Raw genomic sequence first — 144,179 nt, 5'->3', positions numbered from 1 at the left:
ATCGTTCAAAGAATTTTCTTGGTTTGTCTCTACAAACTTACTTAGAGAAAATCCTTAAACGATTCCACATGCAAAATTCCAAGCCCATTGACATACCAATGGACAAAACGTGCAAACTGAACCTAGATAAATGCCCTAAGAATGAAGAAGAGAAAATCAAATGTCAAGAGTTTCCTATGCTTCTGTGGTTGGTAGTCTGATGTACGCAATGATGTGCACACACCCAGATATCTGCTATGCTCTTGCGATGATCAGTTGTTACCAGAGTAACCCAGGACTTACCCATTGCCATGCAGTAAAAAGGATTTTCTGTTACCTTCATGGGACAACAATTCTCATGCTCACATTTAGTGGTTCAAATTTGAGGTTAAGAGGTTACAGTGATGCTCATTGGGGCAGTGATCAGGAGGAGTGAAATTGGAGATGTTTATGTTTTTGTTGTTGGAGATGGAGCTATTACTTGAAGCTGCAAGAAGAAAACATGCATTGCTTTGTCCACAATGGAGGCTGAGTATGTTGTTTGCTCAGTTGTTGTTCAAGAGGCAGTTTGACTTAGAAGATTCTTGAGAAGTCTCAGCTTATTCTCACATGCAGATGATGTGGTGCTCCTACACACTGATAGTACGATAGATTTGGCTTTTTCTAAGGATGCTAAGTTCCATGGAAAAGCCATACACATAAAGATACGCTACCATTTTATCTGAGATATGATTGCGAAGGGAGAAGTTGTCTTAAAGCACATCTCCACATCCAACATGGTGGCTAACCCATTGACTAAGCCTATACCAAGGGATGTGTTTCTGTCACATGTTAGGAGGTCTAGGTCTTAGACATGGATGATGTTTTTTATTTTTATTTTTTATTTTTTAAGACATCTTCTTTTGGACATAATGAAATAATTTTTTTTTAATGTGCATATTTGACGCATGTTTATGATAAGTGAGTTAATATATTTTTATAAAGATGTCACCAAGCATTGAATTTACCCACTCACACAAGTAATTCACCTTGGCGCTTGCAGATAGCAAGCAAGATGAGCCTATGGGTTTGTAAGGCTTTAGGGGGCTTTCAAACCAATGACAAGCACCTTAGTTGGAACTAAGATGAGACTTCAATGGTCGAACATAGAATCATCACATTTCTGTGTTGCCTGTATTGTAGCCGAATGTGAATCTTTTATAATTGGTCATTGAATGATTGATTGTAGAAGAATCAGGTTAGGTGCTTTAGGTAGCGACTGAATCAAGATTTGAATGGCCTTCTTTTTTCTTTGTTTGTTTGTTTGTTTGTTTGTTTGTTAACATGTCCATATTAGTGGGAGTTACACCATAGCATGCATGTTTTTGCATGTGCTGAAGTCGACTGATGATGAGAGTGATTGAATGGATCCCTGCTTTGTCATTGTGTGAGCCATCAGGATCACATTTTGTTGATCCTACTTGTACCCATTACCTTAGACTATGCCACAAAGAGGACACTCAATGATGCTAATTTAGCTTGTTCCTTAGGATTAGGGATGATGCGGTCTCGCAGGACAAGACTGGTAAAGCAGTTGGGGATAATCCAAATGGCTATGGGAAAACTTTTCATTCTATATACCCAACAGTGATGTGACTCATTGCTCAAGTGACTTGTCATTTGAGAAAGTCATGAATACATCATATGATGATAGTTCACATTGCTCACTATGAGGGATTGAGAGTGTGGAACTGAGAATAATTGAATTGTTTAGGGTATAATGAGATAATTTCGAGTGATGTGCTATGTTGGTTAGATGGAGACTTGATATAACACTCCTACCCTAGATACATCTCTTAGGTCGTACGTTCCATTTTTGCATTGAAAGGATTAGAGTTAATGAGAACATTTGGATAACTCCACCACCTTTTGGCCAAGTGGGAGATGTTAATCGTAGTGGGTGGGTCCCACTACAATTTGTGCCATAGGTGGCGGCAAGACGGTTACGTAGTCCAAGATGACTACCCTTCTATTTAGTTGAGTCCAAGCATGACTCTAATATTGATTTCCCTCACTTGGATGAATCTAAGTAAAACCCTAATCAAGGAATTAGGGTTGAGGGAAAATATTATAAATAGAGGGATGGAATACCAAATTGAGGACCGATAATAGAATACTCTCCTATGCTCTGTGAATTCTCTAAGCTAATCATGAACCTCCACCACTGTGATTTGTCAATTTGCAAGGGTGGAAATAACCTATAGAGTACAACCTATAGAGTACACAAGGCAAATCAAGGGAAAGGGAACACAAAGAGACACCTCCAGTGTCTAAATCCATTGCAGTCAAGATCACTAAGGTAAAGGATCTAGAACTCTTCCTTTATGATTTTAATTTACATGGACAAATGTTAAGGGACTTCCAGCATCATAAGAAGAAATTGAATTTCATCTCTCGAACATTTAACTGCCTTTATGACTATGGAATCATCCAAACCTTCAAATTCTTGTAATTCTCACCTATCCTTAGATATTACTGATTACAGAGTTCAATGATATTTCAAAAATAGCAGGTAGAATCACTATTCGGCATTCTGTGACTTCAAGCATGAAATGATGTGGTGCCAGGAATTTTCAGCAAGCTGATGCTTGTTGGGCTTTGCATCTCAGCAGTCATCCTATTTAAACTTTAGTTGGACTGTTTCTGCACGGCATCAGGCCAATTAGGAAAGTGATGAACCAAATTTCACCATTATTCTTTTGCAACCTCTACTACATGTAAAGGCATATGTCCTGTGCAGTACCTGTTATGACACCCGAGCAGCCACTTGGAGTGACACTTAGGGCATCTAGGAACCGACATGCACCAGCTTACTTGAATGATTACGTGGCATAGGAAATATTTTAAAGGAACAGATGTATTTCCTCTATTGGATGTGATGTTGATGATGTGTAAAGGTCAAATCTGATCTACTTGAATGTATTGCTATATAAGCCAGATCTACAAACTGAATAAGATGAACAGTTTTGAACCTTAATCTCTGATCTGTCTTCTTCTTCTTGTCAGCTCTTTCTGAATCTTCCTTCCCTTCCTGAATTCACTTTTTCTCTGCTGCTATCAGTACCTGTCACATTTGTTTTTGTCAATATGACTAACCAAATAAAATAAATTTGTATGGCAAAAACCCAATGCATTTACCTCCAAAATTGAATCCTTAACTTCATGAAGAATGCAAAGCTATGTCAGACTGCATATCAGATTCCTGCATACATATTCTATATAGGCATAGAATAAGATAGTGAAACTTGCAATACATAGAAGGGTAACTTACTGGGATAGAATGATCCTAAATTCATCTTTAGAGTTAAGACACCTGGTGGGCTCTCCCCAACCATGCTTTGAATAGTGAGTGACTTAATGACAAAGTCATCCATAAGTTGGAGTAGTGGTTTCTCAGAAGTAGAGTTTTCCTGAATGGCAGCTCAAATTTCCTATCGAAACCAATTGTCGTGGAATTTCATGATACAAGTGAAACATGTTCTTTTTTCTGCCACCCAAATAGAAGTTGGTCAACTACTCTCATGCAAATCGTCATTCTCCCTTGCTAACTAGCCTTTCCTTGTATTTTGAGAAATTACTAGTCCACAGTTCTACAAAATTTGAGATTCATGACAGCAGAAACCTTTGGGGATGTTAAGACTATAACCCGTTACAAATCCATTGTCTTAGAAATGAGTTCTATTGCCCCACATAGAATCTATATATTCCTTCGGTGGTCTCCAACCAACTGAACCCTTTTCTTTCCAAAACATCCATTTCTCTCATTCCTCTCCTTACCTTTGCAAGACTGTCCAACTTACCCATGTCAGCATATATACTTAACAACAACTTCTGAAAACCACCCTCATTTGGCTCTAGTTTAAGTATACTCTCCACTGCATACTCAGCCCCTTCAGCACACCCATGTATCCTACATGCACCAAGTAGCGCCCCCCAAACATTACCACCTGGTTTCATTGGCATCCTTCTTATCAAATCTATAGCTTCTTCTAACTGCCCAGAACGTGCAAGCAGATCGACTACAGAACCATAATTCTCCTCCATGGGAACAATTCCATACTCCCCATGCATTGCTTTGAAGTATGTGAGCCCCTCCTCTACCAGACCAGCATGGCTGCATGCAGAGACCAATGCCACAAATGTGATTCGATCCGGACTCACACCCGTCTCTCTAACCATCTCCTCAAAAACTCGAATTGCACCCTTGCCATCTCCATGCATTCCATAGCCATTAATCATTGAAGTCCACGAGATTCGGTTCTTTTTGTTCATCTTGTTGAATTGATTCACTGCCAATTGGAGCCTCCCAGACTTAGAATACATGTCCAGCAAACCATTCCCTACTAGTATTTCATCATCTAAACCATTTTTAAGAGTATAACAGTGGATTTCTTGGCCATATAAAAGCATAGCAGATTTAGCACACAATGGAAGAACAATGGCCATAGTGACAGAGTTAGGCCTGGTGCCACCACCTTGAGTCATTGATTGGAACACAGCCCAGGCATCATCAAGAAGATTGTTCTCCACGTAACCAGAAATAGTCGCATTCCACATTGCAGTTGTGTTGCATCTCACATAAAGTTTGCTCATTTCAAATATCCGACGAGCATATACCAAAAAATTGCACTTCCCATACAAGTCTACCAAGGATGTTGAAATAAAAACATCTTGGTCCATCTCTCTTCTTCGGATAGTGAAACAATGAAGTTCCTTTCCTAAAATCAAGTTTGAAGTGTCAGCGCACGCTGTGATAAGCGTTGTCATAGTAACATAATTTGGTTCCACACCTTCAAAGACCATCTCCCTAAAAGCATCGATGGCATGCACAGGGCACCCATTATGTACATAAGTTGCCATAAGCACAGACCAAGTTACCACACATCTCTCCACCATAGAATCGAAGGCAAGCCTAGCCTGTTCCTGGCGGCCACATTTACCATACATATCAATAAGGGTGCTTCCCACAAACACATCATCCTCACCATATTTGCTCATCTTCACAGCATAACCATGGACTAGCTCTCCAGAAACAAGGTCTCCTACTTTTCCACATGCAGAGAAGACACTAGCAAAAATGTGAGAGTTAGGGAAAAAGATCAAACCCATTTCATCATATTCTCCCTTAATTTGCTTGAAAAAATGCAATGCATCCTTGGGTTGGTCATTCTGAGTGTAACCCGCGACCATGGCCGACCAGGTGATTTCATTGGGACGCTGCTGCAACCGTTGCATCTTGTCATAGAGTTTGCGGGCTCCATCACAGCGTCCAGCACGGAATAGGTCTGATATCAACCTATTCCAACAAACAGTGCTTGGAACAGGAATTTCATCGAACAGCTTGAGTTCACAGTGCAGCGACCCATGTCTACCATACATTGTAATAAGGGCGTTGGTCACATAGTGATCGGAGCCAACAAACCCACGCTTAGTGGCATCGGCGTGAACGGATTGGCCATTCTGAAGAGAAGGGGTTTGGGCAAAGGAGAAGATTTTGAGAAGAGCAGAAAAAGTGAAGGAATCAGGTTGGAAGCCTTGGTTTCGAATTTGTCGATAAAAGGCAGTAAGTTCCCGCCACTTCCCTTGCTCACCGAAGAGGTTTAGAAGCGCGTTTGGAGAAGCCATTTTTCAAATTTCTGTTACCCCCACACGTAATGAATTGGTTCTACATAAAATTTGATGGTATAACAATACATCTCGACGTCAATTCGGATGGGACTTGGGGGCCATTGTTAGTACATTTTCCCCTTAATTACTCAATCATAGACTTCAGAACATACAAAATCGTAGTCATTAATAACGCACCAAATGGCCGAATGAGCTGGATGTGCTTCTCTCACAATGGTGACAGTTTCTATATATAACTGGTGAGTCTAAGGAAGTCTTACCAATGGAGGAGGGGGAGGGGGGGGGGAGGGGGGGGGGGGTGGTCTAGTGGTCTCAAACTCATTCCTATGTAGTTTGGTAATCCCATGTTCATATTCAAATCCCCTCTGCTTCTCTAGTTTTTGCAGTGAGTAGTTTAATGCTCTTTAACTTAGGCATGTGATCATTACTGGCTTTGTGGACTATACATCTTTCCCCCTCCCCATCCCATCCTGTTGCCCTATGAGTTCCCGCCCTTGTGATTGATTTGTACAAAAAAAAAAAATGGGGGGATGAGGTGCACGATGCACCCATTCTACAATCTTTGTACGGCCAAAGAAGTGGCATATTATAATTATTAAAAAAAAAAAAAGAAAAACCAATGATTTTAGTTCCCCATGTATGTATCTGGATGTCTATATCCTTCCTTGCAACCCATCCATTTCTATTAATGCTAATTTTTATTTTCATAAAATAAAAATTTTTGTTTGAACCTTAAGCCCAAAGGGTAAGATTCACGATTCACAATTTTAATTTGAAATGGGCAATAATGGTTTGAAAATGTATTAATAATGGTCTCAAGACCGACCCATCCAAATCCAAGTTAGTCAACTCAAGCCCAAATTGCATGAAATTAATAAAAAGCTAAAACTGTCATGTCACAAATGGTTTGTGTTTGGGTTTGGTGTTTTTTAATCTAAAATTGATAAACTCAAATGGAACCATTGATGAGCATTAAGAATAATAAATAAAAAATAATAACAAAAAAGGAAAAGAAACTGGGTAGTCTGTATCTCAACTCTTTCCATATTTGCAGAGATAACTATAGTCTTTCCAAACATAACTATAGCAACTATTAGATTGCATTGCAATCTTTCCAAATATAACTATAGCACCTATTAGATTGCATGGCAAACCACCTCCGGTGCACCCCACGGTACCTCCATCTTTTAAGGTGGACAAAAAAAAGAAAAAAAAAAACTTGTTCCCAAACCAAGGAAGTACTGCTCCTACAAACTGCATTGGAAGAGTTTTCTAGTCATTTCGCCATACAAAGACCCTAAGATCATAGCTTGCATGTGCAGGCACGTGTCAATATATACATCATCCCTCTATTATTATTTTTATTATTATTATTATAATTATTATATTTTTTTTTGCTAAAATGTCATTTGTATCAAAATAATAAAGAATATACCAAGCAATATGTTACAGGAGATGCACACTTGATTGGGTGGCAATCTCACCCGGGTAGAGGACCAGCTTTGTGGTCGAGATGTAAGCCGATCAAACATGACTAATATGGAGCGCCCCATTCACGCTAGGACAAAGAAGGAAAATGTCAACACGAATGGAAGGTCTATCCCAGAGATAGCCAGGCATGATAGTTATCGGGATCCTGTCAGTTTTAAGTAAGGTAACACACACATTATTAACAAGGAATCGATCCTTAGGTAAACACACAAATATTTTCTAGTGAATCTCTAAGTAGCATTCGCTCGGAACCTTAATCTGATTCCCGTCTGACTTAGCCATCAGAGGCGGTTACCCGGCATCCTAGCTGGCCTGCATCAAACCTCCTTTGCAGGTTTTATCATCTTCTTATGCGAGAGATTACTCAGGAGCCTATCCTACTAGGTCGACACTAAGATTAGATCTGAGACGCAATAGTCTTTGGCACTGTCTGCGGAAAAATGAAATCAAGTCATGACAAGACGAACTATCAATACCAGACAAGCAACCCGGGCGAATACCACAACTGGTGACCAGAACCTCTGGGAAGATGGGTTCGAGCACTTCAACAGGGACGATGGATGAGATGGAGAAAATCGAACCACCTAGATTCCCTACGGGGAGGGCACGTCGGAGAGACCCCAAGGGTCTGCCACGGCTATGGATCTAGACAAGATTAGAAAAAGTATGCTCGAGATGCAGGGAGTGTGAAATCTTGTACCTACCATAATCCAAAAATCTGTGTTGTAGGTCCGAAGACCCAAAGTCAAGGTAGAAGACAGTTGTGGACCCTCTCTGTCAAACCCTTTGACTATGATGTAGAACCAATGGAGATTGATGGTGAAGATCCTGTAGGAAAATGCCATATCAGCATTTGCCACATCAGTCTCCAATCAGTTTGGATGATGACAAACACTCTACTAATGTTTCCATGTAGATATGTTTTGTCCAGCTCATCACTACAGAGAATCTCGATGTAAACAACCGGATCAAAGAAATTACCGGAGAGTCAAGCTCAAGATCAACTCAAACCATCTTAGACAAAGAACCAACGTCAAGAGGAGTATCAAGACCGTTGATCAAGATCAAGCCAAAGACCAAGTCAAAGATCAAGACTTAGGCAAAATCAGGGCTTAGGACACCTTCGCATACACACACATGTAAAGGCATCCATAATATGTAATTCATGTTACTAAAGTGACCTAGGACATGTTAGGAAGGTGTACAAGGCTTATGGTTGACAAAAAGATCCAAAAACCCAAGCCATGTCCTAGCCCAAAACTGTTCAGCAAAACAGAGCTCAGACGGTCGTCCGTCTGGGCAGACGGTCGTCCGTCTCGGCAGACGGTCGACCATCTGTTTTGATAACTCTGTTTCTCAGAAACAACAGAAGGCCAGACGGACGCCCTTCTGAGCCAGTCCATGCCAGACGGATGACCGTCTAGGCAGAAGGACGTCCGTGTGGCCCTGATTTGACTATAACGGCTAGTTTAAAGAGAATATCCTCAACAGCTGTTTGCAACGGATACTTTTGAGACAGCTGATCGTCTGGGCAGACGGACGTCCGTCTGGACTAAAATCTCACTGAGATTTTATATCTGTTAGGGAAATGGGGAGGGCAGTGAATCGAGGTCTATAAAAGCCCAACCACCCCCATTTGAGAATCATTCTTCTCCCCCATCAAGCACATATTCACTCACAAGTAAAAAAGCAAATTCTTGGTGTTTTTATCATTATTGTTGTCCCCCCAACTCCGTTTGACTTTGAGGGATATTCCAAAGTTAAAGCTTTTACTGAAGCAAAGCTTGGAGTTATTGAAAGCCGCTAAAGTATATTGATGCTTGCTATTTTTGATTCATTAATTGCATCACTCGCACTCAAAGGGTAAAGTGTTACTCTCCTTTGATAGGTAATATCTAATACTTTTTGTATTTTGAATTGATTATTTAATTCTAGTCTAGGTTGATTAGAATTTATTGTATTGGGTACTCTTGTCGGTGAATGAAGATTGTAAAGGGTACTCTTGCCCCGTAACGAAGATTGTAAGGGTTTGATTCTCTACCCATTGTATTAAAAGAGATTCATTAGTGGAAATACTCTCTTGAGGCTAAGAGAGGAGTGGACGTAGACTCGTAGAGTCGAACCACTATAAATTATGTGTTTGTGATTGCTGTTTTCATTAGATTTCTTTTTGAATCGTTAATTCATTTTGAAATTGCAACCAAACCGAGAATTTGCTATAAACCATTAGGTACAACATAATCACCCCCCTCTAGGTTGCACCAACAGATCCCATCTTGGAAACCTTGTGTGATTTTGGAAGAAGATGTAGTATAAATGGGAATGGACTTGGAAGATGGACCTTGAGTACAGTGTTGACATCTCCGAAAGGTCCTATGAAGTCTGGTAAGACCCTTACTTAAGTTGGTTGAGGACCAAAGTGGTGAATTTGGCTTTTGAGAACCAAATTCAGAAATTTTGACTTAAGGTTCCACCTTGGTCGAACCCCTTGGTCGATCCAATCGACCAAGGCAATCGACCAAAGCATGTCTGAAGACAGAATTGTGTATTTTTGGAAGTTTTAGGTTTTGAAGTCCTATTTATATGTAACTTCGGATTAAACCTAAACACTTTGCCTCTTAACTTTTGGAACATGAGAAGAACCCTAGAGCCTCCTCCTTAAGCTAAGGAAGATCCCCAAGCATCCAAGCAAAGTTCCTCCATTGATTCTTCTTTTACAAGGTTAGTACTCAATCATAAACTTCATTGATATATTCTCTCTACTACTTCTATTACTTGTTTTAATTGTGAGGAAGGTCTTACACTACTGTAATGATCTAATCTCAAATCCTCATAGTCTTAGAGTAAATCCCCATTCACTTTATATTTTTCTTAAGCCATATGGTGTTATTCTATGTTTTGATCTAGCATGAGACTATGATTTACTCTTACTGTAATTATTCGATTCTAATATATGTTAGATCTGTTCCTAAGTTGTTTTCTATGCATGATCTATTGTTCTCTTATCTTTAGAATGAATTCTCATTTATTCTAGCCTTTCCATAAGAATCCGCAGATTAAGTCTATTAGGTGATTTATTGGATTTTTATTCCAATGGCTTTGTTTGATGTTTAGACCATCATAGATAATCTACATATGTTATTTTAGAATTTTCCTATTAATTTTGGAGTGTTCCGATGTGTTTCGAAGAGTTTTCGACCAAAGTTGGAAGTTTTTGTCTGTACACAGAATGCTTGGTCGACCCTTTTGGTCGATCCAATCGACCAAGGGAGTGCCTGACAGCAACTTTGCTCCGTTTTGACTCCGTTTCGTTTCCGATCATTAGAGTTTGTCCCTTATACTTTCTACATGTTTGTTTAGGGTTATTTTTCTGATTTTGGACTTGCTCTTTGACCTTTTTCTTGGAGTTTGTGAAGTTGGATATAAGGTGAGTACGTTCACTCACAATATGCACATATACATGCTTTAATATGTTAGGACTTATATGCATGTGTTAGCTACTGTAGTTTAACTTTTTTTCTACCTTGTATTACTTCTGTAATTACAGTAGACTACTCATGATATGATTTACCTACTGTTATTGATTTATGAATGATGTGATTGTGAGTTGGACTATATTATGATGTTATGGAATTATAAAGTGATGTGATTTCCTAAGTTGTGATGGGGGACTAGTGTGACACCCAGCCCAAATCAAGCCCGGAAACCCGATGTGTTTTGGGTGAAGTCGGGTTTTGTTTAATGTTGACTTTGAAGTTTGACCGTCATTTCAGTTTTACTATCTTTGAAAATCTTAGGAAGATGTCTTTGTGGGCCATCTCAGTAGAAGATATGGTGTTTGACCCAAAACCCATGGATATTGATGATGGTGTTTCCTTATGGAAACCTTACTTGATTTGGTGTTGAACTATTTATTTGTGAAGAAGAACTTGGTTGATGGACCTAAAGCTTAGTTGGACCTGGTTTGAAGACTTCCCTCCATACTAGGTAAGTAGTACGATGTATTGAAAGAAGCCCATCCAAAAATATTGAAGTTTGGCCCATTAAATCCTTTGTTTTGAATAAGCTGTCCAAGCAGTGGCATTTTGGTAAATATCTGTTTTGAAGGTTTTCAAAAGCTTTATTTCTTTTAATTTCGTGGTAAACTATTCCCACCATGTTTCTAAACCTCTAGATAGTGTGGGATCGACCTTTGAACTTCCTCTTTGGCAACCAATCAACCACCAGGGTCAGTTTGGTCAGTTTGGTGAAACCCTAGTAACTCTTGAACTCTTTGTGCTATTTAAAAGGGGGAACTCCATGTGTTTCACTCTCAATCTGTTTCTAAGTCTTTGGAGAACGTGGGAAGATCCCTAGATCCTCTCCTTCGAAGCCAAGGAAGATCCTCAAGCAACGTTCGTTCAGGGTTTCTTCAGCGGTTTCTCTTCTAAAAGGTTGGTATGCAATTCGTTTCTTCTTTAATTCATTCTTTCTTCTCTACTTCTGATTTTCTGATCATGAGAAGGGTATTACACTGCTGTAATAACCTCTTCTTTAATTCTTTTAGCCCTAGAGTGAATCCCCCAATTCACTCTATGATCTTGAAGCCATATGGCGATGATCCTTGAATTTGATTCCACCAAAGCTCTTAATGATACTTTCCCTAATTTCCTAACTATCTTTATTATTGTGGGGAAGGTCTCATATTATTACCATGACCTTCCCTTGTGTCCTCATGATTGAGGAGTTGATCCTTGTTTTTCTTTGGAACAATTGGCAACCCTTTTATTTTCTATTAATTCATTGGACCCTCCCCAAAACCTTTCTTGATTGTAAATTCTTTGCCCTAAGGGTGAATTTTTATTCTCCCTAGTCTTTTCGTGGGATACACGGATTCTTGTTAGTAATCCCTAATTGTATGATTTGAATTTGTTTCCCTTCACTTTAATTGAGAACCTTATTTTCTCTCATTAGTAGACCCTTCCTAATTCCATTCTTTATTTTGAAATACTAATGAGATATTCCTTTATCTATCTTGGGTTGTTTTTGTGAGAATTAATTATGGGTAACTCTCATGAGAGGTAACCAACTCTTATGAGAGGTAACTATATCTAAAAACCTATTGCTCTTTTATCTATTGGAAACTTCCCAACACTTTTCCAGATTGTGCATTCTTTGTTTCTCTTTCCCATGGGTGAATCTTGATTCTTTGTTTCTCTTTCCCTTGGGTGATATTTGTGTTAACCTAAACTTGATCACTATATTTTCTTCATGATCCATGTTTAACCTAATTAGGATTTCTAATTATTCTTTCTTCGTTCTTGTTCTTGTTTGAGATCAGGAAGAAGATGATGCATTCTTGCAACCATCTATTCCATGATCTCATTCTATTCTTTGAGATCTATGATCATCATCATGATCTTAACCCTAGCTAATAGATTCTTGAAACCTTAACCCTAATCCTTGAATGATCTTTCTGGAAACCTCTTGTAACCTTCCATGTGCGGGAAACCTCATGAGTAATGTTTCTGTTAACATAAACTAGATTTCCTATGATTTCTTGTTATTTTCTTGATAACAATCATTCCCTCTCTTTCCGTGATCATAACCTTTTCATGAGCCATATGTTATGATGAAACCCTAACCTCTTTGTTACAAACCTATTATGATTGATTTTTCGGACTATGATCTCCCCCATGTCTTCATTTGGGTTTGGTTGTACTTGGTCTTCAACCCCATGAGCAAAGCACCCTTGTATAGCAATATACTTGGGGGCGGTTACTAGTGGCGGTTGATTAAACCAAGCGACCGCCTTAAGCGACCGCCCGGTTCTGCTTGCGGGAAAATGCCCTATTTTGCCCCCTGTTCGTTATAAATAGCATCCCTCGCCCTATTAACGCATTATTTTGTTCGGGATTGCTATTTTGGGCGATTAGGCGGCAGTGGAATCGTGCGGGATTCAACTCTGAAGTGCTGTTAATGATATAAAACATTTTCTCTTCTATTCTTGGTGATTCTGATTAAGGTAATGAATCTCCATCTGCAATTCTCTTCTTTTTAACCTCTGATTGATATGAACCCATCCCCATTTTGTTAGTGGTTACCCAATTGATTTGTTGTATCTCCCTTTTCAATGTTCTTGATGAGATCCTGTCCAGAAACGAATCCCCGCATTTGTTTAATGGATGGATCCCATTAAGGGGAATGATTTGGGTAATAAATCTTTGTTAATTCTAGGGTTTCTTGTTACCCCCTTGTTCTAGACTTATTAAGCTTGAATTTCGGACTAAGATCATCCCAAAACGGATTGAAATCGGATGATAAAAAGTCTGATTTTCGGAGTTGGAAACTGTCTGAAACAGGGGCGGTCGCTTGTGGAGGTCGCTTAACTTAAGCAACCGCCACAAGCAACCGGCTGGTTTCCAGTAACTGTGTAGGTTTGATTTTTGAATTTTTTTGACTCTTGACTCTTATACATTCTTGTAACCCTATGCATAGGTGTTCTCTGTTTCAAATAAAAGTCTTATAATAGTTTTTGGATTGCAAGTTAGAGGACTTCTACTAAATTACAGGTAAGGACATGCATTCTTATTTATATGCAATTACATATACATGATGATTCTGTTGTTCTATTTACTATTCTTTGATCATGTAACTTGTCTGTAATTGTATAAAGTATGTGAATCTTATTGTACACTTGCTGTTTGTGGTATTCCTTGATGTACTTCATCTTTCATGATATTGCACAACTGTTCATGGTATGATAAAGAGTGTTGTAGTGTGATTGTGATGGAAGGGGTATTCCATTGGGATATCTTGGCTTGGGATATCAGAAGGCTGTGGAATGGGACACATGCCTGCTGATGTCTCCAGCACTATCATGATTACTTGATGACATACTTAGGGAGTCTAGAATTGCATGGCTAGGTACCCCACATGCTATTACCCTTTCGGCAGGGGAATTGAAGCCGGGTGACCCGTGACAATGGTGACGTGACTATGTTTCATCCAACAGCGGTAACCAGTCCGTGCGGAGACTCAGTGGTCCACTATTGGTCATGTAATGGTAGGGTTGCATATGTTAGGGTTGGGCTCATGGACGTCCAAGGAGCGGACCGGGTGTCGCGAGGAGTCATGAGAGCATCCGCCCCAATAATATGTGGATGACCATAGGGTTAAGGAGTGGAGTCCAACAGAGGTATCCAGTCCGTGAGGATTCTTACTCCTAGGTTGCGAAGGATACTTGAACCGAGTTGGTTGGTGCCATAGGGGAAGTATCTGGACTTCATATAGTATGTTACCATTATGACCTTGCATTGGATTAGAAACCCCGACATGCGCCAGTACTCATTGCCAATGGTCGTGGTGAGAGAGTGTTGACTTAACCCCCAGCCACGGTTTTGAGAGCCAGGTGTGGACTTACCCCTTTGCCCAGGATCCCTACAGAGGTAACCAATCCTTGCCGGATCAGAGTGATGAGACTTACCCAAAGGAGGGCTGGTGTATATCTTAAAGCATGTCAGCTATTAGAGACTTGCATAGTTAGATCTTAGTAGCATTCATATTTCTGCATATCATCCATATCATTTCATATGTGCATTCGTGGATTGTATTGACATATATATGAGAATTGCTTGTTCCTTACTGAGTTCGTTGGAACTCATTCCTTTCATTGTATGTATTATATAAACTGTACAGATGGTTGCACAACGTCAGAAGTTGGAGATGATTCGTATGAAAGAGCCTTCTCGTTTGAAGCTGATGTGGCACAGACAGTGATACATGAACTTGCAGAGCATGAAGCCTCCTGAAGATGAAGACTATTTAGTTACTTATTTTGCTTCCGCTGAACTCGATATTACTTTTGATTCTTGATCTTCCTTCTTTCGTTCGTTCTTGGATTTTTATTGGAGTATTTGGACTCCTGTAACCTTTTTATTGATTATTGTACTATTTCTTGCTCTTGATTCATGTATTTGTATTTATTATTATTGATAGACTAAAACCATGGATCCTGTGACGGATCGCACCCACGGGTTGTCGGGCGGGTAACCCGGGCCTGGCGGGCGGGGTGTGACAACTAGGGATTGCCCTTTTGGTGTTTCTGTCATTGGACATCAGTGGAGGTGGTATGGGACGCTTTCCTAAGATGCCCCTTGGCGCTTTCCCCTAATTACGGGTTGACATACCTAGGATTTTTCTAGATGAGTTTGGCTAGGAAAACCTTGTCATATTTGACGCTATTAGAAGGTGAATTGAGAGCAAGTGACCCGTGGCAGCAATATGGATTCTCAGAGGACATGCATCAGAGCCATGAGAGGATGTAATTCACATTGTGGGGGCCATTCATTGGTAGGGTTGTACATAATATGTAATAGCCCCCATATTTCTAACTCAGAATCCATATTATGGGTCCGATAACCCGAAGGTCAAGTCGGATTAAGTTGTGGAGTATCCGGATTGAAGTCCATGATCCATACCCAAAACCCATGGATCTGGATTCTTTTGATGATGAACCTGCCTTTCTAGGAAAGTGGAGTTCTAGTCAGGGCCAAGAGGTGTTTAAAGTGTCCGGATTGAAGGTAAGACCTCCCCCATGTGTTGTTTAGGGGTTAGGTTGGAGTTGGGGATCAACCCCTTGAGCAAAGCACCCATGTACTGAAAAGTACTAGGGGCAGTTGCTTAAGGTGGTTGATTGGGCCAATCAACCGCCCCAAGCGACCGCGATGGTTTACTTGCGGGAATTTGCCATTATTTGCCCCCTGTCCTCTATAAATAGCAAACCCCGTCCTTTTAACTCATTATTATATTTAGGATTGCTACTGTGAACGGTTAGGAGGTAGAAGATACGTGTTGGAAGGTGAGAGAAGCATGGATTGCGATTTGGATCCATTCCCCCATCTGTTTTGTGAATCTGGTTGAGGTAAGTGAATCCCCTTCACTCTAGTCTCTTCCCTCAACTTTGGAATGGTGTAGATCCATCTCCTTTATGTTGGGGTGACCTAATTGTGATTGGTTCAATTCTCTAGTCAGTGATTTTGAGGATATCCTATCCGAGAACGTATCCCTGCATTCGAATAAAGGATGGATCTAATCAAGGGAGATGAATTGGGTGGTGAATCTTTATAATTTTAGGTTACCGATTTGCACCTTTGTTATAGACTTATTAAGAATGAAATTCGGACTTGAATCATCCCGAAATCGGATTGGAATTGGATGATCAAAAGTCAGAATTTTGGACTTTGAAAATTGTCTGTAACAGGGGCGGTTGCTTGTGGAGGTCGCTTGACCCAAGCGACCGGCCCAAGCAACCGGCTGGGTCATAGTGGCTATCTGAGTTTTGTTTTTGCTTTGATTTGACTCATGTCCTTAATATATTCTTGTAACCCTATGTTTAGGTGTTCTCTGAGTTTGATGGAAGTCTTGTAATTGTGGTTTGATTGCATTCTAGTAAGCTTTTACATAATTACAGGTAAGGACACACTTTCTTGTTTATATGTGATGAGCACATTTATGTGTGAAATCTTAGGGCATAAAGCATGCATTTTATACACTTAGAGTGGAGTTACCTTGGGTTTTATGTTGTTTTTGCAGATTTTAGGACTTTTCAAGATTTAAGCAAATATTTGGAGTTTTGGGCTTGAATCATGCTATTTTACACGTCAAGAAGTCCATTCAAATTCTCAAATACGAAAATGGGCCTGATCTGGAGCATGCTGGGCTAGAGATGTGTGACTATGAGCCAACTCCGAAATATTGAAGAGATAAAGAAGGCAAATTTGATCTACGGCTGAGATTTTAAATCAAATCTACAGAGATATTATTGAGAGTCCAAATGGAAAAGAGTCCTTGCATACCTCAATATCTTATCTCTTATATTGGATTTAATTAAAGAAAGAAAAAGAGGAAAAATAATTATATTCAAAAAGAAAAAGAGGAAAAATCCCGTTTTTGAGTGCCTCTGTCCAGTTTCGATCAAACCCTTCATCGAACGGTCATCCGATGTCCGATCATGTTGTTTTCGGAGGAGAGCTTCAAGACTACTTAAACCTCAAATCCAACGGTGGAATTATGCATCTGATCTCTCTAAGTTGGCGCGATTACTACGTCAAAACCCTAATTGGTTGAATCAGATAGAAACCCTGAGTTTTATTCAAATTCAGCCGTACTTCATATCTCATGTAAACTCTATAAAAAGAGAGCATACTCCATCAAAGGAGAACATGTTCTAGAGCTTAGTAGAAGCATTCTTTCTTCTCTCTTTAGTTTATTAAGGTTTTCTCTAGTTTTCTTTGCTTGCATTAGTGAGATTTAAATTTCTAGATTCAATGTTTAAGTTTAATATTCTTATGTAATGCAATTCAAGTTCAAGCTTCAAGCTTCAAGTTTCAATTTTTTTAGATTCGTTTTTCTCTGGGTCTAGCAATTGCAGATTTAGATCATTCTAGATCTAGATTTGGTTGTTAGGGTTGGTTGAGATTCGAATCGTTTGTTCAATTCGCAAGTAAGTAACTTTCTTTATTAATCTTCTCTCCTCCCTCCATTCCCGCTTCTATCTACCCCTCCATATTCTTAATTTAGGATTTACTTTCAGCATTATTTATTGTTCTCCCTTCCCCTGGATCCTTGATCAGAGATGCCTACAGTCGTGCCTCTCTTTGGTTAAGGCTTCATTTTCCTTTAATTGCTTTGTTTATTGCTTTGTTATTTACTTTCTGCCTATTCATTCATCATCTCGGACCACATAACCGGAGAAAGCCTACGGTCGTGCCTCTGCTTCTGGTGACGGGTGGTGTTGCATCTGCATTTTAGCTATTTCCTTTTCTTTTTATTGCTTTGTTTATTGCTTTGTTATTTACTTTCTGTTATTTACTTTCTGCCTATTCATTCATTATCTCGGACCACATAACCGGAGCAAGCCTACAGTCGTGCCTCTGCTTCTGGTGATGGGTGGTGTTGCATCTGCATGTTAGCTATTTCCTTTTCCTTTTATTGCTTTGTTTATTTCTTTGTTTATTGCTTTGTTATTGTTCGCATTTTTTTCCTGTCTTTTATTTATGCATTGATTGTGTTTAATTTATTTTTCGTTTCAATTCGATTGCATTAGACATATAGATTAGGATCATTTAGTTTAGTTAATTAGTTAACAAAAAAAATTGAATCATTCCACTCTTGCATTACTATTAAGAAGTTCAATTCTAAGTGGCATATCTCCCTGAGATCGACCCGTTAGCTACACGATACCGTGCGCTTGCGGTTACTTTTAAATTTCACAAACAATATGCAATGACATGCTATATAATGAATCAGTTGTTTCTTACATTATTCATTAATTATGTAACTCGTTGTAGTTGTAGAAGTCATTGTTATAATGTTGAATACCTACTGTATGTGTTGTTTCAATAAACTTTATCATTTTATGATATTGAAAAATTGATTATGTTATGATAGTGAATGATGTGATGTAGTTGTGATGGAAGGGTATCCAATTGAATATCCATTGCTTCGGATATCAAAGGGCTCTGGTATGGACACATGCTCACTAATGCCCCAGCACTATTATGACTGCTAGATGATATACCTAGGGAGTCTAGATTGCATGGCTAGGTACCGTACATGCTATTACCTTTTTGTTAGGGGAATTGAAGTCGAATGACCCATGACAATGGTGATGTGACTCTGTTTCATCCTATAGCGGTAACCAGTCCATGCGGAGACTCAGTGGTCCACTGTTGATCATGCAATAGTAGGGTTGCATGTATTAGGGTTGGGCTCATGGACATCCAAGGAGCGGCCAAGGAGTTGTGAGGGTTCATGAGAGCATTCCGCCCCAATTAAATGTGGATGACCATAGGGTTAGGGAGTGGAGTCCAATAGCGGTAGCCAGTCCGTGAGGGTTCACATTCCTAGGTTGCAAAGGATACGGAACCGAGTTGGTTGGTGCCATAGGGGAAGTATCTGAACTTCATATAATGTGTTACCAGTATATTGGTGAAGAAGATTCCACCCAAATCATTGCCAATCATTTGATTCTTGTCTCCATTATCACCTACAAGATATGAACTCTCATCTTCACTCTCTATCCTACTCTTTTATTTTCTTTTCTTGCTGTTGCAACCTTGGAGTTGATGTTGCAACCTTGCAACCATCACTCCAAGTGTACACTCTTAACTAATCATTGATCTTATTCCATTTCCATTGTTGCAACCTTGGAGTTGATTATTATTGTTCATGATTATGTTATCACGTATGTGGGAGGCATGGTCTCTCAATGCTTGATCCTTGGATTGTGGATCACATACCCGGGTATGCCAGGTAGGGTACTGGCTGGGTGGATGTGACATAGACCAATGGTGATGTGAAAGAGCAATGACCGAAACCCCAACCATGGATTGTCCGAGAGGGATGCATGACCCAATTCCCACCGGTGCTGAGTGATTGAGACTTACCTAAAGAAGTATGGTGCTATGACTTAAAGCATGTCTACCATAGAGACTAGCATATGTAGAGTTAGAATCATATTTACATCATCTGTTTCATATCATTTTGCATCATGTTATGTTTTGTATCATATGGCTTATGTATTATGGAATAACATGCCTTGCTGAGTTCTTTGAAACTCACTCCTTTTTGCAACATCTTTCGTTAGACTTACCTGCAGGTACTACTACTGTAACACCCCCCATATTTCTAACATGAGATCCGTATTCCAGGTCCGAGAACCCGAAGGTCTAGTCGGGTGAACTTGTGGAGTATCCGGATTGAAGCCCATGATCCATACCCAGGACCCATGGATCTGGATCCTTTATCTGAAGAGCCTGCCTTGGCTGGAACTTGGAATTCTGGAAGTTAGGTGTTGTTCAGAGATGTCCGGAATGAAGGTAAGATCTCCCCCATCTCTTATTTAGGGCTAGGTTGGTCTTGGGTATCAAGCCCCTAGTAAAAGCACCTTTGTATGGCAAATTACATGGGGGCGGTTACTAGTGGCGGTCGCTCAACCTAAGCGACCGGGCCAAGCGACCGCCCGGTCTGTTTTCGGGGATTTTGCCCTATTTTGCCCCCTGACTTCTATAAAAGGCAACCTCGGTCTAATTAACGAATACTTTATTCGTGGTTGCTTATTTGGGAGGTTAGACGGCTGTGGGGAAGATCCGAAGGAGTCTCTGGAGTACTGACAGTGACTTGGAAGATCAGTTCTTTCCTTCTCTGACTCTCTGGCGTGAGGTATTGAATTAACCCTTCGTTCTTTACTCTCTTTTTCCGTTAAATTAGTTTTACCCTTTTTCCCTCGTCTTTGTGATTACCCCCTTGGATATTTTAACTCTCTTTTTTTAATCTACTTGAGATGGAATAACCGTAAACGGAACCCTGTGTCCGTGAGATGGTTAATCCAATCAAGGGAAGGGTTATGGGTAATCTATTGATGGTAATGGTTAATTTTCTCTCACCCTTTTGGCTTAGGGAGTGTTTGATTCAAGACTTAGGTCAAGATTACTCAAAATCCGGGTTGAAATTGAGTAATCAGAAGCCTGAGTTTCGGATTGAAACTCACTGTTTTTGGGGCAGTCACTAGTGGCGGTCGCTCAACCTAAGCGACCGGCACAAGCGACCGGCTGGTAAACAATGACCAATTGGATTTTGGTTCTGATTGAAATTGATTCATGTGACTTATATATTCTAATAACCTTGTGTTTAGGTGTTTACTGTTTAAAAGAAAAGTCTACTAATAGTTACTGGATTCCATTTTGCGGACATTTCAATTATATGCAAGTAAGGACAGTCTATCTTATCTATCTACATATACTTGAACATGTTAATCTGATAGTTGTTAGTCTTAATTTCTATTGTTATATGCTGCTGTAATTGTATTTAATTCTAATATACTACTGTTGTTTGCCTTGATTTCATAATTACCTGGTGAATTGTGAATGTTATATGATTATGGTAATTGGTATATGGTTATGATAGTTGGGGTGTTCCTTTTGGAATATCTTGGCTGGTGATATCAGAAGGCTGTGGAATGGGACACATGCCTGCTGATACCTTCACCACTATCATGATTAATTGATGACATTATTAGGATGAGTCTAGATTGCATGGCTAGGTACCCCACATGCTACTACCCTTTCGGTAGGGGGATTGAAACCGAGTGACCCGTGATGACAGTGATGTGACTTGGTGGTCCACTATTAGTCATAAATGGTAGGGTTGCATATGTTAGGGTTGGGCTCATGGATGTCCAAGGACCGGACCAGGTGTCGTGAGGAATCATGAGAGCATCCGCCCCAATAATATGTGGATGACCATAGGGTTAAGGAGTGGAGTCCAACAGAGGTAGCCTGTCACATCCTCCCAGCCGGTACCCTATCTGGCATACCCGAGAGTGTGATCCACAGCCCGAAGATCAGGTATCAAGTAATCAACCTCCCACATAAACAATAATAATAAAAGTGCGGAAGATAAACCATAGATCCAAATAAGGAAAGAATGAATCATATATAAATCAGAGTACTAGATATAGTTAGTGTCTAAGACAGATAAGTAAAGTGAGGCAAAATCCCACTCTACAACCAGCGGAAAAGTAGTTCTAAAAGAGAATAAGCAAGACAGAATCTAATCCCAGTAGCAGGTACAATGGGTAACTAAATTGTTCTCAACTTTATAGACAACATCCCTATAAGTATAAATCTCATAAACAGCACAAGGGCGCTTCCACTCAATGGTCGGACTAAGCATCGTACGGAGCATAACCACTCGCGGGATCTTCAGTGTAATTGTTGTAACCGCAATCACCTTCCTGGAGATATGCCTCTTCTCCTTGCGCTTCTTCATAGGGGCCATCATAATATTCAGTACCTGTAGAATAGTCTAACAAACATTGTACAATAAAGGAATGAGTTTCAAAGAAACTCAGTAAGGCAGTTAAATCCATAATAACATAAATGGCAGGACTTCAGAACAAACATAAATGCAATATGGTATGAGACAAACAATGAATGAATGAATCTAACTCTATGTATGCTGGTCTCTATTGGCAAACATGCTTTAAGTCATAGCACCGTACTTCTTTAGGAAGGTCTCAATCACTCATCATCAGTTGGTAATGGGTCCGGCATCCCTCGGGACATTCCATGGCTGGGGGTATAGGTCACCACTCTCTCACATCACCATTGGTCTAAGTACCGGCGCATGTTAGGGTAAAGCCTAGCCAAATGCAAGTCTTCTACTTAGTTACATCAAGTCAGATCCAGATACGTCCATTCCTCGTCCCTGACGATCCTTTCCGGTATCCTTCACACTAGAGTCCTCATAGTCCCTGACTACGGACTCATCAACCCTACTGGTCATCCACATATGGTAAACGAGAAGCTCTCACGTCCTCTCACGGGTTGGTTACCGGTCTTAAGCGCCCGTGAGCCCAAGTCTATCCATATGCAACCCTCCAATAAATGGCCCCCACAATGTGATTCCTGTCCTCTCACGGGTTGGTTACCGGTCTTGAGCGCCCATGAATCCCCATTGCTACCACGGGTCGTTCGGTCTCAATACCCCTCCGATTAGGGTCTGACATAACGGGACATCCTAGCCAAACACTACTAGACAATCCTAGATATGTCATCCAACAGTTTAGGAAGGTGTCCAGAGGGCATCTCCGGAAACATCCCATAATATTCCCGTAGTAGTCCAAGGACAGAAGTGTCAAAAGGACACCTCTCCTTTCCAAACCATACTTAAGCATACACATGCATCAAGTCATATCATCACATATATGGTAACTTCATAAATGGAAAGAAATCAATAATTTCAATCAACTTGTATATAATTGGTAAGTAAATCATACATGAATCAATTAATCATAAACAAGTAATGCTACTGTAATCAAGGTTATGCAACAGTAGTATATCATTGTAAGAATCTAATTAAGGAAACAAATCAATGATATTCAAATATAGAAACTAGATTCATGCTATCTATGTAATTAAGGAAATAACCATCCTTACCTTTTATAACTCGCAAAGGAATCCTAAGAAATCAAGTAAGATCTTGACAAACTTGAGAAGAAGGTCCTAAACAAGTGTATACAACATATTAGGAAAGATCCCTAACAGAAAAGATACCAAAACATCCAACACAGACCAATTATGGAGTTGCTGTACTCATTGGTCGAGTGGATTGGTCGACTGGTCCAGTCGACCAATCAGTCGACCAATGCAGACAGTAGCCTAAAAAAAACAGAGTTTTAAGATATACAATCCGAATTTGGTGGTTCAAAAGGGTACTAATCAAGGGGTAAACTACATTAGTAGTATCCTAACATATAGGGGGTCTCAAAACACTAATCAAATCAAGTCATCAAGATCCACATTAGGAAACAAAAAGTTACCATAATTAGATCAATGATGGATCTTGAAGAATTCAAGATAGAAATCAAAGACAAGAACAATAGGAGAATGGATCATTGCTTCGGTAAAGGTATCATGAAAAGCATACTTAGATCTTCAAGAAAATAGACCTAAGAGCATAAATCGAAATAAGGAAACAAAACCTACCATATATGTAACTATCATGATTCATGAAGAAAACATGGTATGGTAGAAGAGAAACAACTAGAGATTGATAGATCATGGATCATGAAAAGAAAACACAGCAATTGACTACTAACATGATCAATATAGAAGATCCAAGGAGATCAGAATTCAAATCAAAAGTTAAACAAAGACTAGATCATGGTTTGATCATGATTCCTTCAAAAGCTTGCAATGATCATGGTTAAGATCATTGTTTTAGCCATTAATCCTTAGGAAGATCATGAGAGACAAGTCCAGAGATGTTTGCAACAGAGAATGCAGCATCTCCTCTACTGTCTCAACTCAAAAAGGAAAGAAAATAAGAGATAGAGGAGAAGAAGAGAGTGTAGACATACCTTTTGATGAAAAGGAAGAGTTTCGACGAAGATCCGTCAAGAAAATCACCAAGGATGCAAGGGAGATGACTTGCAGAGGTCTTTGGTTCGTTCCAAAGAGTTTGGAGGCAGCAAATACGAAGTAGACTCGAGATTGGACTTAAATAGAGCAAGCAAGACCTAATTGCCAAAGACAGCACCCATTGGTCGAGTGGATTGGTCGACTGGTCCAGTCGACCAATCAGTCGACCAATGCAGACAGCAATTCCAAAACAGGGAATTGAAGGCCCAGATCAAATCCAATCCTAAAGGGGTTTTGCACACATATCAAGTGACTTACCTAATAGGTAGAAATGCCTTCAAACCATGATAGAGAGCACTCCAAGTCCATCAACTAATCCGATCTTCATCCAGATTCAGTTTCCATAAATAGAACTTCATCATCAACTCACATGGATTCAAAGCCAGACAACAAGTCCTCCATTGGGATGGCCCAAAGCTGACTTCTTACTTTACTTCGGGTCACTGGACCTACAAATAACAAGGTTTCTGGGTCAAGGTTAGGGCTGGGTTTTACATAGCCAGTCCGTGAGGATTCTTACTCCTAGGTTGCGAAGGATACTGAACCGAGTTGGTTGGTGCCATAGGGGATGTATCTGGACTTCATGTAGACATGTAACCATTATGACCTTGCATTGGATTAGAAACCCCGACATGCGCCAATACTCATTACCAATGGTCGAGGTGAGAGAGTGTGGACTTGACCCCTAACCATGGAATGTGAGCCAGGTGTGGACTTTCCCTTTTTCCTGGGATCCCTACAGAGGTAACCAGTCCTTGCCGGATCAGAGTGATGAGACTTACCCAGAGGAGGGCTGGTGTTTATTCTTAAAGCATGTCAACGGTTAGAGACTTGCATAGTTAGAAATCATAGCATCATTCATATTTTGCATTCATTCATATTACTGTTGTATCATGGCATTATTGGATGATGGATGAGATATATGATTGTTTCTTACTGAGTTCTTTAGAACTCATTCCTTTATTCTTTGTATGTTTATAGCCTGCACAGAAGAGGGATTTATATCTGAAGATGGGCTAGTTTCCTATAAAGGAACCATCCCGTATGAAGAAGATGTGGCACCGCCAGTGGGAGATGGAAATAGCATGTGCGGGAGTTCCTGCGGGTGCATGGAGTGCGCTTATCGCACCGGTTGATGGTCAGAGGTGAAAGGTGGCCAGGCAGTTTGCACAAAGACTGGAGAAGAATTGGAGGACCCCTTACCTTATTAAACTGGAGTCTAAGTTCATTGACTTAAAAAAGCAAACTGAAAAGAAACTGATTTAAACACTTTTGAATTATTCCGCTGCCCTCATTTTTGTTTTATTCCTTTATTCTTTATTTCTTTCCTTTGATATTGGAGTATTTTGGACTCCTGTAATTCATTTAATTCAGTTATTGAATATTCTTTGCTCTTGATTATATGTATTTGTCTTAAATATTGTTGATAGACTAAAACCTTGGATCTTGTGACGGATCGCACCCACGGGTTGTCGGGCGGGTAACCGAGACCGACAGGTGGGGTGTGACAACTACTGTTGACTATGATGGTCAACACTATGAAGACCAAATTGATGACTTATACACTACTAATCATGGTGATTACGTTGGTGAAGACTATTAGTACGAGACTGATAATTGTCAGGAGCGGATTCGGCCTTGTCTAGTTTCATATGATTATGTTATTGAGGAAACATTGTATAAGTTAGAAGAAACTGTAACTTAGTTGCTTACCTTTTTCTTTCCCTTCTTTTGAGGACTGTTGGTAACCTTTACTTTATTTCGATCTACCTTCTGCTGTTATTGTAGAATGGGTTTCGCCCTTCATTTCATACTTTGACTATTTATTCTATTGGTATCATTTCCGTACTCTGATGTTCTTTTGTGATCCTTCTGTGATCTTTTCTTGACTTTTATTACTAAATTACTTGAATACAAAGATATGTTCTTGCTTTTTGATTATATTATTGTGATAAGTGGTTATGATCGTTCCTAAACTGGATCGTCAGAACTATGGATCACTTCCCCGGCCAATCGACCCAAGGGGACAGAATCTGTGCAAGATCTTCTGTTTAGGTTTGTGTTGCTATATTTATATAGGACTTCATATTTTTTATTTCCCTTGCCTCCAAAACACCTAGAGAACGAAAGGAACTCCTCTCCAAGCCTCCAATAGTGTGGAAGAAGATCAACTCTTGCAACTTTCAAGTTTCCTCTCTTGATCTTCAATCAAAGGTTAGTAATCACTCTAATATATGGTATTGATCTACTCTTACTATGATATATTCTTACTATGAGATTATGAAGAAGATGTTGCATCCTTTCAAACATCTCTTTTACAATCTTCATTCATTCTTTCATGCTATGATCTTCAAATTCAGTCCTAAACATGATTCTTATGATTTTCTTCATGAAACTATGATCATACTTTTATTATGATTTCTCTAGCATTATAGATGCATCTTTATGATTATTTATACCCTTGATTTACTGTATTAATCTACTAGAATGAAATCTCATCATCTCTAGTTCTTCTCTTGAATTCATAGCTTGTTTTTCATTGAAAACTATGTTTTCTACCAAATTAGAAAGTATGATTCTAAATTAGTAAGAATTGGTTTTTGTCATTGTTTGATGTCTAATCTATCCTAGATAGTCTTAGATTACTGTGTTAGACATTCGCTCCAAGTTTTGTAGCATTCCGGATCTTGTAGAATAGGTTTCGGATAAAAAAAAATCAGATTTTGGATGCGTATTGTTCACTGAGTCAACTGCTTGGGTCGATTGGACAAATGACCCAGCTAGTCTTCCCAGCATGACAATACGGGAATTCTTCGTCCGTCTTGATTCGTTTGATGCTTATTCATTTAGGATTTCTTCCTAATGATTGTATGATGTTTATCTAGGGTTTGTTTGCTAACTTTGGATCCATTCTCTTGTTCGTCCGGAATATCTTTGAATCTATTTAAGGTAAGGACAGTTGTTACCATATTAACATAGATTGCATGAATCCTAGTTTCTAAATTGGGAATCACCTAGATTTGCTACTGATGTTGTAGTTTCTATTATGATATGAATGCTGTAAGTACAGTAGGATCTTACTTTCATATTCCCTTATGTACTTGATCATGTATGGACACTTACTCATGTATGTTGCTTATCCAATTGATCTTGTCTTTATGTATTCTTTCATATGATGTGATATCAGTTGTGCAATTTATGACTGAATTGGGATTGTGATTGATTAGGTATGATTTGGGATTGGGAATGTCCTTTTGACATTTCTGTCCTTGGACATCAGTGGGAATAGTATGGGATATTTTCGATGGTGCCATTTGACGCTTTCCCGGATTATTGGTTGTCATACCTAGGGCTGTCTAGCGGTGTATGGCTAGAATGTCCCTGTTATATCAGACCCAATTCGGAAGGGTATTGAGATCGAACAACCCGTGGTAGCAATGGGGATTTGTGGGCGCTCAAGACCGGTAACCAACCCGTGAGAGGACATGAATTACATTGTGGGGGCCATTCATTGGTAGGGTTGTATTTAGTAGACTTGGGCTCATGGGCGCTCAAGACCGGTGGCCAATCCATGAGAGGACATGAGAGCTTCCCGTCTACTATTTGTGGATGACCAATAGGGTTGATGAGTCCGTAGTTCGGAACTATGCTGAATCTAGTGTGAAGGATCGCCCAGGGCAAGGAATGGATGTATCTGGATCTGAGTTGATATAACCAAGTAGATGACTTGCATTTGGCTAGGCTTTACCCTAACATGTGCCAATACTTAGACCAAATGGTGATGTGAGAGAGAGGTGACCTAAACCCCAGCCATGGAATGTCCAAGAGGGATGCAGTACCCAACTACCACCGACAGAGCCCAAGATACCAAGATGCTTGAGGAAGAGTGAATGACCTTCCCAAAGAAGTATGGTACTATGACTTAAAGCATGTCTGCCTATAGAGACCAACATACATTGAGTTAGAATCATACATGCATTGTCTGACTCATATCATATTGCATCATACTATGTTTCTGCTATCATGTAATTTATGTTGTTATGGAATAACTTGCCTTGCTGATTTCTCTTGAACTCACTCCTTTCGTGCAAATATCTTTTGTTAGACTATCCTACAGGTATAGATGACTATGAGAGCCAATACGAGGAAGCGAAAGCTGAAGAAGCGTACTACACGCAAGGTGTTGACAGTTATGAAGATCTCGGCGATGATCCTTCATGTGATCATGCTACGTACCATGATTAGCCCTACCGTGGAGTGGGAGCGTCCAAGCTTAATTTTTCAACTCTATGTTTATGAAGACGTTCTTTATAAAGTAGAATAGACTCTAGCTTAGTTTGATTTCTTCTTTCTTTCTTTTCTTTTGGAACCGGTTGTAATCTTCTTTGGACTTTCGAGCTACATTCCGCTGTATCCGTGGAGTGAGATTCTGCCTCACTCTACATTTTGATTATATATATATTGGTATCATTTCTGCACTCTGATGTTATTTCATTACTTTGCTTTTGATCTATTAATTAATAATGTTAACCTTGATTTAGTCTTGTTCTTGATTATATTATTGTGAATGTGGGAGGTTGATTTCCTCGATACTGATCTTCGGGGCTGTGGATCACACACTTGGGTATGCTAGGTAGGGTACGACTGGGTGGATGTGACACTTCTCCCAACTCAACAAGAAACTTACCTAGCATTGAGGGATCTTCCAAAACCTGTCCAACTAGGCCTCAAGTCCATCAACCAAGCTCTTCAACACTAAGATGCAGTTCAACTCCAAAATAGAAAAGGTTTCCAAAAGGGAACTCCATCATCAATAAGCATGGGTTTTGAGGCAAACACCATGTCTTCTATTGAGATGGCCGACAAAGACTTCTTCCTTCACTTCGGGACTTCAGATCTACACTAAGGGAGAGGTTTGACTTGACTTCCTAGGACCTTCCAAGGATAACAACACTGTACTCAAGGTCCAACTTCAATGTCAAACATCAAACAAGCCCTTCTTCACCCAAAATAGATAGGGTGTCCAGGTTAGGGTTTGGGCTGGATTTCACAGAATGACTTGTAGAACTCCTCTGTATTGGGATGAAGTTGGGGAAAGGCGGGTTCTTGGCCCTGATCTAATTGAGACCATAGGTACTATGGTGGTTATGATTAGAGAAAGGATCAAAACTGCTTAGTCTTGACAGAAGTCCTATGCGGATAAAAGAAGGTCAAATATGGAATTTCAAGTTGGTGAGCGAGCTTTTTGGAAGCTTTCTCAAATGAAGGGTGTCATGCAGTTCAATATTAAAGGGATGCTCAGCCCTAGGTATATTGGTCCCTTTGAGATTACTGAGAAGGTTGGACCCGTAGCTTACAGGTTGGCTCTTCCTTTGTCTCTTACTGGTGTGCATGATGTCTTCCATGTATCTATGGTAAGGCAATGCTTAGCAAGCTCTGAGCAGTTGCTCTAGCATGAATAGGAAGGTTTGAGTGCGAATTTGATGTATGATGAAGAACTAGCAAAAATTTTGGTCCGAAAGGATAAACAGTTGAGGAATTGGACCATACCTTTGGTGAAGATCAGATGGAAGAATCATTCATTTGAGGAAGCATCTTCGGAAAAAGAAGATGAGATGCAGACTCAATACCCCCATCTTTTCGGACTTACAGGTACGTTGTAATTTCGGGGACGAAATTTCTTTTAGGGGGGAGGGATTAATGTCACATCCACCCAGCCAGTACCCTACCTGGCATACCCGAGTGTATGATCCATAGCCCCGAAGATCAAGTATCGAGGTAATCAACCTCCCACATAGACAATAACATAATCATGAACATAAATATCAACGTGCAAAGTATAAATGAGATATCCAAATAAGGAAGGAATAAAGTCATATATCATCAGAGTACGAATGGTAACAAAAATGTCAAGATCATAAAGTAAAGTGAGGTGGAAATCTCACTCTACCAACAGCAGAAAAGTAGTTCCAAAAAGAAAGGAAAAGAGATAAAAAATAATCCCAATAACAAGTACAATGAGTAACTAAATCGTTCTCAATCTTATAGAGAACATCTCTATAAGTATAAATCTCAAAAATGGCACAAGGGCGCTTCCACTCTATCGACGGACTAAGCATTGTACGCAGCATGACCACTCTCGGATTCTTCAACGTAATTGTCATAACTGCAATCACCTTCTTGGAGATATGTCTCCTCTCCTTGCACTTCTTCATACGAGCAGTCATAATACTCAGAACCTGTAGAGAAATCTAACAATACATAGCACAAAAGGAGTGAGTTTCAAAAGAAACCCAGTAAGGCAGTTATTCCATAATAACATAAATAGCAAGATTTCAAAGCAAAGTAAGATGCAATGTGATATGAAACATATGATGCATTATAATTCTAACTCTATGTATGCTGCTCTCTATTGGCAGACATGCTTTAAGTCATAGCACCGTACTTCTTTGGGAAGGTCTCATCAAACAGCGCCGTTTGGTAGTGGGTCCCCCATCCATCGGGACATTCCATGGCTAGGGTTTAGGTCACCGCTCTCTCACATCACCATTGGTCTAAGTACTGGTGCATGTCAGGGTTAAAGCCTAGCCAAATGCGAGTCTTCTACTTAGTTACATCAACTCAGATCCAGATACGTCCATTCCTCACCCCTGGCGATCCTTTCCCGCATCCTTCACACTAGAGTCCTCATAGTCCCTGACAACGGACTCATCAACCCTATCGGTTATCCACATATGGTAAACGGGAAGCTCTCATGTCCCCTCATGGGTTGGTTACCGGTCTTGAGCGCCCATGAGCCCAAGTCTATCCATATGCACCCTACCAATGAATGGTCCCCACAATGTGATTCCTGTCCTCTTACGGGTTGGTTATCGATCTTGAGCGCCCATGAATCCCCATTCCTACCACGAGTCGTTCGGTCTCAATACCCTTCCAATTAGGGTCTGATATAATGGGACATCCTAGCCAAACACTACTAGACAGCCCTAGGTATGTCAACCAACAGTTTAGGAAGGTTTCAAAGGGCATCTCCGGAAACATCCCATAATATTCCTGTAGGTGTCCAAGGATAGAAGTGTCAAAAGGACACCTCCCCTTTCCAAACCATACCTAATCATTCACAACCATAAATCAATCATCTCACAAATATAGTAACTCCCCATATGGAAAGTAATCAAACACATGATTCAACTCACATATAATTGGCAAGTAAAGTCATACATGAACTAATTAACATAAACAAGTAATGTTACTGTAATTAGAGTAGTTGCATCAGTTTTAAGTCAATATAAAAATCTATTTATGGAAATAAGTAAGAGAGATTCAAATATGGAAACTAAATCATGCAATCTATGTAATTAAGGAAATAACTATCCTTACCTTAAATAACTTGCAAGGAATCTTGGGGAACAAGGAAGATCTCGTCTAAACTTGGAAAGAAAGTCCTAAACAAGTATATATATATATATATATATATATATATATATATATATATATATATATATATATATATATATATATATATATATATATATATATATATATATATATATATATATATCATATTAGGAAAGAAACCTAGAAAGAAAGAGATCAAATCACCCAAAACAGACCAAATATGAGGTTGCTGTCCTCATTGGTCGATTCATTGGTCTACTTACTCAGTCGACCAATCAGTCGACCAACAGAGTCAATGACTGACAAAATCTGAGATTTCTGATTCAAAATCTGAATTTTGTGATTCAAAAGGACACCAAACAAGAGGGAATATACAATGATAGTGTATTGGTCTATAGAGGACTTCAAAACCCTAATAACATCAAGTCTTCAAGTCACAAAATAGGAAACAAAAAATTACCATAAATAAGTTAATCAAGGTTCTTGGAGAAATCATGGCAAATTCATGGACGAGAAACTATAGAATGATGGATTACTAATCTGATAATGTAAAACCCAGCCCTAACCTTGACCCGGAAACCTTGTTATTTGTAGGTCCGATGACCCGAAGTAAAGTAAGAAGTCAGCTTTGGGCCATCCCAGTGGAGGACTTGGTGTCTGGCTTTGAATCCATGAAAGTTGATGATGAGGTTCTATTTTTGGAAACTGAATCCTGATGAAGATCTGATTAGTTGATGGACTTGGAGTGCTCTCTATCTTGGTTTGAAGGCATTTCTACCTATTAGGTAAGTCACTTGACTTGTGTGCAAAACCCCTTTAGGATTGGATTTGATCTGGACCTTCAATTCCCTGTTTTGGTCTTGTGTTGCCGCATTGGTCGGTGATTGGTCGATTGGGGCCGATCGACCAATCCACTCGACCAATGAGTGCTGTCTTTGGCAATTAGGTTGTTCTTGCTCTATTTAAGTCCAATCTCGAGTCCACTTCGTATTTGCTGCCTCCAAACTCTCTCGGAACGAACCAAAGACCTCTGCAAGTCATCTCTCTTGCATCCTTGGTGTTTTCTTGACGGATCTTCGTCGAAACTCTTCTTTTTGCATCAAAAGGTATGTCTACTCTCTCTTCTTCTCCTCCATCTTTGTTTTTCTTTCCTTTTTGAGTTGAGACAGTAGAAGAGATGCTGCATTCTCTGTTGCAAACATCTCTCGAACATGTTCTCATGATCATCCTAAGGATTTGAGGCTAGAACAATGATCTTAACCATGATCATTGCAAGCTTTTGAAGGAATCATGATCAAACCATGATCTAATCTTTGTTAAACTTCTAATCTGAATTCTGATCTCTTTGGATCTTCTATGTTGATCATGTTAGTAGTTAATTACTGTGTTTTCCTTCCATGATCCATAATCTATAGATCTCTAGTGTTCTCTTCTACCTTACTATGTGTTCTTCATGATGCATGGTAGTTACATATATGGTAGGTTTTATTTCCTTATTTAGATTTATGCTTCTAAGCCTTGTTCCTTGAAGATCTAAGTATGTTTTCATGATACCTTTACCTGAAGCAATGATCCATCCTCCTATTGTTCTTGTCTTTGTTTTCTATTTCAAATTCATCAAGATCCATGGTTGATTTAATTATGGTAACTTTTTGTTTCCTAATTTGGATCTTGATATCTTGATTTGATTGGTGTTTTGAGGTCCCCTATATGTTAGAATACTACTGATGTAGTCTACCCCTTGATTAGTACCCTTTTGAACCACCAAATTCGGATTTCATATCTTAAAACTCTGATTTTATAGGCTACTGTCTGCATTGGTCGACTGATTGGTCGACTGGACCAGTCGACCAATCCACTCGACCAATGAGTACAGCAACTCCAGAATTGGTCTATGTTAGATGTTTTGGTATCTTTTCTGTTAGGGATCTTTCCTAATATGTTGTATATACTTGTTTAGGACCTTCTTCTCAAGTTTGCCGAGATCTTACTTGACTTCTTAGGATTCCTTTGCGAGTTATAAAAGGTAAGGATGGTTATTTCCTTAATTACATAGATAGCATGAATCTAGTTTCTATATTTGAATATCATAGATATGATTCCTAAATTAGATTCTTACAATGATATACTACTGTTTCATAACTTTGATTACAGTAGCATTACTTATTCATATTAAATTGATTCATGTATGATTTACTTACCAATGTTATAAAAGTGATTGTAATTATTGATTTCTTTCCATATATGAAGTTACCATATATGTGATGATATGAATTGATGCATGTGTATGCTTAAGTATGGTTTGGAAAGGAGAGGTGTCCTTTTGACACTTCTGTTCTTGGACTACTACGGGAATATTATGGGATGTTTCCGGAGATGCCCTCTGGACACCTTCCTAAACTGTTGGATGACATATCTAGGATTGTCTAGTAGTGTTTGGCTAGGATGTCCTGTTATGTCGACCCTAATCGGAGGGGTATTGAGACCGAACGACCCGTGGTAGCAATGGGGATTCATGGGCGCTCAAGACCGGTAACCAACCCGTGAGAGGACAGGAATCACATTGTGGGGGCCATTTATTGATAGGGTTGCATATGGTTAGACTTGGGCTCACGGGCGCTTAAGACCGGTAACCAACCCGTGAGAGGACGTGAGAGCTTCCCGTTTACCATATGTGGATGATCAATAGGGTTGATGAGTCCGTAGTCAGGGACTATGAGGACTCTAGTGTGAAGGATACCGGAAAGGATCGTCAAGGATGAGGAATGGAAGTATCTGGATCTGACTTGATGTAACTAAGTAGAAGACTTGCATTTGGCTAGGTTTTACCCTGACATGCGCCAAGATTTATACCGAATGGTTGTGAGAGAGTGTGTTGACTTAACCCCCGCCATGGTTTGTCCTGAGGGATGAAGGACCCATTACCAATCGGCTGCTCAAGACCGGTGAAATGGTCCGTGAGAGAATCCAAGATATCTTTAATGGTTGAGGATGTGAGTGGACCTTCCTAAAGAAGTACGGTGCTATGACTTAAAGCATGTCTGCCAATAGAGACCAGCATACATAGAGTTAGATTCATTCATTCATTGCTTGTCTCATATCATATTGCATTTATGTTTGTTTTGGAATCCTGCCATTTATGTTATTATGGATTTTTAATCGCCTTACCGAGTTTATTTGAAACTCATTCCTTTATTGTACAATGTTGTTAGACTATCCCTGCAGTGTACCGAGTACTATGACGGTCCCTATGAAGAAGCGCAAGGCGAAGAGGCATATCTCCAGGAAGGTGATTGCGGTTACCACAATTACTCTGAAGATCCCGCGAGTGGTTATGCTCCGTACGATGCTTAGTCCGACCATTGAGTGGAAGCGTCCTTGTGCCATTTATGAGATTTACACTTACAAGGATGTTGTCTATAAAGTGGAGAACAATTTAGTTACCCAATGTACTAGCTACTGGGATTAGATTTTATTTAGTTTATTCTCTTTAGAGCTACTTTTCCGCTGGTTGTAAAGTGGGATTTTTGCCTCACTTTACTTATCTGTTTGATACTCTGATTATATCTACTATTCTGATTCATTTATGATTCATTCTTTCTTTATTGGATCTATGATTTATCTTCCGCACTTTTATTATGATTGTTCATGATTATGTTATTGTTTATGTGGGAGGTGATCACTCGATACCTGATCTTCGGGCTATGGATCACACTCTCGGGTATGCCAGATAGGGTACCGGCTGGGAGGGCGTGACAAATTGGTATCAGAGCCTTTGGTTCGAGGAGATCCTAACCACAAAAGACAACAACTGATTATTCCTGAGTCATTGATCTGAAATGACTCTTCTACTCTTAGAAGTGAATAATAGAACACTGAATTAGAAACTTGACCTTTGAGGCATAACAGAACATTTCTGAATAACATACCATAATTATACTTGAACAAATGTCACTAATGCAAGGAAAAGAAAGTTGCATAATATACAATAATTAAAGAGGAACAAAATGAACTTCATTAATTTCAAAAGTTTTTACAATGATTACATCTGAAATGCATAAATGGAAATCCTAAGGTACAGTCTATCTAGGTGATCTTCTCCGATCTCTCGTATGCTCCGAACTCCTCTCGCTAGCTGAGTCACCCGATGCTCTATCCTATCCCGTCGTGACTCCATCCTCTCGTACATCTGCTCCCGTCCGACCTCCATTCTCTCTAGCATGGAAGTCATCGATCTCATCCGTGCTGCAAGATCTGAAGTCTCCGGAACGCATGTGAAGGGCCACCCGCCTCGAAGTGTGATGAAGGAAACTCGTGATGCACAGGCTCAGCCTCGCGCATATATCTCGCATCATCTCCGGCCCGATCATCACTATCGGGACCGATATCCTCTCCTCCATCCTCTCGATCCCCGATCCTCATCCTCCGATTCATCATCATCCTCACCCTCCGGACCGGGGAGATCTCTCCGATCGCCGTAGTCTCATCCGACGAATGGTCCGAGTCCCAATAGAGTATCCCCGTGATCCAGTGTCCACCGGTGTATCCTCGAAACTCACCCCGAAATGCCCGAAGATCAAAGTCGGTAGCCTCCCATAGCAAAGGTTCCGCATGCTAGGCCGCAGAACTAAGTCCAGCATGACCCGCTGAATGATGTAGGAGAGATCGATCTCGAAGCCCATGTAGATGCGGTAGATGACTAAGGCCTCCATCACTGTGACCCGATGGTGATGTCCGGCTTTCGGCATAATGTTTCGGCCGACTATGCGACCGATAATCCGTGCAGAATCCGTCATCCGTCCGCTGGTCCACGGTGTGAAGCATCGACGGCTATCCCATAGCGTAGAGCATATCTCGCGAAGCTCGTACGGCATCAGATGGCTGTCCAGATCTGCTCCGCAGGTATCCACACACACCGCCGTGGATAGTAAGGAACCCGCAAGATCTCAGCCGGTGTCCGGGTAGAGAAGCGAATCCGAGTCCGGGAAGACCCTGCTCCTGAGGACAAGTCTAAGTGGATGTCCTTGGCCTCGAGCCTCCTCTGTGTAAGTAAGGTTGCTGAAGAACAACCTCACTAGTTCCGGGTATACCGGTAGATCCTCGGTGAAGAGATGAGTCCACTGCAATGTGTCGAACCTCTGCCGAATCCTAAAGGCTCTCGAGCTGGCGTAAGTGAAGTAGACGTCCCATCTCAATATTGCAAGAATCGAAGTAGGCCTCGTATAGGAACTCGGCCCGAGGTGTGTCAAACATGTCCGGTCTCCTAACCTCCCGTCTAGGCTCGAAGGAACCCGACCTCTGCCCCTAAGAGCACCTACGATGCGACCACGACCTCTACCTCGTCCTTGCCCTCCCCTTTGCATAGTGTATCTGTGAAAGAGACAAGAGACAATTCCAATTAGTGCTATTTTACGATTTGAGCCAAAAGGGTATTTTCGTAATTTTTCGGAAATTTCAAATTTGGGGGAAATTTGATTTGAACATACTAGCATGTGCGCAATACTTGGAATTTCATGTCTATGAAGTTTGTTTGATGAAAATCGATCGAAAACTTGGATTAAAGCGAAAAATTCAGCAAGAAGGAAATTTGGGGATTTTGCAATTTAGGTCAAAATTGGATTTTTGAAAAGTTGAAATTGGTTAAATCAAATTGTATGGACCTATCTACAATGTCATCTTGAGCATGTAGCATTTGATCTCGTGCGAAAATTTCAAGCGGTTTGAGAGGAAACGAAATTTTTCTAAAGATATCGATTTCGGTATAAAACTTTGCGAGATGAGCACCAATATGTTAAAACTTGTTGTCTATGCATGGCATTGTGTTTAAAACCTAAGGAATATGTTTCTAAGCATTCCTAAGCATGATTTCTAGCATTGGATACAAGTAAAGCATGGTTTTATTGAAATGCAAGCATGAGAAGATGAAAATGGAAGGAAGATTAAGAGGTTTACCTTGTTTGTGAAGATGGTGTGTTGTGGTGTTGTTGTTGAAGCACTAAATCACCTCAAGAACACTTGTGGGAACTCTTGGAGATTTTCCCTAGAGCTCTCTCACCTTTGGAAGAAGTTAGAATGAGGTTGGAATGTGAAAATGAGGCTTATAATGCGAATTTTCGCATTGTCTCGCATTGGTCGACTCATTGGTCGATCGGGTCACTCGACCAATCACTCGACCAATGGTCACAGAGACCTCATTTGCTGTTGAATTTTTGGAAAATGTGATTTTTGCCTTATGGAATATTGTTTGATGACTATATGGATATATTTGAGCATGATTTAAGTTTTCAAATCATTTGGACTTGTGGTTTATGTTGAATCTTCAAATTCGGTATTTTGATGTTCTCGGTTTTGCGTAATGGTTACTCCGAGAAGTGGGCGTGGTGAATCCAAAGTGGTCATGGAGGTGGTGAAATACCTCAGGGAGGTGGTGAAGTACCTCATGGAGGTGGTGGGATACCAAATGTTGATCAGGGTACTCATGAGATCCCTGGTGCCCCGAATGTTGGAAGTTTCAGAGATATTGCCAATATTATGGGCAATATGATGCAGCAGCAAGCAGCTCAGTTCAACCAGATGTTGGTGGGTTTCATGACTCGGAATAATGAGACCCGGGCTGGTGCTAATGTGAATCCTCATGCCGCAGTCCCGAATGCGGGAGGTTTAGCGGAACTCCTCATACTCGCCCGATGGAGAGTTTTCCCAAGATGCAAGTACCCACTTTCACCGGAGTTACCAAGGACCCCTTGTTTCCTAACAAGTGGCTTCGTGAGTTGGAGAAGGCTTTCCGACATCCGCAATGCTCGAAAGCTCGGAAGATTTTGTTTGTTTGAACGAAGTTGCAACAAGAAGCCGATGCATGGTGGATCTCCACTCGTCCCTGTTTTGGAAGGTTTGCATGCAGGAGTTGTAACTTGGGAGTTATTCAAAGAGGCTTTTTGTATGAATTACTTTCCCGAGGCGGTAAAAGATGCGAAGGAAGCCGAGTTTATGATTCGACTCAAGGAACTCGTCCGTGTTGGAGTACCAACAGAAGTTCGAGGAGCTTCATTTCTTTGCTCCAGATTCTCCGAGGGATGACCTCGCGAAAGCAAAGAAGTTCTTCAAAGGACTCGCGCCCGCCATTAAAGCTTACCTCACAGTCCAGCCTATAGTGAGCTATGCTCAAGTGGTGCAGAACTTGAAGAAGTTGGAAGAAACAGAGAAGGAAAGTGCTCGTGTGCAAAAGCCTTGGCAGTCAAGGAATTCTGGTTTGGTGGATCGTAATGACCGTCGTTTTGTGAGACCTACACCCTACCCCACTCCTACCTTTCGGGCTAAGAGTGTAGGTCGAACACGGGTTTTCAGCAGACCGGCCAGTTTAGACAAGATGGCGGAAACCGACCACCAGCAAGTGCAAGTGCAAGTGCAAGTGCAAGTGCAAGGCCTTTTGTTCGAAGCCCTCTGTTGCAGCCACCCCCGTTGGATGCAACAATCCCGTTTGCTTCTACCGCAAGCAAGCTGGTCATTTTGCTCGTGCTCTGTCCGGGCGGCCCGCGCCAAAGCAGCCCGCCCCTGGTGGTGAAGAGTGCTCCCCGCTCCTCCCTCCGGTAGAGTTTTCAGTATTTCCAGGCTTGAGCAGGATCCAAGCCATGATGTGATTACAGGTACATTGTTAGTCGCTTCTATTTCGCATTTGTCTTATTTGATACGGGTGCATCTCATTCGTTCATGTCATCTCGCATTCATCAAGAAGACTAACCTAAGCCCCGAGAAGTTGTCTAGTTGTTTATTGATTAGTACACCACTGGTCCTGTTGTGAAACTAGATAAGGGGTTATCTAAATGTCCCGTGTTGATTGGTGAGAAGAACTTGGAAGCCAATTTTGTGATTCTTGACATGAAGGACTTCGATGTTATTTTGGGAATTGATTGGTTGACAGCCCACAAGGCTGTGTTCCTTTGTTCCTCAAAGAAGATTCAGTTCCATATCTGTGGAAGTCCGGTCTTTGAATTTCGGGGTGAAAAGAGAAGGGTTTGTAAGAAGGTGCTGTCTCGTGACCGATGCAAGTCTATGCCCTAGTGGATGATGCTTCATCCGAAGGCAAGGGTATAGTGGAGAAAAGAGTCGATGAAGTCGAGTTGTCTGCGACTTTGTTGATGTCTTCCCTGATGATCTATCAGGAGTGCCTCCGGACAGAGATGTCGAATTCTCTATTGATCTCGTCCCTGGTGCTGCTCCGGTATCTAAAGCTCCGTACAGGATGGCTCCTACTGAGTTGAAAGAGTTGCAAAATCAGTTGAATGAGCTCATTGATAGAGGTTTCGTGCAGCCTAGTGTGTCACCTTGGGGAGCTCCGGTCTTGTTCGTCAAGAAGAAAGACGGTAGTATGCGCTTGTGCATCGACTACCGTGAGTTGAATAAGTTGACTATCAAGAATAGATATCCGCTGCCCGTAATCGATGATCTCTTCGATCAGTTGAAGGGTGCAGTTGTGTTCTCAAAGATTGACTTAAGGTCCGGATATCACCAATTGAAAGTGAAGTCTAGTGATATCTTCAAGACAGCTTTCCGAACGCGGTATGGTCACTACGAGTTTAGAGTCATGCCCTTCGGATTGACCAATGCTCCTGCGGTGTTCATGGACCTCATGAACCGAGTATTTCATGATGTGCTTGATAAGTTCGTGATTGTTTTCATTGATGACATCTTGATCTATTCGAAGAGCGATGAAGAGCATGCGAGTCATCTAAGTTTCACTTTGCAAAGGTTGCGAGAAAAGAAGTTGTTCGCTAAGTTTAGCAAGTGTGATTTTCGGCTTAAGAGAGTGGTATTCCTTGGTCATGTAGTTTCAGCCGAAGGTATTCGTGTCGATCCTGAAAAGGTCCAAGTCTGTGGCTGATTGGGAAAGACCGAAGTCGAGAACGGAAATAAGAAGTTTTCTTGGATTGGCGGGTTACTACCGAAGGTTTATTGAGAACTTTTCTCGGTTGGCTGCTCCTATGACTAAGTTGACCAGGAAAGAAGAAAAGTTTGTTTGGTCTGACGCCTGTGAGAAGAATTTCCAAGAGTTGAAGGATAGATTGACAAGTGCCCCGGTTTTGACTATACCTGATAGTTCCGGTGGTATGACAGTTTATACCGATGCGTCAAAGATTGGTTTGGGTTGTGTACTGATGCAACATGGCAAGGTCGTAGCCTATGCTTCTCGGCAATTGAAAGATTATGAGCGGAATTACCCCACTCACGATCTAGAACTTGCCGCCGTTATCTTTGCTTTGAAGATTTGGAGACATTACCTTTACGGTGAGAAGATTGCCATTTTCACGGATCATAAGAGTTTGAAATACTTCTTTACCCAAAAGGAGTTGAACATGAGACAAAGGAGATGGTTGGAACTAGTCTCCGATTATGATTGTGATATTCAATATCACCCTGGGAAAGCAAATGTTGTTGCTGATGCTCTTAGTAGGAAGAACCAGAAGAAGACTTTGGATTTGAATGCTTTGAGTTTACCATTGTGGTCTTCTATTGAGAGTTTTGATTTGGAAATCGTCCCTGAGAATTCTGATTTTATTCTTTCGCCATGACGGCAAGATCTGGTCTTAGAGATAAGATTGTTGCTCTCAGAGTTCGATCAAGAGTTTTTGATCAAAGTTGAGAAGATTTCTTCGAATCCCGAGTCGGACCCCGACTTTGGTATATCCATGGATGGTGCTTTGTTGTTTAGAGGAAGACGTGCGTGCCTCGCAAACGAAGAAGTTAAGAAAGAAATATTGAAGGAAGCACACCAAAGTCGGTCTTTACTATACACCCGGAAGCACCAAGATGTACAAAGACTTGAAGGAACATTTTTGGTGGATTGGTCTAAAGGCGGATGTTGATGATTTTGTTGCCAAGTGTGAGACTTGCCAACGTGTGAAAGCCGTTCGACAACCTCCATCTGGATTACTTCAGCCTCTTCCTATTCCTAGTTGGAAGTGGGAGGATATCTCCATGGACTTTGTGACTAGCTTGCCTCGGACAAGTAAAGGCAATGACACCGTGTGGGTGATTGTTGATAGGTTGACCAAATCAGCCCATTTCATTCCTATGAAGATCACTCATACTCGGATAAGCTAGCAAGGCTTTATGTGGATAATGTGGTTCGTCCGCATGGTGTGCCATTGAGTATTGTTTCGGATCGTGATCCTAGGTTCACCTCAAGGTTTTGGAATAGTTTGCAGAAGGCCTTGGGAACCCAATTGAACTTGAGTACAGCTCATCATCCACAACCGATGGACAATCCGAGCGGACAATTCAGACATTGGAAGACATGCTCGGATCTTGTGTGGTGGATATGGGTGGTAATTGGGATGAACACCTAGCTTTGGTTGAGTTTGCCTATAACAACAATTATCAAGCAACAATAGGCATGGCTCCATTCAAGGCTTTGTATGGCAGTACTTGTAGGACACCTTTGTACTGGATCGAGACAGTGAAAGAAAAGTCTTAGGTCCCGAGATGATTGAAGCTACAAGTGCTATGGTAGATATGATAAGAGAAAGGATTAAGTCCGCCTCATCGAGACAGAAATCTTATGCTGATAAGAGAAGGACCGATTTGGAATTTCAAGTTGGAGAGAAAGTCTTTTCGAAGGTCTCACCAATGAAGGGTGTGATGAGATTCAATGTTAAGGGAAAGCTTAGCCCTCGTTACATTGGACCTTTCGAGATTTTGGAAAAGGTTGGACCCGTTGCGTATCGATTAGCATTACCTCCGCCTCTTGCTGGTGTTCACAATGTGTTTCATATTTCGATGCTCCGAAAATACATAGAGAATCCGGAACACATTTTGCAGCAAGCACCGAAGGACTTAGTGCTGATTTGACCTATGATGAAGAACCGGCCGAAATCTTGGATAGGAAGGACAAGCAGGCATGGGAATCGCACCATTCCTTTGGTGAAGATTCGGTGGAAGAACCATACCCCTGAAGAAGCTTCTTGGGAGAAGGAAGAAGATATGAAGGAGAAGTTTCCTTACCTCTTTGGAAGCACAGTACGCTTTCAATTTCGGGGACGAAATTTCTTTAAGGGGGGGGAGAATGTAAAACCCAGCCCTAACCTTGACCCGGAAACCTTGTTATTTGTAGGTCCGATGACCCGAAGTAAAGTAAGAAGTCAGCTTTGGGCCATCCCAGTGGAGGACTTGGTGTCCGGCTTTGAATCCATGAAAGTTGATGATGAGGTTCTATTTTTGGAAACTGAATCTCGATGAAGATCCGATTAGTTGATGGACTTGGAGTGCTCTCTATCTTGGTTTGAAGGCATTTCTACCTATTAGGTAAGTCACTTGACTTGTGTGCAAAACCCCTTTAGGATTGGATTTGATCCTGGACCTTCAATTCCCTGTTTTGGTCTTGTTGCCGCAAGATTGGTCGATCGATTGGTCGATCGGGCCAGTCGACCAATCCACTCGACCAATGAGTGCTGTCTTTGGCAATTAGGTTGTTCTTGCTCTATTTAAGTCCAATCTCGAGTCCACTTCGTATTTGCTGCCTCCAAACTCTCTGGAACGAACCAAAGACCTCTCGCAAGTCATCTCTCTTGCATCCTTGGTGTTTTCTTGACGGATCTTCGTCGAAACTCTTCTTTTTGCATCAAAAGGTATGTCTACTCTCTCTTCTTCTCCTCCATCTTTGTTTTTCTTTCCTTTTTGAGTTGAGACAGAGAAGAGATGCTGCATTCTCTGTTGCAAACATCTCTCGAACATGTTCTCATGATCATCCTAAGGATTTGAGGCTAGAACAATGATCTTAACCATGATCATTGCAAGCTTTTGAAGGAATCATGATCAAACCATGATCTAATCTTTGTTAAACTTCTAATCTGAATTCTGATCTCTTTGGATCTTCTATGTTGATCATGTTAGTAGTTAATTACTGTGTTTTCCTTCCATGATCCATAATCTATAGATCTCTAGTGTTCTCTTCTACCTTACTATGTGTTCTTCATGATGCATGGTAGTTACATATATGGTAGGTTTTATTTCCTTATTTAGATTTATGCTTCTAAGCCTTGTTCCTTGAAGATCTAAGTATGTTTTCATGATACCTTTACCTGAAGCAATGATCCATCCTCCTATTGTTCTTGTCTTTGTTTTCTATTTCAAATTCATCAAGATCCATGGTTGATTTAATTATGGTAACTTTTTGTTTCCTAATTTGGATCTTGATATCTTGATTTGATTGGTGTTTTGAGGTCCCCTATATGTTAGAATACTACTGATGTAGTCTACCCCTTGATTAGTACCCTTTTGAACCACCAAATTCGGATTTCATATCTTAAAACTCTGATTTTATAGGTTATCGTCGCATTGGTCGATTGATTGGTCGACTGGTCCGATCGACCAATCCACTCGACCAATGAGTACGAGCAACTCCAGAATTGGTCTATGTTAGATGTTTTGGTATCTTTTCTGTTAGGGATCTTTCCTAATATATTGTATATACTTGTTTAGGACCTTCTTCTCAAGTTTGCCGAGATCTTACTTGACTTCTTAGGATTCCTTTGCGAGTTATAAAAGGTAAGGATGGTTATTTCCTTAATTACATAGATAGCATGAATCTAGTTTCTATATTTGAATATCATAGATATGATTCCTAAATTAGATTCTTACAATGATATACTACTGTTGCATAACTTTGATTACGGTAGCATTACTTATTCATATTAAATTGATTCATGTATGATTTACTTACCAATGTTATAAAAGTGATTGTAATTATTGATTTCTTTCCATATATGAAGTTACCATATATGTGATGATATGAATTGATGCATGTGTATGCTTAAGTATGGTTTGGAAAGGAGAGGTGTCCTTTTGACACTACTCGTTCTTGGACTACTACGGGAATATTATGGGATGTTTCCGGAGATGCCCTCCGGGCACCTTCCTAAAGGGGGGGGGGGCAAATTGGGGGGGGGGGGGGGGGGGGGGGGGGGGGGGGGGGGGGGGGGGGGCCCCAAGGGGGGGGGGGGGGGGGGGGGGGGGCGGGGGGGGGGGGGGGGGGGGGGGGGGGGGGGGGGCGGGGGGCCGGCGCGGGGGGGGGGGGGGGGGGGGGGGGGGGGGGGGGGGGTGGGGGTGGGGGGGGGGGGGGGGGGGGGGGGGGGGGGGGGGGGGGGGGGGGGCGGGCCGGGGGGGGGGGGGGGGGGGGGGGGGGGGGTTTTTTGGGGGGGGGGGTGGGGGGGGGGGGGGGGGGGGGGGGGGGGGGGGGGGGGGGGGGGGGGGGGGGGGGGGGGGGGGGGGGGGGGGGGGGGGGGGGGGGGGGGAGGGGGGGGTGTGTTGTTTGAAATTAAGTAGAAGACTTGCATTTGGCTAGGTTTTACCCCGACATGCGGTGTACTTATACCAAATGGTTGTGAGAGAGTGTGTTGACTTAACCCCTGCCATGGTTTGTCCTGAGGGATGAAGGACCCATTACCAATCGGCTGCTCAAGACCGGTGAAATGATCCGTGAGAGAATCCAAGATATCTTTAATGGTTGAGGATGTGAGTGAACCTTCCTAAAGAAGTACGGTGCTATGACTTAAAGCATGTCCGCCAATAGAGACCAGCATACATAGAGTTAGATTCATTCATTCATTGCTTGTCTCATATCATATTGCATTTATGTTTGTTCGGAATCCTGCCATTTATGTTATTATGGATTTTTAATCGCTGCTTTACCGAGTTTCTTTGAAACTCATTCCTTTATTGTACAATGTTGTTAGACTATCCTGCAGTCTTGAGTACTATGACGGTCCCTATGAAGAAGCGCAAGGCGAAGAGGCATATCTCCGGGAAGGTGATTGCGGTTACCACAATTACTCTGAAGATCCCGCGAGTGGTTATGCTCCGTACGATGCTTAGTCCGACCATTGAGTGGAAGCGTCCTTGTGCCATTTATGAGATTTACACTTACAAGGATGTTGTCTATAAAGTGGAGAACAATTTAGTTACCCAATGTACTAGCTACTGGGATTAGATTTTATTTAGTTTATTCTCTTTAGAGCTACTTTTCCGCTGGTTGTAAAGTGGGATTTTTGCCTCACTTTACTTATCTGTTTGATACTCTGATTATATCTACTATTCTGATTCATTTATGATTCATTCTTTCTTTATTGGATCTATGATTTATCTTCCGCACTTTTATTATGATTGTTCATGATTATGTTATTGTTTATGTGGGAGGTTGATCACTCGATACCTGATCTTCGGGCTGTGGATCACACTCTCGGGTATGCCAGATAGGGTACCGGCTGGGAGGGCGTGACAGATAAAGAATTCATGAAAAGCATGTATAGATCTTCTAGAAAAATAGATCTAAGATTGAAGAACATTGAATCTAAAAAAGGAAAGAAGATGAATACATGGTTTCCTTCAAAAGCGAGTGATGATCTTGATGAAGATCATCCATCAAGCTTTAAATCCTTAGGAAAAGAGAGAAGATGAGTAGAGTGATGGTTGCAACAGAGATGTAACATCAACTCTACTGTTCTCAAACAGAAAAGGAAAGAAAACTATGGAGAATCAAAGATAGAGAAGAAAGGAGGATGATCACATACCTTGTGATGCAAAAGCAAGAGATTTGACGAAGATCCGACAAGAAAATCACCAAGGATGCAGAGGAGATGACTTGAGGAGAGCTCTGGTTCGTTCCAAGAAGTTTGGAGGCAAAAAAGACGAATTAGACTCAAAGTTGGGCTTAAATAGAGAAGCCAAGACCTAATTCAACAAAATAGAACCCATTGGTCGATTGATTGGTCGACTGGCTCAGTCGACCAAGTAGAACAACAAGTCCAAAATAGGGAAATGAAGGCTCAGATCAAATCCAAACTTGAAGGGGTTTTGCACACACACCAAGTGGCTTACCTAGTATGTAGAAATGCCTTCGAACCAAGTTAGAGAGTACTCCAAGTCCATCAACTAATTCCATCTTCATCAGGGTGCAGTTTCCTTTTCAGTCCTGAACAAGTTTCCATAAATGGAACACTGTCAACAACTCTCATGGATTCTAAGCCAAACACCAAGTCTTCCACTGAGGTGGCCCATAGTTGACTTCTTGCTTTATTTCGGGTTGCCGGACCTACAAACAATAGGGTTTCTGGGTCAAGGTTAGAGTTGGGTTTCACATGTAACAACCCTCGTATTTCAAACCTAGAATCCGTATTGCAGGTCTGATAACCCGAAGGTCAAGCTAGATTAAGTTGTGGAGTGTCCATATAGAAGTCCATGATCCATACCCTAAACCCATGGATCTAGATTCTCTTGATGAAGAACCTGCCTTGCTGGGAAACTGGATCCCTAGTTGAAGTCAAGTGGTGTTTGGAGATGTCCGGAATGAAGGTAAGATGTGAAATCCAGCCCTATCCTAACCTTGACTTGACCTGGAATCCCTGATGTTTGTAGGTCCAAAGACCTGAAGTGGAGGAAGGAGAGAATTGTGGGCCCTCTTAGTTGAAGACTTGGTGTTTGATTCCGAGCCCATGGACATTGACGATGGTGCCCCTTACTTGGGTGCACTGTCAGTGTTCGGTGAGAAGCTGCACCTAGAAGAGGGGGAGATTAGTTGAAGTACCTAATGCACTTCTGGACTTGATTTGAAGGTAATACTCTGATCTAGACTTGTTGATTGACTTGTAGGAGAAAGCCCAATCGAATTTGACTCAATCTGGCCTTCCAATTCCCTGACCAAAGCTTGCTGTACAAGCTTGGTTGATTGGGCTAGTCGACCAAAGAGGTATCAAATCCGAGAAATTGATGCTTTTTGGATATTTTATTGCTTACTTAAGTGAACCTCAAGGTTAGAACCCTATACTACTGTTAGAGCCTCCTGAGAATGTGGAGAGAGTTTCCCAAGACATTCCCTTGGTAGTGGTGAAGGAATCTGGCATTAATCATTGCCAATCATTGTCTCTCATCCTCAAAATCATCTCCAAGGTATGTATTCTCTCTCTCACTCTCTATTCTACTCTAATCCCTTCTCTTACTTGATGTTGAAACCATGAAGATGGTGCTGCAACCTTGCAACAACCTCTTCATGTGCTCTCTCCTTGCTAATGCTTAAGCCCCTTCCATTTCTACCTATGCTATTCTCCCATTTTGATTCTTAGCTATACATTTCCATGATTTTCTTCATAGCAACTTGATTTCTTGTCCTAAACTGACTTGTAAAGTATGCTAAGTCTGATTCTATGCTAGCATTTGATTCTAATCTATTACTTATCATTCCCCTAGTTGATTCCCCAATTTTCCTTGCATTTGCATTTGATTTCATTATGGAACTTGATGTTTAGTATATAGAACCTAGGGTTTCAAATTGGGGATTCCTAATTAGACCATTGTTTGATGTTAATTCTTTGCTAGATAGTGTTCATTTACTTTTCCTAACAATCCCTCCAAATTTCAGAGTGATCCGAGCTCCGGAAGATAGGTTTCGGATAAAAAATCACTATTTCAGCCCGACACTGTTCACTTGGTTGACTAGGTCAGTCGACCAAGTCAGTGAACCAAAGGAATACAACATTGTGTATTTGTCCGATTTGATCCGTTCGACCTCCGTTTTTCTCGACTTCTCTTCTAATATTACATCTATGTTTGTCTAGGGTCTAAGTACTATCTTTGGGACCTTCCTCTTTTGATCTTTGGTCCATCTTCATCTTGAACTGAGGTAAGGACGGTTGTTATCATAATTACATGGATTTTGCCACTATGTTGGAAATTTAGTAGATTTACATTCCTTGTTATAGTCTTAACATCTTATGACTATTGTATGTATTGCAAGACAGTAGTGCCATGTTATACATCATTTTCGTTATCATGATTATGTATTCTTGTTAATTACATATGTGATTGACCATGCTATATTATATCTCTTTTCATATGATGGAATATCATTTGTGTATGATACGATGAAATTGAGAATGTCATTAGATAAGTATGATTCGGGATTGGGGAATGTCCTTTCGACATTTCTATCCTTGGACATCGGAGGGAATAGTATGGGATGTTTCCGAAGATGCCCATTGACGCTCTCCTGGAATATTGGATGTCATATATAGGACTTGTCTAGTGGTGTTGGTTAGGATGTCCTTGTTGTATCAGACCCGAATCGGAAGGGCATTGAGATTGAATGACCCATGGTAGTAATGTGGATTTGTGGGCGCTCAAGACCGGTAACCAACCCATGAGAGGACGTGAAAGCTTCCCGTCTATTATTTGTGGATGACCAATAGGGTTGATGAGTCCGTAGTCTGAGTTGGTTGTAGTCATAGGATACGATACGTGACTCTAGTGTGAAGGATACCAAACCGAGTTGGTTGTAGCCATAGGGTAAGTATCTGGATCTAACTTGATACGACTAAGTAGATGACTCGCTGGCTAGGATTTACCATGACATGCGCCAATACTTATACCAAATGGTGATGTGAGAGAGTGGTGACTTAAACCCAAACCATGGATTGTCCTGAGGGATGCAGGACCCATTGCCTACTGGAGCCGAGTGACCGAACCTACCCAAGAAAGTCTGGTGCTATGACTTAAAGCATGTCGATCTACCATAGAGACTAGCGTACATAGAGTTAGATTCATACATGCATCGTCTGTTTCATATCATCTTGCATCATGTTATGCTTTGTATCATGTATTTATGTTATTATGGAATAACTTGCCTTGCTGAGTGCTTTTGAACTCATTCCTTTTGTGCAATGTTTTGTTAGACTATCCTATAGGTGTTGAAGGACTTGATGGCCCCCACTATGAGGAGACCCCCGATGAAGCAACTACCCCCAGGTGTTGGCTACTACGAAGATTACTGTGAGGATCCCGTGGGTGATTATGTTATGTTCCAGGATTAGCTCTACCCTGGCGTGGGAGCGGCTGTGCCTAGTGTCTTTTATTTACACTTATGAGGACATTTTGTATAAAACTAAGGAAACCTTAGTTTAGACGTTTAACTATTTATGTCATCTTTTGAGACTTGGTCTGTAACCCCTTTTGATATTCTAACTACTTTCCACTGCAACTTAGGGAGTGATTTCCGTTCACTCTCTATACTCTAATTACATTACGATTTTGATATCTTTTACTTCCGCACTCTGATATATTATCTCTTTTAAGCTTGTCTTGATCTTATTGATTACATGACATTACTTTGATTATATTGTTCATGATTGTGTTATTGCGTATGTGGGAGGCATGGTTGCTCGATACTTGATCTTCAGGGCTATGGATCACATACTCAGGTATGCCAGGTAGGGTACCGGCTTGGTGGATCTGACATAAGAACTCCCCCATGTGTTGTTTAGGGTTAGGTTGAGGTTGGGAGTCAACCCCTTGAGCAAAGCACCCTTGTACTGCAAAGTACTAGGGGGCGGTTGCTTAAGGTTGTTGATTAGGCCAATCAACCGCCCCAAGCGACTGCCACGGTCTGCTTGCAGGTTTTTGCCCTAATTTGCCCCCTATCCTCTATAAATTGCAAATCCCATGTTTTTAACTCATTATTATATTCGGGATTGCTACAGTGGACAGTTAGGAGGCAGAAGACATGTGTTGGAAGGTGAGGAAAGCGTGGATTGTGATCTAGATCTTTCTCCCTCGTCTGTTTGCAAATCTAGTTAAGGTAAGTGAATCCCCTTCACTCCATATTCTTCTTTCAGCTTTGGAGTGGTGTAGATCCATCTCCTTTATGTTGGGGTAACCTAGTTGTAATTGGTTCTATTCCCTAATCAATGTGTTTGAGAAGATCATGTCCAAAAACGAATCCTTGCATTCGAATAAAGGATGGATCTATCAAGGGAGGTGATTTGGGTGATAGATCTCTGTCAATTTTAGGTTACTGATTTGCACCTTTGTTATAGACTTTTTAAGAGTGAAATTCGGATTAAGACCATCCCAAAACCGGATTGAAATTGGATGATCAAAAGTCTGAATTTTGGAGTTGGAAGACTGTCTGTAACTGGGGTGGTTGCTTGAGGCGGTCGCTTGACCCAACTGATCAGCCCAAGCGACCAGCTGGGTCACAGTGCATGTGTGTGATTTGTGTTTGCTTTGATTTGACTCATGACTCTTGTGTATTCTTGTAATCCTATGTTTAGGTGTTCTCTGAGTCTATTGAAGATCTTGCAATTGTGTTTGATTGCACTTTAGTAAGCTTTTACTTAATTATAGGTAAGGACACACTATCTTGTTTATATGCAATGACATGCAATGACTTGTTCCTATATTATTCATTAATCATGTACTTTACTATAGTTCTTTAATTCATTTTAATACTATTATGTACCTGTTGTTAATGATGTATTTATATATTGTATCACTTCATGATATTGAATGAATGGTTATGATATGATCTTGAATGATGTGGTGTAGTTATGATGGAAAGGGTATCCAATTGGGTACCTTTGCTTGAGATATTAGAGGGTTGTGGTATGAGACACATGCTCACTGATGCCTCCAGCACTATCATGACTGCTGGATGGCATACCTAGGGAGTCTAGAATTGTATGGCTAGGTACCCTACATACTATTACCCTTTTGGTAGGGTAATTGAAGCTGAATGACCCATGACAATGGTGACATGACTCTGTTTCATCCTACAGTAGTAACTAGTTTGTGCGGAGACCCAGTGGTCCACTGTTGTTCATGCAATGGTAGGGTTGCATATGTTAGGGTTGGGCTCATGGATGTCCAAGGAGTGGCCCAAGTGTTGTGAGGAGTCATGAGAGCATTTCGCCCCAATAATATGTAGATGACCATAGGGTTAGGGTTAGGGAATGGAGTCCAACAACGGTAGCCAGTCCGTGAGGATTCTCATTCCTAGGTTGTAAAGGATACGGAACCTAGTTGATTGGTGCCATAGGGGAAGTATCTGGACTTCATATAGTATGTTACCAGTATGACCTTGTGTTACATCCACTCAGCCGGTACCCCATAGGGCATACCTGAGTATGTGATCCACAGCCCCAAGGACAAGTATCGAGCAACCGTGCCTCCCACATATGCGATAACACAATCATGAACAATGATAATCAAGGTAAAAGCATAAAATAAGATAAAACAGATAATCAGAGTGCGGAATAAAGAGGATACCAAGTGTATAAAGATAATTCAAAAAGAGAGAGAGAGAGAGAGAGTGATCGGAAGTCACTTCCTCAATGGCAGCAGAAAGTAGATCATTCAAGTAAAGGTTACAAAACCAACTCCTAAAGAGTATATCAAGAAAGTTAAATTACAGATCCGGTCTTAATAAGAATTCAAAAAGTAACATTTAACAAATGTTTCTTTAGTCACATATAGTATGTCCTCATAACTAAAAATATCAGAAGTCCAACACAGCTGCTCCCACACCAATGTCAGGCTAATCTTGATGCGAAGCATAATCCTCTTCGGTACCCTCACCGAGATCTTTGTAGTAGCCACTATGCTGAGGGTAGTGTGATTCATCGTAGGGCACCTCGAAAGACGTGCCATCAGTCTCTTCAAAACCTGTGGAATAGTCTAACAAAAACAAATGCACAAAAGGAATGAGTTCAAAAGAACTCAGCAAGGTAGTTAATCCATAATACATAAACCATATGATACAAGTCATAACATGATGCGAAATGATATGAGATAGATGATGCAAATATGATTCTAACTCTACATATGCTAGTCGCTAGGGTAGACATGCTTTAAGTCATAGCACCATACTTCCTTGGGTAGGTCTCAAATCATTCTTCCCTCAACCATCTCGGTATCTTGGGTTCTCCCGTGGGAATTGGGTCCTGCATCCCTTGTGACAATCCTTGTCTGGGGTTTAGGTCACCACTCTCTCACATCACCATTGTTATAAGTATTGGCGCATGTCATGGTAAAGCCTAGCACAATGCAAGTCATCTACTTAGTCATACCATGTTAGATCCAGATACATCCATTCCTTGCCCCGGGCGATCCTTTCTAGTATCCTTCACACTAGAGTCATGGATATTACTCACCGGACTCATCAACCCCATTGGTCATCCAATAATAGTAGACAGGAAACTCTCACATCCTCTCACGGATATGACTCACCGGTCTTGAGTGCCCGTGAGTGCAAGTCTAGCTATTTGCAACCCTACCAATAATGGCCCCTTTCAGGTCTTCGTAATATGATTTATGTCCTCTCACGAGTTGGTTACCGGTCTTGAGTGCCCATCAAACCATACCACTACCATGGGTCGTTTGGTCTCAATACCCTTCTGATTTGGGTCTGATATGACAGGGACATCCTAGCCATACATCTAGACAAGTCCTATGTATGTCAACCAATAATTCAGGAAAGCATCGATGGATACCTTCGGAGAACATCCCATACTATTCCCTCCGATGTCCAAGGACAGAAACGTCAATAGGACATTCCTCAATCCCAAATCATACTTAAGCAATCACATGCTCAATTTCATCACATCATACATGATTGACATATCATCATATAAAAAGAGATACAATGTAAAACGATTGATCACATATGTCATTATCAAAATAAGTAAGCATGGCAACTCAAAATGATATATAGCATGTTACTACTGTTACGAAGGGTATACAACAGTCATATGATGTCTAACATATTACTAGGAAAGTAAATCTACCAAATTTCAATCATACGGCAAGATTCACACAATTCATGTAATTATGACCATAACCGCCTTACCTTAATCAAATTGAAAATAATAGCAAGTACCACTTAGAATAGTCCCCAACTTAGTGCTTGAACCCTAGACAACATATATGCAACATTAGAGAAGGAAACAATCAAGTTGGAGATCAAACGGAGCAAAATGAGCAAGTATAGAGTTGCTGTACTCATCTGGTCAACTGGCTAGTTGACTGACTCAGTCAACCAAGATAAACAGTAATAGGCTGAATAGTGAATTTGGCCCGAAACCGATCTTCCGAAGCTCGGATTGATCCGAAACTTGGAGGGAATTTTGGTAACAGTATAAGGACACTATACAACAAGTATTAACATGATCTAATGGTCCAATTAGGAATACCCAAATTGAAACCCTATGCTCTATATGCTAAACATCAAGAATTGAATTGGAAATTGTTGCAATGGCAAGGAATGCTAGGGAATTAGCTAAGGAAGTGATAAGAACTAGATTAGAATCATACACCAATAGTAAATCAGACCTAGCATACATCTACACATCAGTTTAGATCAAAGAATAAGTTGAAATGAAAGGAATCAAGGAAATGCAATGCTAGTTATTGTAATGGAAGCATAGCATAGCAAGAATGGGAGGAAAACAATGGAAATGAAAGGGGGAACACATATTGCGTGAATCTATGTTTGCAAGGTTGCAGCACTTTAGCCATGGTCTCAATAGCAAGAAAGAGTAGAGGGATGAGTAGAATAGAGGATGAGAGAGAGAAATCATACCTTAAGGAAGCAATGCAGATGGAATGCAATGATTGAGACCAAGAATCTTCACTAACTTCAAGGAAGGGCTTTGGGAAGGTCACTCCTCGTTCTCTAGAGTCCTAATGATTAGAATAGGGTTCTATTCACGAGGTCCCATTAAGAGGCTTAAAATAATAAAGAATTTTGTGATTTTTGCATTTATTAATCTGCTGGTTAACTAGTTAATCGACCAAGCAGTTGACCAAGCCTGAACAACAACTTCAGACAGGGAATCGGAAGGCCAGACATATCTAAATTGAGTTGGGTTTTCTCCTACAAGTAAATCAACAAGTCAGATTATAGAATTACCTTCGAACAGAGATCAGAAATGCATCACGCACTTCAACTAAGCTTCCCCCTTTCTAGGTGCAGTTTCTCACTGAACACTGACAGTGCATCCAAGTAAGGGGCATCATTGTCAATATCCATAAGCTCTGAGTCATACACCAAATCTTCAACTATGAGGGCCCACAAGTCTCTTCTTCCACTACTTCGGGTCTTTGGACCTACAAACAACAAGGGATCTGGGTCGGGTCAGGGTTAGGAAAGGGCTGGATTTCACATTCTCCCCCCTAAAAGAAATTTCGTCCTTGAAATTGAAACCGTACCTGTGCTTCCAAAAAGATGAGGAAACTTCTCTTTCATGTCTTCTTCTTTTTCCCATGAAGCTTCTTTCGGGGTGTGATTTTTCCACCTAATCTTCACCAAAGGGATGGTGTGATTCTGTAACTGCTTGTTCTTTTTGTCTAGGATCTCGGCTGGTCCTTCATCGTAAGAAAGATTGGCACTAAGTCCTTCAGGTGCTTGCTGTAGTATGTGTTCCGGGTTCTCTATGTACTTTCAAAGCATCGAAACATGAAACACATTATGAACTCTAGCAAGAGATGGGGGCAAGGCCAAACGGTATGCGACAGGTCCAAACTTTTCCAAAATCTTATAAGGTCCAATGAAACGAGAGCTAAGCTTTCCTTTCACATTGAATCTCGTCACCCCTTTCATAGGTGATACTTTGAGGAAAACTTTCTCTCCAATTGGAAATTCTAAATCGGTTCTTCTCCTGTTGGCATAAGATTTTTGTCTAGACTGGGCAGACTTGATCCTTTCTCTTATCATGTCAACCATAGCACTTGTAGCTTCAATCATTTCTAAACCCAAGGCTCTTCTTTCACCAGTCTCAGTCCAATACAAGGGCATCCTCGAGTGTTACCATACAAAGCTTTAAATGCAGCCATGCCTAGTGTTGCTTGATAACTATTGTTATAGGCAAACTCAACCAAAGCTAAGTGTTCATCCCAATTTCCACCCATATCCACTACACAAGATCTAAGCATATCTTCCAAGATTTGGATTGTTCGCTCAAATTGTCCATCAGGCTGTGGATGATGAGTTGTACTCAGATTCAATTGGGTTCCCAAGGCTTTTTGCAAACCATTCCAAAACCTTGAGGTGAAACTAGGATCACGATCAGAAACAATACTCACAGGCACTCCGTGCAGACGAACCACATTGTCTACATAAAGCCTAGCTAGCTTATCCAGGGTATAAGTGATCTTCATAAGGATAAAATGAGCTGATTTGGTCAACCTATCAACAATCACCCATACAGTGTCATTACCTTTACTTGTTTGAGGCAAGCTAGTCACGAAGTCCATGGAGATATCTTCCCACTTCCAACTATGAATAGGAAGGGGCTGAAGCAATCCTTTCGTTAGGGTAAATCCAAGGTCCTGAAGTGAAGGAAGAAGTCTTTGTGGGCCCTCTCTATAGAAGAGATGGTGTGTGACCCGAAACCCATGGATATTGTTGATGGTGCTCCCTACTTGGAAGCATTGTCAGTGTTTAGTGAGAAACTGCACATCGAAGAGGGGAATTATTTGAAGTACCTAATGAACTCCCATGCTCAATCCAAAGGTATTCTGAGAAACTAGACTTCTCGATTGACTTGTAGGAGAAAACCCCACTCAATTTGACCCCGTATAGCCCTCCGAATCCCTGTCCGAAGTTGCTGAACTGTGCATTGGTCGATTGGGGCCAGTAGACCAATCAATCGACCAATGGTGTGTTAAATCCGAGAAATTCTTCAATTAAGGGTTTTGCACTCTCTATTTAACCCTACTTCGAGTTTCTTAGTTACAGCTGCCTCCTAAACACCAAGAGAACGTGGGAAGACCTTTCCAAAACTCTTTTCGGTGATTTCGAAGATTCCTCTGCATCTGAAGCAATTTATTCCCTTTCATCTTATGATCATAGCCTTTTCATGAGAGCCATAAGGTTGAAACCCTAGTTTCTTGGTTCAAATCAAGAACCCATCTCTTGACCTTGACTTGTTGATTTTACCCTCCCATATAGTTCTAATACATTCTAGGAAGTTCCCCTTCGAATTTCGGATCAATCTGACTTCAAACGAAGAAGTTATGACCAATCTAGTTTCTGCAATTCCGTACTGACTCGGTTGGTCGACTGCTTGGTCGAATGGGTTAGTAGACCAAGCACTCGACCAATGATGTCAGTAGCTTCATTTTTCTCTTTGTTTGATTCGTTTGCCCTCTGATCTTTTAGGTATCTTTCCTAATGTTGTAGCTATGATTGTTAGGGGTTTATTTGCTAAGTTTGGAGTCTCTCTCTTTGATCTTTGGATTATCTTCGGCGATAATCAAGGTAAGGACAGTTATTTCATAATAACATAGATCGTATACTCTCTGGTTTCTACTTTAAGAAACTCTGAGTTTACTTACTGTTCTTGTATTTTATACTTCTGATGTACTACTGTAAGTACAGTAGCACTTCACTTATGTTTTCTTTTTCATTATTCAAGCTTATATGAATTGCTTATTACTATATTGTTTAATGATTTGATTATGCTTTTATATTCTCTTTTATATGATGAAGTGTTGATTGGATATGACATGACTGATCTGAGAATGTGTTTGATTAGCTATGGTTTGGGATTGAGAGGTGTCCTTTTGACACTTCTGTCCTTGGACATTATCGGAAATAGTATGGGATGTTTCCGGGGTTGCCCATTGATGCTTTCCCGAATCATTGATTTTCATACCTAGGACTGTCTAGTAGTGTTTGGCTAGGATGTCCCCATTATATCAGACCCAAATCGGAAGGGTATTGAGACCGGACGACCCATGGCAGCAGTGGGGATTCACGAGCACTCAAGATTGGTAACCAACCCGTGAGAGGACGGGAATCACATTGTGGGGGCCATTTATTGGAGGGTTGCATATGGATAGACTTGGGTTCATGGGTGCTCAAGACTGGTAACCAACCCGTGAGGGGACATGAGAGCTTCCCGTTTACCATATGTGGATAACCAATAGGGTTGATGAGTTCGTAGTCAAAGACTATTAGGACTCTAGTGGAAAGGATACCGGAAAGGATCGCCAAGGGCGAGGAATGGACGTATCTGGACTTGAGTTGATGTAACTGAGTAGATGACTTGCATTGGGCTAGGCTTAACCCTGACATGCGCCAGTACTTAGACCAATGGTAATGTGAGAGAGCGGTGACTTAACCCCTGGCATGGTTTTTCCCGAGGGATGCCGGACCCACTACCAAAAGGCGTTGTGTGATTGACCTACCCAAAGAAGTACGGTGTTATGACTTAAAGCATGTCTGCCAATAGAGACCAGCATACATAGAGTTTAGATGCATACATACATTATCTGTTTCATATGGCATTGCATCTTGTTATGTTCTGCCGCATGTTATTTATGTTGTTATGAGTTAACTTGTCTTACTAGGTTTCTTTGGAAACTCACTCCTTTTGTACCATATCTTTTGTTAGACTTCTCTACAGGTTCAGATTACTATGACGGTACGTATGAGGAAGCGCAAGGTGAAGAAGATGAAGAAGAGCCGACTAAAGATGTGGATTAGATTTCTCTTGTTTCTTCTAGACTTATCTATTACTTTACTTAGATTTTGATCTACCTTCCGCATATGTTGTGGAGTATATTTCCGCTATACTCTACAGTTGTCTTTTGATTTGGTATCTTGTTAATTCGCACTCTGATATTCTTAGTGATCCTTCTGAGATATTTTCTTGAATTTTATCATTAACTTATTAGAATACAATGATTTGTTCTTGCTTTTGATTATGTTATTGTGCTAAATGGATATGATCGTTCCTAAACTTGATCTTTTGGGCTGTGGATCACTCCCCCGGGTAACCCAGATAAGGTATAGGCTGAGTGTATTTGGGCTGGATATGACAGATGGTATCAGAGCCCTAAGTTTTCGGACAATCATAACCATAAAACACAGTAATGAAAGCATCCTTGAGTCATAGATCTAGAAGTGACTTAAACTTTTCTAGAAGTGAATAATAGAAAACTTGGATTAGAAACTTGAACAAACAAAGTATAATATACCAAGCTTGAATAATGCACAATAATTTAAGTTTCTGACTTGTACTTGGATTGTAGTCATGGTTAGAGTGAAGTTGTCAGTTTTAAGTTATTGGGTATGTGTGTTGAGTTGTGAGTTGAGTCTTGCTTTGAAAGTTGTCGTGGTGAGTTGTTTTTGTGAGTAAGTTGTCATTGTGAGGTGTTGTCGTCTTGAGTTGTCATATGAGTTTGTGTCATGTTTTAGTAATGTGTTGTCGTATGAGTCTGAGTTGGGAGTTGTCGTTGGAAGTAATGGTCGTGAGTAGTCGTTATGAGTTATAAGTCATAACTAAACATTAACAACTACTAATGCAACAAAAGAGACACATAATGTACAATAACACAAGTGATACAATTTAACTTCACTAATCCCTTAGGTTTACAAGTATGAGAGAAATTACATATGTGATGACATAAAAGGGAAATCCTAGTTCTATCTATTAGGTAATTGTTTCTGAGAATTGAGTTGATCCCTCATAGCCCGAGATTTTCCTCCTGTCATGTTAACTGATCTTCTATAATGTATATGTGTACCTTTATCCTCAAAACTGTCAAGCTAAAATAGTTTCCTCCTTATCTTCCTGAACTTCCTAATTCTCCTCCTCATCATCTTCATCTTGATCTTGAACCTCACCTGAAGTTTGGATTGTTGCCTCCTTATCCTTGTATTATTTTTGCTTGTGGCATAGGAATAGTACTCTGATTCTCATCTCTGCCTCCCCTAATCCTTAAGTGTTTTCTTCGTGGTGATTTGATGGGACTTTGAAGAGTCAAGTTGAGTTTCGCATTGCATGAGTAAAGGAAGTAAAGCAATGCAATATTTGGTGAAGAGGGGCATTTTGGTAATTTTTTGGAAAATGTTGTTTTCGATGGAAACTGCGATTTGGACATGTTAGCATGTGTATAAGAGTTGGTTTAACATGCTAAGAAGGTTTGTTTGGAGAAGATCCATCGAAACCCCTGGAGTTTGGAAAAATTTTCCAAGAAGGGCATTTTCGTAATTTTTCGAAAAATTTTGATTTTGTCAAAATTTTGATTCGAACATTCTTGTGTGCTCATAAGACTTGGATAAACATGCTGGGATGGTTTGTTTGAAGACAACCCATCAATTTTGCTTTATGGGCATGAAAATTCAGCAACTTTGGAAAAAGGAATCCTCTTATGGACAAGGTGTTGTGGTTTTTGGAAAGTTGGATTTTGATCGAACGAAGAGTGGGTGAATCTTCCCCATAGTAAATCAGTCTTGTGGGAATTGGTTTGGTGTCAAAATTCAATCTGGTTTGAAAATGGGACAAGCGTTTGTAAAGTTGGGATTTGGTAAAGTGAATAGTGTTTTTGAACCAAAGTGTGGGATATCTTTTTGGTTGAAGCTTGGTTTTGTTTGGAAAATGATGGGACCATGTTTCTAAACATCCCTAGGCACTATCCTAACCTTTAGCCTCATGTATTTCTCAGCTTTGAAGAAAAACATATCAATGGTAAATGAAGTTTGAAAGAAAAGAGAAGAAAGAGAAGGTGTTACTTGTGTTGTTGGTCAATGAAGGTTGTAAGTTGTCGTTGAAGTCTCTTGAGAATCTTGGAACCTTAGGAGCCCTAGATAACCTTTTCCCCTGAGCCAAACTTGAAGTTGGAAGTGTTTGAAATGGGATTGAAATAGAGAAAGTGGTCCCTTTAAGGCTGTTTTTCAAGCATGACAGATTTTGCTGTTTTGGAAAATATTGATCTTGATGCATTGTTTGGATTTTAATGGCATGTGCAATTGAAATCAAGTATGTTTGACATGTTGGAAGTGTGATTTTGAATTTGGACATATTCTCGTAGATTTTTGACTTTCAATTGGTTTGTCATAATGATCGGAAAAAGGAACTTTGGTGCTTCCTCAAATGGGAAAGGAAAGAGAATTGTTCTTAAAGATGAAGTGTCCTCTGGCAGTGTTGAAGCCTAGAACCCTCTGACAGTCAAGCAACCGGTAATCCATCCGGTGCTCCTCCAGTGGTAAACTACCAAGAAATCATTAATCTTATGGGGGATATGTTGCAACAGCAGAGCGCACAATTCAACCAAATCTTGACTGGGATTATGGCTATGCACAATGAGACCCGTGCTGCTGCCCAAGCAAACCCTAATCTCGCTACTATGCCTAATGCTGGAAGAAAGAAGTTTTGTCACCAGAAGTCCCTACCCAGTAGAAGTCCTAGCTATGTTAAAAGAACCGACAGAAAGTTCACTAGGCCTGCATCGTATTCCACCCCAACTTATCAGCCCCGGACTGTGGGACAAAGTGTTGGGAATACAAACCTCAATCAAATTGCTGTAGACCTGAGGCCAGTGAATCGAAGATCTCTAGAGCCAGTGTGACCTTTAGGACAAGGAAAGTTTGTAGCGTAGTTGGAAGCAAGATAGAACCAAACCAAGTTCTCATAACTGGTACGTTGCTCTTATCCTTTCACTTCTGCTATTGACCTATTCTTTACTTATGCATTGTATAAATACCATATGCACGGCTTTGATTTATCTTTTCTTGCGCATTGTATGAATACCACATGCATTGCCCTGATTTATTCTTTACTTGTGCATTACATACATATCATATGTGTTGCTTGATTTAATCCTTACTGATGCATTGCATATAGGCCATATGCATTGTTTTGATTTATTCTTGCCATGTGAGTTTGCCTAGTCTGTATGAAGTGCCCGTAAGTATTGTTTAGAATTCCTCTTAGCTATTTAAGGAGTCAACCAAGACTCTCGTCTTCTTTCCCTATTAGATCTATTTTTCATTGTACCTTCCATCCCCTGGTAAAAATTCGGTGGAAGAATCACACCCTTGAAGAAGTTTCCTCATCTTAGTGGAAGCCCAAGTATGCTTTCAATTTTGAGGACGAAATTATTTTAAGGGGGGGAGATTGTGAAATCCCACCTAATCCTAAGCTTGTTGTGGTACCAAATGCATATATACCATATGCATTGTTCAATTTATTCTCTGCTGTACGAATTGCCTAGTTTCGTTTGGTAGAAGTTTACCCCAAAGCTGATCTATTCTCTCCACAATTTCTTCTTGTGCCTTACATTCCCTTTGATAGGAGGATGATCTTAAATCATTCCCATGACTGATCCTTCTATCCCTGCTTTTCTAGATTGGATCTCCATACACTCTAAAACCTTGTGAATTCTCCACATGATGATTTCGAAGAGAAATCAAGTGTGATCTTCATGATTTGTTATTCCTTCTAATTGTTTCAAGACTTCAAGCTTCAAGCTTTTCATCTCCTATTCTTCAATCAAATATTAGTAATCTCTCTTGTGTTGTATTGATCTACTCTTGCTATGATTTATTCTTTGAGATTGAGATTATGAAGAAGATGCTGCATCCTTGCAACATATTGATTCTTGCAACCATCTCTTCTACAATCTCCTTTCATTCTTAAGGTTTTATGATCTTCATATTAATCTTTGCCATGATCCTTGTGAAATCTTCATCGTGCCATGATTCTACTTTTGATTTGATTTCAAAGCATGTTAAATTTATTCCTTGTTTTCTTACAAAAGACTTATCATTATTTGTTTCCGATGACTTTGGGAGAAGAAAGTCAACATAAAAGTGATGTATCTCCATCTCCTTGGAAGCCAGGTACTCTGCCAATTTCGAGGATGAAATTATTTTAAGGGGGGGAGAATGTTAAATCCGACCCAGACCTAGCCAAGACACCCTATCTGTTTTGGGTGAAGAAAGGTTAGTTTAATGTTTGAACTTGAAGTTGGACCTTGATAACAGTGTTACTACCCTTTGAAAGCCTTAGGAAGTCATGTCAAACCTTTCCTTAGGGTAAATCCAAGGTCCCGAATTGAAGGAAGAAGTCTTTGTGGGCCCTCTTTATAGAAGACATGGTGTGTGACCCGAAACCCATGGATATTGTTGATGGTGCTCCCTTCTTGGAAGCATTGTCAGTGTTTAGTGAGAAACTGCACATCGAAGAGAAGTGAATTATTTGAAGTACCTAATGAACTCCCATGCTCAATCCAAAGGTATTTTGAGAAACTAGACTTCTTGATTGACTTGTAGGAGAAAACCCCACACAATTTGACCCCGTACAGCCCTCCGAATCCCTGTCTGAAGTTGTTGAACTGTGCATTGGTTGACTGGTTGGTCGATTAGGGCCAATATACCAATCAATCGACCAATGGTGTGTCAAATCCGAGATAATCTTCGATTTAGGGTTTTTCACTCTCTATTTAACCCTACTTCGAGTTTCTTAGTTACGGCTGCCTCCTAAACACCCAGAGAACGTGGGAATACCTTTCCAAAACTCATTTCGGTGATTTTGAAGATTCCTTTGCAGATTTGAATCCTCTCATCTCTGATCTGCCAATTCAAGATTTGTATTTCTTCTGTATTATAGATTATTCTTTCTTTGATCTTGTTCTTGATTGAGATCAGGGAGAAGATGCTGCATTCTTGTAACCATCTATTCCATGATCTCATTCTATTCTTTGAGATCAATGATCATCATTGTGATCTTAACCCTAGCCAAATATTTTCTTGAAACCCTAACCCTTGTTTGATATTTGGAAACCTTTGGTAACCTCCCATGCGAGGGAAACCTCATGGGTAATGTTTAGATTAATCTAAACTTGATTATTCAATGATTTTCTTGTTATATTTGGCCAAGCAATTTATTCCCTTTCATCCAGTGATCATAGCTTGTTCATGAGAGCCATAAGGTTGAAATCCTAGTTTCTTGGTTCAAATCAGGAACCCATATCTTAACCTTGACTTGTTGATTTTACCCTCCCATATAGTTCTAATACATTATAGGAAGTTCCCCTTCGAATTTCGGATCAATCCGACTTCAAATGAAGAAGTTTATGACCAATCTAGTTTCTGCAATTTTGTACTGACTCGGTTGGTCTACTGCTTGGTCGGCTGGGTTAGTAGACCAAGCACTTGACCAATGATGTTAGTAGCTTAATTTTTTGCTCTGTTTGATTTGTTTGCTCTCTGATCTTTTAGGTATCTTTCCTAATGTTGTATCTATGATTGTTAGGGGTTTATTTGCTAAGTTTGGAGTCTCTCTCTTTGATCTTTGGATTATCTTCGGCGATAATCAAGGTAAGGACAGTTATTTCATAATAACATAGATCGTATACTCTCTGGTTTCTACTTTAAGAAACTCTGAGTTTACTTATTGTTCTTGTATTTTATGATGTACTACTGTAAGTACAGTAGCACTTCACTTATGTTTTCTTTTTCATTATTCAAGCTTATATGAATTGCTTATTACTATATTGTTTAATGATTTGTTTATGCTTTTATATTCTCTTTTATATGATGAAGTGTTGATTGGATATGACACGACTGATATGAGAATGTGTTTGATTAGGTATGGTTTGGGATTGAGAGGTGTCCTTTTGACACTTCTGTCCTTTGACATTATCGGAAATAGTATGGGATGTTTCCGAGGTTGCCCATTGACGCTTTCCCGAATCATTGATTTTCATACCTAGGACTGTCTAGTAGTGTTTGGTTAGGATGTCCCCGTTATATTAGACCCAAATCGGAAGGGTATTGAGACCGAACAACAAGTGGCAGCAATGGGGATTCACGGGCGCTCAAGACCGGTAACCAACCCGTGAGAGGACGGGAATCACTTTATGGGGGCCATTTATTGGAGGGTTGCATATGGATAGACTTGGGCTCATGGGCGCTCAAGACCGGTAACCAACCCGTGAGGGGACATGAGAGCTTCCCGTTTACCAAATGTTGATAACCAATAGGGTTGATGATTCCGTAGTTAGGGACTATTAGGACTCTAGTGGAAAGGATACCGGAAAGGATCGCCAGGGGCGAGGAATGGATGTATCTGGACCTGAGTTGATGTAACTGAGTTGATGACTTGCATTGGGCTAGGCTTAACCCTGACATGCGCCAGTACTTAGACCAATGGTGATGTGAGAGAGCGGTGACTTAATCCCCAGCCATGGAATGTCCCGAGGGATGCCGGACCCACTACCAAAAGGCGTTGTGTGATTGACCTACCCAAAGAAGTACGGTGCTATGACTTAAAGCATGTCTGCCAATAGAGACCAGCATACATAGAGTTAGATGCATACATACATTATCTGTTTCATATTGCATTGCATCTTGTTATGTTCTGCCGCATGTTATTTATGTTGTTATGAGTTAACTTGCCTTACTGGGTTTCTTTCGAAACTCACTCCTTTTGTACCATATCTTTTGTTAGACTTCTCTACAGGTTTGGATTACTAGGACGATACGTATGAGGAAGTGCAAGGTGAAGAAGATGAAGAAGAGCCGACTGAAGATGTGGATTAGATTTCTCTTGTTTCTTCTAGACTTATCTATTACTTTACTTGTATTAGCTTAGAGCTTTACTTAGATTTCGATCTACCTTCCGCATATGTTGTGGGGTATATTTCCGCTATACTCTACAGTTGTCTTTTGATTTGGTATCTTTTTAATTTGCACTCTGATATTCTTAGTGATCCTTCTGAGATCTTTTCTTGAATTTTATTATTAACTTATTAGAATACAATGATTTGTTCTTGCTTTTGATTATTTTATTGTGCTAAATGGATATGATCGTTCCTAAAATTGATCTTTTGGGTTGTGGATCACTCCCCCGGGTAACCCAGATAGGGTATAGGCTGGGTGTATTTGGGCTGGATGTGACATCAACCTTCAAACCATTCCACCAAAAATGTTCCCTTAAGTCCTTGTACATCTTGGTACTTCCAGGTTGTACTGTAAAGATTGACTGGTGTGCTTCTGTCAATATTTCCTTCTTGATTTCATCAACAGTTGGCACACAAAGTTTACCTCTAAACAATAAAGTACCATCCATAGACATACTAAAATCAGGGTCCATTTCGGGATTCAAAACAATCTTCTCAATCATCCCTTTCAACTCTTGATTGGAACTTTGCAAAGCAACAATTCTGTCTCTAAGGGTGGATTTTGCTGTCATAGTAGAGTGAACAAAATCTGAACCTTCAGAAACAACTTCTAAACCAAAACCTGCAATTGAAGACAACGAAGGTTGACTCAAAGCATTCAAGTCCAAAACTTTCTTCTGACTTTTTTCTGCTAAGAGCATCAACAACAACATTAGCCTTACCTGGTGATACTGGATGTCACAGTCATAATCAGAGACCAATTCTAACCATCTCCTTTGTCTCATATTTAACTCCTTCTAGGTGAAGAAGTACTTCAAACTCTTATGATCTATGAAGATAGTGATCTTCTCACCATACAGGTAATGTCTCCAAATCTTCAAAGCAAAGACAACGGCGGCAAGCTCTAAATCATGAGTGGGGTAGTTACGCTCATAATTCTTCAATTGCTGAGAGGCATACGCCACTACCTTACCATGTTACATCAACACGCAACCCAAACCAATCTTGGAAGCATCAGTGTAGACTGTCAAACCACCAGAACTATCAGGTATAGTCAAAACCGAAACACTTGTCAATCTAACTTTCAGCTCTTCAAAATTCTTCTCACAAGCTTCGGTCCACACAAACTTCTCTTTCTTTCTAGTTAGCTTAGTCATAGGAGCAGCCAACCTAGAAAAGTTCTCAATAAACCTTCTATAGTATCCTGTCAATCCAAGGAAACTTCTTATCTCAGTCACAGTGTTCGGTCTTTCCCAATCGGCAACAATTTGCACCTTTTCAGGATCAACACGAATACCTTTGGCTGAAACAACATGGCCGAGAAATACTACCCTTGAGAGCCAAAAGTCACACTTGCTAAACTTAGCATAGAGCTTCTTTTCTCTTAACCTTTGCAATGTGAAATTTAGGTGTATTACATGTTCTTCTTCACTCTTCGAATAGTTCAAGATGTCATCAATGAAGACAATCACAAACTTATCAAGCACATCATGAAAAACTTGGTTCATGAGATCCATGAACATGGCAGGAGCATTAGTTAAACCAAAAGGCAAAACTCTAAACTCATAATGTCCATATCTTGTTCTAAACGATGTCTTGAAGATATCACTTGACTTCACTTTCAATTGATGATATTCAAACCTCAAATCAATCTTCGAGAACACGGCCGCACCTTTCAACTAATCGAAAAGATCATTAATCCGGGGCAGCGGATATCTGTTCTTGACGGTCAACTTGTTCAACTCCCGGTAATCAATGCATAGACACATGCTACCGTCCTTCTTCACAAACAAGACTGGAGTCCCCAAGGTGATACACTTGGTTGTACAAAACCTCTCTCTAAGAGCTCATTCAATTGTGTTTGCAACTCTTCTAACTCGGTAGGTGCCATTCTATATGGAGCTTTAGATACCGGAGCAGCTCCAGGAGTTAAGTCTATGGAAAACTCAACTTCTCTATCAGGGGGCAGTCCTGACAGATCATCTGGAAACAGATCAGAAAAATCACAAGCAACCTTGACATCTTCAAGCTTCTTTCCTTCCTTGACCTTGCTTCCAGGTGAAGCACTTTCCACTAATACACGGACTTCTATCAATGCGGTCACACCTTGGAACTCAAAAACTGAATTCTCATTGACTTGAAACTGAATTCTCTTTGAAGAACACAAGATCACAGCATTGTGAGATGTCAGCCAGTCAATTCCCAAGATTACATCAAAATCCTTCATATCAAACAACACTAAGTTCGCCTTCAAATTCTTTCCACAAACTAACACAGAACATTCTTCTAACACTCTATCTAGCTTTACAACAGACCCAACAGGGGTACTAATTGACAAACAACTAGATAAACACTTGTGTGTTAGGTTAGTGTTCAAAGCAAAAGTAGATGAGATGAATGAATGAGAGGCACCCGTATCAAACAAAAAAAATGCTGGGAATGAAGCAACTAACAAGTGTACTGTGACAACTTCATGACAAGGGTCCTGTTCAACACCAGACATGCTGAATACTCGCCCAGAAGGAGGGGCAAGAATAGGAACAGGAGCACTTTTCACAACTAGGGCATAAGGTTGAGCAGGCTTCTTCAGACAAAAGCGAGCAAAATGGCCTGTCTGCTTGCAAAAGAAACAAGTAGAATCTTTCTGTCCAACAGGAGTCGCTACAGTGGGAGGTCTCTGGAATGCAGGTCTATGATTGGTAATCCTAGGCTGAGAAGGATAAACAGCTCCCGCAGGTCTAACTCCGCCAGGATAACTATGTTGGCCCGTAGGTCTAACACCATAACTCTATCCAATACTCCTTGGCTAAAAAGTAGGAGTGGGATACATAGTAGGTCTCATAAATCGATGATCAGGGCGGTCAACATAACCAGAGCTCCTTGGCTACCAAGGCCTCTGAAGACGCACATTTTTTCTCTTTCTGTCTCTTCTAACTTCTTAGCATTCTGAACTACCTGGGCATAGCTCTCGAGAGGGAGAACGGTGACATATGCCTTTATAGATGGCCGTAGTCCTTTGAAAAACTTCTTTGCCTTTGCATTGTAAGGCTTGATCGAATCAAGGGCGAAAAAGTGAAGTTCTTCAAATTTCTGCTAGTAGTCCAGCACAGATAAGGAACCTTGAACCAATGCCATAAACTTTGCTTCTTTGGCATCTTTTACCGCTTCAGGAAATTAATTCTTACAGAAGGCTTCCTTAAATACTTCCCACGAGACAACACTAGCATGGAGGGTTTCAAGAATAAGGCGAGATGAAGTCCACCATGCATCCGCTTCATGCTGAAGCTTCTACTCGGCGAAAAGTACTTTCTGGGCATCTGTACACTGTAAGTGCCGGTAGGCCTTCTCTAATTCCCTTAGCTATTTGTTAGGGAATAGAGCATCCTTTGGTACACCAGTGAAGGATAGCACTTGTAGTTTCAGAAAACTCTCCATCAACCTGGTATGCGGGGTCCCTGCAAACCTCTCCACATACGGGGCCGCAACACCTGGGTTCCTTTGCTCACCAGCACGATTCTCTTCACGAAGAGCCACAAAGCCCGCCATCATCTGATTGAACTGGGCTGCTTGCTGTTGCATCATATTAGTCATGACGCTAGCAATATCCTTGAAGCTTCCAATGTGAAATCCAGCCCAAACCTAGCCCGGACACCCTATCTGTTTTGGGTAAAGAAGGGTTAGTTTAAATGTTATACCTTAAAGTTGGACCTTGATTTCAGTATTATTATCTTTGAAAGCCTTAAGATGCTTGCTGAATTTTTCGCCTTAGGCCACAATTTCGAGGGGTTTTCTTCAATTAAACTTCATAAGCATGAAATTCAAGGTAATACGCACATGCTAGTATGTTCAATTTGAATTTTCCCCAAAATCAAAAATTTTCGAAAAATTACGAAAATGCCCTTCTTGTCTATTCTTTTGGTAATTTTCTAACATTGACTTCTTGATATTTTTCTATAGGTATAGATATCATGGAGAGATGAGGATGAGGTGGTCGTGGTCGAGGTAGATTGGTTGGAGCCAGGAGAGGAGGTGTTAGGTACCTTTGCAGCCACGAGCGGAGGTGATAGATTGATACTGCTTCGTCACTTCATTGGCCAAGTTTCTTTACGAGGTATACTTCGGACATTGCCGCATCGAGTACGGACGGCTATTACAGACATGAGAGTTGAGGAAATTTCGAATCGGACGGAGATTCTGTCACATCCACCTAGCCGGTACCCTACCTAGCATACTCGAGTGTGTGATCCATAGCCCCGAAGATCAAGTATCGAGGTAATCAACCTCCCACATAGACAATAACATAATCATGAACAATAATAATCAATTTGCAAAAGATAATCAAAAGATCCAAATAAGGAAAGAATAAATCATTTATAATCAGAGTACGAAAGACAATCAGAATGTCTAAATCAAAAAGTAAAGTGAGGCGGAATCCCACTCTACAATCAGCGGAAAGTAGATTGCAAATCAAAAGAAAGATTACAACTGTTTCTAAGATAAGAAAGAAATAACAAACTAAACTAGAGTCTATTCTATCTTATAAAGAACATCTTCATAAATATACACTTCATCAACGACGCTCAGACGTTCCCACTCCACAATAGGGCTAATACTGGTAACAAGCAAAACCACTTGAGGAATCCTCAATGTAATCTTCATGGTTGCCAGCACCTTGTGTGAAGTACGCCTCTTCAGTTGGCGCTTCCTCGAATTGAATTTCATAGTCATCAGTACCTATAGAGTAGTCTAAAAAAACATTGTACAAAAGGTGTAATATCCAGCCCTATTCTAACCTTGACCCTGACCCGGATCCACTGTTGTATTCAGGTCCGAGGACCTGAAGCTGTGGAAGAAGAGATTTATGGACCATTCTAATTGATGACCATGATTCGGAGACCGAGCCCATGGACATTGACAATGATACCCCTTGCTTAAATGCATTGTCGGTGTTTAAGGAAAGTCTGCGCATCGGAGAAGATTAATATGGTTGGTGTACCAAATGACCTCCTATGCACAATCCGAAGGTATTCCCCGAAACTAGACTTCTTGATTGAATTGTGGAAGAAAACCTCACTCAATTTGACCTTGTATAGCCTTTCAAATCCCTACTTGAAGTTGCTGTTCTAAACCTGAGTTTTCTGCTGAAAATATTTTGGTCGATCATTTTGGTCGATACCATCGACCAAGGACCATCGACCAAAATATCCCAGTCTGCCAAGTTAATGATTCCATGGAATATTCCTTTTTTATTTAATATGACCTCGAGCCTTGAGCCTTTTGCAATCATTTTTCTCACCTGGGAACGTGGGGAGAGCTTCCCAAAGCAGCTCCTTGGTTAGTGTGAAGGGTATCTCATCAAAGACACTTAGTTTATCATTGATTCTTGTCTTCATCTTCCACACTAAGGTATGACTCCTCCTTCCACTCTCTACCCTACCCTTTTCTACTCTTTTCTATTGTCATTTTGTTGATGGGACATTTGGAATGGTGCTGCAACCTTGCAACCACCACTCTAAGTGCCTACTCATGCTCAATCCATGATTCCCTTAGCCATTCATTGATGCTAATGCTTGTATCTCATGCCTAGCATATGTATTCCATGATTTACCTATTAACATCATACCATTTGATATCAAACTGAGCTATAGAGTGTATTATGTTCATGTTTAACATTGCCATATGATTCCAATCAAATTTCTATTAGTTCCTCTAGCTATTGCATGCTATTCCTCATCAATGCAATCAATTCCAACTCATGCCATGATGTTTATCACTTGAACTTGATAGCTCAAATTGGGGCTTTTTAATTGGACCATTGGATTGGGTTAATTCCTTGATTTATAGTGTCCTACTACTATTGTTAAGTATGCCTCCAAGTTTCAGATTGATCCGAACACCGGAAGACTCATTTCGGACCAAAATCCCCAAAATCCATTATTCTGCCCGAGGACAATTTTGGTCGATACTTTTGGTCGATACCATCGACCAAGACCATCGACCAAGACCATCGACCAAAGTTGTTGCTGATAGCAACCTTGGTCAGTTTTGACCCAAATGACATCCGATCTTCCCGACTTCTTTTCTAACTTATTATTGATGTTTGTTTAGGGCCTTAACAATTCTATTGGACTATTCTTGGTATTCTCAATTCATCATCAACTCATCCAAGGTAAGGATGGTTATATCCATAAACCTATAAGTCATCAAATATTGTACTGTGCTTTATTCAAAGAATGAAATCCCTAAATTTCTTTCAACCATTATGATACTGTTACATATGTGTTAGAACAGTAACATTTAAATCTTTATATATTTTTGTTGTGTTACTTTATCATTTTGATTTGCTTATGTTTATAATGATTCGTTTCAATATCATGATTTGATTACTATTATGAATATGCATTCGATGCATGAGAAATGATGAGATTGGATGTGTGATTGCTTACGTATGACTTGGGATTGGAGGGTGTCCTACTGACACTTCTGTCCTTGGGCATCGGAGGGAATGGTATGGGATGTTCTCCGATGGTGCCTATCGACACTCTCCCGAGTTATTGGATGAGATACATAGGATTGTCTAGTTGTGTGGCTAGGTTCATCCTTGTCGTGTCAGACCCGAATCGGAAGGGCATTGAGACCGAACAACCCGTGGTAGTGTATGGTTGGATGGGCGCTCTAGGCCGGTAACCAATCCGGTAGGGGACATAAACCACGCTACGGATACCTGAAAGGGGCCATTTATTGGTAGAGTTGCATATGGATAGACTTGGGCTCACGGGCGCTCAAGACCGGTAACCAATCAGTGAGAGGACGTGAGAGCTTCCCGTTTACTATATGTGGATGACCAATAGGGTTGATGAGTCCGAAATCCGGGATTTCGCTGACTCTAGTGTGAAGGATACCGGAAAGGATCGCCAGGGGCGAGGAATGGACGTATCTGAATCTGACTTGACTGACTGAGTAGATGACTTGCATTGGGCTAGGCTTTACTGTGACATGCGCCAGTACTTGACCAAATGGTGATGTGAGAGAGCGGTGACCGATCCCCTTACCATGGTTTTTTTATGACTTTACCGATCTTCCCCGGGCATTCCCAAGATATGGAAATGGGAGAGTGACTGACGACCCAGAGAAGTACGGTGCTATGACTTAAAGCATGTCTACCTTAGAGACCAACATTCATAGAGTTAGGCTCATATCTGCATAATATGTTCCAAATCACATTGCATTATTATATGTTCTAAATGTGTATGATTTCTAATTATGGAATAACTTCCTTGCTGAGTTCTTCGAACTCATTCATTTTGTGCAAATGTTTTAGATTACATTCCAGGTACCGAAGATTACAATGGCACCTCCTATGAGGCGGACTATGATTCCACATACTACCCTCCGGGTAGTGGCGTCGGTGAGGATCCGTATATTGGAGCTGAGGAGGATTACTATCCGCACCAGGGTTAGCCCCACAGTTGTGCGGGAGTGGCAGCGCTGGGTTTACTTCATTCGTACTGTTGAGGAGACTACCATTAGTATAGAAGAAGCCCTAGCATAGTGCCCGATTCCCCTAGTGTATTTGTGGAACCTTGGATATTGTAATTAACTTGTCTTTGAATTATTCTGGTGACATTCGGATATGTAACTAACTTGATTTACTTCTTTTCCGCTGCTCTGAGAGGGTGACTACCACACCTTCTCACCCTTTATGATTTTGATCACACATTATTATTATCTATATTCCGCACTCTGATTTAGTTAATCTTATCTTATTCATGATACTTAGTATTAGCTGTTTTTACCATTGATTATTACTGTTCATGATTGTGTTACCGTGTGTGTGGGAGGCATGGACCTCAGATCATTGATCCTTGGACTGTGGATCACATCCCGGGTATTCCAAATGGGGTACTGGCTGGGTGGATGTGACAAAAGGAATGAGTTTCAAAGAAACTCAGTAATGCAGTTAATCCATAACAACATAAATGGCAGGATTTCAAAGCAGAGTAAAATGCTATATGATATGAAACACACGATGCAATATGATTCTAACTCTATGTATGCTGGTCTCTATTGGCAGACATGCTTTAAGTCATAGCACCGTACTCCTTTAGTAAGGTCTCATCACACAACGCCTTTTGGTAGTGGGTCCGGCATCCCTAGGGACGTTTTATGGTTGGGGGTATAGGTCACCACTCTCTCACATCACCATTGGTCTAAGTACCGGCGCATGTCAGGGTCAAATCCTAGCCAAATGCAAGTCTCCTACTCAGTTACATCAAGTCAGATCCAGATACGTCCATTCCTCGCCCCTGGCGATCCTTTCTGGTATCCTTCACACTAAAGTCCTCATACTCCCTGACTACGGACTCATCAACACTATAGGTCATCCACATATGGTAAACGAGAAGCTCTCACGTCCCCTCACGGATTGGTTACCGGTCTTGAGCGCCCATGAGCCCAAGTCTATCCATATGCAACCCTACCGATAAATGCTCCCCACAATGTGATTCCTATCCTCTCACGGGTTGGTTACCGGTCTTGAGCGCCCATGAATCCCCATTGCTACCACTGGTCGTTCGGTCTCAATATCCCTCCGATTAGGGTCTGACATAACGGGACATCCAAGCCAAACACTACTAGACAGTCCTAAGTATGTCATCAAAAAGTTTAGGAAGGTGTCCAGAGGGCATCGTCGGAAACATCCCATAATATTCTCGTAGTTGTCCAAGGACAGAAATGTCAAAAGGACACCCCTCCTTTCCAAACCGTACTTATTCAAACATAAACACAATCCCATAACATAACATATATGGCAACTTCTTATATGGAAAGAAATCAATAATAACATCCAACTTGCATATATTTGGTAAGTAAATCATACATGAGTCAATTTAATATAAACAAGTAATGCTACTTTAATCAAGATTATGCAACAGTAGTATATCATTGTAAGCATTTAATTAAAGAAATAAACTAACAAGATTCAAATATAGAAACTAGGATATGCAATCTATGTAGTTAAGGAAATAACCATCCTTACCTTATATAACTCGCAAAGGAATCTTAAGGAATCAAGTAAGACCTTGACGAAACTTGAGAAGAAAGTTCTAAACAAGTATATACAACATATTAGGAAAGATACCTAGAAGGAAAGATATCAAAACATCCAAAACAGACCAACAATGAGGTTGTTGTACTCATTGGTCGATTGACTTGGTCTACTGCCTCAGTCGACCAATGAGTCGACCAATCAAAACAGCAAGACCAAAACAGGGAAATGAAGGCTCAGATCAAATCCAAACATCAAGGGGTTTTGCACACAAACCAAGTGACATACCTAGGAGGTAGAAATGCCTTTGAACCATGACAGAGAGAACTCCAAGTCCATCAACTAAATCGATCTTCATCAGGTTGCAGCTTTTATAAATGGAACACTGACATCAACACTCATGGATTCAAAGCTAGCCACCAAGTCTTCCAATGGGATGGCCCAAAGCTGACTTCTTGCTTTACTTCGGGTTGTCAGACCAACAAACAACAGGGTTTCCGGGTCAAGGTTAGGGCTGGGTTTCACACTCTCCCCCCCTTAAAGAAATTTCATCCCCGAAATTGAAAGCGTACATGTGCTTCCAAAGAGGTGAGGAAACTTCTCCTTCATATCTTCTTCCTTCTCCCAAGAAGCTTCTTCAGGGGCATGATTCTTCCACTGAATCTTCACCAAGGGAATGGTGCGATTCCGTAGCTGCTTGCCCTTCTTATCCCGGATTTCGGCCGGTTCTTCATTATAGGTAAAATCAGCACTAAGTCCTTTAGGTGCTTGTTGCAAAATGTGTTCCGGGTTCTCTATGTATTTTCGAAGCATCGAAATATGAAACACATTATGAACTCCAGCAAGAGGCAGAGAAACTGCCAATGGATAAGCAACAGGTCCAACCTTCTCCAAAATCTCAAAAGGTCCAATGAAACAAGGGCTAAGCTTACCCTTAACATTGAATCTCATCACACCCTTCATTGGTGAAACCTTCAAGAAAACTTTCTCTCCAACCTGAAATTCTAGATCAGTCCTTCTCTTGTCAGCATAAGCTCTCTGTCTTGACTGGGCAGACTTAATCCTTTCTCTGATCATATCAACCATCGCACTCGTAGCTTCAATCATCTAAGGACCTAAGACCTTTCTTTCACCCATCTCAGTCCAGTACAATGGTGTCCTACAAGTATTACCATACAAAGCCTTGAATGGAGCCATGCCTATTGTTGCTTGATAACTATTGGTATAGGCAAACTAAACCAAAGCTAAGTGTTTGTCCCAATTTCCACCCATATCCACAACACAGGATCTAAAGCATATCTTCCAAGGTCTGAATTGTTCGCTCAGATTGTCCATCCAACTGTGGGTGATGAGTTGCACTCAAATTCAATTGGGTTCCCAAGGCTTTCTGCAAACTGTTCCAAAACCTTGAGGTAAACCTAGGATCACGATTAGAGACAATACTCACTGGTACTCCGTGCAGACGAACCACATTGTCCACATAAAGCCTAGCTAGCTTATCCAAAGTATGAGTGATATTCATAGGAATGAAGTGGGCTGATTTGGTCAACCTATCAACAATCACCCACACAGTGTCATTGCCTTTACTTATCCGAGGTAAGCTAGTCACGAAGTCGATAGAGATATCCACCCACTTCCAATTAGGAACAGGAAGGGGTTGAAGTAATCTAGATGGGGGTTGACGAACGGCTTTCACACGTTGGCAAGTCTCACACTTGGCAACAAAATTATCAACATCAACCTTCAAACCAATCCACCAAAAACGTTCCTTCAAGTCCTTGTACATCTTGGTGCTTCTAGGGTGTACTGTAAAGACTGACTGGTGTGCTTCCTTCAATATTTCCTTCTTAATTTCTTCATTTGCTGGCACGCACAGTCTACCTCTAAACAATAATGCACCATCCATGGATATACCAAAGTCGAGATCCGACTCAGGATTCGAAGAAATCTTCTCAACTTTGTCCTTAAGTTCTTGATTAGAACTCTGCAGGGCAACACTCTTATCTCTAAGGCCAGATCTTGCCATCATGGTAGAAAGAACGAAATCAGAATTCTCAGGAACAACTTCCAAATCAAAACTCTCAATAGAAAACAACAATGGTAGACTCAAAGCATTCAAATCCAAAGTCTTCTTCTGATTCTTCTTACTAAGAGCATCAGCAACAACGTTTGCCTTACCAGGGTGATACTGAATATCACAATCATAATCAGAGACTAGTTCCAACCATCTTCTTTGCCTCATGTTCAACTCCTTTGGGGTAAAGAAGTATTTCAAACTCTTATGATCCGTGAAAATGGCAATCTTCTCACCGTAAAGGTAATGTCTCCAAATCTTCAAAGTGAAGACAACAGCGGCAAGTTCTAGATTGTGAGTGAGGTAATTCCGCTCGTAATCTTTCAATTGCTGAGAAGCATAGGCTACGACCTTACCATGTTGCATCAGTACACAACCCAAACCAATCTTTGACGCATCAGTATAGACTGTCATACCACCGGAACTATCAGGTATAGTCAAAACCGGGGCACTTGTAAATCTATCCTTTAACTCTTGAAAATTCTTCTCACAAGCGTCAGACCAAACAAACTTCTCTTCTTTCCTGGTCAACTTAGTCATAGGAGCAGCCAACTGAGAAAAGTTCTCAATAAATCGTCTGTAGTAACCCGCCAATCCAAGGAAACTTCTTATTTCCATAACCGTCTTCGGTCTTTCCCAATCAGCCACTGCTTGGACCTTTTCAGGATCGACTTGAATACCTTCAGCTGAAACCACATGGCTGAGGAATACTACTCTCTTGAGCCAGAAATCACACTTGCTAAACTTGGCGTACAGTTTCTTTTCTTGCAGTCTTTGCAAAGTGAAACTTAGATGGCTCGCATGCTCTTCTTCATTCTTCGAATAGATTAAGATATCGTCGATGAAGACAATCACAAACTTATCAAGCACATCATGAAATACTCTGTTCATGAGGTCCATGAACACTGCATGAGCATTAGTCAAACCGAAAGGCATGACTTTCAATTCATAATGACCGTACCTTGTTCAGAAAGCTGTCTTGAATATATCACTTGGCTTCACTTTCAACTGGTGATATCCAGATCTCAAGTCAATCTTTGATAACACAGCTACACCCTCAGCTGATCGAAGAGATCATCAATTCTGGGCAGCGGGTATCTATTCTTGATGGTCAGCTTATTCAACTCACGGTAGTCGATGCACAGACACATACTACATCCTTCTTCTTGACAAACAAAATTGGAGCTCCCCAGGGCGACACACTAGGTTGTACAAAACCTCTATCAATGAGCTCATTCAACTGGTTTTGTAACTCCTTCAACTTAGTAGGAGCCATCCTATACGGAGTCTTAGATACCGGAGCGGCACCATGGATGAGATCAATAGAAAACTCAACATCCCTATCTGGAGGCACTCCCGATAGATCATCAGGGAAGACATCAACAAAGTCACAGACAATTTTGACTTTGTCAACTCTTTTCTCCACTTTACTCTTGCCTTTAGATGAAGCATCATCCACTAGGGCATAGACTTGCATCAGTGGAGATAATATCTTCTTACAAACCCTTCTTTTCTCACCTTGAAATTCAAAGACCAGACTTCCACAAATATGGATCTGAATCTTCCTTGAGGAACAAAGAAACACAGCTTTGTGGGCTGTCAACCAATCAATTCCCAAAATGACATCAAAGTCCATATCAAGAAGTACCAAATTGGCTTCCAAGTTCTTCTCACCAGTCAACACAGGACATTTAACTAACCCTTTATCTAGTTTCACAACAGGACCAGTAGGTGTACTAATCAATAAACAACTAGACAATTTCTCAAGGATTAGGTCAGTCTTCTTGATGAATGCAGATGACATGAACGAATGAGATGCACCCGTATCAAATAAGACAAATGCAGGAATAGAAGCGACTGACAATGTACCTGTAATCACATCATGGCTTGCATTCTGTTCAGTACTGGAAATACTGAACACTCTACCAGAGGGAGGAGCAGGGGCATTCTTCACCACAGGAGCAGGCTGCTAGGCAAGTCGCTTTGGACAGGCACGAGCAAAATAGCCAGCTTGCTTATAGAAAAAGCAAACAGGATTGCTGGGTCCAACTGGAGTAGCTGCAACGGGGGGCTTCTGAACAAAAGGCCTAGGATTCGCATTCACAAGCCTAGCACTTGCATTCAATGGTGGTCAATTCTCGCCATACTGTTTAAACTGGCCGGGCTGCTGAAAACAAGGGCTTTGACCTACACTCCTAGGCTGAAAAGCAGGAGTGGGGTAGGGTGTAGGTCTCACAAAGAGCCGATCATTACGATCCACCAATCCAGGGTTCCTAGGCTGCCAGGGCCTTTGCACACGTGCATTCTCCTTCTCAGTTTCTTCCAACTTCTTTGAGTTCTGCACCACTTGGGCATAGCTCACTATAGGCTGGACAGTGAAGTAAGCTTTGATGGCAGGGCGCAGTCCTTTAAAGAACTTCTTTGCTTTGGCGAGGTCAAGCTTCAAAGAATTAGGAGCAAAGAAATGAAGCTCCTCAAACTTCTGCTGGTACTCCAACACAAACAAAGATCCCTGTGTAAGAACCATAAACTTAGCTTCCTTCGCGTCTTTCACCGCCTCAAGGAAATAATTCATGCAGAAAGCTTCCTTGAACAACTCCCAAGTTACAACACCAGCATGCAAACCTTCCAAAATTGGTTGAGTGGAGGTCCACCAAGTGTCAACTTCATGTTGCAACTTCTGCTTAGCAAATAGAATCTTTTGGGCTTCAGAACATTGCAAATGTCGAAAAGCCTTCTCCAACTCACGAAGCCACTTGTTAGGAAACAAGGGGTCCTTGGTAACTCCAGTGAAAGTGGGCACTTGCATCTTCAGAAAACTCTCCATCAGACGAGTATGAGGAGTTCTAGCTAAACCGCCCGCATTCAGAACTGTGGCATGAGGATTCACATTAGCACCAGCACGAGTCTCATTATGCAGAGTCATGAAACCCGCCGCTTCTGATTAAACTAGGCTGCTTGCTGCTGCATCATATTGCCCATGATATTGGCAATATCACAAAAGCTTCTAACATTCGGGGCACCGGGTATGTCATGGGTACCTTGATTGTCATTGTTGGTCTGCTGATCATGACCACCATTGGGTATCTCACCACTTCCATGGGGTATCTCATCATGACCACCATTGCTACTGGATCCACCACGTCCACTTCTCAGAGTAACCATTCTGCAAAAACTGAAAACATCAAAAACACTGAATTTCGAAGTTTCATCATAATCCACAAGTCCAAATGATTTGAAAACTTAAATCATGCTTAAATACATCCATATAGTCATCAAGCAATAATCCATAGGACAAAAATCACATTTTCCAAAAATTCAGCAGAAAATGAGGTCTCTGTGTCCATTGGTCGATTGATTGGTCGACTGGCCCAGTCGACCAATGCTCACAGTATACGAAAATTCGCATTTTAAGCCTCATTTCCTCATTCCAACTTCATTCTATCTTCTTCAAAACGTGAGAGAGCTCTGGGGAAAGTCTCCTAAGGTTCTTCCAAGTGTTCTTGAGGTGTTTTGGTGCTTCAACAACAACACAACATCACACATTCATCACATACAAGGTAAATCTCTCATTCCTTCTTTCATTTTCATCTTCTCATGCTTGCATTTCAACAAAATTCATGTTTTGCTTGTATCCAATGTTAGAAATCATGCTTAGGAATACTTAGAAACATATTCCCTAGGTTTTAAACACAATGACATGCATAGACAACAAGTTCTAACACATTCTAGCACTTTCACAATGTTTTCGTACCGAAATCGTTAAGTTTAGAAAAATATTGATTTCTCACAAACCGCTTGGAGTTTTCGCACGAAATTAAATGCTACATGCTCAAGATGATATTGTAGATATGTCCATATAGTTTGATTTAACCAATTCCAACTTTTCAAAAATCCAATTTTGATCTAGTCTGCAAAAATCCCCAAATTCTTCTTGCTGAATTTTCCACTTTTAACCAAGTTTTCGGTCGATCTTCTTCAAATAAACTTCATGATCGTGCAATTCCAAGTATTGTTCACATGCTAGTATCTTCGAATCAAAATTTTCCCAAATTTGAATTTTTTCCCGAAAAATTACGAAAATACCGTTTTTGGTTGAAATCTTGAAATAGCACTAACAAGCAATGTCTTTTGTCTCTTCCACAGACATACACCATGCCGAGAGGAGGATTAGGACGAGGTTGAGGTCGTATAGTAGGGGCACTCAGGGGTAGAGGTTAGGTTCCTTCAGAGCCTAGACAGGAGGTTCGGCGTCCAGACAAATTCGATACTCCCCAGGCCGAGTTCTTGTACGAGGCCTACTTCAGTTACTGTAGTATTGAGCTGGGACGTCTACTTCACCTTCGTCAGCTCAGGGTTTTCAGGATTAGGCAGAGATTTGACACTATGCTGTGGACACATCTCTTTTCCGAGGATTTTCCGGTATATCCGGATCTAGTGAGGTTGTTCTTTAGCAACCTTACATCTACAGAGGAGTCTAGAGGTCTAGAACATCCTCTTCGGCTAGTCCTCAGGAGCAGGGTCCTTCAGACATAGATCCGCTTCTCCACGAGATCACTGGCTAAGATCTTGCGGGTTCCTTACTACCCACGACAGTGCGTGTGGATACCTGCGGGGGCAGGGATAGACAATTACTTGATGCCGTACGAGCTGCATGAGATATGCTCTACACTATGGGATGATCGCCAATGCCACACTCCGTGGAATAGCAGGCGGATGACAAATTCGGCGCGGATTATCGGTAGGATTGTCGGCCGAAACATTATGCTGAAGGCTGGACATTACCATCGGGTCATAGTGATGGAGGCCTTAGTCATCTACCGCATCTACATGGGCTTTGAGATAGACCTTTCCTACATCATTCAACAGGTCATGCTGGATCTGGTTCTGCGGCCTAGTATGCGGAACCTTTGCTATGGGAGGCTAATGACTTTGATCTTCCGGCACTTTGGAGTGAGTTTCGAGGATACACCAGTGGATGTTGGTTCACTGGGGTACACGATCGAGACTAGGACTATACGACAGATGAAGCTAAAACAGACGGTGAGATCTCCTAGTCTAGAGGGTGAGGAGGATGAGGAGACAGAGGAGGAGGAGAAGTCAGAGGATGGAGGAGAGGATGTCGGTCCTAATAGTGATGATCAAGCCGGAGATGATACAGAGATGCACGAGGCTAAGCCGGGGCATCACGAGTTTCCTCCTTCATCACACTTCGAGACAGGTGGCCCGTCTCATGCAGTTCCAGAGAGTTCAGATCTCGATGCACAGATGAGATCAATGACTTCTATGCTGGAGAGGATGGAGGTTGGACAGGAGCAGATGTATGAGAGGATGGAGTCACGACAGGATAGGATAGAGTATCAGGTGACTCAGCTAGCAGAGGACTTCAGAGCTTTCAGAGATCAGAGGAGATCACCTAGATAGATTGTACTTTAGGATTTTCATTTATGCATTGTCTGATGTAATCATTGTAAAAACTTCTGAAATTAATGAAGTTCACCTTGTTTCGCTTTATTATTGTGTATTATGCACTTTGTTGAGAAATGTCATGTCAGCATTTGCCACATCAGCCTTTATTGGTTTTGATGATAATAAGCATGAATTACTAATGGCTATATTGAGTTATGATGTTTTAGTTCAAGATGAGAACAAGTGGACCAACTCCAAGTCAAAGCCACATGCTCAAGTCAAAGCCAAGATGGACATGAAGATCGTTGCACAAAATCAAGTCGAAGATCAAGTCGAAGATCAAGACTTAGGCTGAATTAGGTCTTAGGAAACTCTCGCATACACATTCATGTAAATGCATCAATTATATGTAATTCATATTACTAGAGTGACCTAGGACATATTAGTGAGGTGTACAATGCTTAGGGTTGACCAAAAAGTCCAAAACCCAAGCCATGTCCGAGCCCCAACTTAATTCAACAAAACAGGGCTCAGACGGATGACCATCTGGGTAGATGGATGCCCGTCTAGTTTAGCATTTATGTGTTTTCAATCACAGAAGGCCAGACGGAATTCCGTCTGGGCCAGTCCAGGCCAGACGGACATCCGTCTGGCCTTGACTAAGCCATAACGGCTAGTTTGCAACGGCTCTTTTCTGAGACGGATGACTGTCTGCCCAGACGGAATTCTGTCTGGCGTAAAAACAGCCTATAACGGCTAGTTTAACGGCTCTTTTCACACGGACGTCCATCTGGGATGAAAAACAAGACAAAAATGTGTCCGTTTTCTATCCGTTGGGGATTGGGTTTTAGCACTCAAAGGTGCTCTATATAAACCCAATTCACCTCATTTGAGAGTAAGAACACTCACACTTGATCACCCATTCCTCAAGTGATCCTAAGCTCTCAAATTGCAAGAAAGCCTTGTGCTTTGCCTCTTATCCTCACCCAACCTTGAAGAAATATACCAAGGTGTTTCTAAGCTTGTGGAAGCCAAGCTTGAGGTGATTAAAGGCGTTGGTGGTGCATACATTTCCATTTGAGCATACAACTCACATTGCATCAAATTCACACAAGAGGTAAAGTGTCAAACCTCTTGTAAGGTGACATCCTTCTTTTGTAACTGTTTCAATTCTAGTCTAGCTTGGTAGATTAGAATTGGTCATTGGGTGCTCTTGCCCGTGAACAAAGATTGCTTGGGTGCTCTTGCCCTGCTTGTTAAACAAAGATTGTAAAGGGTTCTCTTGCCCCGCAACAAAGATTATTGTAAGGGTTTGATCTCTACCCATTGTATTGAAAGAGAATCAATAGTGGAATACTCTCTTGAGGCTAACAGAGGAGTGGACGTAGACTTGTATATTCGAACCACTATAAATCCCGTGTTGTGGTTGCTTGTATTGTTTAGTTTCATTTGAATTTTCAATTTACCATGTATTTCCGCACAAACCAAAAAATTGGGACAATCCACTAGTTGCAACCTAATCACCCCCCCTCTAGGTTGCACCAACAATTGGTATCAGAGCGGGAGCTCAAATTAAGATTAGAATCAATCTCTAAAAGAGTCAAAGATCATGGCCTTTCCTTTTTATGAAGTTCCTTCAAGAACTGAAGGTCTTAACACTGCTATACCTCCATACTTTGATGGAGAAGACTTTGGCTATTGGAAAAATAGGTTTGAGGACTTTGTGTGTGCACATGATATCAATGTGTGGAACGTCATAACATGTGGACCAAATGAGGTTCTCAAAACAGAAGAACATGTCCATAAGGTACCCAAACTTAGAACTGAGTGGACTTCGATCGACAAGGTCAAAATTCAATTAAACCACAAAGCAAAAATGTTTTTGCAATGTGCGTTAAGTGAAAAAGTCTACAATAGATGTGGCATTTGCAGAAGTGCCAAAGAAATTTTTGATAAGTTGGTAGTCACATATGATGGGACTGATCATATCAAAAGGATGAACCTAGACATCTACATGCTTCAATATGAAGAGTTTAAAATGTTAGATTATGAGGATATTACTTCTTTATTTAGTAGATTTACTAACATTGTGAACAAGTTAATAGCCTTGGAAAAGAATTGGCAAATGAGGACATAACTAGAAGAATTCTGAGAGCTCTTCCACCCTCATGGAGACCCAAAAGGACAACAATTCAAGAAGCGGGAAATCTGTCTAAGATTACCATTGATGACCTAATGGGATCTTTGCTAGCTCATGAAGCAGAGAAGACAAGCAAGCAAGCAAGAGTGCAGCAGGATTGAAGGAAGAGGTCCATAGCTCTAAAGAGTGCCACCAAGGAAGCAGAAGAAAGTGAGAGTGAAGAAGAAGATTTGGACAGCGAGCTCTACCAAATCGCCAAAGAGTTCAAGAGACTTCTCGAAAAGAAAAGAGGGAAGCATCTTCACAAAGGAGAATCCTCTAAGGAGCACAAAGGTAAAAATCTTTCTAAGGAAAGAAGTTGTGTTTCTAATGTCACTTGTTATAAATGTAAGAAACCGGGTCACATCAAGTCCGAGTGCCCGAATATGGCTAAAATGTCCTACAACACAAGTGAGGAGTTCAAGGAAGAAAGAATCAACTTGGCTCTAATGGCAAAATCCATGGAAGAACAAGAAGTCCTTGAGGTTAATTCTTCCCATAATCCTAATTCCATTAGCAATAATGATAAAGGATTAATAGATGACGTTGATAGGGACAACTCATTTGGAGTATTGTTCAAAGTTATTAAGGACCCTGAAAAAGGGTATTAAGAAAGAGTATGCCATTCTCTTTCCTTTATGCATTTATGTAGGGGGAGAGTGCATATGTGAGGGAGAGAAGTTGTTAACTTATGCATTAATTTAGGGGGAGCATAAGTGAAGAAGAGAGAATTATTTGAGGGGGAGCACTTCATGCTTTTTCCGCTTTTGTCAATGACAAAGGGAAAGTTAATTGAGGGAGAGCATTTCATGCATTTTTTTTGTTGATAACAAAGGGGGATAGTTATTTGCGGAGAAGCATCTCCTATATTTTGTTGATAGCAAAAGGGGGAGAAAATTGTATAAATTATATAATTCATTAGCTCCTATATTGTTTGTTGATTACAAAAGGGGGAGGAAACCGCATGAATGAATTAGATAATAATTCATAGGGAAAACATGTCATTACATGCATATGAATGAGCATCGACTGCTATTAATGATCATTCATATTTTCCTTCATTCATGTGTTTGTCATCATCAAAAAGGGGGAGATTGTTGGAAAATGCCATATCAACATTTTTCCACATCAGCCTCCATTGGTTTTGATGATAACAAACATGAAACTTGAATTCACCATGTTTTGATGATAACAAACATGAATTAGAATTCACCATGGAAAAACATGTAAATAACATGCATATGAATGAGTGTTTATTTGCTGTTAATTATCATTCATATCTTCCAATCATTCATGTGTTTATCATCATCAAAAAGGGGGAGATTGTTGGGAAATGTCATGTCAGCATTTGCCACATCAACCTCTATTGGTTTTGATGATAATAAGCATGAATTACTAATGGCTATATTGAGTTATGATGTTTTAGTTCAAGATGAGAACAAGTGGACCAACTCCAAGTCAAAGCCATATGCTCAAGTCAAAGCCAAGACCATGCCAAGATGGACATGAAGATCGTTGCACAAAATCAAGTCGAAGATCAAGTCGAAGATCAAGGCTTAGGCTGAATTAGGGAATAGGACACTCTCGCATACACATTCATGTAAATGCATCAATTATATGTAATTCATATTACTAGAGTGACCTAGGACATGTTAGTGAGGTGTACAATGCTTAGGGTTGACCAAAAAGTCCAAAACCCAAGCCATGTCCAAGCCCCAACTTAATTCAGCAAAACAGGGCTCAGACGGATGCCCGTCTGGTTTAGCATTTTTATATTTTCAATCACAGAAGGCCAGACGGATGACCGTTTGGGCAGACGGACATCCGTCTGGCCCTGACTAAGCCATAACAGCTAGTTTGCAATGGCTCTTTTCTGAGATGGATGACCGTCTGGTGTAAAAATAGCCTATAATGGCTAGTTTAACGGCTCTTTTTAGATGGACAACCGTCTGACCAGACGGACGTCCGTCTAGGCTGAAAAACAAGACAAAAATGTGTCCGTTTTCTATCCGTTGGGGAGTGGGTTTTAGCACTCAAAGGTGCTCTATATAAACCCAATTCACCTTATTTGAGAGTAAGAACACTCACACTTGATCACCCACTCCCCAAGTGATCCTAAGCTCTCAAATTGCAAGAAAGCCTTGTGCTTTGCCTCTTATGCTCACCCAACCTTGAAGAAATATACCAAGGTGTTTCTAAGCTTGTGGAAGCCAAGCTTGAGGTTATTAAAGGCGTCGGTGGTGCATACATTTCTATTTGAGCATACAACTCACATTACATCAAATTCACACAAGAGGTAAAGTGTCACACCTCTTGTAAGGTAACATCCTTCCTTTGTAACTGTTTCAATTCTAGTCTAGCTTGGTAGATTAGAATTGGTGATTGGGTGCTCTTGCCTGTGAACAAAGATTGCTTGGGTGCTCTTGCCCGTAAACAAAGATTGTTAAGGGGGGCTCTTGCCCTGCTTGTTAAACAAAGATTGTAAAGGGTTCTCTTGCCCCGCAACAAAGATTATTGTAAGGGTTTGATCTCTACCCATTGTATTGAAAGAGAATCAATAGTGGAATACTCTCTTGAGGCCAACAGAGGAGTGGACGTAGACTTGTATAGTCGAACCACTATAAATCTCGTGTTGTGGTTGCTTGTATTGTTTAGTTTCATTTGAATTTTCAATTTACCATGTATTCCCGCACAAACCGAAAAATTGAGACAATCCACTAGTTGCAACCTAATCACCCCCCTCTAGGTTGCACCAACACACTTTTCTTTTATTGCATTAAGTGACAATTGTTTAAGTATAATTATGGTAAGTTATTCAGAAATATTCAGTTATGCTTCATTGGTTAGGTTTCTAATCCAAGTGTTGTATTATTCACTTCTAAGAGTAGAGGAGTCATTCAGATCTATGACTCAGGAATGTTCCGTTATTGCTTTCTGTGGTTAGGATTTCCTTGAACTTTGTGCTCTGATACCACTCTGTCACATCCACCCAGCCGGTACCCTACCTGGCATACTCGAGTGTGTGATCCACAGCCCCGAAGATCAAGTATCGAGGTAATCAACCTCCCACATAGACAATAACATAATCATAAACAATAATAATCAATGTGCAAAAGATAATCAAAAGATCAAAATAAGGAAAGAATAAATCATATATAATCAGAGTACGAAAGACAATCAGAATGTCTAAATCAAAAAGTAAAGTGAGGCGGAATACCAATCTACAACCAGCGGAAAGTAGATCGCAAATCAAAAGAAAGATTACAACTGTTTCTAAGATAAGAAAGAAATAACAAACTAAACTAGAGTCTATTCTATCTTATAAAGAACATCTTCATAAACATACACTTCATCAACGACGCTCAGACGTTCCCACTCCACAGTAGGGCTAATCCTGGTAACAAGCAAAACCACTTGAGGAATCCTCAATGTAATCTTCATGGTTGCCAGCACCTTGCGTGAAGTATGCCTCTTCAGTTGGCGCTTCCTCGAATTGACTTTCATAGTCATCAATACCTATAGAGTAGTCTGACAAAACATTGTACAAAAGGAATGAGTTTCAAAGAAACTCAGTAAGGCAGTTAATCCATAACAACATAAATGGCAGGATTTCAAAGCAGAGTAAAATGTTGTATGATATGAAACACATGATGCAATATGATTCTAACTCTATGTATGCTGGTCTCTATTGGCAGACATGCTTTAAGTCATAGCATCGTACTCCTTTAGGAAGGTCTCATCACACAACGCCTTTTGGTAGTGGGTCCGGCATCCCTCGGGACATTCCATGGTTGGGGGTATAGGTCACCACTCTCTCACATCACCATTGGTCTAAGTACCGGCGCATGTCAGGGTCAAAGCCTAGCCAAATGCAAGTCTCCTACTCAGTTACATCAAGTCAGATCCAGATACGTCCATTCCTCACCCCTGGCGATCCTTTCCGGTATCCTTCACACTAGAGTCCTCATAGTCCCTGACTACGGACTCATCAACCCTATAGGTCATCCACATATGGTAAACGAGAAGCTCTCACGTCCCATTACGGATTGGTTACCGGTCTTGAGTGTCACATCCACCCAGCCGGTACCCTATCTGGCATACCCGGGATGTGATCCACAGCCCCGAAGATCCATAGTTCAGAGACCACATCAGCCACATCGACAATAACACAATCATGAACAATCAATATTAAGCTACAATCAATAAAATAGAATTCATGAATGAGATATCAAGGATAATCAGAGTACGGAAATAAATATCAAATCAGATAAATTAAGAAGGCAGTGCGCGGAATCCACTCCTTCACCAAGCGGAAGTGAGGTCAAAATTTAGGTAAGTACAAGTCTCAAGTTATGAAGATAAGTTAAAGTTATTACAATTCTTCTAAGTTTAATTGTCACAAAAAAAAGGGGGGTAACTAGTCATAAGTCTCCTCCACAATAGATATGTCCTCTTCAAAGGTGAGGACCATGGAGATCAAACATGACTGCTCCCATACAACTCCAGTGTGAAACCCAGCCCTAACCTAACCCTGACATTGACCCGGTAACCCGGTTGTTTTTAGGTCCGAAGACCCGGAGTAAAGAAAGAAGCCAACTATGGGCCATCTCAGTAGAAGACATGGTGTTTGACTCTGAACCCATGGATGTTGTTGATGGAGTTCCATACTTGGATGTCTGTGTAGATTTGGAAAGGAAGCTGCAGTTGTCTGAAGATGAGATTAGTTGAAGGACTTGGAGTATTATCTGACATGGTTTGAAGGTATTTCTTCACACTTGACATGTTACTTGATGTGTATGCAAAAGCCCATAAGGTTTAAAGCCCATTTGATCCTCCAAATCCCTAATTATTCCTTACTGTCTACCTTGGTCGACTGACTGGTCGAGTGGGCCACTCGACCAAAGGAAGGTGAAATCCGAGAAATTGTAATTTTAGGGTTTTTCACTCTTATTTAAACCCTACTTCGTATTTCTTTGTTACGGCTGCCTCCTAAACACTTTGTGAACGTGAGAACACCTCTCTGAAACTCTCTCTGGTGATTTCGAAGATTCCTCTGCAGATCTGAAGCCTCTCTTCTCTGTTCTTACAATTCAAGGTTAGTATATCTTCTGAATTATTAATGTTCTTTTCTTGATCTTGTTCTTGATTGAGATCAGGAAGTTGATGCTCCATCCTTGCTACCATCCCTTCGTGATCTCCTTCGTTTCTTTGAGATCTATGATCATCATCATGATCTCAACCCTAGCCGAAGATTTTCTTGAAACCCTAACCCTAGTATGATCTTCTGGAAACTCTTGTTAACCTCCCATGCGAGGGAAACCTCATGGGCAATGTTTCTGTTAACCTAAATTAGCTTTCCTATGATTTTCTTATTGCTTTTGGCCAATTAATTATTTTTCTTTCATTCTGTGATCTCAACCTTTTTATGGGAACCATAAGGTTGAAACCCTAATTTCTTGGGTTAGATCAGGAACCCAAAATTTCCCCATGACTTGATGTTTTTATCTTACTATATGATCCTAATATACCTTAGGAAGTTCCCCTTCGAATTTCTGATCAATCCGACTTCAAACGAGGAAGTTATGGCCAAAGCAGTCTATACAATTCCGTACTGACTTGCTTGGTCGACTCCTTGGTCGAGTGGGGCACTCGACCAAGCACTCGACCAAAGGAGTCAATAGCTTCGTTTTTCGCCCGATTTGATTCGTTTGCTCTCTGATCTTGTAGGCATCTTTCCTAATGTTGTATCTATGATTGTTAGGAGTCTATTTGCTAAGTTTGGAGTTGCTCTCTTTGATTTTTGGATCATATTCTTCGATAATCAGGTAAGGATAGTTGATTCTTTAACTACATAGATTGCTTGTTCTCTGGTTTCTACTTTGCGAAACTATGATTTTTCATACTGTTATTGTATTTTAATTCTGATCTCCTACTGTGAGAACAGTAGCACTTGTTTATGTTATCCTTTTCATTATTCATATTATATGAGTTACTTATTATTGCTTAATCTGATTTTGCTTTTACATTCTTTTGTATATGATGAACTATTGGTTGTGTATGTCATGACTGATCTGAGAATGTGTTTGCTTAAGTTTGGTTTGGGATTGGGGAGTGTCCTTTTGACGCTTCTGTCCTTGGACATCGGAGGCAATAGTATGGGATGTTCTCCGAAGATGCCCATCGACGCTTTCCCGAATCATTGGTTGTCATACCTAGGGATGTCTAGTAGTGTTTGGCTAGGATTTACCCCTGTTATATCAGACCTGAATCGGAAGGGTATTGAGACCGAACGACCCGTGGTAGCGAATGTGATTCACGGGTGCTCAAGACCGGTAACCAACCCATGAGAGGACGGGAATCATATTGTGGGGACCATTTATTGGAGGGTTGCATATGGCTAGACTTGGGCTCATGGGCGCTCATGACCGGTAACCAACCCGTGAGAGGACATGAGAGCTTCCCGTTTACCATATGTGGATAACCAATAGGGTTGATTAGTCCGTAGTCTGAGTTGGTCGGTGCCATAGGATACGCTGACTCTAGTGTGAAGGATACGGAACCGAGCTGGTCGGTGCCATAGGGAAAGTATCCGGATCTGACATGATATAACTGACTAGATGACTTGCATTGGGCTAGGCTTTTCCCTGACATGCGCCAGTACTTAAGCCAAATTCTTGTGAGAGAGTGTGTTGACTTAACCCCTTACCATGGTTTGTCCTGAGGGATGCCCGGACCCACTGCCTACTAGAGCCGAGTGAGTGACCTACCCAGAGTAGTACGGTGCTATGACTTAAAGCATGTCTGCCATAGAGACCAGCATACATAGAGTTTAGATGCATTCATACTTTATCTATTCCATATTGCATTGCATCATGTTATGTATTGCCACATGTTATCTATGATGTTATGGATTAACTTGCCTTACTGAGTTTCTTCGAAACTCATTCCTTTTTGTACATTTTCTTGTTAGATTATCCTGCAGGTACAGAGTATTATGACGAGCAGTATAGTGAAGCGCAAGCCGATGAAGCGTATTACACGCAAGGTGCTGGCGACGATCAAGCTTACTCTAATGATCCCTCGGCGGATCAAGCTGCGTACTACCTTTGAAGGCAGCGTAGAGTTAGAACAGATCCGTTGGATTGATGAAGTCCATACTTATGAAGACGTCATCTATAAGCTTGAAGACTCTTGTTCTTAGTTTATTTATTAGTACATTGGTTTCAGTTGTATTTTCCTTTTAAACTTTCATTCTACGTTCCGCTACGTTTGTGAAGTGAGTTTCCACCTCACTTTACTTATCTTGATATCTTCGGATATCTGGTATCTTTTCCGCACTCTAATTATATCATTTATTCTTTCTTGAGTTAAATATTTTGTTTATAATGTTTAAACCTTGATTATTTCTTGTTTATGATTATGTTATTGTATATGTGGGAGGATGATTTCCTCGATACTTGATCTTCGGGGCTGTGGATCACACTCCCGGGTATGCCAGTTAGGGTACCGGCTAGGGGGATGTGACATCCAGGGCTAACCCTGGTACGCCGGGTGATCTTCTTCAGTACGGTCACCGAAGTCTTCAATGTAGCTAGTCTTCGGATAGTAGTATGAGGTATCCGGGTCTGCCTCAAGGAGTGTGCCATCAGACTAATCACCTGTAGAATAGCCTAACAAAATATTGCAACAGAAAAGGAATGAGTTCAAAAGAACTTAGCAAGGAAGTTATTCCACCACACATAAACCACAAGATAATCATAACATGATGCAGATGATATGAGGCATATAATGCAATATGATTTTATTCTAAGTATGCTGGTCATCTATGGTAGACATGCTTTAAGTCATAACACCATACTTCTTTAGGTAGTCTCAGTCACTCATCACTGGGGGGAATTGGGTCCTACATCCCTCTCGGACAAATCCATGGTTGGGGGTTTCGGTCACCACTCTCTCACATCACCGTTTGGTCTAAGTATTGACGCATGTCAAGGTATAGCCTAGCCCAATGCAAGTCATCTACTTAATCATATCATGTCAGTTCCAGATACGTCCATTCCTCCCCTCTCAGGATCCTTTCCGGTTTCCTTCACACTAGAGTCACGGATATTACTCACCGGACTCATCAACCCTATTGGTCATCCACAAATCCACAAATGGTAAACGGGAAGCTCTCACGTCCCTCTCACGGATCATTTCATCGGTCTTGAGTGCCCGTGAGCCCAAGTCTAGCCATTTGCAACCCTACCAATAAATGGCCCCTTTCGGGTAACCGTAATGCAATTTATGTCCTCTCACGGAGTGGATACCGGTCTTGAGCACCCACAAATCCACACTACTACCACGGGTTGTTCGGTCTCAATGCCCTTCCGAATCAGGTCTGATATGATAGGGACATCCTAGCCATACATCTAGACAAGTCCTATGTAGGTCATTCAATAACCCGGGAAGCGTCGATGGACACCTTCGGAGAACATCCCATACTATTCCCTCCGATGTCCAAGGACAGAAGCACTAGTAGGGTACCCCTCAATCCCAAGTTATACTTAAGCAATCACATGCCCAAGTTCATCATATCAGTTCACAAGATACAACATCATAATAAACATTCAATTCATGACATTGACATAAGTCATCATATATTGAAATTGATAAACATGATAAGACATTGAAAAAACATAATGTAAACACAAAGCTACTATTGAAAGACATATGTAGCAAGTCTAACATGATAAAAATATGAAATAGAAACTATATTTACTAAGTTAGGGATACCAAGTCAAGATTCCATATCTTAGGTAATTATATCGATAACTATCCTTACCTTGAATCGGAGAAGAGAATGGTCCAAGATCACAAGCAAGTGGCCCAAATAGCCTTAAAGTCCTAAACAAGCATATATGAAAGGTTAGAGAAGAAAACAGAACAATTGGAGATCAAACGAATCAGAACTAGGCAAAAGTTGCTTACAACAACTCTATTGGTCGATAGTATCGACCAAATCAATTTTCGGACAGCAAGCTGGCTTTTTGGATTCTTGCCCAGATTTGGTCTTCCGGGTCTCGGATCAACACGAAACTTGGAGGATAGTCTAAGCACAACATAGGGGCACTAATTATCAAGAAATCATCATAATCCAATGGTCCATTTGGAAATCCCCAAATTGACATATCAAGGTTAAGAGTTGTAGATCATGGCATTGGCTACATCATAATGCAAATTGGGGGAAAACATGGGGGATTAGGTAGGGAATCATTTAGAAGTAACATTGAACTCATATGCAAGGTATAGATTAGGTTAATCATAAGCTTCATCTCAGTTTTGGTAAATAAAGCAAGTTGGTAAGCAATAAATCATGGAAATGTGTAGTTAATGATCATGAGGTGAATCAATCATAGTCATGTCGGTGAAAACATCATTGTATGGGGTTTAGAAGGTTCATGGCAAGGTGTTTGCAAGGTTGCAGCACCTTGGCCATGGTCCCAACAGTGAAATAGAGAAAAGATGAGTGAGAAAGTGATTAGGAGAGAGAGTCATACCTTTAAAGTGGAACAAGAAAGTAGGTATGAGTGGTTGGCAATGATTGATGAAGAAGATGCTTCACCACTACCAAGGAGGAGTTCTTGAGAGCCTCTCCCACGTTCCCAGATGTTAAAAACGCGAGAATAGGGCTCCAGTCTCGAGGAATAAATAAATAGAAAAGAATATTCCAAGAATTTTTAAATCTAGGTTCAGCAACCTGTTGGTCGATACATTTGGTCGATAGTATTGACCAAAACATGTTTCTGCAGAATTTTACAGAATAGTTCAGCAAATTTAGCTGCGGACTTGGAGGGCTATACAAAGTCAAATTGCATGGGGTTTTCTCCTACAGTTCACTCAAGAGGTCTAGTTTTAGGGAGTACCTTCGGATTATGCACAGGAGTCCGTTTGATTTTTCAACTGTCTCACTCTTCATCAGTGCGCAGATTCTAACTTAACACTGCTAATGTGCTCAAGGAAGGAGCAGCATCATCAATGTCCATAAACTGGAGTTCCAACATTACGTCGTCAACCAGTAGGGTCCATAAGTCCCTCCTACCACCACTTCGGGTCTTTGGACCTACAAACACAACAATGACCGGGTCGGGTCAAGGTTAGGTAAAAGCTGGATTTTACATTGAGTGCCCGTGAGCCCAAGTCTATCCATATTCAACCCTACCGATAAATGGTCCCCACAATGTGATTCCTGTTCTCTCACGGGTTGGTTACCAGTCTTGAGCGCCCATGAATCCCCATTGCTACCACGGGTCGTTCGGTCTCAATACCCCTCCGATTAGGGTTTGACATAACGGGACATCCTAGCCAAACACTACTAGACAATCCTAAGTATGTCATCCAACATTTTAGGAAGGTGTCCAGAGGGCATCTCCGGAAACATCCCATAATATTCTCGTAGTTGTCCAAGGACAGAAGTGTCGAAAAGACACCTCTCCTTTCCAAATCGTACTTATTCATACACAAACACAATTCCATAACATCACATATATGGCAACTTCTTATATGGAAAGAAATCAATAATAACATCCAACTTGCATATATTTGGTAAGTAAATCATACATGAGTCCATTTAATATAAACAAGTAATGCTACTGTATTCAAGACTATGCAACAGTAGTATATCATTGTAAACATCTAATTAAAGAAATAAACTAACAAGATTCAAATATAGAAACTAGGATATGCAATCTATGTAGTTAAGGAAATAACCATCCTTACCTTATATAACTCGCAAAGGAATCTTAGGGAATCAAGTAAGACCTTGACTAAACTTGAGAAGAAAGTCCTAAACAAGTATATACAACATATTAGGAAAGATACCTAGAAGGAAAGATATCAAAACATCCAAAACAAACCAACAATGAGGTTGATGTACTCATTGGTCGATTGACTTGGTCTACTGCCTCAGTCGACCAATGAGTCGACCAATTAGAACAGCAAGACCAAAACAGGAAAATGAAGGCTCAAATCAAATCCAAACATCAGGGGGTTTTGCACACACACCAAGTGACTTACCTAGGAGGTAGAAATGCCTTCGAACCATGACAAAAAGCAATCCAAGTCCATCAACTAAATCGATCTTCATCAGGATGCAATTTCCATAAATGGAACACTGACATCAACACTCATGGATTCAAAGCTAGCCACCAAGTCTTCCACTGGGATGGCCCAAAGCTAACTTCTTGCTTTACTTCAGGTTGTCGGACCTACAAACAACAAGGTTTCCAGGTCAAGGTTAGGGCTGGGTTTTACAGATTCGATACTTGGAGATGGACACACCTATTCACGGAAGATCTACCTGTGAAACCCAGCCCTAACCTTGACCCGGAAACCCTGTTGTTTGTAGGTCCGAAAACCCAAAGTAAAGCAACAAGTCAACTATGGGCCATCCTAGTAGAAGACTTGGTGTTTGGCTTAGAATCCATGAGTGTTGATGACAGTGTTCCATTTATGGAAACTGTACCCTGATGAAGAAGGAACTAGTTGATGGACTTGGAGTACTCTCTGACTTGGTTCGAAGGCATTTCTACCTACTAGGTAAGTCACTTGGTGTGTGTGCAAAACCCCTTTATGTTTGGATTTGATATGAGCCTTCATTTCCCTGTTTTGGACTTGCTGTCCTAATTGGTCGATTGGCCCGGTCGACCAATCAATCGACCAATGAGATCTGATTTGCTGATTAGGTCTTTGCTTGCTCTATTTAAGTCAAATCTCGAGTCTACTTCTTATTTTCTGCCTCCAAACTCTTTGGAACGAACCAGAGCCCTCTGCAAGTCATCTCCTTTGCATGCTTGGTGATTCTCTTGACGGATCTTCGTCAAATCTCTTGCATTTGCACAAAAAGGTATGTTATCATCCTCTTCTATGTTTAGTCATTGATTCTCCATTACTTTTCTTTCCTTTTCTGATTGAGGATGGTAGAGATGACGTTGCATCTCTGTTGCAACTCTTTACACATTCCCTCTCTTTTCCTAAGGATCTAAAGCTTGGTGGATGATCTTCATTAAGATCATCACTCGCTTTTGAAGGAAAACATGTATCTATTCTCTTTCCTTATTTAGATTGATGTTCTTCAGTCTTAGTTCTATTTTTCTAGAGGATCTATGCATGCTTGTCATGATTTCTTTATCGGATTAGTGATCCATCATCCTATAGTTTCTCGTCCATGATTTTTGCTATGAATTCTTCAAGAATCATGATTGATCTAATTATGATAACTTTTTGTTTCCTAATTTGTAACTTGAAGACTTGATATTATTAGAGTTTTGAAGTCCTCTATATACTAGCATACTATCCTCGCATATTCCCTCTTGTTTGGTACCCTTTTGAACCACCAAATTCGGTTTTGTATTCAAAATCTCTGATTTTGTAGGTCACTGTCTCTGTTGGTCGACTGATTGGTCGACTAAGGTAGTAGACCAATCAATCAACCAATGAGGACAACAACCTCATATTTGGTCTATTTTGGATGATTTGATTTCCTTCCTTTTAGGTATCTTTCCTAATATGTTATATATACTTGTTTAGGACTTTCTTTCCAAATTTAGACAAGCTCTTACTTGATTCCCCAAGATCCTTTGCGAATTATATAAGGTAAGGATGGTTATTTCCTTAATTACATAGATTGCATGATCTAGTTTCTATATTTGAATCTCTTTGGTTTATTTCCTTAAATAGATTCTTACACTAATATACTACTGATGCAACTACCTTGATTACAGTAGCATTACTTGGTTATGCTAATTAATTCATGTATGATTTACTTATCAATTATATACAAGTTGGATGTTGTTATTGATTTCTTTCCATATAAGAGGTTACCATATATGTGATATGATGGTTTTATGTTTGTGAATGATTAAGTATGGTTTGGAAAGGGGAGGTGTCCTTTTGACACTTCTGTCCTTGGACAACTACGGGAATATTATGGGATGTTTCCGGGGATGCCCCTTGGACACCTTCCTAAAATGTTGGATGACATATTTAGGGTTGTCTAGTAGTGTTTGGCTAGGATGTCCTATTATGTCAGACTCTAATCGGAGGGGTATTGAGACTGAACGACCCGTGGAAGCAATGGGGATTCATGGGCGCTCAAGACCGGTAACCAACCCATGAGAGGACATGAATCACATTGTGGGTGTCACATCCTCCCAGCTGGTACCCTAACTGGCATACCCGAGAGTGTAATCCACAACCCTAAAGATCAAGTTTAGGAACGATCATATCCATTTCGCACAATAACATAATCAAAAGCAAGAACAAATCATAATGTTCAAGTAATTTATAATAAAAGTCAAGAAAGGATCTCAGAAGGATCACTATAGAATATCAGAGTGCGGAATAACAGGATACCAAATCAAAAGACAACTGTAGAGTATAGCAGAATTATACTCCACAAACACATGCGGAAGGTAGATCGAAATCCAATGTAAAGCTCTAAGCTAATACAAGTAAAGTAAAAGATAAGTCTAGAAGAAACAAAAGAAATCTAATCCACATCTTTAGTCAGCTCTTCTTGCTCTTCATTCTTCATCTTTTTCACCTTGTGCTTCCTCATACATACCGTCAAAGAAATCCGAACCTGTAGTGAAGTCTAACAACAGATTGTACAAAAAAAGGAATGAGTTTCGAAAGAAACTCAGTAAGGCAAGTTAATCCATAACAACATAAATAACATGGAAGCAAACCATAACAAGAATGCAATGCAATATGAAACAAGTAATGTATGTATGCATCTAAACTCTATGTATGCTGGTCTCTATGGCAGACATGCTTTAAGTCATAGCACCGTACTTCTTTGGGTAGGTCCACTCACACCCTCATCCATATAAGATATCTTGGGTTCCCTCACCTATTTAAGATATCTTGGGCAGCCGGTTGGTAATGGGTCCTGCATCCCTCAAGACAAACCATGGCAGGGGATTAAGTCAACACACTCTCTCACAACCATTTGGCATAAGTACCGGCGCATGTTAGGGAAAAGCCTAGCCCAATGCAAGTCATCTACTCAGTTACATCAACTCAGGTTCAGATACTTCCATTCCTCGCCCCGGGCGATCCTTTCCACTAGAGTCATGGATATTACTCACCGGACTCATCAACCCTATTGATTATCCACATATGGTAAACAGGAAGCTCTCATGTCCTCTCACGGATATAACTCACCTGTCTTGAGCGCCCATGAGCCCAAGTCCAGCCATATGCAACCCTCCAATAAATGGCCCCCACAATGTGATTCCCGTCATCTCACAGATATAACTCACCGGTCTTGAGCGCCCGTGAATCCCCATTGCTACTACGGGTCGTTCGGTCTCAATACCCTTTCGAATCGGGTCTGATATAACAGGGGTATAACCTAGCCAAACACTGCTAGACATCCCTAGGTATGACAACCAATGATTTGGGAAAGCGTCGATGGGCATCTTCGGAGAACATCCCATACTATTCCCTCTGATGTCCAAGGACAGAAGCATCAAAAGGATACTCCCCAATCCCAAACCAAACTTAAGCAAACACATTCTCAGAACAGTCATGACATACACAACCAGCAGTTCATCATATACAAGAGAATGTAAAAGCAAAAATCATATTAGGCAATAATAAGTAATTCATATATCATGAATAATAAAAAGACAATATAAACAAGTGCTACTGTTCCCACAGTAGGAGATCAGAATTAAAGTACAACAACAGTAGGTAATCTCATAGTTTCATAAAGTAGAAACCAGAGAACAAGCAATCTATGTAGTTAAGGAATTAACTGTCCTTACCTTGATTATCGCCAAAGATAATCCAAAGTTCAAAGAGAGACACCAAAAATGGCAAATAAACCCCTAACAAGCATAGATACAACATTAGGAAAGATACCTAAAAGATCAGAGGGCAAACGAATCAAACTAAGAGAAAATTGAAGCTACTGACTTCATTGGTCGATTGCCTTGGTCTACTGACCCAGTCGACCAAGCAGTCGACCAATCGAGTCAGTACGAAATAGTGAAAACTGTTTTGCCATAACTTCTTCGTTTGAAGTCGGATTGATCCGAAATTCGAAGGGAAACTTCCTAGGATGTATTAGAATCATATGGGAAGATAAAATCATCAAGTCATGGTAAAAATATGGTTTCTTGATTTGACCCAAGAAACTAGGGTTTCAACCTTATGGTTCCCATAAAAAGGTTAGGGAGAATCAAGATTCACTCTAGGGCAAGAGAAACAAAGAATGCACAATCAGAAAAGGTGTTGGGAAGTTTCCAACCGATAAAAGAACATTAGGGTCTTAGATATGGTTACTTCTCATAAGAGTTGGTTACCTCCCATGAGAGTTACCCATAATTCACTCTCACAAAAACAACCCAAGATAGATAAAGGAACATCTCATTAGTATTTCAAAATCAAGAATGGAATTAGGAAGGGTCTACCAATGAGAGAAAATAAGGTTCTCGATTAAAGTGAAAGGAAAGAAATTCAAATCATACGATTAGGGATTTACTAACAAGGACCCATGTATCCCACGGAAAGACTAGGGAGAATAAAGATTCACCCTAGGGCAAAGAATTTACAATCAAGAAATGTTTTGGGGAGGGTCCAATGAATTAACAGAAATAAAAGGGTTCCCAAATTGGTTAACCTCTCATGAGGGTTACCCAAGAATTTCCCCTCAAAATCTCTCCCTTTTGGCTAGGGTTGAGATCATGACGATGATCATAGATATCAAAGAATAGAATGAGATCATGGAATAGATGGTTGCAAGGATGCATCATCTTTTTCCTGATCTCAATCAAGAACAAGAGCAAAGAAAGAATAATTTAGAAATCCTAATTAGGTTAAACATGGATCATGAAGAAAATATAGTATAATCAAGGATAAAGAATTAAAGATTGATAGGTTACAATTCTAGTAAGGGAAACACATTGATTGGAGGTTAACAAGATCAAACTAAGGGTTCTTGGTTTGATCCAAGAAGTTAGGGTTTCACCCTTTTTAGCTCCCATGAAAAAGGTTGAGATCACAGGGAGGAGGGAATTGATGATTGGCCAATTACAACAAGAAGAATTAAAGAATATTGAATTTAGATCAACCTCCATATTACCCATGAGGTTTCCCTCATATGGGGGTAACCAAAAAGGTTCTCATGATGACCACGCAAAGTTAGGGTTTCCAGATTAGGGTTTCAAGAATTCAACTGGCTGGGGTTGAGATCATGATGATGATCATAGATCTCAAGGAACAAGATGAGATCATGGAGCGGATGGTTGCATGAGTGCATCATCTTCTCCTGATCTCAGCCAAGAATAGATTAAAGAAAGAAAATCAGAGATGGAGAAGAAAGAGTGAGTATACACATACCTTTGTTGTAGGAGGATGACGATTTCTTCAAGTCTTGTGAGAGATCACCAAGGAATGCAAGGGAATTGATTAGATAAGGGTTCTAACTCGTTCCAGAGGCTTAGGAGGCATAGGAGGCGAAGTAATCCCAAGATTTGGACTTAAATAGAGGAGACTGGACCAAATTGGTAAATTCAGAACCAATTGGTCGATTGGATTGGTCTACTGGTCCAGTCGACCAATGAGTCGACCAATCAGAACAGCAAGGTTCAAACAGGGATTCGGAGGGCTATATAGGGTCAAATTGAGTGAGGTTTTCTTCTACAAGTCAATCAAGAAGTCTAGTTTCAGAAAGACTTTCAGATCAAGAATTAGAGTTCATTAGGTCCACCAAATAAGCTCATCTTCTTCGATGCGCAAGCAGGATTTTCCAGACATAGTTCAACAACTTCGGACATGGATTTGGAAGGTTATATGGGGTCAAATTGAGTGGGGTTTTCTCCTACAAGTCCATCAAGAAGTCTAGTTTCGGGAAATATATTTATATTTGGCACAGGAGTTCATTAGGTATTTCAACTAATTCACCCCTCTTCGGTGTGCAGATTCAAAACTAACACTGACAATGCTCTCAAGTGAGGGGCATCATCGTCAATGTCCATGGGCTTGGGTTCCGACACCAAATCATCAACCAAAAGGGTCTACAAGTATCAAGCTAAGATCAAATCAAGGTCCAACTTTATGGTGTAACATTTAAACTAACCCTTCTTTACCCAAAGCAGATAGGGTGCCCTGGCTAGGTTTGGGCTGGATTTCACAGTGGGGACCATTTATTGGTAGAGTTGCATATGGATAGACTTGGGCTCACGGGCGCTCAAGACCAGCAACCAACCTGTGAGGGGACGTGAGAGCTTCCCGTTTACCATATGTAGATAACCAATAGGGTTGATGAGTCCGTAGTCAGGGACTATGAGGACTCTAGTGTGAAGGATACTGGAAAGGATCGCCAGGGGCGAGGAATGGACGTATCTAGATCTGACTTGATGTAACTAAGTAGGAGACTTGCATTTGGCTAGGCTTTGACCCTGACATGCACCAGTACTTAGACCAATGGTGATGTGAGAGAGCGGTGACTTAACCCCCAACCATGGAATGTCCCAAGGGATGTCGGACCCACTACCAAAAGGCGTTGTGTGATGAGACCTTCCTAAAGAAGTACGGTGCTATGACTTAAAGCATGTCTGCCAATAGAAACCAGCATACATAGAGTTAGAATCATATTGCATCATGTGTATCATATCATATAACATTTTACTTTGCTTTGAAATCCTGCTATTTATGTTGTTATGGATTAACTGCCTTACTGGGTTTGTTTGAAACTCATTCCTTTGGGATCTGATACCACTCTGTCACATCCACCCAGCCGGTACCCTACCTGGCATACCCGAGTGTGTGATCCACAGCCCTGAAGATCAAGTATCGAGGTAATCAACCTAACACATAGACAATAACATAATCATGAACATAAATTGTGAAATCCAGCCCAAACCTAGCCCGGGGCACCCTATTTGTTTTGGGTGAAGAAAGACTTGTTTGATGTTAGACCTTGAAGTTGGACCTTGATTTCAATGTTGTTATCCTTGAAAGCCTTAGGAGGCCATGTCTGGCCTTATCCTTACCCTGACCCGGCTCGGAAATTTTATTGTTTGTAGATCCAAAGACCCAAAGTGGGGGGAAAAGACACTTGTGGACCCTTTTGGTTGGTGACTTGGTGTCGGAGCCCAAGCCCATGGACATTAACGATGATGCCCCTCACTTGAGAGCATTGTCAGTGTTAGTTCTGAATCTGCGCACCGAAGAGGGGTGAATTAGTTGAAATACCTAATAAACTCCTATGCTCAATCTAAATATATTTCCCAAAACTAGACTTCTTGATGGACTTATGGGAGAAAACCCCACTCAATTTGACCCCATACAGCCCTCCGAATCCTTGTCCGAAGTTGCTGAACTATGTCTGGCCAACCCTGCCTGCACATCGATGAAGATTGAATTATTTGAAGTACCTAACGAGCTCCAATTCTTGATCTGAAGGTATTTCTGGAAACTAGACTTTTTGATTGACTTGTATGAGAAAACCCCGCTCGATTTGACCTTGTACAGCCTCCCGAATCCACTCCTGAAGTTGCTGTCATGTCTTGGTCCACTGCTTGGTCGACTGACAGTCAACCAGCCAGTCGACCAAGAGTAATGGAATTCTAATATTCACTAAATCACTTTCCATTTTGCCCCTGCCTTTTTGGAACTCGTGAATTAGGACCTAAACTAAGCTTTGGCACTCCAGAGAACGAGGTTGGACACTCTCTTGGGCTTTTCTTGGTGTTTTTGAAGATCTTTGACTCCAATCATTTGTGTTGCACCTCAATCATCAACTCAAGGTATGGATTCTCTTCTTCTTCTTCTAATCTACAGAATCTTCTATTAATTTCTACTCTTGGGACCATGGCTGAAGTGCTGCAACCTTGCAATCACTTGGCCATGAGCTTCCCTTTTCAATCCCATGATTATTACTTCATTCTTGCCATGATATACTCCCATCATGATTGCTTACATTACATTTCTATGATTTATTTCAATTCAACCTATCCTTGATTCAAAACTGATATGTAGATGCATGTTAAGCCTAGATTAATATGGATTCATGATTCTAATTTAGTTCTTATCATTCCCTTAATTGATTCCCATCATTCTTTACAATTTCAATCAATTCCAATCCGATTCTTGATATTTAGCATATAGGACATAGGGTTTCAAATTGGGGGTTTTTAATTGGACCGTTGGATCATCATGAGAATTAGTGTGTAGTATCTTCTTACTGTTATAAACATGTCCTCCAAATTTCATGTCGATCGGAGCAGCGGAAGGGCAGTTTCGGATCAAGTTTCTATTGCTGCCCAGAAGTTAACAAGTCTTGGTCGACTGCTTGGTCGACTGACAGTCGACCAAGCAAGTCAACCAAGAGCTGTCAACACCCCGTACTCAGCCGATTTGATCCGTTTGAACCCCGATTCGAATGTTTTCTTCTCTGATGTTACTTGTATGTTATCTAGGGGATCAACATTGATTTTGGGACCATTCTTGGTGATCATTGAACTTAATTACAACTTGATTAAGGTAGGATGGTTTTCTCCATAATATATAGGTCATCAACTTATGATTTGTGTTCTTATTTATAGAATGGAAGTTCTTGATTTCTTTTATTCTTCATAAGACTGTTATATAGGTGTTAGAACAGTAGTATTGCAATCTTTATACTCTTGTCATGTTACATTACTATTCTTGATTCTTATGTCTATGATGATTCATTTCAATATCATGATTTAACTTTTATTATGAAGATGTATTGGATGCATGAAAGATGATGAACTTGATTATGTGATTGCCTATGCATGACTTGGGATTGGGGAGTGTCCTATTGACATTTCTGTCCTTGGGCATCGGAGGGAATAGTATGGGATGTTTTCCGATGGTGCCTATCGACACTCTCCCAGGTTATTGGATGACATACATAGGATTGTCTAGTTGGGTGGCTAGGTTTATCCTTGTCGTGTCAGACCCAAATCGGAAGCGCATTAAGACCGAACAACCTGTGGTGGTGTATGGTTGGATGGGCGCTCTAGGCCGGTAACCAATCCGGTAGGGGACATAAACCATGCTACGGATACCCGAAAACATAGACTTCATCAATGGCACTTAGACGTTCCCACTCCACAGTAGGGCTAATCCTAGTAACAAGTAAGACCACTTGAGGAATCCTCAATGTAATCTTCATGGTTGCCAGCACCTTGCGTGAAGTACGCCTTTTCAGTTTGCGCTTCCTCATATTGACCTTCATAGTCATCAGTACCTGTAGAGTAATCTAACAAAAGATATTGTACAAAAAGGAGTGAGTTTCAATGAAACCCAGTAAGGTAGTTAATCCATAACAACATAAATAGCAAGAATTCAAAGCAATGTAAGATGCTATATGATATGAAACACATGATGCATTATGATTCTAACTGTGAAACCCAACCCTAACCTTGACCCGGAAAAACCCTGTTGTTTGTAGGTCCGACAACTCGAAGTAAAGCAAGAAGCCAACTTTGGGCCATCCCAATGGAAGACTTGGTGTCTAGCTTTAAATCCATGAGTGTTGATGACAATGTTCTATTTATGGAAACTGAATCTTGATGAAGATCGGATTAGTTGATGGACTTGGAGTGTTCTCTATCATGGTTCGAAGGCATTTCTACCTATTAGGTAAGTCACTTGGTGTGTGTGCAAAACCCCTTTATGTTTGGATTTGATCTGAGCCTTCAATTCTTGTTTTGAACTTGCTGAACTGATTGGTCGACTGGTCCAGTCGACCAATCCAATCGACCAATGGGTTCTGTATTTGCTAATTAGGTTTTGCTTGCTCTATTTAAGTCCAATCTCGAGTCTACTTCGTATTTTCTGCCTCCAAACTCTTTGGAACGAACCAAAGACCTCTGCAAGTCATCTCCCTTGTGTTCTTGGTGTTTATCTTGACGGATCTTCGTCAAAACTCGTGTTCTTACAAAAAAAGGTATGTTTACACTCTCTTCTTCTTCTTCATCCTTGTTTTCTTTCCTTTTTGAGTTGAGACAGTAGAGGAGATGCTGCATTCTCTGTTGCAAACATCTCTGAACTTATCTCTCATGATCTTCCTAAGGATTAATGGCTAAAAGCAATGCCCGTAATCATGATCATTGCAAGCTTTTGAAGGAATCATGATCTAAATCATGATCTTGTTAGATCTATTTCACTGATCATATTAGTAGTCAATCACTGTGTTTTCCTTACATGATCCATGATCTATCAATCTCTAGTTGTTTCTCCTCTATCATACCATGCTTTCTTCAAGAATCATGACTGATACATCTATGGTAAGTTTTGTTTCCTTATTTAGATTCATGTTCTTAGATCTATTTTCTTGAAGATCTATGTATGCCTTCCATGATATCTTTATCAAAATCAATGATTCATTCTCCTATTGTTCTTGTCTATGATTTGTATTTTGAATTCTTTAAGAACCATGATTAATCTAATTATGGTAACTTTTATTTCCTAATTTGTAACTCGAAAACTTGATTTGATTAGTGTTTTGAAGTCCTCTTTATGTTAGGATACTACCATTGTAGTTTACCCCTTGTTTAGTACCCTTTTGAACCACCAAATTCGGTTCTTTATTCTTACAACTCTGATTTTGTAGGCCACTGTCTTTGTTGGTCGACTGATTGGTCGACTGAGACAGTAGACCAATCCAATTGACCAATGAGTACAGCAACTCCAGATTTGGTATGTTTTGGATGTTTTGATATCTTTTCTTTTAGGGATCTTTCCTACTATGTTGTATACACTTGTTTAGGACCTTCTTCTCAAGTTTGTCAAGATCTTACTTGAATTCTTAAGATTCCTTTGCAAGTTATAAAAGGTAAGGATGGTTAATCCCTTAACAACATAAATTGGATATTTTCTATATTTGAATCTTGTTAGTTTATTTCTTTAATTAGATTCTTACAATGTTATACTACTGCTGTACTATCTTGATATCAGTAGCATTACTTGTTTATATTAAATTGACTCATGTATGATTTACTTACCAGTTATATACAAGTTGAATGTTATTATTGATTTATTTCCATATATGAAGTTACCATATATGTGATGTTATGGATTGATGCTTGTGTATGCTTAAGTATGGTTTGGGAAGGAGAGGTGTCCTTTTGACACTTCTGTCCTTGGACTACTACGGGAATATTATGGGATGTTTCCGGAGATGCCCTATGGACACCTTCCTAAACTGTTGGAAGACATATTTAGGACTGTCTAGTAGTGTTTGGTTAGGATGTCTCGTTATGTCAGACCCTAATCGGAGGGGTATTGAGACCAAACGACCCATGGTAGCAATGGGGATTCATGGGCGCTCAAGACTGGTAACCAACCCGTGAGAGGACAGGAATCACATTGTGGGGGCCATTTATAGGTAGGATTGCATATGGATAGACATGGGCTCACGGGCGCTCAAGACCAGTAACCAACCCGTGAGGGGACGTGAGAGCTTCCCGTTTACCATATGTTGATGACCTATAGGGTTGATGAGTCCGTAGTCAGGGACTATGAGGACTCTAGTGTGAAGGATACCGGAAAGGATCGCCAGGGGTGAGGAATGGACGTATCTGGATATGACTTGATGTAACTGAGTAGGAGACTTGCATTTGGCTAGGCTTGACCCTGACATGCGCTAGTACTTAGACCAATGGTGATGTGAGAGAGCGGTGACTTAACCCCCAGCCATGGAATGTCCCGAGGGATGCCGGACCCACTACCAAAAGGCGTTGTGTGATGAGACCTTCCCAAAGAAGTATGGTGCTATGACTTAAAGCATGTCTGCCAATAGAGACCAGCATACATAGAGTTAGATTGATACATTCATTGTTTGTTTCATACCATATTGCATTTATGTTTGTTTTGAAATCCTGCCATTTATGTTATTACGATTTAACTGCCTTACTGAGTTTCTTTGAAACTCATTCCTTTTGTACAATGTTTTGTTAGATTACTCTACAGGTTCTGAGTATCATGACTGCTCGTATGAAGAAGCGCAAGGAGAAGAGGCATATCTCCAGGAAGGTGATTGCGGTTACGACAATTACACTGAAGATTCTGCGGGTGGTTATGCTCCGTACGATGCTTAGTCCGACCATAGAGTGGAAGCGCCCTTGTGCCATTTTTGAGATTTATACTTATAGAGACGTTGTCTATAAGATTGAGAACAATTTAGTTACCTATTGTACCTGCTATTGGGATTAGATTTTGTCTTGTTCCTTTTCTTTTAGAACTATTTTTCCGCTGGTTGTAGAGTGGGATTCCGCCTCACTTTACTTATTGATTTAGACATTCTGATTATCTTTTGTACTCTGATCATATACATGGTGTATTTTTTCCTTATTTGGATCTTTAGTTTATCTGATGCACATCGATTATTATTGTTCATGATTATGTTATTGTTTATGTGGGAGGTTGATTACTCGATACCTGATCTTCGGGGCTGTGGATCACACTCTCAGGTATGCCAATTAGGGTACCGGCTAGGAGGATGTGACAATGTCTGCCAATAGAGACCAGCATACATAGAGTTAGAATCATATTGCATCATGTGCTTCATACCATATAGCATTTACTCTGTTTGAAATCCTGTTATATCTGTTGTCATGGTTTAACTGCATTTACTGAGTTTCTTTGAACTTATTCCTTTTGTACAATGTTTTGTTAGATTACTCTACAGGTTCTGAGTATCATGACTGCTCGTATGAAGAAGCGCAAGGAGAAGAGGCATTTCTCCAGGAAAGTGATTGCGGTTACGACAATTACACTGAAGATTCTGTGGGTGGTTATGCTCCGTACGATGCTTAGTTCGACCATATAGTGGAAGCGCCCTTGTGCCATTTATGAGATTTATACTTATAGAGATGTTGTCTATAAGATTTAGAACAATTTAGTTACCTATTGTACCTGCTATTGGGATTAGATTTCATTCTGTTTTTTTTTTCTCATTTAGAACTACATTTCCACTGGTTGTAGAGTGGGATTTCGCCTCACTTTACTTTATTGATTTAGACACTTTGATTATAATTCGTACTCTGATTATATATACGATTTACTCTTTCTTTATTTGGATCTTTGGTTTATCTGTTGCACATTGATTATTATTGTTCATGATTATGTTATTGTTTATGTGGGAGGTTGATTACTCGATACCTGATCTTCGGGGCTGTGGATCACACTCTCGGGTATGCCAGTTAGGGTACCGGCTGGGAGAATGTGACACTAACTCTATGTATGCTGGTCTCTATTGGTAGACATGCTTTAAGTCATAGCACCGTACTTCTTTAGGAAGGTCTCATCGCACAACGCCTTTTGGTAGTGGGTCCGGCATCCCTCGGGACATTCCATGGCTGGGGGTTAAGTCACCACTCTCTCACATCACCATTGGTCTAAGTACTGGTGCATGTCAGGGTCAAAGCCTAGCCAAATGCAAGTTTGCTACTTAGTTACATCAAGTCAGATCCAGATAAGTCCATTCCTAGCCCCTGGCGATCCTTTCCGGTATCCTTCACACTAGAGTCCTCATTGTCCCTGACTACGGAGTCATCAACCCTATAGGTCATCCACATATGGTAAACGGGAGCTCTCATGTCCCTTCACGGGTTGGTTACCGGTCTTGAGCTCTCGTGAGCCCAAGTCTATCCATATGCAACCCTACCAACAAATGGCCCCCACAATGTGATACCTTTCCTCTCACGGGTTGGTTACCGATCTTGAGCGCCTATTAATCCCCATTGCTACCACGGGTCGTTTGGTCTCAATACCCCTCCGATTAGGGTCTGACATAACAGGACATCCTAGCCAAACACTACTAGACAACCTTAAATATGTCATCCAACAGTTTAGGAAGGTGTCCAAAGGGCATCTCCGGAAACATCCCATAATATTCCCGTAGTTGTCCAAGGATAGAAGTGTCAAAAGGACACCTCTCCTTTCCAAACCATACTTAATCATTCACAAACATAAATCCATAACATCACATATATGGTAACTTCTTATATGGAAAGAAATCAATAACAACATCCAACTTGTATATAACTGGTAAGTAAATCATACATGAATCAATTAACATAAATAGGTAATGCTACTATAATTCAAAGTAGTTGCATCAGTAGTGTCACATCCACCCAACCGGTACCCCATTTGGAATACCCGGGATGTGATCCACAGTCCAAGGATCAATGATCTGAGGTCCATGCCTCCCACATACACGGTAACACAATCATGAACAGTAATAATCAATGGTAAAAACAGTTAATACTAAGTATCATGAATAAGATAAGATTAACTAAATCAGAGTGCGGAATATAGATAATAATAAAGTGTGATCAAAATCATAAAGGGTGACAAGGTGTGGTAGCCACCCTCTCAGAGCAGCGGAAAAGAAGTAAATCAAGTTAGTTACATATCCAAGTGTCACCAGAATAATCCAAAAACAAGTTAATTACAAGATCCAAGGTTCCACAAATACACCAGAGGAATGGGGCACTATGCTAGGGTTTCTTCTATACTAATGGTAGTCTCCTCAACAGTATGGATGAAGTAAACCCAACGCTGCCACTCCCGCACAACTGTGGAGCTAACCCTGGTGCGGATAGTAATCCTCCTCGGCTCCAATATACGGATCCTCACTGACGCCACTACCCGAAGGGTAGTATGTGGAATCATAGTCCACCTCATAGGAGGTGCCATCGTAATCTCCGGTACCTGGAATGTAATCTAAAACATTTGCACAAAAAGGAATGAGTTCGAAGAACTCAGCAAGGAAGTTATTCCATAATTAGAAATCATACACATTCATAACATATAATAATGCAATGCGATATGGAACATATGATGCAGATATGAGCCTAACTCTATGAATGCTAGTCTCTAGGGTAGACATGCTTTAAGTCATAGCACCGTACTTCTCTGGGTCGTCAGTCACTCTCCCATTTCCATATCTTGGGAATGCCCGGGGAAGATCGGTAAAGTCATCAAAAAGCCGTGGTAAGGGGATCAGTCACCACTCTCTCACATCACCATTTGGTCAAGTACTGGCACATGTCACAGTAAAACCTAGCCCAATGCAAGTCATCTACTCAGTCGGTCAAGTCAGATTCAGATACGTCCATTCCTCGCCCCCGGCGATCCTTTCCAGTATCCTTCACACTAGAGCCAGCGAAATCCCGGATTTCGGACTCATCAACCCTATTGGTCATCCACATATAGTAAACGGGAAGCTCTCACGTCCTCTCACGGATTGGTTACCGGTCTTGAGCGCCCATGAGCCCAAGTCTATCCATATGCAACTCTATCAATAAATGGCCCCTTTCAGGTATCCGTAGCATGGTTTATGTCCCCTACCGGATTGGCTACCGGCCTAGAGCGCCCATCCAACCATACACTACCACGGGTTGTTCGGTCTCAATGCCCTTCCGATTCGGGTCTGACACGACAAGGATGAACCTAGCCACACAACTAGACAATCCTATGTATGTCATCCAATAACTAGGGAGAGTGTCAATAGGCACCATCGGAGAACATCCCATACTATTCCCTCCGATGCCCAAGGACAGAAGTGTCAGTAGGACACCCCCCAAATCCCAAGTCATACATAAGCAATCACACATCCAGTCTCATCATTTCTCATGCATCCAATGCATATTCATAATAGTAATCAATTCATGATATTGAAACGAATCATTATAAACATAAGCAAATCAAAATGATAAAGTAACACAACAAGAGTATAAATATTTAAATGCTACTGTTCTAACACATATGTAATAGTCTCATAATGATTGAAAGGAAATTAAGGGATTTCATTCTTTAAATAAAGCACAGTTCAATATTTGATGACTTATATGTTTAAGCATATAACCATCCTTACCTTGGATGAATTGATGATGAATTGAGAATACCAAGAATAGTCCAATAGAATTGTTAAGGCCCTAAACAAACATCAATAATAAGTTAGAAAAGAAGTCGGGAAGATCGGATGTCATTTGGGTCAAAATTGACCAAGGTTGCTGTCAGCAACAACTTTGGTCGATGGTATAGACCAAAAGGATCGACCAAAATTGTCTTCAGGACAGAATAGTGGATTTTGGGGATTTTGGTCCGAAATGAGTCTTCCAGTGTTCAGATCAATCTGAAACTTGGAGGCATACTTAACAATAGTAGTAGGACACTATAAATCAAGGAATTAACCCAATCCAATGGTCTAATTAAAATGCCCCAATTTGAGCTATCAAGTTCAAGTGATAAACATCATGGCATGAGTTGGAATTGATTGCATTGATGAGGAATAGCATGCAATAGTTAGAGGAACTAATAGAAATTCGATTGGAATCATATGGCAATGTTAAACATGAACATAATACACTCTATAGCTCAGTTTGATATCAAATGGCATGATGTTAATAGGTAAATCATGGAATACATATGCTAGGTATGAGATAGAAGCATAGCATCAATGAATAGCTAAGGAATTCATGGATTGAACATGAGTAGGCACTTGGAGTGGTGGTTGCAAGGTTGCAGCACCATTCCCAATGTCTCATCAGCAAGGTGACAATAGAAAAGAGTAGAAAATGGTAGGGTAGAGAGTGGAATGAGGAGTCATACCTTAGTGTGGAAGATGAAGACAAGAATCAATGATAAACTAAGTGTCTTTGATGAGGTACCCTTCACACTAACCAAGGAGCTGCTTTGGGAAGCTCTCCCCACGTTCTCAGGTGAGAAAATGATTGCAAAAGGGCTCAAGGCTCGAGGTTATTTTAAATAGAAAAGGAATATTCCATGGAATCATTAACGTGGCAGACTGGGATATTTTGGTTGATGGTATCGACCAAAAGGATCGACCAAAATATTTCCAGCAGAAAACTCAGGTTTAGAACAGCAACTTCAAGTAGGGATTTGAAAGGCTATACAAGGTCAAATTAAGTGAGGTTTTCTTCCACAATTCAATCAAGAAGTCTAGTTTCGGGGAATACCTTCGGATTGTGCACAGGAGTTCATTTGGTACATCAACCATATTAATCTTCTCCGATGAGCAGACTTTCCTTAAACACTGACAATGCATTTAAGCAAGGGGTATCATTGTCAATGTCCATGGGCTCGGTCTCCGAATCATGATCATCAATTAGAATGGTCCATAAATCTCTTCTTCCACCGCTTCGGGTCTTCCGACCTGAATACAACAGTGGATCCGGCTCAGGGTCAAGGTTATAATAGGGTTGGATATTACAAGTAGTATATCAGTGTAAAAATCTAACTAATGAAATAAATCAAGGAGATTCAAATATAGAAACTAGATTCATGCAATCTATGTAATTAAGGAAATAACCATCCTTACCTTATATAACTCGCAAAGGATCTTAGGGAATCAAATAAGACCTTGACTAACTTGGAAAGAAGGTCCTAAACAAGTATATATAACATATTAGGAAAGATACCTAGAAGGAAAGAAACCAAATCATCCAAAATAGACCAAATATGAAGTTGCTATCCTCATTGGTCGGTTGATTGGTTTACTGCCTTAGTCGACCAATGAGTTGACCAACAAAGACAGTGGCCTTCAAAATCAGAGATTTTTGAATATAAAACCGAATTTGGTGGTCCAAAAGGGTACCAAACAAGAGGAAAATTACAAGGGTAGTATGCTAGTATATAGAGGACTTCAAAACTCTAATCATATCAAGTCTTCAAGTTACAAATTAGGAAACAAAAAGTTACCATAATTAGATCAATCATGGTTCTTGAAGAAATCATAGTAAAATCATGGACAAGAAACAATAGGACGATGGATCACTAATGTGATAAAGAAATCATGAAAAGCATGCATAGATCTTCAAGAAAAATAGATCTAAGACTGAAGAACATCAATCTAAATAAGGAAAGAGAATGAATACATGCTTTCCTTCAAAAGCGAGTGATGATCTTAATGAAGATCATCCACCAACCTTTAGATCCTTAGGAAAAGAGAGGGAATGAGTAAAGAGATAGTTTCAACAAAGATACAACATCATCTCTACTATCCTCAATCAGAAAAGGGAAGAAAAGAAATGGAGAATCAAAGATGAAACATACAAGAGGATGATCACATACCTTTTTGTGTAAAAGCACGAGATTTGACGAAGATCCATCAAGAAAATCACCAAGGATGCAAGGGAGATGACTTGCAGAGGGCTCTAGTACGTTCCAAAGAGTTTGGAGGCAGAAAATACAAAGTAGACTCGAGATTGGGCTTAAATAGAGCAAGCAAAGACCTAATCAGCAAATCAGATCTCATTGGTCGATTGATTGGTCGACTGGCCCAGTCAACCAATGAGTTGACCAATCAGGACGGCAAGTCCAAAACAGGGAAATTAAGGCTCAGATCAAATCCAAACATAAAGGGGTTTTGCACACACACTAAATGACTTACCTAGTAGGTAGAAATGCCTTCGAACCAAGCCAAAGAGTACTCCAAGTCCATCAACTAATTCCATCTTCATCAGGGTGCAGTTTTCATAAATGGAACACTGTCATCAACACTCATGGATTCTAAGCCACCCACCAAGTCTTCCACTGGGATGGCCCATAGCTGACTTCTTGCTTTACATCAGGTTGTCGGACCTACAAAAACCATGGTTTCCGGGTCAAGGTTAGGGCTGGGTTTCACAATCACTATCAGAACCGACATCCTCTCCTCCATCATCAGACTCATCTCTCTCCTCCTCTGTCTCATCATCCTCATCCTCTAGACCAAAAGACCTCACTGTCTATTTCAGCTTCATTTGTCGGATGGTCCTAGTCCCAATCGTATACCCCAGTGCACCAGTGTCCACCGGTGTATCCTCGAGACTCACTCCGAAGTGCCGAAAGATCAAAGTCAGAAGCCTCCCATAGCAACGGTTTTGCATACTAGGCCGCAAAACCAGATCCAGGCATGACTGCTAAATGATGTAAGATAGGTCTATCTGGAAGCCCATGTAGATGCTGTAGATAACCAATGCCTTCATCACTGTGACCCGATGGTGATGTCCGGCCTTCGGCATGATATTTTGGCCGACAATGCGACCAATAATCCGTGCCGAATCTATCATCCGCTTGCTGTTCCACGGAGTGTGGCATCGTCGATCATCCAATAGTGTAGAGCATATCTCGTGCAGCTCGTACGGCATCAAGTAGCTGTCTATCCCTGCCCCTGCAGGTATCCACACACACTGCTGTGGATAGTAAGGTACCCGTAGGATCTCAGCCAATGACCTCGTGGAGAAGCAGATCCGTGTCTGAAGGACCCTGCTCCTGAGGACTAATTTAAAGAGGATGTCCTGGACCTCTAGACACCTCAGTAGATGTAAGGTTGCTAAAGAACAACCTCACTAGTTTCGGATATATCAGCAAATCCTCGGTGAAGAGATGTGTCCACTACATAGCGTCAAATCTCTGTCGAATCCTGAATACCCTAAGCTGTCGTAGGTGAAGTAGACGTCCAAGCTCGATACTGCAGTAACTAAAGTAGGCCTCGTACAAGAACTCGGCCTGTGGAGTATCGAATCTGTCTGGTCGCCGAACCTCCTCTCTAGGCTGTGAAGGCACCTGATCTCTACCCCTGAGTGCCCCTACCATACGACCTCGTCCTTGTCCTTGTCCTTGCCCTCATCTCTGCATAGTGTATGTATGTGGAAGAGACAAAAGGACATTGCTAGTTAGTGCAATTTCAAGATTTCAACCAAAAGGGTATTTTCGTAATTTTCACCAAATTTTCAAATTTGGGAAAAGTTCGATTTGAAGATACTAGCATGTGCACAATACTTGGAAATGCATGATCATGAAGTTTATTTGAAGAAAATCGATTGAAAACTTGGTTAAAAGTTGAAAATCAGCAAGAAGAAATTTGGGGATTTTTGCAAATTAGGGCAAAATTGAATTTTTAAAAAGTTGGAATTGGTCAAATCAAGATATATGGACATATCTACAATATCATCTTGAGCATGTAGCATTTGATTTCGTGCGAAAACTCCAAGCGGTTTGTGAGAAATTGAAATTTTTCTAAAGTTAACGATTTCGGTACGAAAACGATTGTGAAAATGCAAGATTGTGTTAGAACTTGTTGTTTAAGCATGGAGTTGTGCTAAAAACCTGAGGAATATGTTTCTAAGTATTCCTAAACATGATTTCTAGCATTGAATACAAGTAAAACATGATTTCTATGAGAATGCAAGCATGAGAGATAGTATATGAAAGAAGAAATGATGGATTTACCTTGTATGAGATGAATGTGTGATGTGGTGTTGTTGTTGAAGCACTAAATCACCTCAAAAACTCTTGGAAGAACCTATGAAGTTTTTCCCCAGAGCTCTCTCACATTTTGAAGTGGTTAGAATGAAGTTAGAATGAGGAAATGAGGCCTAAATTATGAATTTTCATATTCTGTGAGCATTGGTCGATTGGGCCAGTCGACCAATCAATCGACCAATGGACACAGTGACCTCATTTTCTGTGAATTTTTGAAAAATGTGAATTTTGTCCTATGGATTAATGTTTGATGACTATATGAATGTATTTAAGCATGATTTAACTTTTCAAATCATTTGAACTTGTGGATTATGATGAAACTTCGAAATTCGATGTTTATGATTTTTGCAGAATGGATACTCTGAGAAGTGGACATGGTGGATCCAATAGAAATGGTCATGGTGAGATACCTCATGGAGGTGGTGAGATACCCAATGGTGGTCATGATCAGCAAACCAACAATGACGATCAGGGTACCCATGACATACCCGGTGCCCCGAATGTTGGAAGCTTTCGTGATATTGCCAATATCATTGGCAATATGATGCAGCAGCAAGCAGCCCAGTTTAATCAGATGCTGATGGGTTTCATGACTTTGCATAATGAGACTCGTGCTGGTGCTAATGTGAATCCTCATGCCGCAGTTCTGAATGCTGGAGGATTAGCAAGAACTCCTCATACTAGTCTGATGGAGAGTTTCCTAAAACTGCAAGTGCCCACCTTCACTGGAGTGACCAAGGACCCCTTGTTTACTAACAAGTGGTTTCGTGAGTTGGAAAAGGCTTTTCAACATCTGCAATGTTCTGAAGCCCAAAAGATTCTGTTTTCTGAACAGAAGTTGCAACATGAAGCTGACGCTTGGTGGACCTCCACTCTGCCTGTTTTGGAAGGTTTGCAAATGTGATGTTGTAACTTGGGATTTGTTCAAGGAAGCTTTCTGCATGAACTATTTCCCTGAGGTGGTGACAGATGCGAAGGAAGCCGAATTTATGGTTCTTACGCAGGGATCCTTGTCTATGTTGGAGTACCAATAGAAGTTTGAGGAGCTTCATTTCTTTGCTCCAGATTCTTTGAAGCTTGACCTCGCCAAAGCAAAGAAGTTCCTTAAAGGACTGCGCTCTGCCATTAAATCTTACCTCATTGTCCAACCTATAGTGAGCTATGCCCAAGTGGTGCAGAACTCGAAGAAGTTGGAAGAAACTGAGAAGGAGAGTGCTCGTGTGCAAAGGCCCTGGCAGCCCAAGAACCCTGGTTTGGTGGATCGTAATGATCGACTCTTTGTGAGACCTACACCCTACCCCACTCCTGCTTTTCAGCCTAGGAGTGTAGGTCAGAGCCCTAGTTTTCAGCAGCCCGGCCAGTATAGTGGGAATCGGCCACCGTTGAATGCGAATCCTAGGCCCTTGGTTCAGAAGCCTCCAGTTGCAGCTACTCCAGTGGGACCTAGCAATCCTATTTGCTTTTTCTGTAAGCAAGCTGGTCATTTTGCTCGTGCTTGTCCAAAGCGGCTTGTCCAGCAGCCCTGCTCCGTAGTGAAGAATGCTCCTGCTCCTCCCTCTGGTAGAGTGTTCAGTATTTCCAATACTAAACAGGATGCAAGCCATGATGTGATTACAGGTACATTGTTAGTCGCTTCTATTCTTGCAGTTGTCTTATTTGATATGGGTGTATCTCATTTGTTCATATTATCTGCATTCATCAAGAAGACTGACCTAATGCCTGAGAAATTATCTAGTTGTTTATTGATTAGTACACCTACTGGTCCTGTTGTGAAACTAGATAAAGGTTTAGTTAAATGTTCTGTTTTGATTGGTGAGAAGAACTTGGAAGCCGATTTGGTACTTCTCGACATGAGGGACTTTGATGTCATTTTGGGAATTGACTGGTTAACAGCCCACAAAGCTGTGTTTCTTTGTTCCTCAAGGAAAATTCAGTTCCATATTTGTGGAAGTCCGGTCTTTGAATTTCAAGGTGAGAGAAGAAGGATTGGTAAGAAGATCATGCCTGCACTGATGCAAGTCTACGCCCTCGTGGATGATGCTTCATCTGAAGGCAAGAGTAAAGTAGAGAAAAGAGTTGACGAAGTCAAAATTGTCTGCGACTTTGTTGATGTCTTCCCTGATGATCTATCGGGAGTGCCTCTAGATAGGGATGTTGAGTTTTCTACTGATCTCATCCCTGGTGCCACTCCGGTATCTAAGGCTCCGTATAGGATGGCTCCTACTAAACTGAAGGAGTTACAAAACCAGTTGAATGAGCTCATTGATAGAGGTTTTGTACAACCTAGTGTATCACCTTGGGGAGCTCCAGTTTTTTTTGTTAACAAGAAGGATGGTAGTATGCGTCTGTGCATCGACTACCGTGAGTTGAAAAAGCTGACCATCAAGAATAGATACCCGCTGCCCAGAATTTATGATCTCTTTGATCAGTTGAAGGGTGCAGCAGTGTTCTCGAAGATTGACATGAGATCTGGATATCACCAGTTAAAGCCAAGTGATATCTTCAAGTTAGCTTTCCGAACAAGGTATGGTCAGTATGAATTTCGAGTCATGCCTTTTGGATTGACTAATGCTCCTGCAGTGTTCATGGACCTCATGAACCGAGTATTCCATGATGTGGTTGATAAGTTTGTGATAGTTTTCATCGACGACATCTTGATCTATTCGAAGAATGAAGAAGAGCATGCGAGCCATCTAAGTTTCACTTTGCAAAGGCTGCGAGAAAAGAAGCCTTACGCTAAGTTTAGCAAGTGTGATTTCTGGCTCAAGAGAGTAGTATTCCTCGGCCATGTGGTTTCAGCTGAATGTATTCATGTCGATCCCGAAAAAGTCCAAGCAGTGGCTGATTGGGAAAGACCGAAGACAATTACGGAAATAAGAAGTTTCCTTGGATATGCGGGTTACTACAGAAGATTTATTGAAAACTTTTCTCGGTTGGCTACTCCTATGACTAAGTTGACAAGGAAAGAAGAGAGGTTTGTTTGGTCTGATGCTTGTGAGAAGAATTTCCAAGAGTTGAAGGATAGATTGACAAGTGCCCCGGTTTTGACTATACCTAATAGTTCCAACGGTATGACAGTCTATACTGATGCATCAAAGATTGGTTTGGGTTGCGTGCTGATGCAACATGGTAAGGTCGTAGCCTATGCTTCTCGGCAATTGAAAGATTATGAGAGGAATTACCCCACTCACGATCTAGAACTTGCCGTTGTTGACTTCGCTTTGAAGATTTGGAGACATTACCTCTACGGTGAGAAGATTGCCATTTTCACGGATCATAAGAGTTTGAAATACTTCTTTACCCAAAAGGAGTTGAACATGAGACAAAGAAGATGGTTGGAATTATTCTCTGATTATGATTGTGATATTCAGTATCACCCTGGTAAGGCAAATGTTGTTGCTGATGTTCTTAGTAGGAAGAATCAGAAGAAGACTTTGGATTTGAATACCCTGAGTCAACCCTTGTTGTCTTCAATTGAGAGTTTTGATTTGGAAGTTGTCCCTAAGGATTCAGATTTTGTTCTTTATGCCATGACGACAAGATCTAGTCTCAGAGATAGGATTGTTGCCTTGCAGAGTTCTGATCAAGAATTGAAGGACAAAGTTGAGAAGATTTCTTCGAATCCTGAGTTGGACCCCGACTTCGGTATATCCATGAATGGTGCTTTATTGTTTAGAGGTAGACTGTGTGTGCCAACAAATGGGGAAATTAAGAAAGAAATATTGAAGAAAGCACACCAGTCAGTTTTTACAGTACACCCTGGAAGCACCAAGATGTACAAGGACTTGAAGGAACATTTTTGGTGGATCGGTTTAAAGGCTGATGTTGATGATTTTGTTGCCAAGTGTGAGACTTGCCAGTGTGTGAAAGCCGTTCGTCAACCTCCATCTGGATTACTTCAACCCCTTCCTATTCCTAGTTGGACATGGGAGGATATCTCTATGGACTTCGTGACTAGCTTGCCTCGGACAAGTAAAGGCAATGACACTGTGTGGGTGATTGTTGATAGGTTGACCAAATCGGTCCACTTCATTCCTATGAAGATCACTCATACTCTGGATAAGCTAGCTAGGCTTTATGTGGACAATGTAGTTCGTCTGCACGGAGTGCCAATGAGTATTGTCTCCGATCGTGATCCTAGGTTCACCTCAAGGTTTTCGAACAGTTTGCAAAAAGCTTTGGGAACCCAATTGAATTTGAGTACATCTCATCACCCACAGTTGGATGGACAATCTTAGCGAACAATTCAGACCTTGGAAGACATGCTCAGATCCTGTGTTGTGGATATGGGTGGTAATTGGGATGAACACTTAGCTTTGGTTGAGTTTGCCTATAACAACAGTTATCAATCAACAATAGGCATGGCTCCATTCAAGGCTTTGTATGGTAATACTTGTAGGACACCATTATACTGGATTGAGACGGGTGAAAGAAAGGTCTTGGGTCCTGAAATGATTGAAGCTATGAGTGCTATGGTTGATATGATCAGAGAAAGGATTAAGTCTGCCCAGTCAAGACAGAAATCTTATGACGACAAGAGAGGGACTGATTTAGAATTTCAAGTTGGGGAGAAAGTTTTCTTGAAGGTTTCACCAATGAAAGGTGTAATGAGATTCAATGTTAAGGGTAAGCTTAGCCCTCGTTTCATTGGACCTTTTGAGATTCTGGATAAGGTTGGATCTGTTGCGTACCGATTGGCATTACCTCCGCCTCTTGCTCGAGTTAATAATGTGTTTCATATTTCAATGCTTCGAAAATACATAGAGAACTTTAGACCAAAAAAAAAAAAAGAAATACATAGAGAACCCGAACACATTTTACCAGCAAGCACCTGAAGGACTTAGTGCTGATCTTACCTATGATGAAGAGCTAGCCGAAATCTTGGATAAGAAGGACAAGCAACTACGGAATCGCACCATTCCTTTGGTGAAGATTCGGTGGAAGAACCATACCCCTGAAGAAACTTCTTGGGAGAAGGAAGAAGACATGAAGGAGAAGTTTCCTCACCTCTTTGGAAGCTCAGGTACTCTTTCAATTTCGACGACAAAATTTCTTTAAGGGGGGGGGGGTGAATGTGAAACCTAGCCCTAACCTTGACCCGGAAACCCTGTTGTTTGTAGGTCCGATAACCCGAAGTAAAGCAAGAAGTCAACTATGGGCCATCCCAGTGGAAGACTTGGTGTTTGGCTTAGAATCCATGAGTGTTGATGACAATGTTCCATTTATGGAAACTGCACCTTGAAGAAGAAGGAACTAGTTGATGGACTTGAAGTACACTCTAACTTGGTTCGAAGGCATTTCTACCTACTAGGTAAGTCACTTGGTGTGTGTGCAAAACCCCTTTATGTTTGGATTTGATCTGAGCCTTCATTTCCCTGTTTTGGACTTGCTGTCCTGATTGGTCAACTCATTGGTCGACTGGGCCAGTCGACCAATCAATCGACCAATGAGATTTGATTTGCTGATTAGGTCTTTGCTTGCTCTATTTAAGTCCAATCTCCAGTCCACTTCGTATTTTCTGCCTCCAAACTCTTCGGAACGAACCAGAGCCCCCTGCAAGTCATCTCCTTTGCATCCTTGGTGATTCTCTTGACGGATCTTCGTCAAATCTCTTGCATTTGCACAAAAAGGTATGTGATCATCCTCTTCTATGTTTCGTCGTTGATTCTCCATTACTTTTCTTTCCTTTTCTGATTGAGGATAGTAGAGATGATGTTGCATCTCTATTGCAACTATCTCTTTACTCATTCCCTCTCTTTTCCTAAGGATCTAAAGCTTGGTGGATGATCTTCATCAAGATCATCACTCGCTTTTGAAGGAAAGCATGTATATATTTCTCTTTCCTTATTTAGAGTGATGTTCTTCAGTCTTAGTTCTATTTTTCTAAACGATCTATGCATGCTTGTCATGATTTCTTTATCGGATTAGTGATCCATCATCCTATAGTTTCTCGTCCATGATTTTTGCTATGAATTCTTCAAGAACCATGATTGATCTAACTATGGTAACTTTTTGTTTCCTAATTTTTAACTTGAAGACTTGATATTATTAGAGTTTTGAAGTCCTCTATATACTAGCATACTATCCTCGCATATTACCTCTTGTTTGGTACCCTTTTGAACCACCAAATTCGGTTTTGTATTCAAAAATCTTTGATTTTGTAGGCCACAGTCTCTGTTGGTCGACTAAGGCAGTAGACCAATCAATCGACCAATGAGGACAGCAACCTCATATTTGGTCTGTTTTGGATGAGTTGATTTCCTTCCTTTTAGGTATCTTTCCTATTATGTTATATATACTTGTTTAGGACTTTCTTTCCAAATTTAGATAAGCTCTTATTTGATTCCCCAAGATCCTTTGCGAATTATTTAAGGTAAGGATGGTTATTTCCTTAATTACTTAGATTGCATGATCTAGTTTCTATATTTGAATCTCTTTGGTTTATTTCCTTAAATAGATTCTTACACTGATATACAACTGATGCAACTACCTTGATTACAGTAGCATTACTTGTTTATGCTAATTAATTCATGTATGATTTACTTACCCATTATATACAAGTTGGATGTTGTTATTGATTTCTTTCCATATAAGAAGTTACCATATATGTGATATGATGGTTTTATGTTTGTGAATGATTAAGTATGGTTTAGAAAGGGGAGGTGTCCTTTTGACACTTCTGTCCTTGGACAACTACGAGAATATTATGGGATGTTTCCGGAGATGCCCTTTAGACACCTTCCTAAACTGTTGGATGACATATTTAGGGCTGTCTAGTAGTGTTTGGCTAGGATGTCCTGTTATGTCAGACCCTAATCGGAGGGGTAGTGAGACCGAATGACTCGTGGTAGCAATGAGGATTCATGGGCGCTCAAGACGGGTAACCAACCCGTGCGAGGACAGGAATCACATTGTGGGGGCTATTTATTGGTAGAGTTGCATATGGATAGACTTGGGCTCACGGGCGCTCAAGACAGGTAACCAACCCGTGAAGGGACGTGAGAGCTTCCCGTTTACCATATGTAGATAACCAATAGGGTTGATGAGTCCGTAGTCAGGGACTATGAGGACTCTAGTGTGAAGGATACTGGAAAGGATCGCCAGGGGCGAGGAATGGACGTATCTGGATATGACTTGATGTAACTAAGTAGGAGACTTGCATTTGGCTAGGCTTTGACCCTGACATGCGCCAGTATTTAGACCAATGGTGTTGTGAGAGAGCGGTGACTTAAACCCCAGCCATGGAATGTCCCAAGGGATGCCGGACCCACTACCAAAAGGCGTTGTGTGATGAGACCTTCCTAAAGAAGTATAGTGCTATGACTTAAAGCATGTCTGCCAATAGAGACCAGCATACATAGAGTTAGAATCATATTGCATCATGAGTTTCATATCATATAGCATTTTACTTTGCTTTGAAATCCTGCTATTTATGTTGTTATGGATTAACTGCCTTACTGGGTTTCTTTGAAACTCATTCATTTTGTGCAATGTATTGTTAGATTTCTCTACAGGGTTCGAGTATCATGACTGCTCGTATGAAGAAGCTCAAGGAGAAGAGGCATATCTCAAGGAAGGTGATTGCGGTTATGACAATTACACTAAAGATTCCGCGGGTGGTTATGCTGCTTTGATGCTTAGTCCGACCATAGAGTGGAAGCGCCCTTGCGCCATTTTTGAGATTTACACTTTTAGAGATGTCGTCTATAAGATTGAGAAAAATTTAGTTACTTATTGTACTTGCTACTGGGATTAGTTTTCATCCCTTTTCCTTTTCTTTTTAGAACAACTTTTCTGCTATTTCTGGAGTGAGATTCTGCCTCACTTTACTTATTGATTAAGATATTTTGATTGTCTTTCATACTCTGATGATATGTGATTTATTCTTTCCTTATTTGGATCTTTTGATTATACTTTGTACATTGATTATTTATGTTCATGATTATGTTATTGTCTATGTGGGAGGTTGATTACCTCGATACTTGATCTTCGGGGCTATGGCTCACACACTCGGGTATGCCAGGTAGGGTACCGGCTGGGTGGATGTGACACTACTGGTGTGGTCGGTGTTAGTTCAGTTGTTTTACAGCAATCTGACTTCATTCGAGGAGGGTCAGGGTGGTCAGATGGAGTTAGTGATAGCGAGTCAGGTCAGAGGGACTCAGATCAGATTTTCCAGGAGCACATTAGCAGAGATCTTTGAGGTACCTCATTACCCACATGCATGTGTGTGGATATCAGAAGGTGAGGAGTTCAGCAGACACTTACTTCCATATGAGTTGCATGAGATCTGTACTATGCTATGGGCTGATCGTCGATGCTATCATCCTAGGATCAGTGGTGAGATGAATCCATCAGCTAGAGTCATCGGACGGATTGTAGGGAGGAACATTATACCGAGAGCACGACATCACCACATGGTCACTGTATTGTGTATTATTCAGATAACTAGTTATGCTTCATTAATTAAGTTTCTAATCCAAGTGTGAAATCCAGCCCTAACCTTGACCCGAAAACCCTGTTGTTTGTAAGTCCGACAACCCAAAGTAAAGGAAGAAGTCAACTATGGGCCATCTTAGTCGAAGACTAGGTGTTTCGCTTAGAATCCATGGAAGTTGATGATAGTGTTCCATTTATGGAAACTTGTTCAGGACTGAAAAGGAAACTACACCTTGATGAAGATGGGATTAGTTGATGGACTTGGAGTATTTTCTGACTTGGTTCGAACTCTAAGCTAATACAAGTAAAGTAAAAGATAAGTCTAGAAGAAACAAAAGAAATCTAATCCACATCTTTAGTCAGCTCTTTTTCTCCTTCAGTCTTATCTTCTTCACCTTGCGCTTCCTCATATGGACCGTCACAGAAATCCGAACCTGTAGAGAAGTCTAACAACAGATTGTACAAAAAGGAATGAGTTTCGAAAGAAACTCAGTAAGGCAAGTTAATCCATAACAACATAAATAACATGTGGCAAAACATAACAAGATGCAATGCAATATGAAACAGATAATGTATGAATGCATCTAAACTCTATGTATGCTGGTCTCTATGGTAGACATGCTTTAAGTCATAGCACCGTACTTCTTAGGAAAGGTCTCAATCACTCATCATTAGTTGGTAATGGGTCCGAGCATCCCTCAAGACAAACCATGGCAAGGGGTTAAGTCAACACACTCTCTCACAACCATTTGGCATAAGTTCCGGCGCATGTTAGGGAAAAGCCTAGCCCAATGCAAGTCATCTACTCAGTTACATCAACTCAGGTCCATATACTTCCATTCCTCGCCCTGGGCAATCCTTTCCGGTATCCTTTCCACTAGAATCCTAATAGTCCCGGACTACGGACTCATCAACCCTATTGGTTATCCACATATGGTAAACGGGAAGCTCTCATGTCCTCTCATGGGTTGGTTACCGATCTTAAGCGCCCATGAGCCCAAGTCTAGCCATATGCAACCCTCCAATAAATGGCCTCTTTCGAGTATCCACAATGTGATCCATGTCCTCTCACGGATTGGTTACCGGTCTTGAGCGCCCACGAGTCCCCATTGCTACCATGGGTCATTCGGTCTCAATACCCTTCCGAATCGGGTCTAATATAACGGGGACATCCTAGCCCAACACTACTAAACAGCCCTAGTATGACATCCATTGATTCGGGAAAGCGTCGATGGGCATCTTCGGAGAAACATCCCATACTATTCCCTCTGATGTCCAAGGACAGAAGCGTCAAAAGGACACTTCCCAATCCCAAACCAAACTTAAACAAACACATTCAGATCAGTCATGACATACACAGTCAACACTTCATCATATAAAAGAGAATATAAAATCATGATCTAATCATTAAACAATATAGTAATAAGCAATTCATATAAGCTTGAATAATGAAAAAGAAAACATATGTGAAGCGTTACTGTATTAACGGTAGTACATCAGAAGTATAAAATACAATAACAGTAGGCAAACTCATAGTTTCATAAAGTAGAAACCACAGAGCATGCGATCTATGTAGTTAAGGAAATAACTGTCCTTACCTTCTAACTCGTAAAGGAACTTAGGGAATCAAGTAAGACCTTGACTAAACCTGAGAAGACAGTCCTAAACAAGTGCATAAACACATGTTAGGAAAGATGCATATAAGGAAAGATCATAAATCAATCGAAACAGACCAAGAATGAGGTTGCTGTACTCATTGGTCGATTGATTGGTCAATTGGTTCAATCGACCAATCGAGTTAGTACGAAATTGCAGAATTTAGATTTGTCATAACTTCTTCCTTTGAAGTTGGATTGATCCGAAATTCGAAGGGGAACTTCCTAGGATGTATTAGAATCATATGGGAAGATAAAATCATCAAGTCATGGTCAAAATATGGGTTCTTGATTTGACCCAAGAAATTAGGGTTTCAACCTTTATGGCTCCCATGAAAAGGTTGAGATCACAGAATATAAGGGAATTAATGATTGGCCAATTAAAACAAGAAAATCATAGAAGGTCAAATTTAGATCAACATAAATATGACCCATGAGGTTTCCCTCACATGGGAGGTTACCAAAGGTTCTCCGGATGACCACACAAGGTTAGGGTTTCAAAGGTTAGGGTTTCAAGATTAGGGTTTCAAGAATTCAACTGGTTGGGGTTGAGATCATATGATGATCATTGATCTCAAGGAACAAGATGAGATCATGAAGTGGATGGTTGCAAGAGTGTAGCATCTTCTTCCTGATCTCAACTAAGAACAGAATTAAAGAAAGAAAATCAGAAATAGAAGAAAGAGTGAGTATACACATACCTTTGCTGCAGGAGGATGAAGATTTCTTCAAGTCTTGTGAGAGATCACCAAAGAATGCAAGGGAATTGATTAGATTAGGGTTCTAACTCGTTCCAGAGGCTTAGGAGGCATATGAGGTGGAGTATTCCCGAGATTAGACTTAAATAGAGGAGACAGGACCAAATTGGTAAATTCAGAACCAGTTGGTCGATTGATTGGTCAATTGGTCCAATCGACCAATGAGTCGACCAATCATGACAGCAAGGTTCAAACAGGGATTCGGAGAGCTATAAAAGGTCAAATTGGATGAGGTTTTCTTCTATGAGTCAATCAAGAAGTCTAGTTTCCAGAAATACCTTCAGATCAAGCATGATAGTTCATTAGGTCCACCAACTAAGCTCACCTTCTTCGATGCACAAGCAGGATTTTCCAGACATAGTTCAGCAACTTCGGACAGGGATTTGGAGGGTTATATGGGGTCAAATTGAGCAGGCTTTTCTCCTACAAGTCCATCAAGAAGTCTAGTTTCGGAAAATATATTCAGATTGGGCACAGGAGTTCATTAAGTATTTCAACTAATTCACCCCTCTTCGATGCGCAGATTCAAAACTAACACTGACAATGCTCTCAAGTGAGAGGCATCATCGACAATGTCCACGGGCTTGGGTTCCGATACCAAATCATCAACCAAAAGGGTCTACAAGCAAAAAGCTAAGATCAAATCAAGGTCCAACTTTAAGGTGTAACATTTAAACTAACCCTTCTTTACCCAAAACAGATAGGGTGCCCTTGCTAGGTTTGGGCTGGATTTCCCACATATTTCCAAGAAGGTGATTGCGGTCACGACAATTACCTTGAAGATTCCACAGGTGGTCATGCTACGTACAATGCTTAGTTCGTCGATAGAATGGGAGCTTCCTTGTGCTATTTTTGAGATTTACACTTATAGAGATGTTCTCTATAAGATTGAAAACGATTTAGTTACATATTGCACTTGTTATTAGGATTAGTTTTAATCTCTTTTCCTTTTCTTTCGAACTACTATTCCCGCTGTGATTGGTAGAGTGAGTTTCCGCCTCATTTTACTTTATGATTTTGACATTATTGTTACCTTTCGTACTCTGATGATATATGATTTATTTCCTTCCTTATTTGGATAATCAACGTTTCAATATTATAAACAAAAGATCTAAATTAGGAAATGAATATTAGTATAATCAGAGTGCGGAAAATGATACCAGATGTAAGCACATCAAAAAGAAGTAGAGTGAGGCGGAAACTGACTCCACAGTTACAGCAGAATGGAGCATGTAAGTCTAAAAAAAATTACGACTGTTTCTAAAGGAAAGTAAGGAAAGAGAATCAAACTGAACTACGAGTTTTCTATTCTATAGATAACATCTTCAAAAATAGTGGACTTCATCAATCCAACACAGATGTTCCCATTCTACGTAATGTCTAAACGTAGTACGCAACTTGATCGACTGAGGGATCATCAGTGTGATGTTCATTGTTGCCAGCACCTTGCGTGTAGTACGCTTCATCGGCTTGTGATTCATCGTATTGTCCTTCATAATAGTCAATACCTGTAGAATAATCTAACAAAAAGATTGCACAAAAAGGAGTGAGTTCAAATGAACTCAGCAAGGCAAGTTAACTCATAACAACATAAATAACATACAGCAGAACATAACAAGATGCAATGCAATATGAAATAGATAATGTATGTATGCATCTAAACTCTATGTATGCTGGTCTCTATTGGCAGACATGCTTTAAGTCATAGCACCATACTTCTTTTGGAAGGTCTCAAATCACTCATCATCGGTTGGTAATGGGTCCGGCATCCCTTGGGACATTCCATGGCTGGGGGTTAGGTCACCGCTCTCTTACATCACCATTGGTCTAAATATTGGCGCATGTCAGGGTTAAGCCTAGCCAAATGCAAGTCATCTACTTAGTCACATCAACTCAGTTCCAGATATGTCCATTCCTCGCCCCTGGCGATCCTTTCCGGTATCCTTCCAACTAGAGTTCTCATAATCCCTGAATACGGACTCATCAACCCTATTGGTTTCCACATATGGTAAACGAGAAGCTCTCATGTCCCCTCATTGGTTGGTTACCGGTCTTGAGTGCCCATGAGCCCAAGTCTATCCATATGCAACCCTCCCAATAAATGACCACCACAATGTGATTCCTGTCCTCTCATGGGTTGGTTACCGGTCTTGAGCGCCCATGCATCCCCATTGCTACCACGGGTCGTTCAGTCTCAATACCCTTCCGACTAGGGTCTGATATAACGGGGACATCCTATCCAAACACTGCTAGACAGCCCTAGGTATGACAACCAATGGTTCAGGAAGGTGTCAATGGGCAACCCCAGAAATATCCCATACTATTTCCGTTGATGTCCAAGGACAGCAGTGTCAAAAGGACACCTCTCAAGCCCAGACCATACTTAATCAAACACATACTCAGATCAATCATGACATACAAAATCACCACCTCATCATACAAAGAGAAAGTAAAAGCATAATCCAATCATTAAACAATATGCAGTAATAAGCATTTCATATAATCTTGAATAATGAAAAAGAAAACATAAGTGAAGTGCTACTGTACTTACAATAGTATATCATAAGTATAAAATACAATAACAGTAGTTAAACTCAGAGTTTCTTAAATTAGAAACTAAAGAGTACACGATCTATGTTATTATGAAATAACTGTCCTTACCTTAATTATCGCCGAAGATAATCCAAAGATCAAAGGGAGAGGTTCCAAACTTAGCAATTAAACCCCTAACAATCATAGATACAACATTAGGAAAGAAGCCTAAAAGATTGGAGAGCAAACGAATAAAACTGAGCGAAAAACAGAGCTTCTGTCTTCATTGGTCGATTGATTGGTCTACTGACCCAGTCGACCAATCAGTCAAACAACAGAGTTAATACGAAGTGAATACGGGAAATTTGATCCGAAACTCAATCCATAGGGTTTAGAACTTCATGAAACTTGGAGGAAAACTTTAGGATAGTATTCTAACACTAAGGGAGCAAAGATTGGGCACTAATAATGATTAAGAATACTACCTTCCAATTTGAAATCATGGGTTCCCCAATTGGGTGAAAACCCTAGAATTTGATGAAAAATATACTATGAAAATCAAAGAAAAGACTAGGGATGATTTAGATCTTATCCAAGAAAAAGGTAATCAAAATCAAATACAAGTATGTCATGAAAATTAGATTTAGTCGGCTAAGAAATTAGATCTATAAGAAGGATTAGGGTTTCAAAGGATCTTACAAGAATTAGGGTTGAGATCTCTATGCTGATCATAAACCCTAAAGAAAAGAATGAGATCATGGAAGAGATGGTTGCAAGGATGCAGCATCTTCTTCTAAATCTCGACCAAGAACAAAATCGAAAGATGACGCCAAAAGGATTACTAACCTTGAATTGACAGATCAGAGATGAGAGACTTCAGATCTTGCGGAGAATTCTTCGAAATCACCGAAGAGAGTTTCAAACGAGTCTTCCCACGTTCTTAGAGTGTTTTGGAGGCAGAGGACACTAATAAACACAAAGTGTGTTTAAATAGAGAGTGAAAAACCCTAAAATTGGATTTTCTCGGATTTAACACACAGTTGGTCGAGTGCTTGGTCGACTGGCCCAGTCGACCAATCAATCGACCAATCAGGTCAGCAAAGTCCAAACAAGGAATTGGCAGCTCAAATGAACACCAAACCTAAAGGGCTTTCACACACACATCAAGTGACATACCTAGGGTGTAGAAATGCCTTCAAACCAAGTCAGGTAATACTCCAAGTCTTTCAACTAAACTCATATTCAGTCAGGTGCAGTTTCCTTTCTAGTTCAGAGCAAGTTTCCATAATTGAAATACCAACATCAGTATCCATGGGTTCAGAGTCAAACTTCATATCTTCCACTGAGATGGCCTACAGTTGACTTCTTCCTTTACTCTGGGTCATCAGACCTACAAACAACCGGGTTTCCGGATAAAGGTTAGGGCTGGGATAGGGCTGGATTTCACATTCTCCCCCCCTTAAAAGAAATTTCCTCCTCAAAATTGAAAGCGTACATGAACTTCCAAAAAGGTGAGGAAACTTCTCTTTCATATCTTCTTCCTTCTCCCAAGAAGCTTCTTCGGGGGTATGGTTCTTCCACCTAATCTTCACCAGAGGGATGGTGCGATTCCGTAGTTGCTTGTCCTTCTTATCTAAGACTTCAGCTAGCTCTTCATCATAGGTAAGATCAGCACTAAGTCCTTCGGGTGCTTGTTATCGTATGTGTTCTGGATTCTCTATGTATTTCTGAAGCATCGAAACATGAAACACATTATGCACTGCAGCAAGAGATGGAGGCAAAGCCAAACGATACGCAACAGGTCCAGCTTTTTCCAGAATCTCAAAGGGTCCAATGTAACAAGGGCTAAGCTTTCCTTTGACATTGAATCTCATTACACTCTTCATAGGTGAAACCTTCAAGAAAACTTTCTCCCCAATTTGGAATTCCAAATCGGTTCTTCTCTTATCAGCATTGGATTGCTGTCTTGACTGAGAAGACTTAATCCTTTCTCTAATCATGTTGACCATTGCGCTTGTAGCTTCAATCATTTCTGGACCTAAAACTTTTCTTTCACCAGTCTCAGTCCAATACAAGGGTGTCCTACAAGTATTACCATACAAAGCCTTGAATGGAGCCATGCCTATTGTTGCTTGATAACTTTTGTTATAGGCAAACTCAACCAAAGCTAAGTGTTGATCCCAATTTCCACCCATATGCACTACACAAGATCTAAGCATATCTTCCACGGTTTTAATTGTCCGCTCAGATTGTCCATCAAACTGTGGATGATGAGCTGTACTCAAGTTTAATTTGGTTCCCAAGGCCTTTTGCAAACTGTTCCAAAACCTTGAGGTGAACCTAGGATCATGATCATAAACAATACTCACTGGCACTCCGTGCAGACGAACTACATTATCCACATAAAGCCGAGCTAGCTTATCCAAAGTATGAGTGATCTTCATAGGAATGAAATGGGCTGATTTGGTCAACCTATCGACAATTACCCATACAGTGTCATTACCTTTCCTTGTCCAGGGTAGGCTAGTCACGAAGTCCATAGAGATATCTTCCCACTTCCAACTAGGAATAGGAAGAGGCTGAAGTAATCTAGATGGGGGTTGATGAACGGCTTTCACATGCTGGCAAGTCTCACACTTGAAAACAATCATCAACATTGGCCTTCAAACCAATCCGCCAAAAATGTTCTCTTAAGTCCTTATACATCTTGGTGCTTCTAGGGTGTATTGTAAAGATCGACTAGTGTGCTTCCTTCAATATCTCTTTCTTGATTTCTTCATCAGTTGGCACACAAAGTCTTCCTCTAAACAATAGGGCACCATCCATAGATATACCAAGGTCAAGATCTAAATCAAGATTTGAAGAAGTCTTCTCAATCTTTTCCTTAATTTCCTGATCAGAACCTTGTAGAGCAACAATTCTGTCTCTAAGGGTGGATCTTTGCTGTCATGGCAGAAATAAAAAATCCGAACCTTCAGGGACCACTTCCAAATCAAAACTACAATTGAAGACAACAGAGGTTGACTCAGAGCATTCAAGTTCAGTACTTTCTTCTAACTTTTCCTGCTAAGAGCTTCAGCAACCACATTCGCCTTACCAGGGTGATACTGAATGTCACCATCATAATCAGAGACCAATTCCAACCATCTTCTTTGTCTCATATTTAACTCCTTTTGGGTAAATAAGTATTACAAACTTTTATGATCCATGAAAATAGAAATTTTCTCACCATAGAGGTAATGTCTCCAAATCTTCAAAGCGAAGACAACAACGGCAAGCTCTAAGTCGTGAGTGGGGTAATTCCGCTCATAATCTTTCAGTTGCCGAGAAGTATAGGCTACGACCTTACCATGTTGCATCAACACGAAACCCAAACCAATCTTCGACGCGTCGGTGTAGACTGTCAAACCGCCGGAACTATCAGGAATAGTAAAAACTGGGGCACTTGTCAATCTATCCTTCATTTCTTGGAAATTCTTCTCACACACGTCAGACCAAACAAACTTCTCTTCCTTTCTAGTTAGCTTAGTCATGGGAGAAGCCAACCTAGAAAAGTTCTCGATAAACCTTCTGTAGTACTCCGCCAAACCAAGGAAACTCCTTATTTTCGTCACAGTCTTTGGTCTTTCCCAATCAGCTACTACTTGTACCTTTTTGGGGTCAACATGAATACCTTCAGCTAAAACCACATGGCCGAGGAATACTACCCTCTTGAGCCAGAAATCACACTTGCTAAACTTAGCATAAAGCTTCTTTTCTCGCAGTCTTTGCAAAGTGAAATCTAGATGCCTTGCATGCTCTTCTTCATTCTTCGAGTAAATCAAGATGTCATTGATGAAAACTATCACAAATTTATCAATCACATCATGGAAGACTTGGTTCATGAGGTCCATGAACACAGTAGGAGCATTAGTCAAACCGAAAGGCATGACTCGAAATTCATAATGTCCATACCTTGTTCTAAATGCCGTCTTGAGAATATCACTTGACTTCACTTTCAATTGGTGATATCCAGACCTCAAATCAATCTTTGAGAACACCGCTGCACCCTTCAATTGATCAAAGAGATCATCAATTCTGGGCAGCGGGTATCTATTCTTGATGGTCAGCTTGTTCAACTCACGGTAATCAATGCACAGACGCATACTACCATCCAAGACCAGGGCTCCCCAAGGTGATACACTAGGCTGAATGAAACTTCATTCTAAGAGTTCTTTCAACTGCTTTTGCAACTCTTCCAACTCAGTAGGAGCCATTCTATATGGAGCCTTAGATACTGGGGCACCTCCAGGGATTAGATCAATTGAAAATTCCACTTCTTTATCAGGTGGCACTTTTGACAGATCCTCCGGAAAGACATCAACAAAGTCACATACAATCCTGACTTCCTCTACTTTCTTTTCTTCCTGAACCATTCCTTCAGATGGCATCCCTTCTACTATTGCATAGACTTGCATCAGTGCTGACAAAGTCTTCTTACCAATTCTTCCTTTCTCACCTTGGAATTCAAAAATTGAACTTCGACTAATCTGAAACTGAATTCTCTTTGAAGAACAAAGAATTATAGCATTATGGGTAGTCAACCAATCAATACCCAAAATGATATCAAAATCCTTCATATCCAGAAGTACCAAATTGGCTTCCAAATTCTTCCCATCAATCAAAACAGACCGGTTAACTAATCCTTTATCTAGTTTCACAACAAGTCTAGTAGGTGTACAAATCAATAAACAACTAGATAATTTCTCAGGTGCTAAGTCAGTCTTCTTGATGAATGCAGATGATATGAATGAATGGGAAGCACCCGTATCAAATAACAAAAATGCAGGAATAGAAGCAACAATTAAAGTACCTGTAACCACTTCATGATTCGCATCATGTTCAATACCAGATATACTGAATACTCTACTAGAAGGAGGGATAGGAGTTCTCTTCACTATAGGAGCTGGCTGTTGAACTGGCCTCTTAGGACAGGCATGAACAAAGTGACCAATCTGCTTACAGTAGAAGTAAACAGGGTTACTAGGTCCAACAGGAATAGGTGCAACTGGAGGCTTCTGAACCAAAGGCCTAGGAATAGCATTCACGGGCCTAGCATTCGCATTCATCGGTGGCCGATTCCCACCATACTGCCTAAACTGGCCTGGCTGCTGAAATCCAGAACTCTGACCTACACTCCTAGGCTGAAAAGCAGGAGTAGGGTATGGCATAGGTCTCACAAAGCGCAGATCAGTACGGTCCGCAAATCTAGGATTCCTTGACTGCCAAGGTCTCTGCACTCTAGCATTCTCCTTCTCAGTTTCTTCCAGCTTCTTGGCATTCTGCACCACCTGTGCATAACTTTTGATAGGCTGAACAGTGATGTGAAATCCAGCCCAAACCTAGCCAGGACACCCTATCTATTTTGGGTGAAGAAAGGTTAGTTTAATGTTACATCTTGAAGTTGGACCTTGATTTCAGTGTTCTGTCTCCTTCTTCTCTCTTTTCTTCTTCTTACTGTTCTATCTTGATGTTTTGATTGTGAGAAGGTGTTACACTTCTGTAACTACCTATTCTCTAATCTCCTTATGTCTTAGAGTGAGCCCCCAATCAGTCTATCCATTCCTTGAAACCACATGGTGAATCTCCTCAATTCTTCACTGATTTTGATTGAGTTTTGGACAGCATGATCATTCTACTGTAGCTTCTTTTCTAATTAATGTTTAACATGTTTGATCTTAGCCTTACTGCTGTTCTAATGTACTTCATCTCCTTGAATCAATTCCCCTTTCTTTCTAGCCATTTTAGCCTTCTATGTTGACCATTGATATAAGCATTCTAGTAAGTTTCTATTTTTGATTCCTCTCATTCTAGGATTAGTATTCTTTCGATTTTCTATTTAGTTATTCTTGCCTCTGATATGTTCTTGATATTCCATTAGAGTGAAGCCTTGTTCTCTCTAATTCTTCCCTTGAATCCATGGTGAGTTTGCTATGAGAACCATGCTGTTTCCAATTTAGAAACTCATGTTCCCAAGTAATAAAGTACTTATTTTTGGACCATGGATGATGCCCAATTCATGCTAGATAGTCTTAGTATGTTTATGTGAAGTTCCCTTTCGAATTTCGGATCAATCGGACTTCAAACGAAGAAGTTATGACCAAAACAAAGGCAATCTGTACCTTGCTGTCTCCATTGGTCGACTGATTGGTCGACTGGGCCAGTAGACCAATCCAATCGACCAATGAGATCTGTTTTCCAGATTTAGGTCTTTCTTGCTCTATTTAAGTCCAATCTCGGGATTAGTTCGTCTCCTTTGCCTCCTAAGCCTCTGGAACGAGTTAGAATTCCATTCTAATCAATTTCCTTGCATCCTTGGTTGATCCCTCGCAAGAACTCAAGTAATCTTCTTCCTCTTGCATCAAAGGTATGTCTACACTCTCTTCTTCTTCTCCATCTCTGTTTTTCATTCCTTTTTGGGCTGAGACAGTAGAGAAGATGCTGCATTCTCTGTTGCAAACATCTCTCTACTCATCCCTCATGATCTTCCTAAGGATTAATGGCTAATGCGATGATCTTAACCATGATCATTGCAAGCTTTTGAAGGAATCATGATCTAAATCATGATCTTGTCTTTGTTCATCTTTTGATTCAGATTCTGATCTTCTTAGATCTATTTTATTGATCATATTAGTAGTCAATCGCTGTGTTTTCTTTACAAGAGTTGTAACCTATCAATCTCTAGTTCTTTCTTCTTGATCATACCATGCTTTCTCCAAGAACCATGACTAATACATTTATGGTAAGTTTTGTTTCCTTATTTAGATTCATGTTCTTCAGTCTTAGATCTATTTTTCTTGAAGATCTATGCATGCTTTTCATGATTTCTTTATGACAATCAATGATCCATCATCCTATTGTTCTTGTCTATGATTTCTATCTTGAATTCTTCAAGAACCATGATTGATCTAATTATGGTAACTTTTGTTTCCTAATTTGTAACTTGAAGACTTGATTTGATTAGTGTTTTGAAGTCCTCTATATACTAGGATACATTCATAGTAGTTTCCCCCTTGTTTGGTACCCTTTTGAACCACCAAATTTGGTTCTATATTCTAAAAACTCTAATTTTGAAGGCCACTGTCTCTATTGGTCGACTCATTGGTCGACTGAGACAGTAGACCAATCCAATCGACCAATGAGTACAACAACTCCAGATTTGGTCTGTTTGGGATGTTTTGATATCTTTCCTTCTAGGTTTCTTTCCTAATATGATATATATACTTGTTTAGGACCTTCTTGCCAAGTTTGGGAAGATTCTCCTTGATCCTTGGAGATTCTCTTCAAGTTATATAAGGTAAGGATGGTTACTTCTTTAACAACATAAATTGCATATCTTAGTTTCTATATTTGAATCTTGTTAAGTTATTTCTTTAATTAGATTCTTATAATGTTATACTACTGTGGTACTGTTTTGATATCAGTAGCATTATTTATTTATATTGAATTGACTCATGTATGATTTACTTACCAGTTATATACAGGTTAATTGTACTTATTGATTTCTTTCCATATATGAAGTTACCATATATGTGATGTTATGAATTGATGCTTGTGTATGCTTAAGTATGGTTTGGAAAGGAGAGGTGTCCTTTTGACACTTCTGTCCTTGGACTACTACGGGAATATTATGGGATGTTTCCGGAGATGCCCTCTGGACACCTTCCTAAACTGTTGGATGACATATCTAGGACTGTCTAGTAGTGTTGGGCTAGGATGTCCCGTTATGTCAGACCCTAATCGGAGGGGTATTGAGACCGAACGACCCGTGGTAGCAATGGGGATTCATGGGCGCTCAAGACCGGTAACCAACCCTTGAGAGGATAGGAATCACATTGTGGGGGCCATTTATTGGAGGGTTGCATATGGTTAGACTTGGGCTCACGGGTGCTCAAGACCGGTAACCAACCCGTGAGAGGACGTGAGAGCTTCCCGTTTACCATATGTGGATAACCAGTAGGGTTGATGAGTCCGTAGTCAGGGACTATGAGGACTCTAGTGTGAAGGATACCGGAAAGGATCGCCAGGGGCGAGGAATAGACGTATCTGGATCTGACTTGATGTAACTAAGTAGAAGAAGACTTGCATTTGGCTAGGCTTAACCCTGACATGCGCCAATACTTATACCAAATGGTGATATGAGAGAGCGGTGACTTAAACCCCAGCCATGGAATGTCCCGAGGGATGCCGGACCCATTACCAAACGGCGTTGTGTGATTGACCTTCCCAAAGAAGTATGGTGCTATGACTTAAAGCATGTCTGCCAATAGAGACCAGCATACATAGAGTTAGATTCATACATTCATTGTTTGTCTCATACCATATTGCATTTATGTTTGTTTTGAAATCCTGCCATTTATGTTATTATGGATTTAACTGCCTTACTGGGTTTCTTTCGAAACTCACTCCTTTTGTACCATATCTTTTTTTAGACTTCTCTACAGGTTTGAAATATGATGACGGTCCATATAAGGAAGGGCAAGGTGAAGAAGATGAAGACTATAGATGAAGAAGAGCCGACTGAAGATGTGGATTAGATTTCTCTTGTTTCTTTTAGACTTATCTTTTACCTTACATGTATTAGCTTAGAGGTTTACTTAGATTTCGATCTACCTTCCGCATATGTTGTGGAGTATATTTCCGCTATACTCTACAGATGTCTTTTGATTTGGTATCTTGTTAATTCGCTGTCACGCCCTCCCAGCCGGTACCCTATCTGGCATACCCGAGAGTGTGATCCACAGCCCGAAGATCAGGTATCGAGTGATCAACCTCCCACATAAACAATAACATAATCATGAACAACCATAACAAGAGTGCGGAAGATAAATCATAGATCCAATAATGAAAGAATGAATCATAAACGAAACGGAATAATAGATATAATCAGAGTGTCAAACAGATAAGTAAAGTGAAGCAAAAATCCCACTTTACATCCAGCGGAAAAGTAGCTCGAAAGAATAAACTAGATAAAAGCTAATCCCAGTAGCAAGTACATTGGGTAACTAAATTATTCTCCACTTTGTAGACGACATCCTTGTAGGTGTAGATCTCATAAATAGCACAAGGACGCTTCCACTCAATGGTCGGACTAAGCATCGTACGGAGCATAACCACCCGTGGAATCTTCAGAGTAATTGTGGTAACCGCAATCACCTTCCTGGAGATATGCCTCTTCGCCTTGCGCTTCTTCATAGGGACCGTCATAGTATTCCGTACCTGCAGGATAGTCTAACAACATTGTACAATAAAGGAATGAGTTTCAAAGAAACTCAAGAAGGCGATTAAAATCCATAATAACATAAATGGCAGAATTCCGAACAAACATAAATGCAATATGATATGAGACAAACAATGAATGAATGATTCTAACTCTATGTATGCTGGTCTCTATTAGCAGACATGCTTTAAGTCATAGCACCGTACTTCTTTAGGAAAGTCCACTCACATCCTCAACCATTTAAGATATCTTGGATTCCCTCCAACCATTTAAGATATCTCGGGCGACCGATTGGTAATGGGTCCTTCATCCCTCGAGACAAACCTTGGCAGGGGGTTAAGTCAACACACTCTCTCACAACCATTTGGTATAAGCATCTTGGCGCATGTCGGGTAATACCTAGCCAAATGCAAGTCTTCTACTTGGTTACATCAAGTCGGATCCAGATACTTCCATTCCTCGTCCCCGACGATCCTTTCCGGTATCCTTCACACTAGAGTCCTCATAGTCCCCGATCTACGGACTCACCAACCCTATTGATCATCCACATATGGTAAACGGGAAGCTCTCACGTCCTCTCACGGGTTGGTTACCGGTCTTAAGCGCCCGTGAGCCCAAGTCTAACCATATGCAACCCTACCAATAAATGGCCCCCACAATGTGATTCCTGTCCTCTCACGGGTTGGTTACCGGTCTTAAGCGCCCATGAATCCCCATTGCTACCACGGGTCGTTCGGTCTCAATACCCCTCCGATTAGGGTCCGACATAACAGGACATCCTAGCCAAACACTACTAGACAATCCTATATATGTCATCCAACAGTTTAGGAAGGTGTCCAGAGGGCATCTCCGGAAACATCCCATAATATTCCCGTAGTAGTCCAAGGACAGAAATGTCAAAAGGACACCTCTCCTTTCCAAACCATACGTAAGCATACACATGCATCAATTCATATCATCACATATATGGTAACTCCATATATGGAAAGAAATCAATATTTACAATCATTTGTATAACATTGGTAAGTAAATCATACATGAATCAATTCAATATGAATAAGTAATGCTACCGTAATCAAAGTTATGCAAACAGAGAATATCATTGTAAGAATCTAATTTAGGAAACATATTAATGATATTCAAATATAGAAACTAGATTCATGCTATCTATGTAATTAAGGAAATAACCATCCTTACCTTTTATAACTCGCAAAGAATCCTAAGAAATCAAGTAAGATCTTGGCAAACTTGAGAAGAAGGTCCTAAACAAGTATATACAACATATTAGGAAAGATCCCTAACAGAAAATATAGCAAAGCATCCGAAACGGACCAATTCCGGAGTTGTCTGTACTCATTGGTCGAGTGGATTGGTCGAGTGGTCCAGTCGACCAATCAGTCGACCAATGCAGAAAGAGCTTAGAAAATCATCGAGTTTTGAGATATGAAATCCGAATTTGGTGGGTCAAAAGGGTACTAATCAAGGGGTAGACTACATCAGTAGTATTCTAGCATATAGGGGACCTCAAAACACTAATCAAATCAAGGTATCAAGATCCAAATTAGGAAACAAAAAGTTACCATAAATAAATCAAACATGGATCTTGATGAATTTTGAAATAGAAAACAAGGACAAGAACAATAGGAGGATGGATCATTGCTTTCGGTAATGAAAACATGAAAACATGCATAGGTCTTCATAGAATAAGGCTTAGAAGCATAAATCTAAATAAGGAAATAAAACCTACCATATATGTACTATCATGCATCATGAAGAACACATAGTAAGGTAGAAGAGAACAACTAGAATTCTATGGATTATGGATCATAGAAAGAAAACACAACCATTAACCACTAACATGATCAATGAAAGAAGATCCAAAGAGATCAGAATTCAGATTAGGAAATTAACAGAGATTAAATCATGGTTTGATCATGAATCCTTCAAAAGCTTGCAATGATCATGGTTAAGATCATTGTTCTAGCCTTAAATCCTTAGGATGATCATGAGAACATGTTCGAGATGTTTGCAACAGAGGATGCAAGATCTCTTCTACTGTCTCAACTCAAAAAGGAAAGAAAAACAAAGATGTAGGAGAAGAAGAGAGAGTAGACATACCTTTTGATGCAAAAAGAAGAGTTCCGACGAAGATCCGCCAAGAAAACTCCAAGGATGCAAGAGAGATGACTTGCAGAGGTCTTTGGTCTGCTCCAGAGGGTTTGGAGGCAGCAAATACGAAGTGGACTCGAGGTTAGACTTAAATAGAGCAAGAATCAACCTAATTGCCAAAGACAAGCACCCATTGGTCGAGTGGATTGGTCGAGTGGCCCAGCCGACCAATCAGTCGACCAATGCAAGACAAAGAAGGCCAAAAACAGGGAATTGAAGGCCCAGATCAAATCCAAACCTAAAGGGGTTTTGCACACAAGTCAAGTGACTTACCTAGTAGGTAGAAATGCCTTCAAACCAAGATAGAGAGCACTCCAAGTCCATCAACTAATTAGATCTTCATCGGGATTCTGTTTCCATAAATAGAACCTCATCATCAACCTTCATGGATTCAAAGCCGACACCAAGTCCTCCATCGGGATGGCCCAAAGCTGACTTCTTACTTTACTTCGGGTCATCGGACCTACAAATAACAAGGTTTCCGGGTCAAGGTTAGGGCTGGGTTTCACATTCTCCCCCCTTAAAGAAATTTCGTCCCCGAAATTGAAAGCGCATCCGTGCTTCCAAAGAGGTAAGGAAACTTCTCCTTCATGTCTTCTTCCTTCTCCCAAGAAGCTTCTTCAGGGGGTATGGTTCTTCCACCGAATCTTCACCAAAGGAATGGCGCGATTCCGCAGCCGCTTGTCCTTCCTATCCAGGATTTCGGCCGGTTCTTCATCATAGGTCAAATCAGCACTAAGTCCTTCAGGTGCTTGCTGCAAAATGTGTTCCGGATTCTCTATGTATTTTCGGAGCATCGAAATATGGAACACATTGTGCACACCAGCAAGAGACGGAGGTAATGCTAATCGATACGCAACAGGTCCAACCTTTTCCAAAATCTCGAAAGGTCCAATGTAACGAGGGCTAAGCTTACCCTTAACATTGAATCTCATCACACCCTTCATTGGTGAGACCTTCGGAAAAACTTTCTCTCCAACTTGAAATTCCAAATCGGTCCTTCTCTTATCAAGATAAGATTTTCTGTCTCGATCAAGCAGACTTAATCCTTTCTCTTATCATATCTACCATAGCACTTGTAGCTTCAATCATCTCAGACCTAAGACTTTTCTTTCAACTGCCTCACCAAGACAAAGGTGTCCTACAAGTACTACCATACAAAGCCCTGAATGGAGCCATGCCTATTGTTGCTTGATAACCGTTGTTATAGGCAAACTCAACCAAAGCTAGGTGTTCATCCCAATTACCACCCATATCCACCACGCAAGATCCGAGCATGTCTTCCAATGTCCGAATTGTCCGCTCGCATTGTCCATCGACCGTGGATGATGAGCTGTACTCAAGTTCAATTGGGTTCCCAAGGCCTTCGCAAACTATTCCAAAACCTTGAGGTGAACCTAGGATCACGATCCGAAACAATACTCAAAGGCACACCATGCAGACGAACCACATTATCCACATAAAGCCTGGCTAGCTTATCCAGAGTATGAGTGATCTTCATAGGAATGAAATGGGCTGATTTGGTCAACCTATCAACAATCACCCACACAGTTGTCATTGCCTTTACTTGTCCGAGGCAAGCTAGTCACAAAGTCCATGGAGATATCTTCCCACTTCCAACTAGGAATAGGAAGGGGTTGAAGTAATCCAGATGGAGGTTGTCGGACGGCTTTCACACGTTGGCAAGTCTCACACTTGGCAACAAAATCGTCAACATCCGCCTTTAGACCAATCCACCAAAAATGTTCCTTCAAGTCCTTGTACATCTTGGTGCTTCCGGTGTACAAGAAAGACCGATCGGTGTGCTTCCTTCAATATTTCATTCTTAACTTCATCGTTTGTGCACACACGCCTTCCTCTAAACAACAAAGCACCATCCATGGATATACCAAAGTCGGGATCCGACTCAGATTCGAAGAAATCTTCTCAACTTTGGTCAAAAACTCCTGATCGTAACTCGCAGAGCAACAATCTTATCTCTAAGACCAGATCTTGCCGTCATGGCGTAAAGAATAAAATCAGAATTCTCGTGGACGATTTCCAAACCAAAACTCTCAATAGAAGACCACAATGGTAAACTCAAAGCATTTAAATCCAAAGTCTTCTTCCTGGTTCTTCCTACTAAGAGCATCGGCAACAACATTTGCTTTCCCAGGATGATACCGAATATCACAATCATAATCGGAGACGAGTTCCAACCATCTCCTTTGTCTCATGTTCAACTCCTTTTGGGTAAAGAAGTATTTCAAACTCTTATGATCCGTGAAAATGGCAATCTTCTCACCGTAAAGATAATGTCTCCAAATCTTCAAAGCAAAGACAACGGCGGCAAGTTCTAGATCGTGAGTGGGGTAATTCCGCTCATAATCCTTCAATTGCCGAGAAGCATAGGCTACGACCTTGCCATGTTGCATCAAGACACAACCCAAACCAATCTTTGACGATCGGTATAAATCGTCATACCACCGGAACTATCGGTATAGTCAAAACCGGGGCACTTGTCAATCTATCCTTCAACTCCTGAAAATTCTTTTCACAAAGCGCCGACCAAACAAACTTCTCTTCTTTCCCGGTCAACTTAGTCATAGGAGCAGCCAACCGAGAAAAGTTCTCAATAAACCTTCGGTAGTAACCCGCCAATCCAAGAAAACTTCTTATTTCCGTTATCGACTTCGGTCTCTCCCAATCAGCCACAGCTTGGACCTTTTCAGATCGACACGAATACCTTCGGCTGAAACTACATGACCAAGGAAAACCACTCTCTTAAGCCGTAAATCACACTTGCTAAACTTAGCAAACAACTTCTTTTCCCGCAACCTTTGCAAAGTGAAACTTAGATGACTCGCATGCTCTTCTTCGCTCTTCGAATAGATCAAGATGTCATCAATGAAAACAATCACAAACTTATCAAGCACATCATGAAATACTCGGTTCATGAGGTCCATGAACACCGCAGAGCATTGGTCAATCCGAAAGGCATGACTCTAAACTCGTAGTGACCATACCGCGTTCGGAAAGCCGTCTTGAAGATATCACTAGACTTCACTTTCAATTGGTGATATCCGGACCTTAAGTCAATCTTCGAGAACACAATCGCACCCTTCAACCGATCGAAGAGATCATCGATTCGGGCAGTGGATATCTATTCTTGATAGTCAACTTATTCAACTCACGGTAGTCGATGCACAAGCGCATACTACCGTCTTTCTTCTTGACGAACAAGACCGGAGCTCCCCAAGGTGACACACTAGGCTGTACGAAACCTCTATCAATGAGCTCATTCAACTGATTTTGCAACTCTTTCAACTCAAGAGGAGCCATCCTATACGGAGCTTTAGATACCGGAGCGGCACCAGGGACGAGATCAATAGAGAATTCGACATCTCTCGTCCGGAGGCACTCCCGATAGATCATCGTGGAAGACATCAACAAAGTCGCAGACAACTCGACTTCGTCGACTCTTTTCTCCACTATACCCTTGCCTTCAGATGAAGCATCATCCACTAGGGCATAGACTTGCATCAAGGCAGACAAGCACCTTCTTACAAACCCTTCTCTTTTCACCTTGAAATTCAAAGACCGGACTTCCACAAATATGGAACTGAATCTTCTTTGAGGAACAAAGGAACACAGCTTTATGGGCTGTCAACCAATCAATTCCCAAAATAACATCGAAGTCCTTCATGTCAAGAATCACAAAATTGGCTTCCAAGTTCTTCTCACCAATCAACACAGGACATTTAGATAACCCCTTATCTAGTTTCACAACAGACCAAAGAGGTGTACTAATCAATAAACAACTAGACAACTTCTCGTGGATTAGGTTAGTCTTCTTGATGAATGCAGATGACATGAACGAATGAGATGCACCCGTATCAAATAAGACAAATGCAGAAATAGAAGCGACTAACAATGTACCCGTAATCACATCATGGCTTGGATCCCGCTCAGCATCGGAAATACTGAAAACTCTACCAGAGGGAGGAGCAGGAGCACTCTTCACCATCGGGGCAGCTGTCTGGCAGGTGCCGCTTCGGACAGCACGAGCAAAATGACCAGCTTGCTTGCAGAGAAGCAAACAGATTGCCGGATCCAACAGGGTGGCTGCAACAGAGGACTTCGAACAAAAGGCCTTGCACTCGCACTTGCACTTGCACTTGCATTTGCTGGTGGTCGGTTTCCGCCATACCGTTTAAACCGGCCGGGCTGCTGAAAACCCGTGTTTCGACCTACACTCTTAGCCCGAAAGGTAGGAGTGGGGTAGGGTGTAGGTCTCACATAACGACGGTCATTGCGATCCACCACACTGAATTCCTTGACCGCCAAGGCTTTCGCACACGAGCACTTTCCTTCTCTCGTTTCTTCCAACTTCTTCGAGTTCTCGCACCACTTGAGCATAGCTCACTATAGGCCGGATCGTGAGATAAGCTTTAATGGCAGTGGGCGCAGTCCTTTGAAGAACTTCTTTGCTTTGGCGAGGTCTTCCTTCAAAGAATCTGGAGCAAAGAAATGAAGCTCCTCGAACTTCGTTGGTACTCCAACACGTACAAAGTTCCTTGAGTCGAATCATAAACTCAGCCTTCCTTTGCATCCTTCACCGCCTCGGGAAAGTAGTTCATACAAAAAGCCTCTTTGA

The 144,179-nt window shown here is 40.8% G+C and overlaps 1 protein-coding gene across 2 annotated transcripts in view; it reads right to left on the bottom strand.

Moving 5' to 3' along the window:
* LOC149029118 (pentatricopeptide repeat-containing protein At2g13600-like) overlaps nucleotides 1-5,901 on the bottom strand; it is a 6,998-nt gene extending 1,097 nt beyond the window's left edge. Inside the window, exons 1-2 of one of the 2 annotated variants that reach the window (XM_089149951.1) lie at nucleotides 3,157-5,901; nucleotides 2,322-3,082 (exon numbers count right to left, since the gene is read on the bottom strand). In XM_089149951.1, coding sequence (XP_089006077.1) covers nucleotides 3,697-5,643 — 1,947 coding nt within the window. In that variant the 5' untranslated portion in view covers nucleotides 5,644-5,901 and the 3' untranslated portion in view covers nucleotides 2,322-3,082; nucleotides 3,157-3,696. Of the gene's footprint in view, nucleotides 1-2,321 lie in introns of those variants that run through there. The other variant, XM_089149944.1, reaches the window with a different exon arrangement.
* Nucleotides 5,902-144,179: the final 138,278 nt, after the last annotated feature.

Source organism: Hakea prostrata, chromosome 1 (assembly GCF_041222555.1).
Source record: "Hakea prostrata isolate BN-2017 chromosome 1, UWA_Hpros_2, whole genome shotgun sequence".
In the NCBI taxonomy this organism is placed as follows: Eukaryota; Viridiplantae; Streptophyta; class Magnoliopsida; order Proteales; family Proteaceae; genus Hakea; species Hakea prostrata.
Note: the sequence above shows the minus strand (reverse complement) of the source record. Positions and strands in the feature narration are given on the sequence as shown.